Raw genomic sequence first — 117,928 nt, forward strand, 5'->3', positions numbered from 1 at the left:
TGCGATGTTGAAGCGGTTGATGTAGGCCCGAATGGACTCCCCTTCCCTTTGCTTGATGTTGATGAGGGATTCCGAACCCTTCCGGGGGCGCCGGCTGCTGAAAAATGGGCCACAAATTGGTGGCTCATTTGATCGAAGGAAAAGATGGTACCCGTTCAAAGCCGAGTACCAGTTCTCGCTGCTCCCCAAGGTGGACGGGAAGGCCCGGCATAAGAGGCATCAGGAGCACCATGAAGCAGCATCATCGTCCGGAAGGCCTCCAGATGATCAACCGGGTCCGAAGTCCCGTCGTAGCTTTCGAACTGGGGAAGTTTGCGGGATTGGTTCCTGCATGATCATTTGGGAGAAGGGAAGGTCAGTACAAATATCCTCACCATAAGCGGGGGGCGCATGGCGGAGTTCTTCGATCCGTCGGTTCATCTCCTGGAGTCTCCGGTCCAGGAAATCCTCTCGACTTCGAGTCTCGAGGGTCCTCTGGCAGAACGGGGGCAGGGATCTTCCAGGGCTGGAGTCGTGGTCCGATTGAGGGCTCTCTACCCTCGGGTTCGTTTTCCCAGGAAGGACGGGGCGGCTGGCCCAGGTGGCCCGCCCCGCCGTCGGATTCTGGTGTTCCGGGGACGCCCTTTCCGGGCGTACCGATGCGCGGCTGCTGCTGCTGCATAGCTTGCACAGCCGTGAGGCCTCTGACCTGCTGCGCCAGCAGGTCAAACTGCTCCGCGCCGACCGCCGCCGTCGGAGGAGGAGGAGGTTGAGAAACAGGAGGGGGGCCGGAGCCTGGGATCTGGCCGCGGGGCGTGGACCGTCGCGTGGACGCCTTGCGAGGAGGCATCAAGTATGGATCCCGTGGGGGAAACAAGGAGTGGGTGTCGGAGGAGACGATGTGGATCCGCTGAGCGCTCCTTAAGAACAAGGGTACTGCGAAGACACAGCCCTTCCTAGCGCCAATCCTGTTGGTGCAAAAATCCGCTTGCGCCGGAGAAGCTGGAGTCGGGGAAGTCGCGATCGCCACGGGACCTGTAAAGGAAGTCTAAACCGGAGGTGGGGTTGCTCCGGCAAGACCCTCCGACGCTCAAGTCAGTTCTTTGCCTCAACAAGAATGGAGTGCCGAACGGAGAATTTAGCAGAGTTTTAGACGAAAGATGAAAGCTTATAGAAAACGTATCTGGAGCCCCCCTTTTATAGGCGGAGGGGGCAGTAGCCTGATAGCGACGTCCGTAACCGTCTGGCAGTGGGCTGCCCTGGGTCAGGTGGAGTTTGCTGCGAAGAGTAGTGGAGTGGACCCGTGGCTATCACCGGGGTGTGCCACGTGGAGTCTGCCGCGGGGAGTGGGGCGGCGTCTGTTGTCGCGATTTGCCAGCGGATGGGAGAATCGCGCGGTATCCGTCGCAGGAAGTGGAGCAGGATCGTGGCCGTTATTGTGGCCTGCCAGGGAAGTGGAGCTGCGCGAGACCCGTCGTAGGGAGTGGAGTAGTGCCGTGACCGTTACTGTGGCCTGTCAGGGAGTGATGGAGCTGCGTAGAGTCCGCCGCAGGGAGTGGAGCAGTGTTGTCCGTTACTGTGGCCTGCCAGGGGTCCAGACTTGTCGGTCGAAGTTCGGTTGGAGTCGGTAGCGAGGTCCGGTATCCGTAGAGTTTGGGCGAGGTCTTCAGTCGGAATAGAAGACGGAGTCTGGCTTCCGTAGGAGTCCGGACGAAGTCTACTTGCAGTTAAAGTTAAAGGCGAAGTTCGGCTCCCGTAGGAGTCCGGACAAGGCTTACCGGCAGCTGATGTTGAGGACGGAGCCCGGCTCCCGTAGGAGTCCGGGCGGAGTCTACTTGCGGTGAAGTTGTTGGCGGAGTCCGGCTCCCATAGGAGTCCGGACGGAGTCTGTCTGCAGCCATTGGAGTTGAGGACGAAGCCCAGCTCCCGTAGGTGTCCGGGCGGAGTCTTCCTGCAATTAAAGTTAAAGGCGAAGTCCGGCTCCTGTAGGAGTCCGGACAAGGCTTACCGGCAGCTGATGTTGAGGACGGAGCCCGGCTCCCGTAGGAGTCCGGGGCGGAGTCTACTTGCGGTTGAAGTTGTTGGCGGAGTCCGGCTCCCGTAGGAGTCCGGACGAAGTATGTCTGCAGCCGTTGGAGTCGAGGACGAAGCCCGGCTCCCGTAAGAGTCCGGGCGGAGTCTTCCTGCAATTAAAGTTAAAGGCGAAGTCCGGCTCCCGTAGGAGTCCGGACGAAGTCTGTCTGCAGTCGTTGGAGTCAAGGACGAAGTCCGGCTCCCGTAAGAGTCCGGGCGGAGTCTTCCTGCAATTAAAGTTAAAGGCGAAGTCCGGCTCCCGTAGGAGTCCGGACAAGGCTTACCGGCAGCTGATGTTGAGGACGGAGCCCGGCTCCCGTAGGAGTCCGGGCGGAGTCTGCTTGCTGTTGAAGTTGTTGGCGGAGTCCGGCTCCCGTAGGAGTCCGGACGAAGTCTGTCTGCAGCCGTTGGAGTCGAGGACGAAGCCCGGCTCCCGTAGGAGTCCGGGCGGAGTCTTCCTGCAATTAAAGTTAAAGGCGAAGTCCGGCTCCCGTAGGAGTCCGGACAAGGCTTACCGGCAGCTGATGTTGAGGACGGAGCCCGGCTCCCGTAGGAGTCCGGACGGAGTTTACTTGCGGTTGAAGTTGTTGGCGGAGTCCGGCTCCCGTAGGAGTCCGGACAGAGTCTGTCTGCAGCCGTTGGAGTCGAGGACGAAGCCCGGCTCCCGTAGAAGTCCGGGCGGAGTCTTCCTGCAATTAAAGTTAAAGGCGAAGTCCGGCTCCCGTAGGAGTCCGGACGAAGTCTGTCTGCAGCCGTTGGAGTCGAGGACGAAGCCCGGCTCCCGTAAGAGTCCGGGCGGAGTCTTCCTGCAATTAAAGTTAAAGGCGAAGTCCGGCTCCCGTAGGAGTCCGGACAAGGCTTACCGGCAGCTGATGTTGAGGACGGAGCCCGGCTCCCGTAGGAGTCCGGGCGGAGTCTACTTGCGGTTGAAGTTGTTGGCGGAGTCCGGCTCCCGTAGGAGTCCGGACGGAGTCTGTCTGCAGCCGTTGGAGTCGAGGACGAAGTCCGGCTCCCGTAGGAGTCCGGGCGGAGTCTTCCTGCAATTAAAGTTAAAGGCGGAGTCCGGCTCCCGTAGGAGTCCGGACGAAGTCTGTCTGCAGCCGTTGGAGTCGAGGACGAAGCCCGGTTCCCGTAAGAGTCCGGGCGGAGTCTTCCTGCAATTAAAGTTAAAGACGAAGTCCGGCTCCCGTAGGAGTCCGGACAAGGCTTACCGGCAGCTGATGTGGAGGACGGAGCCCGGCTCCCGTAGGAGTCCGGGCGGAGTCTGCTTGCGGTTGAAGTTGTTGGCGGAGAGCCGGAAGTTGTTGGCGGAGTCCGGCTCCCGTAGGAGTCCGGACGAAGTCTGTCTGCAGCCGTTGGAGTCGAGGACGAAGCCCGGCTCCCTTAGGAGTCCGGGCGGAGTCTTCCTGCAATTAAAGTTAAAGGCGAAGTCCGGCTCCCGTAGGAGTCCGGACAAGGCTTACCGACAGCTGATGTTGAGGATGGAGCCCGGCTCCCGTAGGAGTCCGGGCGGAGTCTACTTGCGGTTGAAGTTGTTGGCGGAATCCGGCTCCCGTAGGAGTCCGGACGGAGTCTGTCTGCAGCCGTTGGAGTCGAGGACGAAGCCCGGCTCCCGTAGGAGTCCGGGTGGAGTCTTCCTGCAATTAAAGTTAAAGGCGAAGTCCGGCTCCCGTAGGAGTCCGGACAAGGCTTACCGGCAGCTGATGTTGAGGACGGAGTCCGGCTCCCGTAGGAGTTCGGGCGGAGTCTACTTGCGGTTGATTCTGCTGAGGACTTCGGCTGTGGGTATTTTATACCCAACACTCGCTTTTCCCCTTCAATGTACTTCGAGCATTGATAATTGCTTTCATTTGGTTGTACTGCTCACTAGTCAAACTAGGCTCCTGCTAATTAGAGGATCGAAGCTCTAATACCAATCTGATATAATTAGAGTGAAAAACACGATGAGTGATAAAGCTTTGAATATCTTATTTCCAGTTTTTATATTCACTTTTTCTTTTTTGTGGGTATGATCCTTCATGTTCATCTTATCATATTTTAGGTGAGGAGCCCAAAGTTTAGCCTAAAAGTTTTATCAAAAAGACCCATAACAAGCACTTTGCTCCATCATGTCATCATCTTTGATCTAAATTCTATACTGACCTAGCTATATTTCATGAAGCCTTAAAATTGTCTTTCCCATTATCCTAGCAACAAGATGAAAGTATCTTCCATTTGTTTCTGAACAGCATGGTGGAAGATTTAAGCATATCCAAAATTGTGATCCCATTCTTATGCCACATCAATTTCATTAATACTTTGGTCACTGTGTTCTTTTGTCCATCATCAAGCTTCCTCTACCTTATTATATGCTTTTTGCAGGAGCACAGGATGCGTCTTGGGCAGAAGGCCATATTCCACATAGAAGGTACCTTTGTTATCCTTTTTTGCAGGCATTCATCATAATTGTTTTCATCTGTATCTTTGTTCTGTTTTCTATTTTATAAGCTCTACAGACTTAGCTGGATTGTGTTTTGCTGTCACTTTGATAAAATGGCTGGAGGAGGTGGTCTTCATAGAGCAATGAGTTTATATCCTCTTGAGGCTGTGCATTTTTCATAGACTATCAAGTGCTAAATAGTGACATGAATGGTATGACAAGAGAATGCTCTTTCTTTGCAGCCATGAGATGTCAAGTACCCAGTATAGGCAGAGAATACACGCTTTCTGAAGCTCGCTAATTTTATCGAATACAGAATTACTTCCTCAGATTATCATTTACTCTAGTAGAGTTATGTCATTATGGAGTTGTGCTCATTTCTTGCAGCTGCACCTTACCTGTTTGCAAGTTGGTTCTCTATGCCAGGACATTGTAGTTAATAAACAATTTTTAACATAGAAACACTATTCTTGAAATTATCAAAACTGGAAACAAGAATCCTAGTCACCATGCACATAATCAGTTTATTTGCAAGCTGTATTAGGTAAACATTATATGCCACTTTTGAGAAATCCTCTCAGGAACTAGAGATCCAATTAGCAAACAGGATTATTAGTGATGAGCCCAATATAATCTATTGGAAGGTGGCTTTAAGGTCCAAGGAACAGGATAGACAGATTGATAAAATCCCAGGAAGTTGTCTTTTGGTATATAAGAAATTGCTTCACTATATTCCGATGCCTAAAGCCACTGGCCAGTCACTGCAGATCTAATTCTGGATGAACAAAGTTGATTTCTTCATTGTTTATACATTATTTTGGAATCATGATGACAGTTTATTGGATCAAAGTGCTCTTCTTCTTTTTTTTTTCCTCCCAAACTGGGAGTTGTATATGCAAGCATGTACATTATGTTTTGTTTTTTGGATTTTGGTGATGCCATTGCTGTCATGCTTTTGCTTCTGCTGTGTCATTCCCTGATTTTTGGGCTACACTATGTGCATGTGAATATATCATATACTTTTAGACCCATCTGTAACTTTCTACTGTTTCCATCTCTCCAACAATGTCTTCCACAGCATTCGTGGCTAAGTTCATGAGCATCTACAAGGGGTTCCTCATTGCAACATTTTCCTGAATGATCCCGAGCAGGGTAACCCACTAAAAGGTTCATACATGATACCTTCATTGTGTTAAGATTACTGATTCTTGATGCCATTGTCGTGGATTATCTTGGCTTTCATCCCTGTTTCTTTGTGCTTGCAGTTTTTGACATTGGGAGGACTTCATGTTTCAATCGTCATCATGCAGCTGACGTTTAGCTCGATCCCTTTATTTATTTTCTTTCTAATATGGTGGAAAAACCTGTGAATTGTATTAATCTAGCGGATCCAAACCTTGTATCCCAAAGATTTAAGAAGGGACCTTGTCTGCCATATCACGAGGGGGAGTTATGAAAAATATCTAAGTTCTTTTCCAAGTGCCTGGCAGCAAAGCTATGTAGGCCCAGGGCTGCAAATATGATTAGTCTGGTTCCGACCTAGGACCAGTTCGTCCCATCTTAGAGGCATTGGTCAGGTTTGGGTCTGATATGTGATCCATTTGAAATATTGGTTTAGGCTTGCGTCAATGTTTTCTTACCTCAAATAATGGATGACTTGGTCTGGGACCTACGGGCCTGAAATCGCTCAATTAATGGATGACTTGGTCGGGGACCTACAGATCGATGATAAAGGCCATCCATTCACTATTGCGGTTTAAGGTGAGAATTTAGATTCCAATGGGTTGTTCCGTGAAACATTATGATTGGGTACCATCTCATGTGTTGAGATTGCTAGCATGTCAGTGTTCCGAGCAGGACATTTTGAGACTCACAGAGAGGGATGGTGGTGTATCTTGTTTCATAAAAAAAAAATGAAAATGATTTTATTCTATGGGATTTAGAATTTTGATATGAGATATGCGGTCTGCCTTACAGGCATCTGCTTTATTGACGAAGGCATTGGGGATATTTCATAGTGGATGGGGTTGATGAAGCCATTATTGGTGCAAAAGCTAGCATATTTATATTATGTTATACCATAGCACAGAAATTACCTGCCAAGAGGGAATTCACAACCCAGCTGCGTACAACGAGTCCCAGAGAAATTATGTGTTTCAAGATTATCATATCCATATAGATGTATACTTGCATCTAGACGGTATTTGAGCAGGTTGACGAACACCACCATGTGAAGATTAACATCAAGGCGTTGCGGATGGATATATTGTGTGGTAGAGGGCCGGAACAATGGAAACCCCGAGCTCACAACATCAGAACCAAAACACGGTCGACCAAAATAGCCAGCTCTAAAACCTCAAGAATAATAACTATTGTCAAACAATGGTGGGGAGAAAAATACTGGCAGTAGATGGAGGTTAATTGATTCACAAACCCGCAATAGCAACTGCAACCAACAAGTGTTATTAAACCATTAAGATTAATTAGCTTCAACAGGTGCCATCAATTCATTAAGACTAACGAGTTTTTATCACTCCACATGGTTCCAATGCTATATATATGGTTGCCGCTTATCACAAGCTAGGTGACACATTCACGAGTCCAGCAAGGAGCATAATATGACTTCTAGGATAATTAAAATACAAAAAGTTTAGCTTCAAATACATCCCTCTATTCCAATTCTTCTTCTTTTTACCGGTAGATATACATGTTCTTTGTTGGAAGTAACTTGCTAAACATTTGCATCTCAATGTCAACATGTATCCAGTAGCCTCACGCCAAAGAATACTTAACAAATACACCACTCACCAGTGACCACCAACTTTCTCTCTCCTCTCTTTCGATCTATATTTATTACATCGTCAGACCGGCCGTGTACTTGACCCCGGTGGAGGGCAGCCAGAGGTTCCCATCAATGAACTGACCCACCGTGAAATTGACCGCCTGAGCCGAGTCGGTTATGACGTGGTACCCGGGCCACTTGACCCGGCCGGCCAGCCCCGAACCGGGCCCGTAGTTCATGTACTCGCCGTAGTAGAGCGTCCGGAGCGCGAAGTCCCCGTTCCACTCGAGCCAACCCTCGGGCCGGACCGCCACCCCGAGATACGACTGCATGACGACGGTCCGAGAGTATTCCTTCCAGGGCCGGCCCAAATAGGTGGCGGTCGAGTTGGTGAACCCGGCCAGGTCGGAGTCGGCGGAGACGTTGCAGAATTGGAGGGAGAAGCCGGTGTTCTGGTTGGGGTCCTTGCGCCCCTGGGCCGTGACGGAGTTCTTCTGGTCGGGGAGCGGGCGGCGGGCAAGGAGGGTGCAGCTCTGGAAGACGGCGGCGGCGTCGCCGAAGACGAAGTCGACGGTGCCGGCGATGCGGCACTCGCGGTAGAACTGGCGGAGGGAGTGGGCGTAGAGGGTGTCCTGGTAGCCCAGGAAGCTGCAGCGGTAGTAGACGGAGAGGTCGGAGTCGGAGCGGAGCGCCACCGCCTGGTGCTTCGAAGGGCCGGCTGTGTTCTCGATCGTCAGGTCCCGGACGATGAAACCCTTGCCGGAGACCGCTGCATGCATGACCACACGTGCGAGCACACGTGAGTGTCGGTATCTTGTGATTGAATATGTACCGTTGGATGAGTAGCGTGCCATGTTATATAAAATAGCGACCATACATAACGTTTACCAGGTTTAAATTATATGGAGAGAATGGTTTGCCGACTTTATATTGTATTGAATTTATTTAGGTCCAACTTGATTTAGTGATTCAAGTGCCTGGTTCAATGTTAAGCTATGGATGAATGCTTGAAGCAAATTCTCATGACGCTAGGGACGATTAGCTAGAATACTGGGGAAATTATTGGCCAGTACCGAGATAGATCATTTAGAGATCCATAATACCTATTTCCACATCTAGATAGGGTTAAATCATGCCATTTGAAATCTCATATCTCCTTACAGAACTACAGGAAAATCTCTACAAATATCTTGAGAGCTTGTTGGGATATTTCTACAAAATTAGCGTAAAAATTTTATAGAATTCATGGGCCATTTATTTAAATATGATTCTGTAATCAAGTGTCATCCGGTCCGAATGTTTTGGGAAGAAAAAAAGCACTTCTAGAGATTTTCTTTTTTTTTTTTCTTCCTCCAGTCCAAAGAGCTTTATAAGAACATCCAATTGTAAACTCTTCATTTAAAGCTTCTAAGGGCCATGTGACTGAGTCTACGAGATGATGACCATTGACCACTAACTGAATGACGATTTAACCCTTTTAGCTTTAACCCAGGGTCACGGAAAAGTGGGAGAGGTCAGAAGAGACAAGCGCTAAGTACCATTTTCACCATGATCACACGCGGATACAACCCTTCGGTAATTCACGAACAACAAGGCGTAATAAGAAGAGAGAGACCCGTGACACGGTGGTAGCTTTAACGTGTCCTAGTCCTCCAGAAGGTTCTCTCTCTCTCTGTCTATATATATATTGTGTGTGTTCATGTACCAAAAAAAAAAAAAAAAGGCCTTTATGATCACATCAAGACCATTCACTAGATTGTTTTCATGTGATCAGACGGACAGGGGCAGATGAGTACGTCGGTGGATAACCGCGCGGTTGTGGTTACGAGAAGGAAATAAAAAACATAGCAAGCAGAAGATTTTATGAATTTGAGAAAGCGATGGACAAGGCTTCATGTTGTACCCGTCAAATTTGGATTACATGCACCAGTGGCCACGCCCACCGGACACGGTTTTGAAGGGGATAAAAAAAAAGGAGGTCAGGTTGTTGTCACTTCACTTAAATGCAGGTCACTACCAGTCCTGACTTTGAGATTTAAATATTTTTACGGATCTACCTTGTGGAGTGATAAAATCTGGGGCATAAGTTTACGAGGGCTGTGTGCGTACGTAGTTGCAACAGCCCATGAGGTGAAGTCAGCTAATCTAAATCGGTTTAAGATAAAGTTCTATAATTATCAGTACTTGTTGACCTTTTAGTTACTAGGAATTCTTAGTGTTCACCAACTTGCTATGCAATTCTCTATATATTATGATCGGCATAAGTAGTTACACTGTGATCTGAGTGGAAGTACTCCTTCGTAGCTTGATCACAACTCGACAAAGTTTATAGATGCTGCTCGGGTTCCAGAGTCACGTAGACTAGCTACGCATGCAGCATGCACCTCCTTAATTTCTATTAGCCGGTCTTGAAAAGGCCTACTTTGTTTGAGCCCTGATACCAAAATCCAACATACGTAAAACACCGGGCCACACATGTCGCGAATCTAGACTTTTTGCCCGTACTGTTTTCTCACTCTAGAACCGTGTCGCCTATACAATAGTATTCCCTTGTATAACTATAACAAAACATCTAACCAGATTCATATATCACATAGTTTAATAGCTAAAGTAGAATGATAAGGATCCCGACTCAATGATAGGATAACATATAAATAGAATAGAAAGATAAATCTGGAGTCAAAATGGAGACCATTTATCCTTCCAATCCGATTTTTTTTTTTTTTTTTGATCCCAACCACACACAGGACAAATGAGATAAGTGAACTTAAAAAAAAAAAAAAAGTGAACATAAGAGAGTAGGTAATTTCTATACCTTTGTCTCTAATTTTAGTTTTTGATATATCTTGAGTTAATTCCTATAAACTTAAATTTTCAGAAATAAATCTCGTTCATATAGATAACCAAACATATACTTTCTATGATCCAAATAAATTTTAATAATTCTAAACTTAAATATAAAATAATTTTAAAGAATAAGAAACAAAAGCCCATAGAGATGCCTCTGGATACTCACCGAAGGTGGCGCTCCGGTAGGTAGTCCAGCCGTCAACGAAGTTACGGCTGCCGGAGATGATGGTCTGGCCCAAGCCGTCGCCTACTAGCATTATATTCCACGTCTTCTTCTTAATCTCCACGTTCTCCTTGTACGCCCCCTTTTTCACGTAGATCACGTACCTCTTCGTGCTCTCCGTCGGCGCCGCCGCCACCGCCGCCCCCACCGTCGTGTACTTCCCGCTCCCGTCCTTCGCCACCACTGCATCCGCCGCCGTCCCCGCCGGCGCCTGCAGCAGCCTCCGGTCTCCCAACGACACCCATCCCGGGAACCCGTCGCTCACCTTCCCCATCAGCCTCCGCCGGCCGGCATTTCCGGCCCCGCCGACGCCGCCGGAACCGGCGGCAACATCGCGGAGGCTGTCGGCAACCAGGGAGGTGATGGACTGGAGACCGCCGGAGACGAGGGAGCCGAGGACGCTGTTGGTCCCTCGAGGGACTCCTTGCAGGTTTCTTGGTTCCCGAGGGCGGCACTCAGCCATGAGCGGACGTCGGAGCGGCGGTTGCCGGTGCCGGCGGTGGCGGAGGCGGTAGAGGGTTGGGAGGCAGAGATGGTCGAGGAGATCTCGTCAGTGGAGAGGTCGAGGAGGTCGAGACAGTCGGAGACGGCGGAGGAAAGGCGGAGGTTGCCGCCGAGGTTTCCGTAGAAGGTGGAGACGACGGACACGAGCTTCTGTATCTCGTCGAGGGTGGAGTGGAGGGTGGAGAGGAAGGAGGTGGAGGGGGCGAAGGAACTCGCCGACGGCGTGGAGCTCTTCTTTGGCGACGTGGCGCATTCTGGTTGGAGCGAGGGGGAGGTGAGGGAGAGCGCCGGCGAGAGGAGGAGGAGGAGGAGGAGGAGAACAAGAGAAGTGACGGCCGTTGGACATGGAGCCATGCTGAGATAACGGCGTCACAGAGAGAGAGAGAGAGAGAGAGTATATATTAAAGAGGAAGAAGGAAAGGGTGGTGGCCCGGTTAAGATTGGTGTCATACTTATATATAGAGATTATAGAGCTGAGTGCCAGATAGAGAGAGAGAGGGAGCTTCACGAGTAGTTAACAGTTGTACTGATGAGACGGGGTTTGCCGCGCTTTCTACTAAATAAAAGCTTTGCCACTGGATGAGCTCTTTTAGTTTCCTATTGATTAATAAAGGGAAGAACATGGCGCGAAGAAAAATCTTTATACTCATGATACTATTTTTCTTATTCAAATTTGGGTTGGTGTAAGTTTTTGGAAGTCTTGTGCCACTTTGTGATTAATTTATTTCTAGGAAGCATTGCTTTTGTTCAGTTAAAAGTTCCTCTTAATTTGAGATGGAACTAATGGAAGTTGCAGTGGAATTGCAAATGGGGAATAGGGAGATAGGTGGATGGAGAGTGTTTCTTTTCATGCGTTTATTGAAATGCTATAATATTTGGTTTTGGTCTCAAAATCTCACCAAAGGGCAAGGAGGTGCCAACCGGTCGGACTAAAAGGCGGTGATGAGGTTGATGTAGAGTTTAACTTGGAGGATATTATTATTTGGAGTTCACTGTTTCTCCTTCTCACTTTACCGGAGACAAGTTCTTGGTGCCGAAACGAGTCCAGATTTAATTAGTTTATGACTATCAAGCTTGATTTGAAATTAATTTTGAATCAAAAATTCAGGATGAGACTTGGCGTTCTCTCTCTAGTCTCTCTAACAGTAATGGAGGGGAAAGAATTACATGACTTGGCCAACATTTCTTACCTAATCAAATTTGATAAAGCGTAATTTTTAGTAGATCAAACAGGAATACAGTTGAACTCAGATATAGCTTGAGATAAGCTCTAAACCTTGTTCGAGTGCACCTCAACTTAAGCTTGAAATTAAAGATCTTGTAGTAATTAAACAAACGTAACCAACAATCCTCTTTTACCATTTTTTAGTGAAATTAGTGTATTAACACCTCAATTCAAAACGTGACGGCTAGTATAATCAGCAAACATATTCGGGTTTGTATATCAATGTACATTGATTTGACTGTTTCCCATCCTTAGCTTTAATATTAATTTTCACTTCTTGATGGAATTTGATCAATGGATGAAATACATAGATGTACATTTTGCATATGCATATACTTTTTAAGATTTTCTATCAAAAATTGGTTGATGAGAGAAATGCCTAGGCTTGGACTGAAATAAGTTAAACTCTATCATTGTGATACATACAAGGAATTAAACTAATCTATATATGTGTTAAAATATAGGCATCAGTATCTGTCCATCATATGTTTTTTTTTTTTAAGGTATCATCTGTCACATATCTTTTTTTTTATGGAGAAAACATCAAAAAAATCAACAAAAATATATAGAGGTCTATTGGAGAGAAGAACACGAAGATCGAAAAAAAAAATGTGCGAGCGATAAAGGTCAGGTTGAGGGCAAATATGTGGAGGGGGGGCTTTGTGGCGGCTGGCAAAGGCGGCAAGAAGGCAACGGACAGTAGAGAAGTCGACAAGGGAGATAGAGAAGATGAGGTGGAGGAGGGTGAGGAAGAAAGGAAAATATAGAGATCGAAAGAATTTTTTAGGTTTCGATTGAAGATTTTTTAAGCATATGATTTTTGTGTAAGTTGTGGTAGTGTGAGTAGCAGAGGGCAGCAGAGAAACCGTCGGTGCGGGGCGAGGAGTGTTGGGGGAAAAAGAGAAAGTAGTGGAAAAAAGTTAGAAAAAAAATAATATTTCATGCATGTTACGGAGTTGTAAGCTAGTTCTATAAATTATATTGAAAAGGAAACCTAAAAAATAAAAAGTGAGCTCAGTTAGGAACACCTTTGATTTTTGACTATGTATGTCTCATTCATCTATCTCTCTTTTTTAAATTAAAGAAATATATATTATTTATTTATCCTTTCGTTGATCAGCATGATCATCTGATTCTCTTCTTGGGGTTTCTTTTCTCAGAAGGCACACGATACCAGACGCGAAGGTTAGCATCACTGGTTGGAAAGCTATACATGGCGACATTGGTCCCGAGGAAACCAGCCACGCCATCGGGATAAAGCATCCCACCGCGCGTCGGCTCTCCGTGCCGACGTTGACACCGGCCAACCATCACCAGTGATGGAAACCACATTAGGGGGCCCAGAAAGTACGCGGAATGCCATCCCGTGTGGACCAACTTGGGATGACAACAGTTCCGATACGAGACAGATCAATCAATATCTATACTCATCTTGTAATGAAAAGCTTTAGCCTTGCATCTATTTGGTGTCCGGATCAGATCGGATAGATAAAATGTATTGGATTGAGTCAGATTAAATAAAATAAAAAATTTATTATATAAATATTTTAAAATAATTATAATTTTTAAATAAAAATTTGGATTAAAATTATATTCAATTAAATTTAAAATAAAATATATCATTATTTGCATTCAATTTGTTGTTATCATTTTGTTTGTTTCAAATTTTAAATTGAATCAGATAAAATTCATGTTATCCGGAGCAGATGAGGTTGGATATCTGATGCTCGTATTTATTTCAGTTGCAACCTTCTAAGGTTTCTGCATCTTTTTACGTAAATATGGCCTTGTTTTAGCCAGCAAGCGCCACACTTTCTTCCTAAATGGTCCACTCATTGCGATGGGAAAAGCCAGACAAGACATGTGGCAGCGTAAATGAGCAATAAAATTGTCACCCATCTAATTTTGAGCATGGATCTGCTGTCATAGAGCACATTCCCTCTAGTTAATTAAAACTCCAATAATAGACCTGCAAGCTCCTTGAGCTAATTAATTCCGGCCCGCCAATTTATCTTGTCATGTTTGCAATATCCAAGCAAACATTATGTGTTTTCACAAGAACGTTAGTTCAAGCTATGAATCTATTAGCTTCAATGTTTTCATCAACACGATATCTATTGAAATATATATTTATTAAGAGAGCGAGAGATAAAAAAAATATCCAACATAAATTATTTATATCTAAATATTTGGAGATGCATCATCGAAGGCTCGAAAATCAAGCTCATCTAAGAACGAGGTGTGATTACCAAATCATTGCTCCATTCACATGTACTGAGGTACATAGTTTTTTTGACGATATTTTACTATTTTTTTTATATCTTTGGAAGAGCACTGGTCGTTAGCCATCATTAAAAAAAAAATATCTACCAAACAAAATAATCTTAGATGCCATATACGATACGCTGTTCTTGATAGCTATCTATCTTCGGACATTGGCTATCGAGCGTAAAACATACATCATAAAGAATCCTAGTCATTGTTGAAGATGGCCGACATATTTAGACAAGCTCACCGTCATGCATGCCCAAGGCTTAACCTTTCACTTCACGGTGTACATTAGTCAAAATTTTCATGTCGCTGATTTTGACGCTTTTGAACCTATGAGCTCTAAACCAAAAGAATGCGTTTAATTTATGGTACTCGTCGCAATCCATTCATGGTCGGTCACTCGGATATCAAGGCAGTACCTTGGCATGAATGAGAATATACTTATCCAAGCATGGTAGATGTTCGCTCATCTAATGCGAAATGTTTGGCTCTCCTCTCTCCGTCTCTCTCCGAAAAAAAGCCCTATCCATGGATCCGTGGAATAAATATCCCATGTTCTTATTCACTTATTCGGCTGTCCCAGTTTTGCAATCAATTCCTTAATTCACAGGCCAATCTGTCTTCCCAACTACTCTATTTAATCTTCATGATTTGAATATTTGTGCTCGTGGTAGGGCCACCTGCTCCTACCTTCAAGGATGGGTTCTTCTTTTAAGTTCAATGATGGACATGGCATCAGAAGCCCTGTTCTAAGCCAAGTTGAGCGTCCTTCTAATGTTAAGAACCTCATTCATTGTGTAGACTGCCAAATTTAAGAAACAGGAGCTTTAGTACTGAGCTGACGCGTTCTTTTCCATTCAATAGGGAGAGGGGAAGATGGCACCACAAGGTATGTAACGTCTTGCTTTTGGTCCACTTCAAATGGGACCAGCTAAGGGATCAAAGAAGCGTAGTGTGAGAATGTAGAAATTGAAATGCCTCTTTCGTTATTCGGACATGAACGAGCACCGACATGGCAAGACCATTGTTTGATACCTGTCCTCAGTAGAAAGTTCGATGCTTGGTATCTTGCAAAGGTGCTTTTACTTAAAAATAAGATACCTCGAATCATCATTATTCTTTTCTTTTATTATTCATATTGTTGGGTTTAATTTGGATCTTACTGGGCCGCTAATGATGACCCAGCCCAATCAAGATCATCCAAAAATTCAAAAATTAGAGGGAATAGTTGCCAGAAGAAAAGAGACTAGGGGACCTTATTTTTCGTCAAAACTCATTTTCACATCAAAATGACTCAGGAGAGGTGAAAGCGGATTCGATTTCATATCTGAATCAATCAGGATATGAAGAGAAATTTAAGAATCCAATTAGTATCCGTATCCGTATCCATATCCATATCCATAAAAAAAAATAGATATGAATATGAATAGAGAATCATTCGACCCACATCTGAATATCCGAATCTATATGCATGTAATCTTATAAAATTTTATATAATATTTATTAATTTTTTTAAAAAAATATATAACGATATAAACATATTATCAACTTAATTTATCATCTATTTAATAATATTTTTGATTCTGTAGTTATAAAATTTAATTATTTAAGTTATATCCATAATCATATTCATATTTTTAGTATTTAAATTGTATTCGTATCCATTTTAGATAAATATGGGTTTGAATTTTTGCATCCGAATGATATCCGTAACCGTATTTATATTCGTCAAATAAAATAAATATGAATATAGATATATTAGTATCCGATCTATATCCGATTCGATTTTAGTCCCACAATCAAGAGAGATATCTGAAGTTATTTTTTTATCAAAAGAAACATAAGCAACAAGAAGTTACATTTTTCTTTCATCTTATTCTTGTCTCGAAAGCACCTTGTGATTGCAGGCCAGTTGGAGTGCCTTACAAGAGTGAGAAGATATATGATTCAACCCCTTGGATCTTAGGAGTTTCAATTTTTTACAGATTTTACAAGGTAACTCACCAAAAATTCAGATTCACATTAATTTTTCGTTATCACATATTTTACAATGGAATTGCATCAAGATAAAAGAGTACTTTCTTATAGAAAGATCTTATAAAGGAATTTTCCTTTTTATGAATAAAATATTGAAAAATACCTGTGATAGCTGTGTGATTGGCTTGGGCTTGAATCCTCTTTTTATGTTCAACTCCAATGGGATATCCTCACCATGACCACTAGGATCAAAACAAAGGGTAAAAGAAACGAAAAATAGTGATCTGTTGTTCAGATCCGCAGGTCATGGATTCAGCATTTGTTTTCATCTTAGTTCTCCGAAATGGTTTCAGCCCATGAAAAAGGATCCAAAAGAATTCACCTTAATATATTAACTATCTAATCGCAATAAAATACAAATTAGCAATTCCTGCTGTTCTTCAGCAGCCATAGGTAATGTTTTACCATTGTTCACTTTCTAACATTTTCATAATAACTCCAGTATGTAAAATTGGCAAAAATTTCATTTTTTCCCATAAGGATGATGACATGGTTTTATTTTTTATCTATTTAGTGACTATATGGTATTGCTTTTGTTTTTTGTTATTATTCTCACAAACACAAAGAAAATGAACTAGATTGGAATATATGTTTGATTAAGCCCATTTAATTTTTTAAATGATTTATAAAATATGCTGAGCTTTTATAGTAGTAAGGATTTATTGCATTCAAAAAGAACGTAAATGAAAAAAAATGCTATCTTCAACATCAACCTTCATGCAATGTTTCACTAACTTGTAGTGAAATAAAAATACAAAAATAACAACAACACCAACAGGCCCTTAGCTTTTATATATGGTGTCCATTTTCAGAAAAACTTATAACCCATGACAGAAGACCCAAGAAAAATTGCTTTTCACATAATATGTTGCCCAAGTAGTTAACAATGAAAGAAAGCTCTCTTACCAAAAAAAAAAAAAAAAAAAAACATCCTCAACATGCCAAACAAAATTTAACCATCAAGTTTGGTTCATGCAAGACAGTTCAAACATCTAGTTTGGTTTTGCAATACATAATTCTCACATAAGCCATGTTAAAAAAGTACCTCCGCTCCTTAGGGTATAAAATGGAAGAAAACCTACGTGCCCACATGCGCAAAGAAGAGGAAGAAAAAACTTTGCAACATCTTGGTTCTGCTTTCACAAGTTCTGGCTCTCTAGTGCTTGATATATAGATTTCACCTATTCTTCTTATTCATGTAGTCATCAATAGAGCAACTGATTTGCTCAAAGGAGATTAATGGAGAAAATGTATCAGAGTTCTTAATTACATGACACCATTTTTTTTTTTTTTTTGTTGAGACAGTAGTTCTTAGATGACCATTGAAAGCTAGGCAAGTAACATAAAATATGGTGGAATAGTCCATCTAACTTGGAATGAAGACCCAAAGGTTTTCCCTTCAACATCAAGCAATAGAAGAGACGGCTATGAAACAGTCAATAGAGAAGAGATGATTAATGAAAGATCATTACCAAGAAACTTACCAACTGTTTCTCTGCTTTCAAAGGAAAAGTTTCAACTGTTTTAACGACAGATACTGATCGAAAAGCTGAGGCATTCTTCTAGATACATTGCATTATACTGGCAAATCTGCAATCTGGAGCAGACTGACAGTAAAGGAGTTGACTAAAATGTTTCGAACTTTGAGATGAGTAGATTCATTGACTGCTTTCCATAACTGTCTCACTTAGATTCTTTTTATTGCGAAATCAATCAAATTGATCCACCAAATGCGTTGTTTGCAAAAAAAAAAATCCTCCAACAGAAAACCTTTCCACGTGAAACCATGTAATATCTGAACAAAGTTCTGAACCCATCAGTTTAAATGATCCCACCCAAAAAAGTACAAACATAATATCTGAAATATTATACAATAAAAAACATAAAGAAAAATCTAGTCAACTTACAAGCTGATATTCCTATTCCCCTCACGTAATTTTCAACTACAATTTTTGTCACTACACCCTATTAAATTTAAACATCCATCTGGTTAATGGTTATCCAATTCTTTCTTTTCTCTTTTTTTGGTAAAGATCCAATTCTTTTCAATTTCGGTTCAACAAGTTATCTACTCCTATTACTTCTCATCAAGGTATAACAACTTACGATTCAAATTAGTTTATTTTCCTATAATATTAATGAAATTATGAGAGGAAGATGTATCAATCAAGTAATTCATGACTGTATTTTCCTGGGAAAGCTGCATCAATTTTTTTTTTGTAGATGATTAAAGAAAGTTAATTTGGTATAGAATTATTAGATCACAAGATGCTTTCACACACTCAGTCAAGGGGAACCAAAAGAGCATTCCTCTCAACCGCTTCCTTTTAGAGAGGAGGAGCATGCGAAGTGTGAACAGTTTCCATCAAAAAAGAGCGATGAATATATAAAAAGATGGCAATCTTTTCCGAGCTTGCTTGTTTAGCTGTCGCTAGTCACACAGGAATGGATCCCATTTCCAATATGCACCAGAAGCTCACCCTCGACGACTGTTTGGTGTATGAAAGGAAACAGCTGATCCTTCACCATCAAGGAAGAACGAATATGAGCTGTTGGATTGCTCCTTAAATATGTCCATATGTTTTTGAAAATTATTGATTAAAACAATTCTACCGTACGTATCTTGACCCATCCGACAATAAACTAGCATATTATTTACTAGTAAAAAGAAGCTATATTGTCATACAAACTTGGTTAAAAATTTCAAATATCCTAAAATATTTTTGGAGAGCCAAAAAAACAAAAAACTATGACCTTCTTAAAATATTTTAAAATTATTTAATCATATTTATTAAAAATTAAAAGTACCTCCTAATTTTCTGAAAAGCTGAAAAAAGAAAAAAAAATCTTTCTGGATCCAATGACCCTATTTGATATGAAGGTATTTTTTATTTAACAAATTTTTATTTTGATAAAACAAATACCCATATTAATATATTATATTATATTTAATTATATTATATTATTATAATAATGAAATAATATATAATTGTATTGTATTATATCACATATATCATTTCTTGTTATATTATCACACCATACTATAAAATAATATATTATAATATAATATTATATTATATTTCAAAGTCTAACTTTCAAAAGATTACCACCCCAATGCGAAACAGGGCCTTATTAAAGTTCCCTTCTTCGCCCTCGCTGCTGCATCCCCTCCCCTGCCAACACGACCCCACCCCACCCTTTCTTTCTGTGTGCGATCTCAATAGCTTCTCTCCTCTCTTCTTCTCCCATCGCCACGGGCACGGACGATCGCAAGGCTGCTCCTTTGTTGCCCTCGGGTTCCCGGACTTGGTCTCCCAAAGGTTCCTCTCCCCTTCTGTATCTCTCTCTGTCTCTGTGTTGATTCCTTTTGTTTCGATTATCGCTTGGGATCTCGCTTTGCGTTGTCTTTGAGGAAGCGCTTACTGAATCCGTGTCGGAATTGTGTGATCGGTCTGTCGGAGATTGGAATTTCTTCGATGGGTTCATGAATTTATCTGCCTTACATACTTTGGTGTTTTTAGTTATTGCATCCTTATGATTTCCATTTGGTCTGAATAACCCCCTAGATCTTTTAATTTTTTTTCTTTTCTCTTATTGGTTTTTCTATTTGTGCAATTTTGTTATATACATTGAAACATGTAAGCGTGGGGATTGACGATTTAACAATTCGTAATGCTTGGTTTGATGATACGACATTATCCACTGCGTTACGAGTTCAAATTGAGTTCACATCATAACATCTGTTTTCCCATTTAAATCTTGCATAGGATATAGATACAATTTTAATGCTGATAGTGCATACCGTATCTGAAGAATGTTATGATGACAAACTTCTTGTAAAAAGAATCTGAAAAATCTTGCCCGTTCTGGAAAGAGACATGAGATTCTGACAGGTGAGACTGACCTGGCATGTGATGTTTCTTCCAAAAGGGTGAGATTTTTGAGGATTGTTTACGTGAAATAGTGGCTTCTCTTGGTTTGCGTACAGAAAGCTCATTGTTCACCCTTTACATTGGTTTATATGCTAAACTTACTATGCTTTTTTCTGTTACTATGTCAACGTTGCTGTATAAGATTACATGTGTGCTGGTGTCTTCTTGTCATTTTCAGAGTTGCTTCTTTAGGTTGGAATTCTACTAATTAATACCATCCATTTTGTAAAGGTCCAAGTTGAGTTACTTAAAGAGCATTACCTTTGGGGATTTATTAAAAGGGCGACGGTCTTGGCTTTCCAATAGTGAGACTGGCTATTGCGAATGGCAGAGAGAGCCTGTGTGAAACGCCTTCAAAAGGAATACCATGCAATTTGTAAGGTATGCTAATCCTATATTCATAATACTTAGCAAGGTATTACCACTTCCTGTATCTCCAAGACTCCAGCTACCGCCCAACCTTCTTGTTCAGCTCATGACAAAAAAAAAAAAGAAAAGATATCAGACTGACCAGGCAGTGCAGAAGCTTATAATTTGGTGAAATTTAGGGGAAAAAAGTTGATCATTTATTTCAATGATGAATGTAGTAATTGTTAAAATGTCATGGAGAACTTTGCAAGTTCCATGAATTTTGTTTTTACAGGACCTTTTATTGCAAATTCAGTTGGTCTTGGTGGGAAATATATGCAATTTTATAGTTTCTATTCACAATATGTTTTTTTTTTACCAGAGTGCTCTATTTCCTGATAGTGATCAAAGCTATATTCACTATGTTTTTTCTATCTTGATTCAATCAGTTCAAAAATTTGCAGGAACCACCCCCGCAGATTGTGGCTCGTCCTTCACCCAGTGATATTTTAGATTGGCGTGAGTAATTTAACTTATTTTATCTCTGTTTTGTTTTGCATATAGTTTTCTTTTCATACAATATCACATAGCACTTTTTGGTTTGCATATGCTGTATGTGCATGTTGTATGATATTTGCAAGATCTCTTGCTTGTTGCACTGTGTATTGTTTTTCACAACAATGAATAAGTTACTTCAAAATTTACATTAGCCGTGGGTTTTACTTGTACTGAGTTCAGATAGTGCTGCAAGCATAACAGTTATTTCTTATGTTAATCTGTATAAGAAGCATGTGCGACAACCGAGGAATTCTTTCTTCTGTATTTTATCTTCTTTTTCCTTTTTCACTGCCTAATGAAATCTTCCCACATGGGAATATTTGTAATAAATTATTTAGTAGCTGGTATATCTAATTTGTAAAGGAAAATGTTCTATTGTATTTTTAATGAAGATCAAGCAAGCTGCCTTATTTGTTCCACTATTGTTGCAGCATGGGAGGTTCAACCTCAATAATTACATAATTCTTCCCTAATGTCCTACCTAGGGCATTTGCTTGGTTGGAGCTTAAAAGAATACTGATTATTATTCAGAACTCAATGCTTTATTTGTCTTCCATTATTGAACATTGACTGAACCATTTATATCCTATGGTCTTTAATTCTTCAGTTTGCACTTTAATCTAACTCCTTAATGTTTTTTGGCCAGTAAATACCAAGATGACGAGGCTGTTGGTGCCTGTTATTATCATTTATTTTTGTCTTCTTGGTTTGTCATAGAGATTCCAACAGTATTGAGCTAAAAGATATCATCGTATGTCTTTTCTTTTTTTTTTGAAAATGTGCATTCCTTGCTGTCATATCTTGCTTTTTGAGTTCCCATTTTGATGATTATAGACCTTATTGCTCTGCCCGCTAACTAGGCTCTCACAAGACACAACTCAATGTTTTATTTGTTTGTTGCGATGCTCACCTTCTTATTATTGAGCGTCTACTCTTTTCATTCTGTACACATTTTAGTTGTTTGCTCATTGAAATGTGCTTGGGTTTTTGCAGAAGTCAAAAAAAAAGGACATGCCTTGGAGGATTTATATAAATCCCCAAAACCCAAGTACTCTATTATAGCCGCACTATAAGTTGTTATCATTGAACAACATTGAGGGCTGCATGTGCATATTCAGAGTTTTTAGCAGTAACTTTAGTAACTGACATGGGTTCAGTATTTTGAAGTGGAATTGATGATTACATTCCCTTTTCTTTCAGATTTTGTACTTGAAGGAAGTAAAGGCACACCATTTGAAGGTATATGATGTTTGGCTCATATTTCTTATTTTGCTGTGCATAAAACAAGTTGGCACTTTCTATACGTTTATTGTCATAATCCTTTGGTGTATCGCTTTTTATAGCAGTGTTCGTTCATTGCTTTAGTCAGTTTCAGTAGAATTACATCATGTTATTTCATTTGTTGCAAGCTTTCCTACTGTTTTTGTTTTTGTCTATATCTGTCTTCTCACACTAATATCTTATGAAGGTGGATATTACTATGGAAAACTCAAGTTTCCACCTGATTATCCCTACAAGCCTCCCAGTATCAGGTAATAAAGTCCTTAATATGAATTCCATTGCAGAATATTAAGGGCTAATTATCTTGATTGTATCTTGCATTTTTATCACGAAGATTTACTCGTCTTGTCTTGTGGGTTTAGCATGATCACTCCCAATGGACGTTTTGCCCCTCACAGAAAGATCTGTTTATCCATGAGTGACTGTAAGTTTTATGATGAAAAACACATGAATTGTTTAATTTGGTATTTAGGTGTTATTTAACATAACTTTATTGTATTTCAGTTCATCCAGAGTCTTGGAATCCAATGTGGTCTGTTTCAAGGTAAGGGCAACCAAGGCAGAAGGATGAAAATTCTCCATTAAGCTGAAGTATTATTAAACTTTTGTACTCTGCTTCGAACTTCCTAGGGTTGATTCAAGTGCATTCATTATATGTAACATTGAGTGAATGCATTCTATCAAACTAAAAATTAACATTTTCTTAATTGACTTTAATACTTGGTAAGGTAAAATTTGAGTATTGTTTATGTTGACTTTTTTATATTATTTTTATTGTAACCTAGAACATTTGTTTGTAAAAGTTATTATATATTTTTACGGCTCTGACTTGTAGTAATTGGGTGCAGCGTTCTCACAGGCCTTCTATCCTTCATGGTACGTTCCTCAAATCACCGTTGTCATCAGTACACATCTTATGCTTCAAAGTCAGCCAAAATATTCAAGGAGCACATATGTATAAGCATTAATTTTACTTTCTCTCCACCATTTGAGAAAAATTGTAACATTCTAGAAATATCTGTACTTATAGTGGTCTATATACTCCATAGTAAGTTTCCTACCTCAGACTTTATGGCTTGGAGGCAATGCTTGATGGGATTCATCATTTTTTTGAGGAAGAATTTTTTTTAATCATTGAAGACAAGATGTATAATTTGTTTGAGATTGCTGGCTGGCCTTCTTTTCTCCCTTCACTCTGGAGAAGCATCTGAAACTTCACCCAGTTTTTGTGGTGCTAAAATCTTGCTATCGTGTTTGTTTAGTTTGATCCCAGTAGACACATTAGGAGAAGAAGAATATTATATTTATGGTAGAAAGGTTGCTGAACCGTGAATATGAAGGGAATGGATCCTAATTATGGCATCAAAGGAATGAAAAAATGTTATTAGTGAACCTCCACTTTGGCCTGCAAGTGGATCTGGGTGGGCCTTGTGGGTGCAAAATTATATATCCTGGTCTAAGCCTGTTTAGATATGGATTGGCATCAGTTGATCTAAGTAGGGCTTAATTGATTGATTGTAGTACTTTTTTGGCCCTTTTGGTTAATATTTCCAAGATTTGCATTTGGGATTGGTCATATTTTCATGGTTTGGTTTAGTTTCACTATAGTTAAATTACTCAAAACCATTTCAGATCTGGAATTTGGACATGTTCTCAGATCCAGGATGTGTAAGGCCATCTGCTAACCTGCTCTAAATTCTAACCAATTTTATAAATTCAGATTCTTTTCCCAAAAGAATAGCCTGCTATTCTTTATTTTTTTAGTTGAATTTAGCAACTTTCTGATGTCAATGTTCATGTTTGCTGAGCATGCAGATGGATGATGGTCAGACCACTGGCAGCATTAGGAGTACAGATGATGAAAAGCAAAGACTAGCCAAGGCTTCACTTGCTTATAATTGTGAAAGGTAGAAATCTTTTGATTTTACATGCTAGATTCATGTCATGAGATTACATCATAAAGTTATGATGTCTTAGATATATTTTCAGTATAATGAGAAATTTGAAATTTTATAATAACTGAAATTTCAACATATTACATCAAAATTTCATTGGTGGCACCATGAAAATTATGGTTGTTTAAATCAAGTTCTACTAGTAAATTTTTGCAGTTCATCTTGTGATTGATATGTCATAGTTTTGCCATATTTCGGTATTCCAAGAGTTGGAAATGACTCAGTTAGGCTCCCAGTCTTCAAAAGTATTATTCTGTCTTTATGTGTGCATATGTATATGCTAAAAAGGGCCTAGGATTCATTAGTTCCTATAAGCAATGAGTTAGAACTATTGGTTGGTTAGCAAGCTTTTTAACATCTTGATCAGATTAGACATGAAACATGAAAAAGTGTTCCTTTTATTTTTGGTATATTAAAGTAATGTCAGTTGAATTATGAAAATCATGTAAGCACTTGTTAAAGTAGGAGTAGAGTTGAATTATGGAATTGATTAGTTTGCAGTTAAATCTTTTGGATTGGAAATCCCTAGCTCTGAATTAAGATGGACTTCTCATTTTAAAACAAAGGTCGGGAAAGACCCTCCACACGGATGTTGTGGTGATGTTTGTTCTTGCCATATATGCATATTAGGTGTTGTGACCTGCAGCCATGCGAATATGCTGCCGCATTATAGATGTGACCTGAGGTTCCATATTAATGGAGATTGAATTTTGCATCTGTTTTTTGAGAAAATTGCAATTTGTGCTGTTGATGTAAGCTTTTGGCTATCCAAATCATAATTCTGCAGTTTATAGAAAATTTGTCTCCATATGCTTGCATGTACCTCTCATGAGAGTACTGGTTCTCGGAAAGCTTATTCTCTCTCTATTAACAGCAAAAACTGTCCAAGCTTCAGGAAGCTTTTCCCAGAATATGTGGAGATGTACCAACAACAACAGGTCTCAGAGGAGTCTGTATCATCGCAGCGGATGAGTGAACGTAGGAGCTCTCCTCCTTCCACTCTGGTTGAACAAGTTGCGAGACTTAAAGGTGAAGACAGAAGGATTGTACAAAATGCTGGAGAGAGAAAGCAGATGCCATTCTGGTTACTGCTGTTGATGGTGTCAGTCTTTGGCATTGTGATGGCATTGCCCCTGCTGCAACTGTGACTTGATCAGCAGAGATTGCATACCAACAGTATGCAAGTTCTGGCGCAAACTTTGACCTTGAAAATGTTAATGGTCTTAGATTCATGTACTGAAGAATTTTGTATAGTTGGTTGATGTCCTTTGACATTTCTTGATGAACATGATGCAATGTTCTAAATATCTAGTTTGTTACTGACTAGCAACATGGTGCCCTGCTTTTCCTCTGAATTTGCTGTGTTATTGTTTTAGGATTTTTGATGTGCCAAATCTATGAATCATCGCAACAAGATTCCAGGATGCCAATTGATTTGCTGTGAGGTAAAATGGCTGAGAATTTCATCTCTTAAGTAGAGAGAATATGCAGACATTTTTTCCTTTGTTGATATCGAGGCTCTGCAGTGGGAAAATGAGCGACTCCAGGGAAAATATGCATGATTTCCGTCCCCTGCCGGTGGCTCTATGATGCCCAAAGTATGCCCTACCTACTCTAGGTACAAGTGGGAACAGGGAGAGGTCCTGTTCTATGGAAATCAACATTTAAAAAAAAAAAAAAATTTAATCCATGTATGTTTGAAGTGTTCTTTTTTCCAAAAAAGAGACCGATCCGTGCTATGAATATCTGGGTGCCTTCATTTGGAGATGCATCCTCTTAAGGTCTAAATCCATTTTGAATCCAGCATCTCTGATGGCTAAGCAAAGCGATATTACTAGCAGGTCCCTATCATTGTATGCGCTGAGTGACACGATTCCCTCTAAAAGCTATTTGTGAACTGTTTATGACAAAACCACAAAGAAAAAGGGACATGATCTTTATCGGACTACGTCTCTACGTGGGTTAGTAGATTATTGATCTGTGGATGACGGCACCAATGGTCAAAAGACACTCATGAGAGAATTTGTTATTCAAAGGAATTGTAAATTGATTCAACTCCCTTAGTCTGCCTCTCTGGGTGCAAAATTTGGTTTTCACTCATTATTTCATACTACATAAGATGGCGATTACTTGGTTTACAAATGTTTAGAGACACCAGTATTAACGCTGGCTACCCCACAGCTCTCCATTGCAGGACAATTAATCTTAGCAATTATAATATATGATCTAAAAGGTGTGAGAAATACGGTACAGGAGCCCCTCAAACCTCAATTTCAATCTAAAATGAGTTCGGAGTTCGTATTCTCTAAAATTTCCCTGATAGGAATGTTAAAACACTCCATTGAAATTGCTAAAAATGTAGTCAAAGATCAATAGAAATACTTCCTCGATTATCACAAGCAACAATTATGATTCACAAATACAGCATAACGACAAGAATCTCAAACTGGTTCACTTGCTATCGGTTTATATCGATAACTTCCGTTACAAGTTCCTAAGTGCAACTAGCTTGTCATGGTTTAGCAAATTTCATAATGTTGGTTATTGAGAAAGAAGCGTCCTTGCAATTATATATACAGAAGCGCTGTCTACCTTATGCATTTGAGTGTGGGACAACAGAGAACACTCAATTTGATTTTAGACCTGCTACCTTCTATCGCTAATCTAATTGATCAAATTCATTACCCCGCTTTATAAATTTTTTGAAAGCAAGGGACCTGAAACAACTGTAAAAATCCTCGACAAAAGGTTAAGGAACTCAGCCTCCATTTAAACTCATCAGATATTAAAGGCCACTATTGCAGGATAGCTCCTCCAAAGATGTTTGAAGTGGCGAGCTCTAAGGAAGTGCCAATGAGACCAGCTGGTGCTCTACTTCTTGCCAGTTATGAACCTTGGTCACCAGGGGGTGTGAAGTTGCAGAGCCAGTCTTGCACCACGGATACGAGTTGTCATAGTCAAAGAGTAAGACTCTAATACCTATATCTGCACATTCGAGAGCATATCTTGGGTTGTCGTCAATCAGAATTTGGGCTCCCAAAGACCTGTGAAGAGCAATTCCATATATTAGTGTCGAAAAATCCGAAGCTTCGATGCCATTTATGGAGATGAAAGAAGAAAACATAAATCCTGTTGGAGAAAATAAATTCAAATCGAGAACTAGCCTAATCTGTATGGTTGGAGCTAAAGGTCAAATTGAGGATTATTTCATTTCTACAGAAATGAAAGAAAATGAAATGGAAAGTGAAAGAGCTTCAACAACAAAAACTCCTGAGAAATACCAGTGCATGAGTCCTGAAACTCATTAAAAAGGAATATAAGGTAAAAGAAGCATCAGATCAGACCTGCCAAAAGACTCAAGTTACAGAACACCCTGCATTAAAACATAGTATTTGATTGTAATTTATTCACGAAACTTGGGCATGTGTTGGAATGAATCCTCACACGGTCATGCCCATTAGGTCATCAGGTCAAATGTACACAAATTAAATAGATGAAGCAACACAAATTCATAATGTGCTACAGGCACAGACTCATGAAAAGAATGAAAGGATGAAATAAAGACACCAACATGCACACTATGCTCTAAGTACATGATATACAATTTCTCTAATAGTTCAATTCTACTGATGCATCTGACATGGTCCATCAAGCACATTCATATCAAAATACTAGCAGTTCAAGGTCATGTCGGGTTTCCAAGGACACTTGATGAGCAAATGGGTCCCCACATGTTGCGGGAGAAAAGCATGTTTTCTAAAATCCAAACCGTTGCCCGTTGGTGATATCCGATATGCAAGAAAAAAAAAAACAACTGTCTATAAAAAACTAAGATTTTACGCCCCAACGGACAGAGGGCATCCTGCCGTCCCGTCCTGTTCCTATGAGAAAACGGGACCAGGACGGGCTCAGGACTCCAAAATCCACCTTGCAGCGAGAGAAGAAGAAAGAGGAAAGAGAAAATGAAGGAAAGATGAAGAAAAGGGAAAAATGAAAAAGAAAGAAAAGAAAAATGAAAAAAGAAAGGAAGAGAGAAGAAAAGAAAGAAAAAGAAAAGGAAAGAAAGGAAAGTAGAGAAAAAGAAAGAAAAGAAAGAAGAAGAAAAGAAGAAGGGGAGAAAAATGAGGATATCCATTGGGATGCATGACCGGGACTGCTGTTGGGACGGAACAGGATAGTGGGGTGTCCCGTTCTATGGAGAAACTGGGACACCTTTATCCCACGAGATCTAAAACCTTGTAAAGAACATTATTCCAATGTGTAGGTTCATCTTCTGATAAGCTGCTTCAAAATTTTACTAAAACAATGAAAGACATGCAAGCATAAAGCAAATAGTAGAACTAGTCATGGTTTAAGCTAAAGAGAGCATTGAACTCAATCAATATGGCTTACCTGCAGATCTCAGATTTTGGCCGTGATTGTCCATCCAAAGCAAAATGATTACCAAAGTGAATCTCCTGAAACAAGCCAGGATAATGCTCTTCAATCCACTTCAGTGTGTGATCTTTGATTGCATTCTGCCGAGATCTTTTCAAAGCAACAAGTTATTCAGATAAACTGCATCGATTGTGATGAGTAAAAAACATAATAGTTGCATGCTTCAGAAGTCAGAATAAGAATCCCATTAGAAAATATCTATATGAGGAAGACATACGTCACCACTGATAAATTGCAAAATGTGGACAGTCTATGAAGAGCATGTCGAGCACCTGGGATAGGATGAATACCCTCTTTGAAATAAGTAGTTTTAAAGAACTCATGAACACGGATATCAGCTGCCACAATAAACAAAAAAAGCTGTATATAATCAAAGAAGAAAATGGTAGATATTGTCGCATACAAGGAATAAAATTCTACTGTATGGAACAAACAAAGTAATATGCAGCATGTATTATAATATGTGGGATACTGAGTGATACCTTCCGTTCGAGAACAATTCCATATCTGTTAAGAATTACATACAAATACACAAGCATGTGAGTTGCAACAGAGAACTCGCAAAAAGTGTGATCATTCATTATATTAAGGAAGATCAAGAACAAACTTCCATATGCCTAATCACCAAAAAAATAAAAAAAGGGTGAAGCCATTGGACGGTACCTTGAAGAACTCATATACATGGTACTCTGACATTGAGTGAATAGAAGAGTAGCGATCCGCAATAAATTGGTTTAAAGCTGAGAGAAAGCTTCCAAGGACTGAAAATCAGATAATCACAAGAACCAAGATATTAGATCATATATCCATAGAAAGATACATAATAGAATACAATCATTTAACCATGAATTAATACATGACCTCTGTTTGCAAAAACAGAACTATGATGCTTAGAAAAATACTGAAATTGTTGCTTTCCTTTTTTGAGAGACTTAGCTCCCAAGCTTACAGAAGAAATGCTGAGAGACCAGATTAAATAATATAAATCATCAACCATAAAGTTTTGGAAGAATACCAGTGCCCCTGTTTTATATTTGCAATAATTTACAGCTTCCATTAAAGAACACAATGACATTAACATGACAATTTTAACATAATGTCAAAGAAACTTATAAATAATCTACTAATACATGTACCAGATTTTGCAGAAAGAAATTATATTAAAAGGACACTCTTCCAACATAAACTGCTCAGAGTCATCTGGCTAATTTTGGAGGCTTATTCCTCAGAACTTCAGAACTCATGCCTCTCGTATGCTTCCAAGTGTGACTGCTACATCAGCAATTAAAGTTGCACCCAAATACTTACAGGTCCTTCAACTTATATTCAAGGGTTGCAGTTCCAATGAACAGAAAAGATTAAGAGATATCATGGATGGCTTGCAGGCTGTAGCACATGGTATCGACATTTTTGTCAGATCTTGGGTCGTGGTTTCTTCTTATGCAAGTGATCCTGACTCAAAAGTGACACTAAGTGTACAACTGAAAAGTGATATAAAGACTCAACTAGAATTTCCAAAGGAATGACACCTTCTATGACAGTTTCTAGACTTCTACAATCTATTCACCATGGGCGACAAAAATATATTGAACAAAGAATCTAACCCTCCAAAAGCATTATGTATGAAGAACCGAAGGCAAAGAGAAGGAAAAGGAAAAAAGCAATGGATAAAAAATAAATGCACATCCCAACAACACACAGCAAAAAAATGAGCTTGATTTTTCTGTTTTCCTTTTACACTAGATGTTTGTGTAAATGGACACCTAGAATTTGAATACTGGGTGTACTGGCCATTACCAATTGCACAAGCCATGAACCAGTATCCAGTACCCCATAGGGACATTCGTTGGCCAACTGGCCTGAACCAGCCCTAAATTGACTGTGTACTACTCAGTGCCAAGATTAAAGGTGTTTTTACACCCTCCTCCCCCTCGCTTGGCTTCTACTCTATATCATTCCAGCCATTCCCTATGTTGGTAAGCTTTTGTATGACATAGTATGTACTTTACTGGCACGTAAAGTGTATGATCTGTACTATGATTCATTAAAACCTAGACAGAAACTATGTATAAGGACATATCCAGGAAATTATGTTATTGATGAATTTTCTTCCAAAGTGAAAGGTTAAACCATCTCTTAATGGAAAAACATGTATGCTGATCATTAAAGGACATGTAAATCACAAAAGCATATCAGTACAGTAATTTCAATAGGATTATCTTCCCAAGCATTATGCATCTCTGATAATCATCTCTCAGATGTCTACCATTGTCCCATCTCCTACCAGAAAAAAAGGAACAAATATGGTTTTCATAAACAATCATAAAATCACATTTGAGCTTTTCAAGAAAAATCCTTTTTTATCATTTAATTGCATAGCTAAAAACTTGCAAAGAAAGGGCAAAAATAATGGCGATTATGTTTATATATGTTGCCAAGCATGAGCACATGACTATTAAAGGCATCTTACCCAGATTTTAGACATACATATGGATCTAATTAGGGACTCAAGCACAGAGCTGGGCCTTCCCAAAAAAAAGGGCAAATGGTACAGCATGGGTATCTAGTGCAACCATTCATACACTAAGATACGACAAAAGTTGATGGTTTATTTTACAGCTATAAATAGATGATCTTACAGAGTTCCTAGCCACTATGCTTATGGGTCAACCACCTAGACCTGCCCCACATGTAACCCCCCAATGCCTAGGCCTAGAAAGCCTAGGTGGACTGGACTATCTTTTAGGTGAGTAATATAGTAGGTAAGGCAGTTTGAGGAAATATGAACAATGCCCAAATATCTTACTTAGCTACAACTCACAAATTTTATTAGTTATTGATTGATTGTTTGCTTCAAATGTTTCACTGATTATTCATTATTCGCTATTCTTGCTTGCTGTATTAAAATTCTTGAAAATGTTTTTTGGCCAAAAAATTAATACCATGGTATAATATGCAAGAAATTTGCATCACTACTAGTTGATGTCATGCCACACTAAAACAGAAACTCAAATAAATGTGAAACCTTCTAATATATTTCTACTAGTTTTGTGTATCTATATTTAATCCACCTAAGCACTCGCCTAAGCACCATACAGTCTTTTGGCCACCTGCCCCGCCTCTATGCTGCATGGATCAACTAATTTGGATAGATGGTATGATTAGCTTAGTTTTTAACAGCAGTAGACTTACCAATGATGCATATGATGAATTTGATTTTCATGATTTGCAGTACAAACAAGCATGCTTATAGGATCTACCAAAAGTGGTTTGCCTTAGTGGAACATTCAATTTGAAGAGCAATATACAGGTCAAGAAACCTTAAAATAAGTCACAAATCAATGGATCTTGTTTGCCTTTAACATCTCGGTTCTCTAAGCAATACCTATATCTGACTTCACGTTCAAGTGGTGCTGCATAGGTCCTATTGACGCTCTTAAAATGCACCTCCATTTCTTAATTTAAATGCTCATCATTTTTGTCCATATATGTTGTAAACAAAGCCAGTTAAAGATGATTTGACATCTAGTGCCCATCAAAGCTAAACTAAAGTTTTATCCAAATCAAGGATTTTTATACCAGGATAGGACATCTTAATAGTAGTTTACTACTACAGTATGGGTATGGTACACAATTGGAGGTGAGACAGCAGCAATACCATGCGTCAGTACAGTACCATATCGAGCCCTCATACCATACTAGCACCTTACCAGCACAGAAAGTCTGGTACCAGGCAGTATAGCTCAGTATAGCAAACCTTAATCTAAATAAAGAACACAAGGTTGCAAAACCATTGTTGATAAGAACTTATGACTACAACCAAGATCAAAATAGCCCCAAATAGTCTAGATCTCATCCTTCAATCAGAATCAATTAGGATCGTCATATGTATATCAGTATTATGGATCTTACAATCCCTTAAAATATTGGATCTAACTTAATCATTGTTACTTACATATCCAATCATATGAAAATCCATTTTTTATTTTTCTGTTTGAATTATGGCATTTAAACTTATTTATTTAACACTAATAAGCTTTGAGCATGTAAAATTGATAAGCTCATCACAAGAGTTTTTAACTACTAATAATGTATAGAAAAGGACATTTTGAAGTTCATGAATAAAAAGGAAGAGGCAGATTTCAGTATTCATACAACCATTTATTCAATTTGATTCTAATTTTTTCCCTAATATATTGCATATAAAAGAATAACTAGATTGTAAGTGGTATAGCTGCATTACTGGCTTGTCAGACATACTACATGTGGGCTTATGATGGTGGAAAGTGGAAAAATTTTGTGTATTGCTTTTTTAATTTAATGATAGTAATTTAGCACATTCTTAATTTTCACATGTCTTTATATTTTTAAATTTCTAAAGAAATCAGGGTGGTCCTCTCAAAAGAAAAAAAGAAATCATGGTGGAAATCTTACTATCTGTTGTTCGATCCATGACCTCATCTGATCTAACTTCCTATAAGATTTGCATTTAAACCTGATCCAAGAAGCATGATGCTTAGCTGAGGAAAATAATGGAACACAAAACTTGGATAATGAGAAGTACGAGGACTCAACTCTACATACAAAGGCAAGAAACTCCTGCCCACATATCTTATGGTCATGCATCCACCATAGTCAAGGCCATGATATGGTAAAGGGACCTGGCCATTTAGCATATCTCCTGCTCTAGAAAAAGAACTAATATAAGGGCTGAAGCCATTTTAAAGCAGCAGATAGAGGACATGTTACTCACCTCAAAGCAACACAAGAAGATGGAACTGTTTTGATGAATTCTTGTCTAGAGTTAAGCTTTCTATTTTCCAAATACACACACACACACTACCACTTTCAAAAACAACAATTAAAAGAAATAGAAAAGTAGGTCACCACCTTCTAGACTAGTAAAGCATTAAAAAAATTCAAACATCTCCTATTGACCCCATTATTCTGAGTCAAGGAGATATCAAATGCAATCTCAACTCTACCTTTTCTAAATATTCCAAAACCAAGTGTTGCAACATAAGGTAAAGTTAATCCCCCCCAACATCTTTCTACTCAATTTCTTATCTTTTTTCCTTTTCTTTTTCATTTCTTCCTATTATCTTTACATTCATGAACTGGAGAAAACAAAAAATCCTCAGACTTCTGTCTTCCTCTGCTAAAAGCTCAAAGGTGAACAGCAGTGTGAATCAATGTACATATATATAAGCAATTTATCCAAGATATAATCAACAAAATTACTAGGGTAAAAATAATAATTAATGTCTCTACCTCTCCAAAAATAATCCGATTTAAAGAGAGAAAAATTTGCGGCTTTCAGATGACAGGTTGTGTATCATTAACAACCAGAAACTGCTTGAGAAGGTCTATAACAGTTTTTCTATTTAGAGTATTTGTATATAGTATTCTCTAAAAACTAATAACTTAACACACGAACAGCTAAACCCCAGGTTGGTATGCCCTATTTCAGTGCAAGGGTATAATGCTCTATGGGGTAACAGTAATCTTTCTGTAAATCTATAAGGTGGCAAGGAATCATTCTTTTCTAAAATTCCTTACAAGATATCAAAAAGAACCCAGCAAGTTGCGTACAAGCTACAGCTAAGGAATATTAGATCAAGATAAAATACTGTTTACTGCTGCTTCCACAGATATTAGTATAGGCCATCAATGCCATCAATTAAAAGCTATATCATTGCAAAGCAACCGCATGCCCCTACCTCAACCAAAAATGTATAATGAAAGCCTTATATAAAGAACCAAATATCAGTGATAAGTGATAACAATAATCAAACACATGCCATAGAAGCAAATATGGGCATACAACAGATACCTTCATCGACATCAACAGCAACCACCAATTTCTGTGGCATCAAATGGTTGGAAAACACAAGGAGGTTTCCATGTCTGCATGCTCCATCTCCATTCACCAATCTTGCACCCACCTCCTCTCCAAATACTACGTCAGAATCCCGAACAAATTGGCAATAAGGTGCTACAGGATGAGCTTTTCTTGTTTCATCATCTATCCTTCTAAAACCACCATTATGGCGATCCATGCAGCTTCTCAAGCTCAAGGCATTTTTCGTAATGATTCTGGAACTAATTCCCATATCAACCCCACCCTTGCTACGGAGCATACTTCGCTCATAAGATTCACTCCACCGACTGAACCCACCGAAGCTTGCAGAGAAGGGATGCTTAGCTAAAGTCATCGAAGCACAATTACTCCAAAGAGTATGTAATTGAGACGAGAACAATCGCAAAGCTTCTCTCTTTAACATCACTTTGCACACATTCCAGTCAAATCGAAATGCTCCAACACAAAGAATAGCCCAAATTCCAAAAAACAGATATTCTCCAACTAAAAGTCCGTCAAATCCATTAAAAATCAATAAAATTTTACAAAAAAAATACCAAATAATAAATCAATAAGATTTTGCAAAAATTACCAAAGAACCAAATACAAAAGGAAAGAATAACGATGTATGAATCAAAAACGGCGGTTTGACAACGAGGAAAAAAAAAATCACCGCTAACCTATCAAAAAATCAACAATTTGTGTCCAAAGAAACCATCTTTCCGGGTTCAGGATGCCGCAACCAGAATCGGATCAATATTCTTTCAGATAAACTGAAAAACAAAAAAATCCACATCCAACCGGCGAAAACGGAAAAAAAAAAAAAAAAAAAAAATCTTCCGGTCAAAAGAGGACCGGTTGGTGCTGTAAGAACCCCAGATCCCACAATGACCGGCAAGACGCCCCTGAAACAAAAATCTCAGAAGAAGCAATTAAAACAGGGAAAATAGGATAAAATTCGAATTAAAGCCGGGGAATTGGGGGACAGAGACTCCCCTGGAGGAAGAATTCTATCTCCCAGAGGCGTCCGGGAATCGGAGATGGACAAAAACGCGTATGAATTGGGAATTTCTTTGAAAAGACTCCCCCACCCCTCTTTTGTTTTCTCTGTTTCTTTTTTAGGGTTTTCGGGAATATTTTTATTGAATGGGTTTGGAGAGCAATCCCCCGCGAATTCCGATTGCGTGCTTCTTTCGTCGCGGTGGCCCCTTTTTGGCGCAAAGAGAGGGGGGAATGATTGGGCGGCCCCGCGCACGATGTGGACCGTACGATGTACTGTCCAAATACAATGTACGGTGGCATCTTTTTGCACGGCTGATCCGAAAGGCTTTCGGTGATCCAACGGTCAGCATCAGCCGGATAGGCTGCCGACCGGATGCAACTCTGATTCCACTGGACCCCCGAACATTTCTTGATTGATATGAAACTGGGGACACCACTTGGATCCTGGACAAAAAACAAAAAGGAAATCAAAAAACAAAAATAACTATTATTAATATCAACAAAAAAAAAAAACACAAAAGTTAAGAAAAAAAATTAATCAATAAAATATTTAAAATCCTAGTTGACTAGCTTGCACTAGAATGTAGGTTGCACTTGTCTTGTCACTAAAAGCTTTCTAACCCCGTTTTGAAAAGTGTGTTAAGGTGTTAATCTTGGTATAATTAAAAAAAATTGTCCATAGATAAAATAGTTAAGCAAAATTATGACCGATGGCCAAGCCAGCATCAACATGCAAACTGTTTAATTCAATATTTTAACCTTATTGTACAAGAGAGAATGAGAGCATCTACGAGTATATTTTATCGATCAGAGAATATATTATAGTATGCTCTTTAACGCTTAATGTTAATTATAAAAATTAAATTATAATTTAAAAAAATTATATTATAATTAAATAATAAAATTTATATGAAGATCAAGCCATTAAAGCTATCTAGGATATGTCCGTCGAATCAACAATCACCTACAACTTGCAATCATAAGCAAATCCAATTGAATGTATTTCGCTGTCGTCAAACAACAACATAATTTTTGATCCCAACTCCAAAAATTTTTGAAAAAAAAGATCTCACAAGCTCTTGGATAGGTTAAGGATAAAATCCATAGAAGATGTCCTTTTATAATGTCTCATTTATCAAAGATAGTATATGAATCAATCATAACGAGCGAGAAGATGGATGTTATTCACGATGATTATGTAGGTTAACGTTATTACAATAATCATCAAATATATCTTTATTAGTTTATTGAAGACTTATCTTTAATCAGAGTCCGGATCAATTAAAATAACTAAAATAGATTCCGATGCATATCAGTGTAGGTCAATCCGGATAAAATTTAATTAGATAAATTTCAACATTAAATAGACTGCAACATCATATTTTTATCGTAGGAAGGTCACTATTGAAGATTCTCACTGGTACACATGGTATAAGCATAGTCATGCAAGGATGCATGGCAAATGATATCTGACATTATCAATACCTGATCAGGTATTAACACAACCTTTTATTATGAGAAAAATGAAAAAAAAATTATAACATAGAGCTTCAGATTTTGGATTTTTTGATAATAAGATAATTGGAGAGTAACTCTAGATTCCAAAATACATGCACATGATTTGTTATAAGATAATGTTTAATTTGTTTGCACATCAAGTCGGTAAATTTAATACCAAATTTGAATCTCCTGTGCTGGTACAAAGGATCAATCATCTGTTATTTTATTTTTAAAAATTTTACATGCAAACTATTCTTGTTCAGAGGAATATCCAGTCATGACCTACCGGAGGATATCTTGTATTGACCCTTGTTATCACCGTTCACACTATAAATACGATGTCCTGGTCATTTTATATGCAAACTATTCTTTTTCAGAGGAATATCCAGCGATGAACCACCGGAGGATATCTTGTACCGACCCTGTCATCACATGTCACACTACAAATACGATGCCCCGGTCATTTTATATATGCAAACTATTCTTGTTCAGAGGAATATCCAGCCGTGAACCACCGGAGGATAACTTGCACCACCCTTGTCATCACAGTTCACACTACAAATACGATGACCTGGTCATTATCAAATATCGTTTTACATTGCTTCCAAGTTTGAAGGACAAAAAGGACAAGATCAGTAATTGGGTATTTTGTTGCTTGAGAATATGACCTTCACTCTTGTTTAACTTGGATTATATTATTTGTAACCTCATCATTTCCTTTGAAAATTAAATATAGCAATCCTACATGACAATGTAACAAACTGTTAAAAAAAAAAACACGCAAGCATCCTTTTTTTAAAAGACTTACCAAGCCTTCTCACATTTTCTATGAAAAGTGTCGCATGGATACAGAAATGAGAATAGGATTCACACGCATATCCAAGTGTTTTACTCTGCAAGAGTGAAAAGAAATATACAAGGACATTAGGACAAATTATGATTTTAAGTAAACTGCAGATCTATACCTTATATTATTTGACTAAATATTAAAACTAAATAATAAAAAGAATATTATTTGTTAAAATCTTTCAGTACATATGATTCTCATTCAAGCTTTTCAATTAACTCAAAGATATAAGAAAAATAATATTCTGCAAAGTTATTTCAATACTTATACTCTTAGTCAATCGCTAAAAGAATGGATACTTCGAACATGAAAATAGAGAATCGAACAGAATGTTGGAAGAGTTTAACCATAGTTTACATTCATATTGATCCAAAACGAGAACCATGAGCATCCTGCAACTTATAGCCCATAACACTTTCAACGGTGCTTGCAGGAAAGAAATGCATCCAAGTTCATGCAGGAGGAAAAAATGCATCCACCAAGAAATTATGCCTCCTTCCATGATGACCAACACAAGACTTTTGTTAGTTGTAGACCATGTACTTTGGTGTTGCACTGAACTTTTGATATCCTTTGATAACCTTATTCACTGCATCAAGAAAGTCTTTCTCAATTACTGTCTTCCTTCGTGCCCGAATTGCGAACATTCCAGCTTCAGTGCACACACTCCTTATGTCAGCACCTAAACAAGAACCCAACCATAGAAGAACAAAATCAGAAGCTTAAACAGGATACAAGGATTTGGCATGTGCTATGTTAGGTCACAACTACCATTTGGAACACGTCTACAGTTTATAATGGGGTCTCGTAACATCATTGGTGCTTGAAGTAACGTACAATTTGAAAGAAGCTATGATGACTAATTTGCACCATAGGTATTGAAAACCAATCCACATGCCAGGTGAACACCTTGCATTGCGAATTCATAAGACACCAGCAACATAAGATAATTAAAAAACAATCCATGAAAAATAGCTCACCAGTGGAATTTGGGCAGAGACGAGCAAGAAGCTCAAATCGAATATCCCTCTCACAGTTCATCGTTCTGGTGTGGATCTTGAATATCTGAGTTCGGCTCTCCAAATCAGGCAGACCAAACTCAACCTTACGATCCAATCGTCCAGGACGCAAAAGTGCTGGGTCTAAAGTATCAGGTCTGAATTATTATTCCAAGCAAAGCAGTAAATATAATGGTTAGATTCAGTATTTGCTTGTAGGTAAATTAGAGTCTACAGAATAGGGTAATTTTTTCAATGAAAGTGGGATTGTTAAAACTATGGAAGAATCCACCCCTTGGAAGGGCAGAATTGGTATTTCAGAAAAGTTGGTACTTCATAAATGCTTTACTTTTTCTTTTCCTAACCTATTTACCCTACTTAACCCAGTAATAACTTATTCCTATGAAATGGTGGAATAATTTAACCCACTCTTTTTCCCTCAAAATTACTCCATTTAACCTAGTCACTCTAGATTCTTTATCCCGCTTCCAAATGCAGCCCAAGAGACACGATATGGAATAAAATAACAAATCTGATTCCAAGCGGTGCAGCACGGCTGCAACTTCCACAGTTTGAGATTAAAGTGAATTAGGGCTGCTTCAGATGCAAGTACAGTAAATCCTTGGATAAGCTAACCTTAGGCTGAAGGTGAGATTGAGGTTGGTCATGAGAGAGAATAAATTGGAGGGGAAAACACTTTATAGGGTTCACAAAGCCTGCAAACATCAAGATAACCAATTCCACTCAAAAGGTGGTTTTCCATATCCCTAGGTTTTTGGGATCATATGACCTTAAGTTTTCCCAATTGGTAGGATTCTTCCCTCCCATGATTAACATATTCTCAGCTCAACAATAATACATACCAGCATCCAAACAATCCTGTAAAGAGTATAGCTTGTAAGTCCTAACAAAGCTATGTGTAACAGACATAATAAGAAAGCTACTACATCAAGGAGTTGAATGACTGTTATTGGGAAGCAGGGTTATTTTTTTTGCATAGAGTAGAAAGGAGTGCCGCCTGCATTATAATTACCTGGGTCAAAATTTTGAGGGCACCACTCAGGACTCAAACCCATAATCTCTGATTTTTAAGCAGATGGGTATGACCAGTGACGTAACCTTCATTACTGGATGTATATTAGGACAGTTAATTTGGTGATATCTAGGACTGAGTTTGGTTCCTCTGGTTTTTGCACTACCTTTTAAGCTGGTGATTTGTAAGTTCTCAAGTGTAACTAAGTGAAACTATTTGCTATTTTGGTGCAGCAATTTGCCTTCAATTTGGAGCATTTTGCGTTAAAAGGTTTTGTGATTTGATGCAGTTTTAGTTCTTACATATGTTGAGCCATATTTTCTTTGTTTTGTTTTTAGGAGTAATGTTTTTTCCTCCTTCCCTCATAACAGTACCCAAGTTCTTTGGTTTGGCATAGGCATGCCTTATACCTTTTTAACCTCTATCAAAGAACTAGTAGGGGTCCACCAAACCCGCACATCCCCGCCAGATGGCAGCATTATCCATACTCGCTAATTTTTGAGTTTTTTGACATATTGTGCATCTGGACACTTGGGACATTTCATAACACTGCTTGACACTTCATACCATTAAATCATAACATCATCATCATCATTATATCCCTACTTTTCATAATTCTTCATGAAATTTATTAAGTCTAGCCTACCAATTATCAACACCTTTTATCAATTTCGACAACTAAAGGAGCAACAGATCTAGCTCGTTATTTGACAAAGACATAAATCAATACATATTTACACAAATATATGGAATATAGATTTTCTCCCGTGTCTGATCTTCAAATAGTCCACATGTCAGATTCTTCTGGAAACCCTGATACTTGACACCCATGTCACATGTCTAAGTAACACCACTAGATGGCCTTCTCCCATAAAAAAGGACTTACTTTATTTGGTTGCCAAAGTGCATTGATTTAAGAAATATTATAATGAAAGAAAATAAAACAAACAAAGGAAACAGAACCACTAAGAATGAAAAAAGTAAACAAAAAAAAGCCTACTTGGATGTCCAATAAAGTACAGAATTGTAAAGCCAATTGATCATCATCACCAAGAAAGTTATAAGAATGCCATGCTAGATATTAGATAAGTGGTTTAAGAATAGCTTTCATCACTGGATGCAGGTGGAAACTCATGTTTTTAGAAATAAACTGAGACCATGAGTGATAATGCTAATTCGGATCACAAAACAAGCGCAGGATGCAAGATGGCACATACCTATTCGTTGCCATTAGAACCTTGATGTTTCCTCTAGCATCAAATCCATCAAGTTGATTGACAATTTCAAGCATGGTGCGTTGAACTTCATTGTCACCACCAACACCATCATCAAAACGAGCACCACCAATGGCATCAACTTCATCAAAAAACACAATGCAAGCTTTTTTCGAGCGAGCCATCTAAAATGATAAATGGGTAAATAAATTAATTTATCAAATAAGCAAGAAGTTTGAAATGCTCATCAAGAAATGGGGTGACCACTGAATGAAAATTTGCAAATATATTTATCCTGAAGAGGGGGAAAACTTGCTATCACATATCTGGAATTTCAACAACCTGAAAAAGTTCACGAACCATCCGAGCACCCTCCCCTACATATTTTTGAACGAGTTCACTCCCAATGACACGAATGAAGCAGGCATCAGTTCTATTGGCGACAGCTCTGGCCAGGAGTGTTTTACCAGTCCCAGGAGGGCCATAACAAAGGACCCCTTTTGGAGGATCTATACCAAGCTTAACAAATTTTTCTGGATGAAGCATAGGAAGCTCCACAACCTGAATTCGAACAGTGCACAAAAAGTTATGGACCTAAGACTGCATAATGACTAAATTTACTCAAAGAAGGGACATTGCAAATGTAGGCACCCTGAGAATTCTCATTATCTAAGAATTACAAACCCTATGGGCGCACATGATGTCAAGAAAATATTTTCCAAGGGGAAAAAGAAAAGGTCATACCTCTCGCATCTTCTCGATCTGCTCCTTGCATCCGCCAACATCATTATATGTGACATCAGGCTTCTCTTCTACCGTCATCATTGTAACACTTGGATCAATCTTTGGTGGCAGAGGGATCTGAATTTGATATTTATTTCTATCAACTCTGTAACAAGGACAAAAAGATCTACAAGTTAAAAAAAAAAAAAAAAGAATTGGAGATTGGAAGCAAGGTCACACATCATAACTGTTGAATGCATTAATTTCATTCTTCTAACAATTTGGAGCAATAAATTGCCATCAACTATTATTTATAGCATAACACATCAAAGTCAAAACTGACAAACTAACATGACATGGAATAACTAACAAGCGTGAGGTAAGAACAGACTGGAGCTTCAAAACTAAAGTGTTTTTTTCTTTTTTTTAGTATCAGATTCAAGTGGGAGACCAACAGAACTATGCTCAAAATTCTTAAACAATGAGAAAAACTAGAATATTTTTACTACAAACAATACATAAATTATTTATGTTATTTTCCACCATACTATTTTTTTTTTTTAAGAGAACTTTGAAAATGGGTGCAACATAGGGGTCACCCATCGTGGTAGTTCTCTCACCCAAGCATGCCTAACTGCTGAGTTTTGATAAGAACCACTTCTCTAGTGCTGGTATGACTGCACCAGTATATAAGTTGTTTATGATATTCAGATCCAAAACTTCAAGGAGAGACGAAATTTACAATATGATATACCGATATAAAGGATAAATAATGTTTCTCAACTAAAAGTAGCTAAAAATAAACTGGCTAAACAATTCTCAATTAAATGCTATGGAGTTATCAAGAAAAGAAATTTATAGCCTTACCCTACACGCATGCCTTCTTCAATATCAGTCGGAGAGACTTTGTCACCCAAGCCAACCACAAACTGTACATGGGGAATAAATTATCTTCAGTCTTTCAGATTGAGGTTCTCTGAAATAAATCTGTCCCTTCAAATCAAGTGTTTAATCAAAATCAGAAACTATACCTTGGCAATTTGCTTTACATTTATCACATATTTAGCATCTTCGGTGTTTGGATTTATAATCTTCGTACACCTAGCAACCTTTGAAGAAATGAAAATCTGCCTTAGAATTTGAGTAATCTGAAAGAGCAAGCAGCAAGCTACAAATTCATACACATGTGTGCATGCCCACATCTCTCTCTCTCTCTCTCTCTCTCTCTCTCTCTCTCTGTGACATATAAACAATATCTTCAATTATATGCTAAATAAAAAATTTTAAAAAAAATGTACTTGTAAGGGTTGTTCTTCTTGCATCATTTGCTTATCAGAGACTAAATCCCACTGGCTTGGTGCAGCCAAACCGGTGTCAGACTCTTTGATTCCTGACATGTGATTGAAGAAAACATGTGTTAGAGACCTACAAATTGCGATATTTTCCCACATATGACGGTGCATGATACTAAAAAGCCCATGTAGATAAAAAAATGTTTTTTTTCTCTGGACGCACTGGCCATGAAAAAATTCTAGCCAGTGCATTTTAAAAATAATTTTTAATAAAAGGCCAAGAACAAGCAGCAATTAGCAATACTACTAGCATTTCTTCCATTCATCTTACTCAAATTCTTTCATAGTTTACATCTAACACCCCCTTTTCTACACAATAGATCTAAGATGATAAAAACCACTTGAAGCCTTGGCCCCTAATATTGCCCTAGATGAAAATTACCTCAGTGGTCATGAAGCACTGTGTATTTTTCCTTTCATATGATTATTTTAACCTAGGAAGCTCTCCAAGAAAATGAGGACTATGTTTCTAACATAGAATGTCCAATTGCCAAAGTTGCTAGTAGTGAATCAAGATTATCTAACTATTTTTTGTTTGATTATTAGAACTCCCGAGAATAGGATAGTTTACAACATGGTTTGAGCTTTTGCTCAAAACTCCGAAACCAAATATGAATGTTTTGATTTGGGTGGAATCAGTCCAACACTAGAATGGTCTTGAAGTTCTAACTAAAACTAACTTATGAAGCCAAATTAAGGATCTGTTTGGTTGGGGTATGTCAGATTATAGGATAATTTGACGATTCTCATAAATCGTTTATCTGGAAAAATGATTATGAAGGAAAATAATTTTTAGTATGCTTGGTTGGTGGAAAAATTACTCCCAAAAATGACCCTCAAAAAAGATTACTATGCTTCATTGGAGATAATCCTATATGGGAATATGACCAAATTTATAAATATACCTATCAACATAAAATAATTTTTTAATACTAGGATAGCATTGTCATCTCCAATCAGTTTTTATATAATGACTAATAATTACATGGCCCTTTATACAGTGTCATCTGCTTCTTAATCTTTTTTGCAAAAACTCTTTATTGAATGAATTTGGAAAAACATCAAAACAAATTCAGTGATTACATTGAAGGTGTTTTTGTCATGTATGGATTACCACCACTCTGAAATTTACCAAATGCCAACCCCCATGGTATTTCTTTTATCTTCTCTCTCTGAAAAATAAATATCAGACCTACTATTTTTTTTATCATCTTTCTCTTCTATTTTTCACACCAAACATGGTAATCCAATATGGGATTTATTTTCTCATACCAAATCAACCCCAACCAAACGGACCTTAAGTATATAAGTTTTATCTATGCTAATTTTCTTATATTTCTTTATTGTTTGTAAATGCTAGACAGAATTTTCTTTACATTAAACTTATACTTAATGAGTTTTGAGAAGTTTTATAAGCATGCAATGTTACAATAAAGATATTTAAGAAAAAGTAAAATCCTTTTGCATAAGTTCAGCATCCTGTGACTTCAACCTCATAAATTTCAGATTTCATATATCAAAGTGCCATCAAGTAGTAGTATAGCATATTTCATTCTAGCATGATTTTAAAAGTATATCTTGAAAAATAATTCTTTAAAATGATTTTCATTTTATTTTCTTGACTTATTTTGATTTGTCATTTCTTTATCATCTTTTATTGATTCAAAATGATAGGTTTCAATTTCCATATTTTTCAACCAAACTTATCAAAAATAGATCCCAAAGTACCAAAATTGCTGAAAATAAGGATCACCTATTGGCTGAAACCAAAATTAGGACCTAGCTTTGAACCTTAGTTTTAAAAGCATTGGTGATATTCATCTAAAAGAGTTACTTTGGGTCTATATCAGGTAAAAACAAAAGGTTAGGTTTTTAAGGGTGTTTGCATGCCTTCATATATAGTCATATGAGGATGAAAACTATGGCAGTATAGATTGAATTACCTTGCTTTTAATCTTTGTGAAGGGCCTCCACCATATACCTTATTGTTCTACTATATCCTTCTTATCGTTATTAGTTTTTTTCTCTCTTTTCTTTTCGTTTCCTTCTTTTTTTATTTTGACTTTGTTATTTTTTTTACTTTCTCATCACTTGAACATGACAAAATCACAGCACTTACGTATCCCCCTCTTAACATTTTCCGAATCCTATTTTAGAGAAGCAACAAGACGTTAAAACCTCTTAAAATGCTTAGTTATAGCAAAAAACTGTCAAGAAGAAAAGAGGATGAAGAAATTTGGGAATATAAATGGCATAGCAGGAAATTTTCAGAAAGGGAAGTGTGATGACCAATAATAGGGCTGAAAAACTTTTTAAAGGTGAGAAAATCTAGGGAACCAATTTTTAAAAAAATTATCCCATACTCGTGCCATCCTTGGCAGGATAGAAGAAAGAGACTGGTGAAACATTCAATTAGCCTTACTATCATATTTCATAAATGATGGGCAGCATATGACTTATCATAAACAATATAGTTTTAAGAAAAAAGCATTAGGAAATTGAGACTATGAGATATATCCTGCAAGGTTCTTGAAAAATAGTTTGGTGGATATAACTTTGATAATAGAGATAATATCCCTTATGCATGCCAGATCTTTATGTTTTCTTGTAGTTATATATGAGTCTTTACTGCTTTAGATTTATCCCTTTTCTGATTGTGGACTTGATTGCATCCCTTAATGTCCTTATTTGCTTCAAATTTGATTGTACAATTATGATACAATCTTTGTGATCCTATTATCAAAAATGATACTCATAGAAGTATTGATAAACAAGAGGAATATTTCCTATAGTGAGTTCAATAATCAGGTTAGCAGCAATTTACACTGATATCAGCAGCTTGAGTATATAACTCTGGACTTTAACAAAGATTATAATTCAAAAGAATCAAACCAACCTTATAAATAAGGTATCATTCTAGAAGATCTACATGGCTTTCAAACCAATAGTGAACAATCAATAGATTGACAACTTGAGTTCAATAATTATCTTTCTAACACACCAATAAAAGATCAAGGACTAGGTTTGTTGCACTTATTCTATATTTCCTTCAATGTATCATAATGCTTATAATGTTCAAAATATGGAATTAAAAGATCAGATAAGAAAGCATGCTCTGAACTATATATAACCATCACCTACCACAGAGATCATTGACCTTCTTTGCCATCTCCTTAATTTCCTTCTCTACTTTTTTGATGCTAACTGAGTAAGGTCCTAGGCCCTGTCATCGAACAACAGCACAACAATTTAATTTAGCAACCGATGATATAATAGATCTATTAAACAGATTTAACCCATATCCCGACAACAAAATCCATGCAAATAACCCCCCAAATCAGTAAGGATTTGAGCAGCCGAAGGCATTATAAGCGAATAGTGAAAAAAAAAAAAAAAACAAATGCAACAGATAAAGTTTCAATTTTTACAGGAAGTATAACAAAAAACTCGTTTTCTAACTCTATAGAGCAGTACTAGATAAATGGAAAAGGAAAGGAAACCAAATCGAGGGTTCCAAACCGACTGAAGGACCAGCATGGGAAGGGGGAAAGATAAAGCCGCCAAGAAATTTCGAATCAAAACCGATTTGCATCAGAGAAGAGGATTGGAGAGTCTGGAAAGGGGGGTGGCGCATCGGGGGAGGGCGGCGTACGTAGGTCTTGAGAAGCGCGATATCGTCCTCGTCGAGCGGGCGAGGGTTCTTCTCGTCCGTCAGCTCTTCGGGCTCCGGAGCCATGACGGCGTCTAAAGCTCCTCCTCTCACGATCTCAAGAGTTTTATCTCCTGTTCCTGGTTGCTATATACCCAGTTCCACGCCGTGCTCCACAAGCAACAAAGGCAGCCCCAGCTTTGGCAGACCAGTTCTAGGCTTTGAAATAATACTTTTATTATAGTACATTATATTTTTAATATACTGGAACTGTGCAACCATGGCGGTTTTGTAATGTGCGGACGGTCGTGATTGTAGCACTATTTTTTTTTTTTGTGAGAATGATAATATAAAAGTTATAGACAAAAATCTGGAGTCTTGTATCATATTAATTTTGTTAAATTTTTTATCATATTAATACAGATTTCAATTTATTTATTAAAATAATATAAAAATTAAAAATATCATTTCAAATGACGTTTCTATGGTCTAATCAGCAGTCTTCTCCGGCCTACGTGGAACCCATCAAAAAAAAATTATTATAAAAACACCATTCTTAATAGTACTTTTAAAAACTTAACTCGAAATAATATTTTTAAAAATATCATTTAAAATAATATTTTTAAAAATATTATTTAGAATAACGATTTTAAAAGCACCATTTCAAATGATGTTTTTTAACTTTTTTTTTTTTTTTTTGTGCATGATGTCCTGAACTGGAACCTTAATTTAATTTTTTAAACTATTTTTTTTATGCGTGATATGTTTCTCATTATTATTTATATTTTGATTTATATGGCTCTTTTGCATGGAATTTTCTTTCCCAACTTTTCGAGACCTGTATCCATGTCCATAAACCATAACATCTTAACACTTAAAATTAAACAAGCAAAATATCTAAAACTTCGATAAAAATAATAATTAATAATATAAGATAGAATAAAAATATCAAGTCTACAAAAGGAATCCCATGGTATACAAGTCCAAGAAATGCTAAGTCCCACAAGAGCATCGTGGTGCCCGTGGCCGTTTGAATCTTCTTAGAAAGATCCTCAACGGTCGCTCCTGTGTCATCTGTGATGCCCCCTCTCCTATATCAGTGAACGTCTCTTGGTCATACATATGAGGAATAACATATGCTATCAGAGCATCTATTAGGTGAGTGACCCCTCAACCCCCTCATCTGTATCCAAGGATGGATCTGTAACAAAAGAATCAGACCACTCAGATGATGACTCATGATGCCAACTTGGATCCGATGCTGTCATCTGGAGCATGTAGGAAGATGAAGGCCCTAGCATCTGTGGATCAAAAAGTGGTAGTATATGTGCAGCATGCGGCAATGACATATGTAGAATACATGATAATGGCATATGTGGAACATGTGATGACAGTATATATCTCATATCTGGTGCATTGGATGCTCCATACAAGGTGCACAGCTATTTGGATTATAGCCAATCGCTGTCAATATCCCTAAACATGATCTCTCCGTCTCCCATAGTATCCTGATATGCTCATCCTCATTAGTCTATATAGAGCACGACGAGGGTCCAGTATAAGATCCGACAAACGATTAGTCTACATAACAAAAATAAAATTAGCAATACATTATAAAATATAAAATAAAGATATAACAGAACTACATAAAATATTTTGCATTAACGATTAGAAGTAAAATTAAAACTTAATGAATTAAAATTCAATATAAGATTGACATAAGGCATAATTTTCGTGGCCTTACCAACATACACATAGTAGAATTCTCACCTTCGTATCCTGAAACTGCATACCGAGACTGTCCAATGACCGATACTGTAATGCTAAGAAATCAAATCATGTATCTTTGGTATATAGATGGCCTCCTAATATGTCATCACTATGAACCATATGATCTCGCCATGCATTCCAAATGGTGACATACTCTGTACGTCTAATATGCCAATCAATATGAGCTCTCCTTCGTCGATCACTATGATGAAGATGCTGGCTAGTATCAAACTGCTATGGGATGTCCTGAATCCGACCAAACTACCAAGCATACATCTGGAAGGTGCCACTCCACTACATCAAAATAAATAAGTGACACCCTACTAGTCCATATATCATATCCATCCGTGCAAATCTGTGATAATATGGACATGATCTGATTTATGTATGGCTCCCACAAAAATTGATAGAGTTAAAAATGAAGTTGGATTAATAAGCTTATTTTTTAGTAAATTATAAATACTATAAAATGATATTTGTATATAAATTAAAATTATCCATCTATGTGTATCGGTCAATGTATCCAGCTGGCATCTATAAACTCTTGCTATCTTCGTCGACACATGATGAACATTGAATGCAACGTTCCATCTGCTTGAAAGCAGTACTAAGTTTCAAGTAATAGAATCAATATTTTTATACCTATATACCCAATGTGCATCTAGTCTGAATAGAACATCGGGGTCGTATTGCTCTGATGGCATCTCAAACAACTATCTCCACAATAGGCTGATAGTCGGCATTCTCTCCCATACCCAAATTTATCAATTCCAAAAAAATCATACATGATATGCCCAATTAGAGCTACAATAGAATATAAAAAATAAAATTTATATATCACATACCTACAATAATATAAGATAACTGCCAATCTCTGACTGGTCTGCTGCAGAAACCCAGCACATAGCCCTATATAGACAAGTTACTACTCATTATCCCAACTGAGCCTACGAGCGAAATCTAAATCCTTAATAATGATAAAATAATCAATTTCACCTTGTTAGATGAAGTATTAGGCAAAATAGCACCCCATAGTAACCGCAGTACGTAGCCTCTGACATCCTATCGCATCATCTCCTCTGGTGCATCATCTTCAATGTATAAATGTCGATAATGATCATCCAAACACTCCATCCTCAGTTGTGAATGATTAAAAAACTATGTTTCAGACTGAAACCCTAATAATCGATAGCACATAACCTGCCACTCTGGAATGCTAAGAGTGGGATCAGCTCCTATAATTGCCTTACCATCAACTGATAGTCCGGTGAGAACACTAACATCCTATAACGTGATGATTGCCTCACTAAATGGAAGATGAAATGTGTGGTTTTTTAGCACCATCTCTTAAGCAAGGCAGTAATAAGATTAACGTCCATCTGTATCTGTCTAATCTGATACACATTGTAGAATCCTAGATATCGTAAATAATCTACAACTCTATCTGGGATGTCCTCCGTCCTTCATATGTCAATATCGGCTCGTCGTAATCGAAGATGTCTAGGCTCTTGTAATAAGATAGAATAATTAGATAACATATGTGACTTTAACAAGATGCAGCACGAAACCTCCATTTACATTCTTATTCAGCATCTGATGATGCACATCGAATGGACTATAATTTTAAATGTGACTGAATTATATTGTATGTCTGATGCTTTCGAATGTGATAAAGATCAACAGCTTTCTTTAGCTGTCTTTACTCTGAAATATCAGACCTATAGAAAATTCAGTCATCGAGGAATTTCAAAACTAATAATTAGAGTTCAATCTTCGTTCAATACTAACACCACCACCATGATCTAAATTTAAGTTGCTAAAAAATTATGGAGGTTCATGCAAATGAGGTTCAGGTTCTTCTACATTAATATCAGGCTGATCATCTTCATCACCATCTTCATCTTCATCTTCATCATTGTTACTGTCCTCATCAAGCCATTCTTCTTCAGCCTCATTCTCGTATGACTCAAAATCTCAATTATCAGAATTTATTTCAGTGCTGACCCAATCATCATCCCCTATTTGAGTGTCGTATTCTGGACTTACTATTACTTTTACCATAGGAGAAGTCACCGTAAGAGAAATAACTATAGGAGAAGTCACTATAAAATTTGAATAATTGGACAACTAAAACCAACAGTATTATAATATTGTTCTGCAAACATGACCTCAACACCAATGATTCGCACCATAAGACTTACGAAAGGCGAAAAAGGTCTAAGAGTATTACCCTCTTGGGTTAAAAGCCTACTAAAGTACTCAAACTTCAGCACCATCATTTGAATAGTATTTTCAGTAGAGGATACATCTTCCTTTCAATATATAATTCAATATATCGATATTTTAAAAATTTAAAAAAAATATCAATATTTCTTAGATATCTTCATCATCATCAATTAAAACTAAGAGATACTTGCTCTGCATTAACTGTTTCAATAAATTAGGAGATCTCCACCTCAATTTGATTTCATATTTTTCTCTATCTATAGGAATACCACTGTATAAATGGTCCAATAATTATTGATGTGATAATTATGAAGATAGACTAACCATCTGGCTCGCAGGCTAACTGTACTACACACCATCTTCATCATTTTTTATTATCCATCATAATACAATAGTAAACGAATCCGAGTACTGACCATTTTCTTAAAAAATTTATGACAATATCAAAATCAAAATATTTAGTATTAATAATTATTTTAATAAAATGACTTACATAATAAATAGATCCTATCATCAATTAATAGGCATAGATAGATTCTATCCCATTCAAAAATTATATTAATTCTATAAATAATTACAGATACGTAATAAGAATTGAAAAAAATTTTGATAGTATTTTCTCTTAGTTCTCCTACACGACTGAAGATGTGTGAAAAAAATTAGAGAAAAACTAAAAAAAATACTGTCTAAATTTTTTTTCGAATCCTCTGTATATCGTTTGATTACAGTAATTATCTATAGAATTAATTATAATTTTTAAACTATCTAAACTGGATAGTCAATTGACTGATGTGTATAATTCTCCCATCCATATAAAAAATATAGAAATGTATGGATGTTGTAGAATATGACATTAATCAAGAGATAGGTCTACGGTTCTATACAATATAATATATTTAATTTTTTTTAAATTAGTCATCTACCACAGTATTGAGTAGCATTGTAAATGGATTGGGCTGAGCCGGGCACTACCCTAATCGAGCCTGGTCCGAAAATTTTTTTCGAGCTTCGGATTGGGCTTAGACCCGATGATTTTTCGAAAAAATCAGATTTGGGCTCATTTTCAATAATATAACAAACAACATTAACAGATACATTAATTTAATGAGTATATTAGCTAAATGAAAGAGATGATGGAAAGAGCCAGGGGGAGAGAGAGAGAAAAAGAGGGGTGGAGGGGGGGCGGGGTGCATCGGATTGGAGGTGGAGGGGGTGTCGGGTAGGGTTAAAAATTTTGACACGATCCGTTGACACGGACACGACACGACACGTACTTAGATGGGTTCAAATTTGAAATAAATAAATTTGGGTCATAAATGGGTTGATCCGTTTATGACATGACAAATTCATATCTTAAGCGTGTTGACCTACGTAATCCATTTTGACCCATTTGACTAAAAAATTAAAATAAATTAATGGGTTACACGACATGTTTGAATATGTTAAACATATTTATTTTAAGATTACTTGAGGGCAAATGAGAAAAATCAAAAAATTATAATCCTAACCTAAAAAAATAATGATGAAATTTAGAGCTATGAATTAGCATAATAGGTAACTAAATTATTTTTATATTATTTTAGTTTTTTGACTAAATTTTTGTTATTTTAATTTAATTTTATAAATAAGTTAAATAGGTCATTAGATGGGTCGTGTATCCATTTGACCCCCAACATGATTATTAATCGTGTCAGATTGATCGTATCGGGTTAATCCGTGTATATTCATATCATATTCATGTTTTATAGGTTGACCCATTTAATTAAACGGATCTTGTTCGGGTTGAGTTAACCTGTGTTATATCCTCAAATCGACATGATCCATTTATGACCCGTGAACACAAATTACCAGCCCTAGCATCGACGGGGAGGAGAGGGGGCAGCTGGGTGGGCAGAGAGCGAGAAAGGAAGAGAGGACTGGGGGGAGGGAGAGAAAAGGAAGAGAGGGATGACGGGGAGGGGTGGGGTCGGGGGAGGAAGAGGGGGAGGGCACGGTGGGTTACCAGCGGCAGGGCATCGGATGGAAGGGATCGACGTCGACGGAGCCATCGGGAAGAAGAAGCTTAGGGCGCGGGAAGAAGAAGAAGGGGTAGGGCGGACTGCTTTTATATATATATATATATATATATATATATATATATATAACGATCTGAAAATATAATTTCGAATAGTATTTTTAAAAGCGTCATTCTGAATAGCATTTTTATTCTTTTTTTTTTTACGGGTTCCACGTATGTCGGAAAAGACTTGCTGATTGGACCAAAAAAATATCATTTGGAATGGTATTTTTTCAGTAGAAAACACCATTCTAAATGACGTTTTTAGTTTTACATTAATTTTGTTAATAAGTTGAAACTTACATCAATTCGGTAAAAAAGTTAAAAACAATCTATTCGGTAAAAGACTCTAAAAATCTGCATAATTTTTTTTTTAATTTTTATTTTTTATCATATTTTGTTTTACTTTTTTGTGCAACTAGGAAGACATATCAGCTTTTTTTTTTTTTTTTTTTGTATAAAACTTTTGAGTTTAGCATTGCTTGGTTATATTTGTGATCAAGCATGCATCGTGTGAAAGTTTACCTTTCTTTCTACTAATTCACCATTTGATCATCTATCGGTCATTTTGAGAAATATATAAATATATGATTTACAGTTTAAATATTTTAAGATTTATGTAAATAGTTGGTTGATAAAATAAATTAATAGGAGAGTTATTAATATTAGTATCCACGTGATGCATAAAGTCAAACCTCTATTTTAGAAATGCACAGGATAGAATAGATGGTTTTTCAATTTAGACCTTTATAAAAATATTAAACTAATCCCCAAATCCCTGTTGGATGCATTTTCAGAGTAACAATGTACAACAGTTAAATAGAAACCTTTTCTTCACTAGACTTTCTTTTTTTTTTTTTTTCTTTTTTTTCATGAGTTAAAATTAATTTCTAATAATAAATAATATTAATTAATAATAACAACACAATGATATAAATTATACTATATTGAAGATATGAGATAGAATATATTTTATAAATGCATAATTCCAATCTCTTCTCATTCGTCTAAATTGGTGGAGCAATACACGGACATAAAACATGAGTCCAACTCAAAAATAAGGATATAAGCCAATATGGATAGAGATAGCAATGGATTAGATATGACTTGAATCAACCAACATCTATATCCATTCCATAATTAAAAACTCTATAATCATACTTGTCCTATGTCTCCCTCGGATCGAATTGAGTCAAATAGAGATATGGATCGACTGGATCAAATTGGATCAGATGAAAAATTTATCATGATAATATTATAAAATAATTATAATTAAAAAAATATAGGTTAAAATTATATCGGATTGAATTCAAGGAAAGATATATTATTATCCATATCTATTTCGTATATATTTCACTTTTTTTTTTTTTAACCCATATTTATCTTAAATTTTAATTATATCAGATAAATTCTGTCCCATCCGGATCGGATCGGATCGGATGGTATAAAAGTGCTATCCCTAACCACATGGCTTATGGATGTTTTGTGATCCGTGAAGCACAGAGAGTGAATCCGCTGTAAAACGAGAAACTATTGCCTGTGTTGGGTGCCTCAGCCGTTTATATGGTGGTACTCTGAGCCTATAAGAATCAGCAGCCATTGGGTATCTTCTCATGTGAAGACCCTCACCGTCTTCCCCCCATATCCGCTTCTCCGTTGACCCTTTTTGCCCCACCCTCTCTCCCAAGTCCCGTTCCCCATCCTTCTCTCCACATTCTTTACTCCCGCCACCATCCCCAGCCTGCGCCCAACCAATCCCGGCGCTTGGACTCCCTCGCTGCTTCTCGTGCCACCCCTCCGCCACCGAGACTCGACCGCTGGCGCCGGCTTTGCCGCCACCCTGGTATGCATGCATCCGCCTTTCCTTCGCTACTCCCTCCTCTCTCCGTGCTCACCACCTGTTCGATTAGATTCGCAATATTGTTTATTTTATTTTATTTTATTTTTGGTTGGTTGGTGGGGTGGGGTGGGGTTGAGGGGGGTGTAGGGGTAGCACTATGTTGCTATATTCAACGTATGTGCATCGAAGGAACATCTTTTGTAGGCATAATCTCCATCCTATTTGCCCGAGGTTTTGAAAGGAGTCATTTTTTGCTGGTAAATTCCTTGATTTCCTTTGGAAAGTCTATGCTAAACGATGCAAAAGTTATGCTGTACTTCTCGATTTGATGGCTTTATCAGTGCTTCTGTATTTGCGTATCATTGTTCAAGGCTAATCATACTAAGTGATCCAAAATGGTTTTTTTTTTTTAATGGTTTTGGGTGACAAGTTTTATATGTATGGATTGTTCTTGTGATGATTTAGGTACCATTTTGTTCATTCTCTATGCCTTTATCAAGACAAATATGTGGACTTTCGACTCAACTGTTGAATGTCTGCATAGCTTCCCTGTGTAAAGCTAGGAATTTGGAGAAAGCCGAGGCTGTTTTAATCGACGGTATAAGACTTGGATGTATTCCAGATGTTGTAACATATAATACATTGATCACGGCATATTGCCGCTTTGTTGGGATGGATGAAGCATACTCGATTCTTTATAGAATGAGAGAGGTAGGCATAAAACCTGATGTAATTACTTACAATTCTTTAATTGCTGGGGCTACTCGGTATTGCCTTCCGTCACGTGCGCTGGAGCTGTTTGATGAAATGTTGCAGATTGGACTTGCTCCTGATGAATGGAGCTATAACACTCTAATGCACTGTTTGTTTAAAACTGGATATCCGGAGGAGGCCTACAAGATTTATTTGGATATGATTTTGAAAAATATCACTCCTTCATCGGCTACATATAATACTTTAATAAATGGTTTGTGCAAGATGGGAAAGGCGGTGTATGCTGTGAGACTGTTTAGAAACTTGCAAAAGTTGGGGTTTTCTGCAGGGCTGGTGACATATAATACAATTATAGATGGGCTCTGTAAATGTGGCAGGATAGATCAAGCAAGAAGGATTCTCAAGGAACTTGGAGAATCAGGTTGTGCTCCAAATGTCATTACTTATACGACAGTTATGAAGTGCTGCTTTAGATGGGGAAAATTTGAGCAAGGATTTGAGATTTTTTATGAAATGATGAACAAAGGGTACAATTCAGATGTCTTTGCCTATTGTACAGTAATCAGCACATTGACCAAGAAAGGTATGCTTACAGATGCTAATGCTTGTGTTGAACAAATGCTGGGAAATGGTATTGGCCTTGATAAAGCATGTTATAACACTCTACTTTATCTGCTTTGCAGAGAAGGTAAGTTAGAAATTGCATTCCAGTTGCTGAATGAGATGGAAGAAGGTGGCCTTGAGGGTGATGAATATACATACTCTATTTTGGTCAATGGGTTGTGTAAAATGGGTTACATTGATGCTGCCTTCAAGCAGTTGCGTTTGATGGAGGTGAGGGACTTCAAGTCAAACTTGGTAGCTTATAATTGCTTGATTGATGGGTTGTGTAAGGTGGGAGAGGTGGATTCTGCCATGAAGTTATTCAATAAGATGAAATCCAAGGATCCTTTCACATACACATCATTGCTGCATGGCCTATGCAGGAAGGGTCGGTTTCGTGTGGCATCCAAGCTCTTGCTGACTTGCTTAAGGGAAGGCATGAATGTTCTCAGATCTGCCCAACGTGCTGTTATTACTGGTCTTCAAAGTTCAGGATTTAAAAGGGATGCAGGGAAGCTCAGGACAGCATTACGCCTGGCTCAGCTTTCGCAGTACTAACTGAGGGAAAAGAAACAAAAGTATACATTATATATGAAATTGCTCCAGAGATAAACTCTCAAGAGGATGAGAACATGGCTGTTGCTCCTCTGCACCTTAAAGCTCGGGAGGCATTGGTGATATACCTGCATCTGTGTTGCATGAAATTCTTTGCATGGATTTGATCTAACAACTCTCTTTGATAGAGGAAGTAACCCTTGAAAAGACCAAGTGATAGAGCATCGAAAGAGAACTTCTTACCTTATGAACCTGATTCATCTACCAAAGGGGTCAAATTTGCTTTGGAATCTTTCCAGAATGTTGTATTTTTGCCTGCTTCCTATACAATTTGCTATTCAAATATTTTGTAGAAACCCATTCCTGGTCCTGCAGCTGCTCTAGATTCAGGTGACTAGCCTTATCCACTCTTGGCCTTGGCAAAATGTAACCTTAACAAACTTGGAGGCTCTATGAGCTCCTATTTCGGGGAATGTGAGACAAATCGCGCACTTTACATCCAGACTTGATCCACCACTGAAGGTGTTCTCCTAAGCTCATATTTGGAGATTGTACAAGTAGGACCTAATTTGGACAACTGGGTAGTTACAAGTTTGGTTGCGCATAAGAGGGCACCAGAAGTCACTTCAGGTATGGGGGAAGTCGCTTCAGGTGTTTGGTTGTTCCGAAGTGGCCTGTACTGAGTTCCCACTGTGAGAGGACCTGGGCTCAACAATGCAGGAACTCTGGCTGGTAGGAAGCCAAAGTCACTTGGGCAAAGTGAGTTACACCATCAACTTATGAGAAACCAACAAGCATTAGATTGCATCCAGAGAATTCTATGAATACAGTCCAACGTGAATCTGTAGCCTAGCTTTCTCTTGGCCTCGGGCAATATTTTCCCGGTCTGAAGACAACCTGCTTTGCTGCTTGCTTTACAGATGCAATGTTAGCTCCCTGCAGTCCGAATGCATGGCAGGAGAGAAGAAAACATTGAGTAGCCCGAAGGAACCCGGAAGACATGACATGATAAGCACCACTCCTTGCTTTGACACAATTTCTCATCTTGGTAAAGCTCATATTGATAAGCGGGTTAGAATAGTGGTCTAGTCTGTTGAAGTGTATGCCCATTGTCTACTTGTGTTCGTCAGGTATATAGACGACCATTTGTATGCTGGCCCTGGCTGTGTCCAAACCTGTGCAAATTCTTGCTGGTTCTGTAAAACAGATGCAGTCTGGTTGCGGTCACGATTCTGTTGGATGTGATAGTGGTAGGTTGCAGTATCTACGTTAGAAAAGACTTGTATTAATCTTGAAAGCCGTATTATCCTGTAGTGCTTCCTTCTGAAAAATATTAAAAGCCAAGAAACTTCTTGTGGCAAAAGTGAGGAACTTTAGTAGCTATTTCCATGTGCAGACAAGTAAAAGTGACAGATACACAGCCAAATAAGCCTGCATATCTGATGTGGATTTCTCATTATCCAGGTCTCTGAGGAAAACAAAGAGATTAAACTGGATATTAGACCCGCATTCTAACTGCTGGGGCTGACTGACGGCAGAGAGTTTTCCATACCCGGGGACCAACAAATTTAGTTGCTTAGTATTTTTCCCATCTACAAAAAATAACTTTTATTTTGTCCAGGACTAAAGATGATGTATTAATCCATCCTACATGATGGTACCAGCTACAAAATTATCCATGGGGCAAGATATTTTCATGGGTATAAAGGTGCTTAAACTATCACGGACATCCACGCAAGATATTTTCACCACATCTTTTACAAAAATCCGCAAACCATCACTAGAAAAAGTGTACGAAACATTACTCGTCGGCTTAAACTCCCTTGATCCATATCACTTCTGTCACACTAAATTGTATTCGAACATTAAGCCAGGATAGTCTGATCAAAGCATTATGCCTTCACATTAAATCATATCCAAGCATTAAGCCAGGAAGATTATGATCAGAGCATGACACCTTCAGCTAGAACATAAATGATGCCTAATCTCTGGGTTAAAGAACACAGTTGATTTATCTTCTCTGGGAACCGATAAGTCCATGGCCTTACCATTTAACCAACATATTTAATGTACTGCTTGGTGGCTTTGTTGAACAAAGAATAGCGTGAAAGCGTTTAAGCAGCGCTTGTTTGAATGTGCCTATGCTGCACAAGAAGATGAAGGAATCCAACTGATGGAATAAATATTTCCTGATCCTACAAATTCTGAGATTCATCGAGTTTTAACCAGTGCATGGAATAACTGAACTAACGAGGTCATCGCATCAATCAAAACAAAAAAAGACATTGCATGGAATAACCGGACCGACGCGGTCATGGCATCAATCAAAACGAAAATGACATTTAATTACGCATCGGTCAACAGTGGCAGGTAACGCCAACTTCCATAAACTTCTTGATAGCTTACATTCTTGGACATGTTAGTGCAGGTAAGGCCCAGGCGCAGGGCAATTCCCCCAAAATTTAACATCTGTAAGATTTACAGACTGAATAGTTTTGTTGTTAGTCCATAAAAGCTACCCCTTGATCAAGTATTAGGATTGTGCCTGAAAATATCTACAATAAAATTTACAAGCGCCTGAACAAATTCCACGCAGCGGCCCTAACTATTGCTGCTGCTGCTGACTGTCATTTACAGGCTCAGGACGGCGCCTCCTGAAGTACTTTCTGTTGAAGGACTCTGCATGCTCTGGGAAGATTTCCTTCACAAAATTCTCCATGCACTTTCTATAGGAGAAATCAGCACTAGTGCCATCACAAGATACCACATAAAAACACCTGGAATCTTGAAAATCCTTGTGCTTGTCAACCTGTCAGTTGAACAACAGTGTTACATCTTTCCGCATTAACAGGCAACTAAGTAGCTTGCAATTTTCAGCTGAATCCAGGTTGTTGTCATGACGTCCGTAAGACATCATTAAAAAGTTTAGCTTCAATAATAGACTGATGAATTCACTGAGCTTACCATGATATGGTCAATTTGATCAGCCACTTTTGCTTGCTTATCAGGATGGTGCTGAAAAACTTTCTCTATAATGAATTTTTGATCATCAGAAGATAGTCGATCACCATCGCTGCATACATTGATGACAAGCAAGAAATTGTATGATGAAATTCGATAGGAAAGACAACTTATCAAGATACTTGAAGAGAATATTCTCAGAAATGAATAAATGATCATAAGATAATTAATTGACATCACTGCAAACAAACCTAAATTACCTAACTTGTCTAGTGGAGAACAGGTTTGTACCATATTTCAATGACTTTTTTGCTTACAATCTACCCTTTTTTTGGTTGGTTGGGGTGGGGGGGGGGGGGGATTCAAATGATTTATGAATCCATGAGAAGTAGGTTTTCTTAATTTCTTTCATAAGATTTAATAATTTAAAGTTAAATCCAGTATTTTTTTTTATTGGAAGGGTAGGTTAAATCTGATAATATCACTTCCATTAGACATCTTTTTGGTATGTTGACTATTCATTCATTGCATATACAACACCTAAGCAGAAATAAACTCTTACAGTAAAAGATAATTATCACAAAATCTAATACTGAGTATTTAATTGAAGCATATAAATTTAGTACTTACATATCCAGTAAAAGTTCAGCTTCCTGTCCTTGTGCGTTAATTTAGGCAATAAAAAGGAATTTTGAATAATTTTTAGTTAGATAGTGTAAGATTTATAATCTAGATTTTTTTAAATGCAACAAGATACTTATTGACCTACAATCCTCGGTTGGAATGGAACAAGTTCTTGTTTGATGTAGAAAAGAAGCTACCTTTCCACAATAAAACAATGTTTTGAATCTTTTGATGGTAGCAAATTATATAGAGATAAAACCAATGAATTATATCTAGAAAAACAGCAAAATTTAACTACATATTCAAGATTATAATGAAAGCAATATTTGACAAGCTGAAGACAATGATCAACAAATTTGGATCACTTGACAGTTGCAAATTAGGCGGATATTTCATTCAGCTAAAAAAGATGTCAACTTGATGCATTAACTGTTAGATACTGGAAAAGGCATCCTTTCACAATCTGATTAAGACAAAAAAAACATTAGAAGGCACGCCATGGCGCAAAGGCTGCTCTATTATGACCTGGGTTTCATAGGTTTGAAGCATGGAACAGCCTCTCTGCATATGGGGGAAAGACTGCACATATCTGACCCTAGACCCCATAGTGGCGGGATATCATGCACTAGAATGTCCTTTTGTTTTATCAATATTAAAATATTCATTAACTAAAACATATGTTAGGGTTGTTTTCCCTTTTTGTTATTGGATTTGATCTTTGGCCTCATATTTTAACTTTCAGAGTGAGTTCAAATGAGCCAGTGTCATTATGTGAATTTTTATGTTGTTATTGTGCCAAAATCAATCATGCGAAAGGGAATAATGTTGCGTTGAGTGGGATTATGACTACCATTTCAACTAGAAAATAGATAAAGAATCACTAGTTTGACAATTTATTAATGAATAAATGTTAACCAACAATGCTTACGTCTATGTCTTCACTTGCTGCCAAGATCTTGGAATACGCATTTAAATAGTGACAATCAGTTCAAAGATTCTAAAAGATACTTCTGAGACTCATCTATTATTTTCTTATGGACTAACTCTATGATGAAGATGCTGAATCTTCAATTTCAGGGAGATGGTTTCGAACAAGCCTATAAATGGTAAAGATTCTATCTAGTCATCTGCTCTCCTTACGTTGGTTAGTAGCATTTTTTTTCCTCATAACCTTCCACAGATCCCTCTGACCAAGGTTCACACTATCAGTGCATACTACCATAGCATATCAATACTGAACCAATACTCAGTATGAGGCATATATCTAGTGTTGGTACATCAAAGTGATCCTGTACAAGGTGCACTGACAATGTACCAATATGGTACTAGTGCATGTTCCAGTAGAGAGATTGTGAACCTTGCAATTGACAATCCATCAACAATCAAGATGCTTGAAATCCATACAACATATCCATACTCTTAAGAAAAAAATTGTCTGTCATAAGCACTTTCCAGAAGGCTTCTTATCAAAACTCGGGTTTGCCACAACCAAAGTTCTGTCAAGTCTCCAGTAAATCCAGAAATCTTTGATATAACTAGCCCCCATTCAAACTACTATCTAAAACCTTAAAAAACACAACCATACCAATGATACCAAGCCCCTTGCTCAGTAACGCTCAACTTTCCAGAATAATCATAAAAGAAAAGTGCTATTTCAAATTAATTGTGAAGTGAATTGCATGATAAGCTATATATCATGCACCGCATCACTATCACGATAGGAGGACTTAATGAAGATGTCCTGCACATACCAAGGCAGGAGTTAGACACAAATATATTAACCAAACGATACCTGGATTCACGCAAAATCCTTCTTATTGTTTGCATCGTCGGTTCAATTTCAACAAGAATCCTCTCCTCCTCCACTGTAAAAGAATCTAATCGGCGTCTTGTGGAAGTCATCATTGAATTTGAATTCCAACCTTTTCGATCATCTGATGTCCCTACTGACTTGTTAGAAAGGTTTCGCTGGGTTCTCCGATCAGTGCATTTGAAGAATTCCAACTACGAGATTTCCATGATTGATTTTTATGATCAGGTACTTGGTTCTCATTCCATTTGCCTCCATCCCAACCTTCATTATGAACTTTGTCAAAACTCTGACTATCCCAGACATTTGATTTGGAAAATGCACTTGTATTCCAGGTGTTGTCTGCCCCGTGTGATTTCCTTGTTACATTAGTATCCCAGACAGGCTTTGCTGGTGATTCTTTCACATGGTTCCATCCATCTTGGGTACTACTGTTAGATGTGGTATCCACGCTCCTCAAATCAGCAACTTTACTAGAACTCTGACTGCCCCAAATTCCTGACTTCGAAGATGAAGCAACGTGCCCAAGCTGGCTTTTAGGGCTCGAAGCTGGTGACCTTTCTTGAACATCACTAGCATCCCAACTAGACCAAACACTTGTTCTGGTTGTTGGCGGTTTGGAGTTCTCTCCATCAGTTACCTTTTTGTTTCCCCACCCTTGTGACGTATTGGACTGATCTGTAAAAGGCTGTTTTCCATTGTCCCATCCTTGCCAGCCACTGGACATGTCCATCTCAGGTTGGTTTCTATTTTCCCATCCTTGCCATCTATCTGAACCAGCCACTGAATCTGAAATCTTTTCCCAGCTTGAGTTACCAACTTTTCCATTTTCCATGCTTACATCTTTTTTACAATTGTAATCAATGTCAAATCCATCATCAAATGTTAGCTCCTCAAATCCTATTTCAGGAGATAAACAGACCTCATTATTTTCATTAACCTCTAGATCATCAACATCCAGTGAACATCCATCACCTGCTTCTCTTTGACTGGATGTCCTTACCAACTCAAGAAAATCGTAAAAACCTTTTCCAATATTTTGATTTTCTGCCATCTGTCACAAAAGAATGCAGATTAGCTTTCTGTTTGTAGCTCTAGAACTGAAAAGAAGTGAATCCAACAGTTTGGCACCAATCTGGTGACTAACAAATGTGTTCACAAAAGTTGAAGAACAGCGCTGATGCAATAAAAAAGTAGTATGTATATTCCTTTCTCACTTGTTATGTGGACAGTACAACTAACCTGCTGTTTATTCCAAAGAATCTGGAAAGGCGAACCAGTGCCGATGGCACATGTTTACCCCATAAACATGACGAGACCACACTGACTAATGAATCAGTGTGGCACTTCTCAGCAGCCCTCTCGAAACACTTCATCGGTGTCTGTGAAAACAAAGTCACACTTCAATGCTATCTGGTCTCATGAACATTTATATGGAGAAATATCAGCTCACACTATGAATAGAGGCACAAATGAGCAAGTCAAGAAGTATTCCAACTGGTTTGCTTACAATTAACGTGGCCTCAGTAAACGGTACTTGAACTTTTAAAGAACGAAAAAGCGCCTTGTAGCCAGCAGTATTGAAACCAATAAGGTTTCCAGTGCATGTCATGCTATTTGCAACAAGAATAAGGTGACCTTTGAGCACTCCCTTTGCAACCTTCGTAATTGATGCTGACAACCGCTGCAAAAATGAAAACATACCATTCACTGTGTAATCAAGAATGGAAAAGAAGAGTATTGCTACTGATCACCTGCCAATTCACCCCTCAGTTCAATGGGCTGATGTGGCAGTCAGGGATTGGTGCGGTACATGGGTTTAGGTTGGTGGTGTTAGTCAATCCTTGCTTACCCCACAGCCAATCACCTGCTTCCAAATCGGACCAGTGAACTAAGTGCTGATGTGGCAGATGATCTCGCATTTTCCAAAAAAGAATACAAGAAGACTAATAGATGTTATTGGTGAAAAATCAGACAAGAAAAATCTAATACTAGGCCTTCCTCATATTTTTAAAAAGTATAAACAGTAAAAAATATTAATTACTGTGATTACTTTCTTCAGAACACAATTAACCAAAGCAAAAATTATGAAATGTAACAAGAGTTGCATATGCCGTTACTTTTTGCCTGATACTTTATACAGGAGATATATAGTTTCCTAATTGCAAGGGGAATGACATGTTGAATGCGAAGAGTTCCATTCTGATTAAGCATAATCCTAATAGCCCCAAGTGGAATATACATCAAAACAAGGAAGGCTAAACCACCCCAAACTGCCCACTTTGCGGTGTACTGAACTGAACCAGGGCAGAACTAGGATGGGTCCTAGTTTTGATTTGGGACAAGCCAGGAACTGGTCTGAGCTGTTCGATCTAAACAAAGGGAACTGCCCGTTTTGGTTCCGTTCGGACTAGTACCTACTGGTTTTGGGTCTGTCACGAGCTAAAATGAAGAAAGGCCATCCGATGCCTTTATCCTCTCACCTGTGATTGATCAAAACCCATTGGCACAGTACAGTATGCTACCATACATTATTGAGCCAGTTCCTGGCCGATATGGCATGCGGCACCAATTCAAGAAACCTTGCATCAAAGCAAGGTTGGCGGAACCGGTATCGGTGGCCGGATCGGCCGGCCGGCCGGCGGTACGGTACGGCATGCCTCTGTTCCGTTTTGAACCGACGAAGGAAAACACGGACGAACCGGGGAAGAAAAAGAGAGAGAGGGAGGAGGAAGAAAAAGAGGAGGGGAATCCGTCGGAGGGGCAGCCATGGCTGTCGGGTGGCGGAAAGCGCTCCCGCGGCTCCGCGGGGGAACAAGGGCGATCCGCCCGTTTCTCGGGACTTTTTTTAAAAAAATCCTTTTCAAAGTGAAGTCGACAAAACCCATGCCGGCTTCACTTAAGTGAAGCCGGCAAAACCCATGCCGACTTCACTTTGAAAAGACTTTTTTAAAAAAAAGCCCCGAGAAATAGGGGCGGATCGCCCCTGTTTCCTGCGCGGAGCCGCGGGAGGCGCTTTCCGCCGCCCGACGGCCACGGCTGCCCTCCGACGGCCCTCCGACGGATTCCCCTCCCTCTTTTTCTTCCTCCCTCCCTCTCTCTCTATTTCTCTTTTTCTTCTCCGCACCGGCATGTGCCGTTTTGCATGCCGAAACCGTCTCGGTTCTCCACCGGGACGGTTCGGCACGCCCCGTACGGGCGGTTCAACCCGGTACGGCAATCCTTGCATCAAAGAATGGTTTTTCATTCCAACTTGTCATAATTTCATACCAAAAAAAGAAGTGAAATAAACATCAAAAAATGATGATGATAATCAGAGATGCAGGGAGAAAGTTGATGTAGAAGACTTTCTGATAACATCAGGCAGTGGGCAAATTGATTGAAGCTTACTGAAGTTATATTAGCATTATATACATATCTCAATAGTATAAAGCATGTTAATATTATCAACAGCTCAGAAAATCTATCTAAATTATCCTGGTTACCAGTAGCATACATGCACATGATATTTTCATCAAATACTATACTATAAAAACAAACCTGAACTGTTTGATCAAAGGCACAAGAAATGCCAAGAAGTTCTTGAAGTTGTTGAATGCCGTAAGGAATAGATCGCCTGGTGTTGATAAGGTGTATTACAGGTAAGCAGGCATCTATAACAGTCCTCCAGGCATCACCATTTCGTCGAACTGCATCTTTTTCAACAACAACTTCAATGGCTACCTCACCCTTCAATGTTTTGCATGAATTTCTCACCCAAGAGGTTGCATCTGGTCCAGTCCAAACAATATTAGCCTCATGGACTCGAGGATCACCTGCAGATTTACAAGGAAAAAAACATGAAAGAAACTAAATTATCATTGTGAATAAGATGTTAAGAATAGAAAACAAGAAACACTACATTCAAATTTAAACACCGTGTGAGTTATGACATGACTAAATTTAGAAAATAAACCTCAATTTTCTGATGAATATGGTTCTTAGAAAAGCTCATAAAAAGAAGCACAAGCCCTCTAAAGAAAAGAAATTGACAACAAACTTGTATGTTATTTTTATAACCATTACCACTCATGTTACAATCATTCATTTTGAGCTTGATGGGCAGTAGAATAGTGCACTAATTCATCTTTTGGTAAATTCCATTCGCATTTTTCAACAGTCAAGGACAAGTGTAATCCAGAACTGCAGCTTCAATAAATAAAAAGAAATGAAATCTGAGGGTTCCAAAAGGATGATTTGGAAAAGTCTCTTGTGCTGATACAAGATACAATGGTTCAATTCCCAACCCTCACCCAGAAAAAAGAAGACTCGTCCTGATCCCCCTCTCTCTCTCTCTCTCTCTCTCTCTTTGTAGATGAAAGATGAGACAAAACAAGAATACAAGATCCTGATGACTACAAGTCCCTTAACTACACAGAGGTACCGAAACTCGGATGTGGTATACTGGATGGAACTTGGTGTGGTATCCAACAGCAAGATTGCAAGCCTTGTTTCAGTGTCCTGAGGTCAACTTTCACATTTCTTTGAGGAACCAATATCTTTTGGCATTGGCAAGGTCAAAAAAAAAAAATTTAAGACAACTTTTGGGTAATAAAACAGGTCAAATCTATCAACGACCTCCACCAGGTTCTCTGCATTAAGATAATCTTACTGCAGAAGGTTGACTTCAACGGCGTACATTTTTCTGTCATGGGTCCAAGACATCCTTGGAAGTTTAAATATGCCAAAACATCATATTACAGTTAACTAGCTGTCTCACAATCAATACTATATTAAAACTGACTACACTTGCATTACTATTTTATTACATTAATCTTGTAGTCATTTCAACCTAAATAATGTTTATATGGCGACATTGATAAATAGCAACATATACAGTGTATACAACAATATATGAAGTGTTGAGCTAGATAATAAGCAATAGATAGGCACCTAGGCAGATTCCTAGTTACTCTCCTGAAAAAACAAGCAGTCAAATCATCTATATTCTGTATAGACGGTAGGCATCCAAGCAGTGCAGCAGATTAGGTGCCTAGGCAGGTTGACAATGTTACTATGAGAAACTTCAATAGTCCATATCTTGTACTTAATAGAGATCCTTCTTTTTATTAGTTAGAAGCTCCTTCTTGCACTTCTCGCAGTCAGTACCAATACTACCATGTTCAAGGCTATAATAGTGATTAGCATATATATGGCAGTTTCAAGAGCTTGATCATTTGTTTCTAATGTTATATAAGCACATTCTATCATGAAATTATCATTATAATTTGACTTTTTTTTTGTCTTATTGCTGTTGCATGCCAGTTATGACAATTGGTGCATCATAAGCAAGCTAGTAATCAACCAACCAAATAATGTCAGACCATTCAAGATTAGCCACTGAAGCCAAGTATAAGGTAAGCGATGTCTAAAAGTGGTGGTTAACAACAAATTTTGAGAGGTGGAGAGAACCTAATAAAGTATGAAATCGGAAAAAAAATATACACCTATAATCAACTAAATAAAACAAGGCAATACTGGAAGTAGTAAGGTTCCCTACTTGAGTCCTTCAAACAGTTGATATAAGCCTACATATACACCAATTAGACAGTTTGAGTTTAAAAAATTAAAAAAATGCACAGTGAAGATGGCAAAGTTTAATTTTCCTGAGATGATATAAAATCTTAGAATCTATGCACACCTTTAATAATTGTATCCAATAAAATTGGACATATTGTATTCGCCATAACATGTATTGCTCCCTCAAGAGACTCACAATCTGGAGTGGCACTCTGATCACGGTAAGAGAACTGCAAGCACGGGAATGGAGACAAATTCCCGACATCTGGCTGCCTGGTGCTGCAACATTCACTGCACAAAAGGAAAAAAATGTTCCACAATCACGTTTGATGTGTTTAAAATTCTAGAAAGCAAATGAACATATTAATAAAACAATGTTTGATCTTTTGAAAAGTTTCTCTTCTTATCATGCAAAGTCAGCTTGCAAGCATTCAAAAGTAGAATTGGAATAGAGAATTCACATTTTACACATCCAAGTACTGTTCTCACTGTCAATTTAAAGAAGCAGCATGCCCACTTAAGGATCTATCAGTAAAAAAAAAAATTACATACTCTGTTCTGGAAATACTTCTATCATTAAGTGGTTACAAAGCAATCATTATGAAAGAAGATTCCATGATTCTCTTTAAAGCTGTTCTTGGAGATCTTTTTTCTTCATTGGAAAAGAAATCCCAGTGGCACATAATATTGCCCAAACTACCTGGTAAAAACCATATCAAAGAAACAGAGGTTTTTTCCTACACAACGTTAATTTCTACCTAACTTGCCAGACAAGATAAGAACTTTCATCCATCTGTCAGCTTATAAGTCAAAATGGAAAATAAAATTTCTATGACAATAATTATCCATAAGCAAGGTCACATCTACTACCATATCTGAGTGGAGAATTTGTGTATGCGTGTGTATGTCTGCACATATGGATATATGAAAATAAGAGCATTTACAAGTAGATACACAATTATGGAACTATAGTTAATACATATACATATAAAATTATGGATACATACATATGCACCAATTTGCTTTTTAGGAAAAGGGAAAAAAATCCTAGCATGTTATATAAGAAACCAACAAGATGCGGCAGATGAGCAGGGTTGACATGAAAGATTCAAACCATGCAAATATAATCAAGAGCACACCCAGGCATTCATCCATGGTCAAAGCCTAGGATTGCTTAGGCATATTGATTGGTTTAAGCTGCATGTAAGCAAGTATAGACACATACAGATAACACAAGTATTTCTTTATCAACTAGAGAACGCATTTTCTTGAGCATTTGTTATATCCCATGTCAACGATCATTACACAGCAATTAAGCTGGTAAAGACTACAGTTGCAGAAGGAAAAAAAAAGAATGAGAGTTAAGTGTAGCAACATAAATCACTATATTGGAAAGCAATAGAATGCAATGGTGCTTAAGAAGTGTCTTGATGAAACACCAGAGCTCCTGACAGAATTTTGCAAGCTCACTTAATATTTTCCTTCCAAAACTTCTTCATTTATTTGGATTCAAATATGGGTTTGTTAAATAGAGAGAAGAAAAATCAATGTTAGGAAAAAATGAACAGACAATTTCGTTGCACAAGCAATAAACAGAAGCAAATCATTCAGAAATAACCAGAAGCATTTGGGAGTGGAAATGAGTAAGCAAAGCATGTTTATCACTTGAGAGAGACATTCTGCAACTGAAACAAGACTAGTATTCATTACCTCATAATTCAAGTTTGAATTTCTCTCAAATAATAAATTCGAGTTTGTGCAAATGATGCTAGTCTAACATTAAAAATTCTGTAGTTTGGAACATTTTATTAGATGGAATAAGCATTGCCAATACCACTTTAGTATAGAGAAGAAATAGCTGATCAGCACATTTTTTTTCCAAGTTGTCTGGAACAAATACAAGAACTAACATTGGCAATAAAACAGGTAGCATATAAAAAGAATTTTCATCTAGTTTTAAGGCCTATTTTTCTATGACGATTGAAATAGGCTAATAAATAATAAGATCAATACCAATTCAACATCTTCAAATGCAATGAGATTTTCCATCTATAGTCTTCTTGGTATTTCTAGAATAAGGTTCTATAGGGGTAGATATTAAGATGCTATGCATAAGAATATCACTTAGGATGAAAAAACTAATGGCTTGAACAGGAGGATTTAAAGATCTCTGCATGCAATAAATGAAAACTTACAAACTTAACACCCATATAAAGGAATCTAGTATCTTGTAAAACTATTGGTAGAAATTGTGTGTTTTATGAAACATTGGTGACAGACACCAGATAAATATTCAACCAACAATTTCACAAAAAAACATCTTCTGTGCAGAGGACCTATCATGAAAACTAAAACGTACAAAAAACTATATTTTCTTATTCACCTACTTGTTGAATGGAAAGGCAGAAAAATTTTGAGGAAGTGTTTGGTAGTGGAAATGAGTGACCAAAGCATCAAGCATGTTTAGCACTTGAAAGAGAAATATTCTGCAACTGAAGCAAGACTACTATTCATTACCTCATAGTTCAAGTATGAATTTTCCTCAAACCATAAATTCGAATTTGTACAAATGATGCTACTCTAACATTAAAAATTCTGTGGTGGGAACATTTTATTTGATAGAGTAAACATTGGCAATACCACTCTTGATTATAGTGTAGAGAACAAATGGCTAATCAGCATACTTTTCTCCATATTGTTTGGGACAAATACAAGAATTAACATTGGCAATAGAACAGCTAGCATATAAAAAGAATTTTTCATCTAGTTTATGGCCCATTTTTCTCATGATGATAGAAATAGGCTAATAAATAATAAGATCAATACTGATTCAACATCTTCAAATGCAATGAGATTTTCCATCCATAGTCCCCTTGGTATTTCTAGAATAAGGTTCTATATGAGTAGATATTAAGATACTATGCATAAGAATATCACTTAGGATGCGAAAGCTAATGGCTGGAACAGGTGTCGACAATCTCTGCAGGCAATAAACGAAAACTAACAAGCTTAACACTCATATGAAGGAATTTTAGTATCTTGTAAAATTATGGGTAGAAAATGTATGTTTTATGAAACATTGATGGCAGATACCAGATTGCTATTCAACCAACAATTTTGCAAAAAACCATCTTTTGTACCGAGGAACTATCATGACAACTAAAATGCAACGAAAAACCAAATTTTCTTATTCAAATATTGTTGAATGGAAAGGTAGAAAAATTCGAAGTGTTTCTTTGGTTTGTCTCTTAAGCTATAGTCTAATTCACAGAGATGATTGTATCAAACTTTCTTTCCCCATTTCATCTTAAGACCATTTCCAAGTGCAAGGTAATGATGCAATGCTGATCCTTGGTTACACAAGCCTAATTGTGTAACCAACAAGTAGGTTTTCCCACCTGTCTAATAGCCTTCTAGATTTCATGGCAAGCTCCTCTATCATTGAAACTTGCCGGACCAGGATCTTAGCAGCAATTTTTTTATCAAGGCTTGATGTCAGGCTGAGCACGAGGCATATAACATTTTGAAATTACCTTAATCCAGAAATTTGATCATAATGTTGGGACAATATATTCTAGTTAAGAAGTTATAAATATGAAAGATACACATACATTATTTGCTAAACTTCAGAAACTTAATTCAATGAAAAGCAGAAAGAACTTTGCATTGCGAAGCTTATTACCAACATAAGCAGTATTTTAAAGATGGCATGCAAAAAATCACAAGATTAGAGAGAGAAAGAGAGAGAGAGAGAGAGAGAGAGAGAGACTTTAGGTACACAACCAGTAAATAAAAAAAAAGCAAGTATTTAGTTATATAGCAGATTACCCCTATAAGAAGGAAACCAGAAACCAATACCCAAGAATTGATTTGAAAGACTTATGATGCGAAAAGAAAAGCTCCTACCTAAGTGATAAAATAATTCTCCTAAAAAAGTGGGAGAGCTTTCCTTTCTTCTTTCCATAGCCAAAAATAACATCTTGACACTTCCGAAGAATCTCATCAGGACTTCGGTTTAACAATTTCAACCGCATCTGTCCCAAAAAGAAAGTTCTACGTTATCAACGTATTTTTTATCCATTTAACTAAGCAGAATTTGGAGTAGCTAGCAGAATTATAACAGAACCAACAGACCTTGTCAAGATGAATATGACCAACAAGGCCTGAAGTAGTTTCTGAACTATCGCGTAAGCTTATTTCCTTTTGATATCTGAAAGTAACTAAAAAGAGTAAGTGTATTATTGTTGGAGACCAATAGAAGGCATATTTCTAGGATATAGAGATAGTGAGATTCAGATTATCAGCAATATTATAAAGATGAGAATATATAACAGAATGTTCAGTTGATATTTCTACCATATGACTGATGACAATAATGATTGATGTAAGGAACTTAAAACCAATCCAAAGAACTTTAATGTTAAAATGATAAATAGTCCATAAGAACTTCAATGTCATCAAAGTGACGAATACAATATGCAAAAAATATCTGTCATTAGCTGTGTAAGTTATAAACCCATAACTAGCAATTTACCTAGTGTAAAGATGAGCTATGAAGTAAAATCCTGAGCATTACAGGCCAATATTTAATATGTATGTCACCATGACACAAATAATAAGCCACTTTTTTGATATTTATGAGTTTTACCTTTATTATTTTCAAGAAGAAAAAAGATCAGCATATTGATTCTCAGAGATCAAAAAGTTAGGCAGAATATATAGTTTAAATATAAAAAGGAATCTTGACAGAATACATTACAGCAAATTTTAGTAACAGTTCATAAGAGGTTTATGGATGTTGGCATATGTGCCAACGTTTGACAGAGATTTTATATCAACTTGCAACAAGATATAAGATAAGAAAACTTGCACAAGTGCCAAAGGCCTTCCAAATTGCCCATCTTCATCGATTAATTGAATTCAAGACAGCAGAATGCTTTACATAGAATGTGAATATATAAAATTAATAATTACATTCCATAAAAGAAAATTTAAAAACCATCAAAGACTGGGAGGGTTCTATAATTTCTGATAGGTACTCAACTATTCACTGCCTTTATCACATGAATTTGATAAAGAAATAGGGTGTACCATGTACCCATCTCTAAAAAAAGAAATAACAAATTATCAAGAAAAAAGTTCAAGTAAAATGCAGTTATATATAGACCTGACTGCAAGACAGCAGCATATAATAGTGTGATCCGAGTACAACAGGATTGACATCTCATGGATCCCAATGCAAGACTGATGAACCAAAAGGTATGTGATCCACCTTGAGATCAGAAGCATTCTGATGTAATAGCAACAAGCCCAAGAGTATGAGCACCGTTATGCAGTAAAAATCCATGCACGTAATACAGTATGGCAGTACCATTTATTAATTTTAAGGCCCAACTGTCTGTTCCAATCAGAGTGAAATATAAGCACAATGGTTTCAAATACCGGTACCAGATCGTATTGTGGTATTTTGACAATCGTACGGTACCATGTACTGACATATGGTACAGGATGTCCCATCCCAACACACTTATGTATTTGTGCCGGCAACCTGCCAACATGGTAAATTACCATTCATACCATCCCATTACGATAGCATATGAAACCTCAATCGGCACTGAACTAATATTGGGTGACCACGACAGCACATAGAATACCTGCTGCCACCCTTGGTAAAACAAGAGTTCGGCAAGATAATCTTTTCAGAATCTTTTGAAATTGATAAGCTGATGCCTAGAAAAATTTTACAGAAAAAAGGCTGCAACCATTTTTCTTCTGATAGACTCAGCAGATTCAAGAACATATTTAAACAAATTCATTCTGTAAACAACATGATTGTACCCACATGCTACTCCATCAGCCACTGAGGCAGTTATAGAATTAATATCTGGTTGGAAACAAGTGGAGGCACAAAACTATTAAACATGTGGACATCCTCTAAGAGGATTTCTTTTGTTAGCAACATACAGAATCAGTTTATGTAATTAAAGCAAATAAATGAGAAGTGGTTTTCATTTGAGTCTTCATGACATTCTAGCAGAGAGAAGCATGTAATTACTGACTAGTGGGGATTTCTCTAATCATAATTGAACTATAGCAAAACAATCAGTTATTTTGCAGAGCTGCACACAGTAAAAAGTCAGCAGAATTACAAAGTAGAGATGTGTCTTTGACTTCAGAATAAATTTTTGGACACAGAAGAAGGTGAATCAACAGAGCAGCATCTAGTTAAATAGATTCACAGCCGATGTATTCAGACACTAATTACAAATCCATGATCAGATGTTGCATAAGCTCTTCCCTGGATATGAGATATGAATATAACACATGGATAGTACAGGATATCATACGGCTAGAATACATACATAAGTATATATGTATTTTATTAATAAGAATATGCATAAATACATACACACACGAATGCACACTTACGTATGTTAAAAAATGCATCCATTAAGCAAGGTAGGTTATCAAAATATGAGATTCCATACTTTTTCAATAGCATCAACTTTTACAAGTATATCATTTAGTCATTGTTCACATCCGCATACCTCAATCCATACTTCGTATTTTAATGTTCATATCATAGAAAACAAAACTGACCATTTGCCATAAACAAGTTAACATTTAAAAAAAGACAACACCTTCTCCCTCATTTATAGAAATATCAGGAAGTTTCTCAAGTGTATCCAAAAGCATCCAAAGTATTGATTCAATTTTGAAAAATAGGATATTTAATACAGGTATCTGACATGTATCTAAGACATATCCAATGAGTATTCATGTCTGATACAGACACAACATGTGATTTTAAGTTTGCAAACTTCCCATATCTAAATAAAATCTTATTACAGATGGACCCACACTTTGAGGGTGAAAGGATTATCTACGATAATAGGGAGATGTGTTATTTCTATTTTGGTTCTGCATATTTTGAATGATAAGAAAGAGTTTCTTTCAAAAGAAATGGATGAAAGAGTTCTCTAGTGACTAATGCAAATCCTCAGACTCGGACTAATCATAGTCTTTGCAAAGGTGATACTAAAACATAAAGGATCAACTGAAAAGACTTGTTCATTAGCAAAACATATAGTTAAGAGATGGATGCAAGCTGATGAGAAGTGGTTAGGAACTAGGATGAAGTTACGAAAGGATTAGAGATGGTCAGCTAGATGGTCTATTATTTGTTTCAAAAATTGTGTTCTTGCTGATGCCTCTTCTGAATAGGTATAAAATCTATAAAGAGAGGAAGGATTTGTTTACTTCTAACATCCTAATTTATATGACTCAAAACCAATTCCAATAATTTGGCTTATATGCATTAGCCATATTGTCAATCAAAACTTCTACATAAAATATATATTTAAATTCTTAACCAACCATACACAATTGAGTGCAAAGCACAAAAAACTAATCATCTCTCAGACCCTATCTATAAGCACAGCCAGCCAAATGATTTATTTGACATAACTGTTGCGATGACCTCCAACTTCTTTACCAACCATAGTTGAGAACAACTTCATTATTGCACCTGGACTAAGCACTTGGTTCTCTTACCATTTAAACAGCACAACGGGCCTCTGATTATTATAATGTGGTTGTTGGCAAAGTTTTCCCATAAATTTCGAATTTGGATATCACCTACCGAGTAAGGCCCTATTTGGCTAAGCTTTTAGACTGTCAAAAAGCACTTTCTAGCCCTCCAAAAGTACCTTTGAATGGTACAGTAATGTTTGGTAAAAAATCAAAAAGTTGTTTTGACTTTACCAAAAAGCTAAAAAAGTCTACTTGGAAAAAGCTCCATTTTGAAGCTTTCCCCAGAAGTACTTTTTGGCTAATGTCAGGAAACTATTTTAATTTTAATAAAAAATTTTAATGACCGAAATACCGACTAACAAATCTGATAATTACATCTTATATCATATCATATTACATTGTTATACTATAAATATAATATAATAATAAATTAATATTATGATATATTATAAACATATAGCATAATCTATTGTAGTATTATTATATTATAATAATAAAATTTAAAATAACAATATTTAATAATAATAAAATATTATTATATTATAATCATATAATATAATCTATTATATTATAATTTATTATTAGATTAGATTATAATCCATTATATTATATTACATTATATGATAATTATATTATATTATTATATTACATTATATGATAATTATAATATACAATAAAATAATATTTTAAAATATAATAATATTTACATTACAAATATATAATATAATATATTATTATATTATTATAATAATTTATATAATAATATTTTAATAATAATATAATATAATTATATTATAATAATATATTGTATTATAATTTATTATTAGATTAGATTATAACCAATATATTATATTACATTATAAATTATATTATAATTATTATAATAATTGTTATACTATATTACAATATTATGTCACATTATATGATAATAATATTATATTATATAATAATATTTTAATACATAATAATATATAATATTATATTATATAATTCTCCACTATACATTACCATGTACTGTCTTTTATTGTCATTTTATCATACCAAAAGCACTTTTTTATTTTAATTGCCAAACAGATATTAAAGTTCCAAAACACTTTATAAATATGATTACCAAACAGCATGCAACTTTTTGTTAGAACTCTACTTTCAAAAACTCTTCTTCTCAAAAGTCAAAAGCTCCATCTTCAAAAACTCCGAAAGCTCTATTGCCAATAGTAATATGATCGTAGCAGTACAAGCAATTCTTAATAGTTAAACTTAAGATAACACTTAAGATAACATTGGCATTGATGTAAATTCTAAAATCTAACATGCTCTCAATAGCACATCAATTTGTCATTACACCAAATATGAATTACCATTTTCTTTTAAAGAGGGAAGCTATTAATTGCTGCAATAAATCCATTACAAGTTTATATCAAAGTACACAATTACTCTATCAGTAAGGTACTCATGATAATTCACTCCCTCCTCAGCAAGTTTCATCTATCAAGCTTTCCGTACAAAGAATAGGAATGGAAAACAAACCCAGCAGTTCATGAAAACCATAGCCCAAGCTGCTGGACTATGTTTGGGATCCAGAACTAGTAACATGCACCAAAACCCCCACATATAGATGTAAAATTTAGGGCCTGTTTCAATGATTGGGCTGAAAATTCCATTGGATTTGTGGATTGGGCCAGTACAACTAGCTAGATGATAGGAATACAGGCTGGAATCCGAAGTGATTTGAGAGCGGGCCAGCCTGAATCCCATAGGAAGAGAAAAAAAGACCTGCTAGCCAGCCCCTCACAAACCACTATTGGGTACTTACAAATATAGACCAAACCCAACCAGTATTCCTATTATCTAGCTGGTTGTACTGGCCCCATCCATAAATGCAAAGGGATTTTCAGCCTATTCATCCAAACAGGCCCTTAAATTTAGATCCATGAAGATACAAACAAAACGCAACCATGCTGTCCAAGTCAAGGGAAAAGTGAATATGTCCCTTGGGTCCAATCTAATAGCCAAAAAGTGAAGACGAGCACAACAAAATCCTACAAGCCAACGGAAGTAATTGTACAAAGTAAAAGCATTTCTTTTCATACATATATATATTCCTCTTAATGTTAGAATGAGTAGACATAAACATACCATTTCTAGAGTTGAAAACACGCTGACAGAGAGAAAGTCATGAATGTATAGACACATTTGGAATAGGAGATTCCACATGCCATGTTTATAATTGCATTAATTTGATAACTAACATAGCAATCCTCCAGCAAGAAGAAAAACTTGTTTTGACTGTATCACATCATAGTAAAAAAACACCAAATATCTGAAAAGAAGCAGGAATTTCCAAAATTGAGTGCTTAATCCTGCAATATTTATATTTCATAAGATTTAATAGAAAGACCAAAAAGAAAAGTCCATACGGATAGCATGTCATTTACTGTACTATTTAACTGCTATCTGTTCATGACATATTACTAAAACAAACTGGTCCAAAAGTTACTACCAGACTAAGATAACAAAATCAACTAAAATGACCTCCAGCTCCAACAGTGTTCACCAGCATTAGGCCCAAAATCAACAATAATAACAAATTGTAGCATACAATTCTACATAAAAAAACAAATTAACCATTTCATATAATTCTTGCTCATTAAAAGACATCTAAATAGAAGGTCATGAATCAAATATCCTGAGGAAAACAATTAAAATCAGTAACTTTAAGATAGTGAGAGAATCTATATAAAATAAAGGAAACCATATATACACAGAACATATGGGCATACTACAATTATGAGATGTGAAATAAAGTATACATACTCAATGGAGAAGTCACATGCACAATCCTTCAAAGTGACTCTCTTCAAGCAATTTTGAACAGCAATTGCTGCATTTTCCTTGCAAAACTTTTTCCCACACAAGCAATCGTTTAAATATAAAATCACACGGCGATCAGTAACAACATTCTTAAAAGTGACTTTACAAAGCAATATCTCCTGTAAAATATAAAATGAAGCAAATAAACACAAATTAGTACTATTGTTATGCAAGTAAACTTTGCAGGTCTGTATAAAAGAAAATAAAATATGACCACACACTCACAACTAGAAGAATGGAATACTGATACCTTCATCAATTCCCATGATGAATTGTTACTTTGTGAGGATTCTAGGACTGCCTTATATGCAGGGTTTGATATTGCAGTGGCAGCTAAGACACCAACAGGTTCACCAGCAGGTGAAACATTCAAGGAATTAGCTCCATCATCCTCTCCATACTCAAACTGAATAATTGAATTACTGCAGACATTTCTAACACTTCCATCATAGCAGATAATAACATCCCGAAGAATTGCCATTAAGTTTTTAAACAAAGTTCCAGGTTCTGTCAGTCCTCTCGAAGAACGAACTATAACTTCTCTGGATGAAATAGCATGGACCAACTCTTCGTATGGATTCAAGCCATGAAAGAAACAATTCTTAACCAGTCCATATGCCTCACAGGAATGATCAGCTCCACTGGTGGAATATTTGTTTACAAAGTTTGTAAAACAATCCTCGACCAAAGCCCTCGAGTACAACTTCCCTCGGTCAAAAAGTTGAAGGCCCAAAAATCCAAGCTGTTGAACAACTTTGATAATAGACGAATCACTTTTTGAATCAATCAAATTACCCAGTGAAGTCAAGTTCAAAATGAAATTCACAATTGGTAGTTTGATGCTTTTAAGGTGGTTCTCGACTTGCAGCTCCACAAGTTCATTGTATTTTGATCTCAATTGATCAAGTATAAATGAATTTTCTTGAACACTTTGTTGTGCCTTTTCTATAACTGCACTTGGAACATAAAAATCTTGTAAACTGATACTAAATCCTTCCATAACTAGCACCTCCATCAACAAAGGCTGTAACATATTAAAGAAGTTTAAAGCCTCCTTTGGACCTTTCATGATGAAAATAGAAGTAATTATCTCTGTAAACAATGACTGCACTGCATCCCTTCTTAAGTCTAACTTGATTATTTCGCCATTACTTATGAGATGTCGTTCTCCAAAACAGTCCAGAAAAGTAGGCAAAGCATTCTGCAGTATTTGATGAACAGTCCAGAAAGGGCCAGATTTATGAGCTTTAAATATGGCAGGTGGTGGCAGGATCGGAGATACAAACATTGCCAACTGTTCTGCCGTTGTCTTTCTCAAGAATGCAGCATTGGACATGAGTTTCAAAGCCAACAATGTATCATGAACCAGTTGCAGGTTTAAGTTTCCAGTATGAGAACTAAGTAACTGCTTTTCAACACTAAACAATTCTAGGACTTCTGCCTTTGCAGCAAGGGACTGTGGATAAAATATATGAACACAATCACCATCAAAATCTGCTCCAAGGGGAGCACAGATGAGGGGGTTGATCTTGACAGTGTGATCATCATGGACATATACATAAAATGCTTGTAAGGAGTGTTTGTGCGTACTAGGTGGCCTATTAATGAAAACAATATCACCATCCATAATCCGACGATTTATAACCTGGCCAACTTTAAGATAAGTATGCCCTTTTGAGCCCACAGCAATTGCATATGTGGAGAAACCATCTTTGTATGTCACACACAGTCCTTTATCAACCACTTCCTGCAACTGTTTCATGTTATGCACTGTTACCCGTTCTTCAAAGGTAATCCTCTTTGCAATTTCAGATGGAAGACCAATTACGTTAACACCTATATATGCATCTCCAGTGATTACACTGCGGGAAGAGAAACCTGACCCCTTTCTGATAAACAACGTCCTCATCTTTTCAAGCCACAGTTTTGTGGAACATTCATTTGCTTCAGTGCCAATTGCAAACTTTTTGGTGATGTCTTGAGGCACCTTTGAAGATTAAAATATGTAAGTTGGTATGGGTCAAAAAGGAATAACAAAATTAAAAGCATAATGTCATATAACACCATAAATCATGAATTAAAAAAATGTAAAAATTGAAAAGGCATAATAAATTAAACAACATGCTTAAGCCATATAGCATCAAAAAATCATGAACATATGTGCTGACACTTCTTTTTCTATTTTGGTATCCATATACCTTTGGGGTGCCCCTGAGATGCATATATTGAGAAATAGATGACTGCAGGTCATTAGACTCAACTTCATGGGACTTAAAATTTGGAAAACCGGACCTTGACCTTTTGATGAGCTCAATCTTGTTAAGAACTCTTTTAAGCAGGGATATAGAAATATCCTGCAAATAGAAAGATAAACGAAGTCACACATAATAGAAAAAGACTGAAGGAACTAAGCATATGCATATTAAGAAGGTCATCTTTGAAAACCTACAGAGGACATGATACTTTTCCCATCTGAAACTTCTGGCACACATAAGCAATTGGGCGGAACAGGAAGATATTGCAAAATAAAACCAATCTGAGGAAAATATCCCTTCGCAGCAAGCCTTTTTTTGGTTTCTTGTGGAATCTCTTTCAAAATATTAAGAGCCTTGAAAATAAAACAACAAACAGGACAATCAGTAAATCCAAAGGATCTCCCATACAGAGGGAACGGAAAGCAAAGGTTATTAAGATTACAGGAAACCAAATCAAGGAGAGATAACCAATAAAAAAGAAAATTTTCCCTCTTATATAACCCCACCAATTGAACCTTTAATGCATATATTTAATATTATCATCCTGTTTAGCTACTGAAACTTCTATAAGAATTTTGCAAACTTTTGGTACATTTGTCATTAAGTAGCAAAGTGAATGGCATTGCATCACACAGACTGGTGGAGACACATAGAGATAAAATGATTTTTCAACTGTTCGAATTACAAAACATTTCTCTTTTAAATCAACTCCCAAGTACCAGCACCAGAATAGTATGTATTTGAGCAAAAATAGCTTCAAGGCACTGGATTCTGCAATTTAGAAAATCATTTCTTTAGATTTAGCTATTGACCATTCATACAAAAAGATAAAAATTTGCAGTTTTGACATGACATGTAATTGCCCCTCAGCATTGAGCACATATAAAATGCTACATTTTGCAGCAATGGAAATTAGATTAACTGATATCTCTGAGCATCAATGGATCCACCATAGATAAACAGACATGCTTATGTTTCTGCAAAGAAAACTTCTTGGTTGTTTCATTTTTAGCAAAATCACAGGAAGAATTGGGGTCGAATACATTATGGCTATTTGTGTAAGTATATAAACATTAAACACACTGATTAAGGTGCCAGACTTGAATCTGCAAATTTTCCAAGGGTTAATTTCAAAACCCATTGTATACTTTAGCTGGGGAAAGAAATGGCAAGTCAACTGACAAATTGGATCCTGGATAGATGAATTAAACCTTGTCAAATATGATTAAGCAAAAAAAAAAAAAAAGGTAAGTGCAAACAAATATTTTCCCACACAACTACTACCTAAGGTTTGTGCTAACAAGTGTCCAAAACTTTTGAAGGGACTGACGAGAACAAGTCTCTAACACATCAGAATTTCAGCAATAAATTAAATTGGAGCAAACATAAATATAGACAATCAGAATTATTTGTCAATATGAAGCACTCTAGATCCTAATTGATCATTGGTTCCTATCCAAATCAAACCTTCTAGCAGAAGTCATCTTAAATAATTCCAGCCAAGACATCCATGAGAACAATCACCCCATCAGCTTTTTTTTTTTTTTTTTTTTTTGCACGACTTCACCCCTCCCTAACAGGAGGATCTCTAAACTCCGGTAAGAGGACTTTAGAATTTGGATGTGCACGGTCAATAATGTCTTTCTTTGATTCCCTTGATGCTTAATATTTAATCCCATCCTTTTGATTGAAATGGATCAAGTGGGACAGATTTGTTGAGAGTGCCGCTTATATGTCCTTGCATGCTTTAGTCGTGCCTTTATTGGGAGATACAATGTCTGTACTTAAATGGAATTTAGTTATACTTCCAGCATGTTGTTAAGAAATGATTTGAAAAAAAAAAAGGGTTATTTTAAAAGAAAAGGTGAAAATCTTCAGTGTCCATTGTTGAACTTTTTATTATCGCAAAAATGTTCTGAAACTTATCCTCCCATGTGAGGATATTTGACTTTCTAAAGCTTTTTTCCATATGAGTTATTGAGATCTGCTTTAGCTTGGTCTTTGATTTTATTTCTACATTGGTTATTTTCAGCATTTTGATACAGGGATGGAAGCACCCACATCTCCCTCTTGAAGAAGATGGCAAATATTGCTGATCTAAAAGAGTAAACATGAATATCAAGGGATGTTGGTGAAATGATAAGGTCAAAAAGAAAAAAAAGAGCTATTCCAACAATTGTCATGTGAGAAATAATATGGACTAACAATGAAAAAAAGGAAGTGCAGAAGATAACTTCAAGTCCAAGCAGCTTACCATGACTTGTAATGTAGATCACGGTTAAACAAATATCAAAGAAGAGTGACTATAAACTAATTAAGATGACATATAGGAAACTGAATAAGTAATGACAGTAATTGCACCAGAAAAACAGAAGGAGACTAATTAGCATGAATGTTGGAAGAACGTTTGCAATGCTTCCCTAAGTAAATGGTCATGCCGGCTGGTAAATATAAGCCTGAATCCAATAAGCTTATTCTCTAACAAGAGAGCATATAAAACCCTGACCCCAACTGACACAATAACCCAGGCATCAGTTAAATCACTCTGGGACCAGAAACTTAAGATCCTAATGGGCCAATAAACCTCAAGAGATGATTGGAATGATCGGAAGAACAATAGCAACACAAATGGGTTCCCCCTCTCTCTAACTGAAGGAGACTAGTAGACCCATCCCATGTAAATTACCAATGTATGAATACTTGGGGATACAGTGCACTGGACTCAAACCAGCACCCCATCAAGAGGTGGGGCATGATCACTGAGCTATGCCCATTTACACCAAACAAACTGGTGCTTGAATTATATTGGACAGTAATAATACAAAAGAATAAAAACTACTGGCAGAGCAGGTGAGAGATTTTGTGACCTCATATGGAAGCAATGGGCGACAATAGGTGTCTCCATAACAAAAACCAAACCGATCCAAGAACTTCCAGAAGCCATCTCGCAGCCTTGTCCTCGATGATACTCTCAGTTCCAAGCAAAGAGCATTATCTGTTGTCTTTACTTCTTTAACAGATATGGGTGGAAGATCCTGAAATAAGAGAAATTAGCAGGGATTGATGAATGGAGTAGAGCAGGCCTACATGCATTGACACAAAAGCACCCATGCATTCAGTGCACTCCACAAAAAGACAGCAACTAATACAGAATGTTCAGTGTTATTCAAGAAAAAGGAAAGACAATTATCAATAAAATAAGGCAATAAAAATAATAATTACCATTCATGCACCTTTCACAAGTAGATATATGTAAGAGAAAAACAATTGTAATAAAATTACTCCAAGACATAAATTGACATATTGTGATGCGATCAGAAATTTTTCTAATTGCTTGCACACCATTCTACAAGGAAAGACAAACATTACAAGTAATCATGTTGCAACTTGCGAACTGAATTCGTACCTAGTAAAAGAAGACATCAAGATAAGAAATTGAGGAATGTCCACATTTGTCACAAGTCAAAAGACAAAAGAACACATAACCGCAGCAAAAATATTCCGACCCATGAATTGCTGTGTGGTGAAGTAAACAAAATCTGGTATAAGAAAAAATTAATGTATGCTCCCAAAAAATGCATGCCTTCTTTATAAACAAAAAAATATTTCTATGCCGATCATAAATAAATTAATTATGAAGAATCTAGATATAAGCATGAGATATTCATCAAATGAACATATTAGGAGACACGGTAGCTGTAATGACAACCTACTATTTTCCAAATACTATAATATGAATATCTAAATGTTTCCAAATATTATATTCTGCATATCTAAACAATATCCATGCCTGCATACATTTGCAAAACATAAAGCAAAGTCGACCTCATGCATTATTATACACTTTTGTTAACATATGTGAACATATCATTTTTAACTCTCCATACAAACCAGTTGCAATTTATGATTACTCTAATTTCTTTAGGCCATTCCTCTATTCATTATGACAAATTTACAATCCCAGAAACACCTGGTATCTTAAGACCCTTGTGATGGGGAACCATGTATACGTCTATAAGGGGTGAACTTGGGTTGGGAAATATATCTCACTTTAAATTTTGACTAAAATATGAAGTAGAATAACATCCCCCCCCCCACCCCTAGGAAAAAACAAAGTTTAAGGGCCTGTTTGGATAATCCTATTGGATCCTTAGGATTGGAAACAGGATTTCTAGGATTACAGAATATTAGGCTTGGCCCAGCCCATGTTAACTAGACCTTTCCCAGCCTACTCCTGCAGGGGGAAAAAAAAAGACCTTTTGAGGTCAGTTTTCCCTCACTAAGGGATTTGTGCTGGACATTTCCTGAAAATTTTATGAACATAGGCCTAGCCCAGCCTGCAGCCCTGTGATCCTGCTGGTTGCACTGGCCCAATCCACTAATCCAACAGGATTTTCAGCCCAATCCTGTAGGAAACCCAAACAGGCAATAACTATCCAATTTAGACCTATATTTACATGCATGTTCTTCATATCCAATTCCTAGTTCCTACCACATTCATTTAAAATAAATATAAATACAAATGCTAGCATCCAATTAATATTTGTATTGGTATCTATAATCGTCAACAGAAAGGACATATAGATATACTGATATCTAGTACATATGAAATCCATTTTCAGCCAACTTTTTATCCCCAAAGTTCAGGTTTATCACTCAGTTTTGGTACAGCTTCGAGGCCAAACTTGGAAAGATTTTCAATAGAATTGAGACATCTGGTATCTGGATTTTTTTTGTTCTGAAACAATTTTACAGTAAACTATTTAAAGAATGGAAATTAAGAAACAGAAAAATGGTTTAAGAAAAAAATATATAATCAGACATCATTTTGAATATACTATGTTTTTTCAAAACTAAATTCTTTTTATCCAAAACTATATTAAGACATAAAAACTGAGACTTAAAAAATAATTAAATAAAAAAAGACCTGAAATTTAGCATGAAAATTATAAAAAACAATATATAAAATATATAACCTACTGTCAAGAGACTTGAGTATAAGACCTCTATAACTCAACAGCATAACAAGGTAACTAAAAATAAAGCACAAAAAATCAAAATATACCAAAGCTAATTTAAACCTAAATTAAATCAATGTCTCTGAAAATTTGTTGATTGAGAACTATGCTAAAAGATAGCTTTCGGGGTCAGACCAAATATGAGTCATAAATCTAGAAAAAGACTCTCACAGTAATGTCAAGATAATTCAAGAGACATTTACAAAGGATGAACTATTAAGTGCACTGAGAAGTCAAAATCATAATATACAGCCATTGTACATACATACATATATTAACTGATTGATTTCATGGAAGTGAAGGAAGCTCACTAGCTGAAAGTAGCCAGAAAAAGCAATGAGATATATGACAAATCTCTATGAGGAAGAAATGGACCAGTAGGAACATACATCCAGAATTTCACAAGCAAACAAGTTTTAATTGCCAAATCTCAAATGAAGCAAAAAAGGAACATTGGAGGCTATAAAATATACTAACAAATTGTTGATAACATTAATAGAGAAAATTTATAATAAGTAAGAACCTCAATTTGTCACTAATGCCAACTCAGCAAGTACATGCCAGCTGGCATGAACCTCTAGATTCTAGTCCATTAAACCAGAATGCCAGACATCAAACTACGAATTGCATTTTTTAAGAAGCTCTAGAAGAGAGCGAAAACCAACTTTCAAAGAATTTGGCTTTTTTTTTTTTTGACAAAATGTAATTTAAAGGAATCATTAAAGCTTACTTCATCTAATCTCTGCATTTTCTAATACAGGTTAGGAAGAATTTAAGACAGTAGAATAGCATTTAGTATTGAAGAACAGACATGACAATATCATTCAAGAATATGCATCTCATTAGAAAAAAAAAGAAAAGAAAAGAAAAGAAAAGAAAAAGAAAAAAGTGAATCACAGTCATTCATTAGCTGCAGGTTCTCTTCCCCGCTTGGCCCCCAGAACCTTGGGAATGATTTTCTAACCACAACCTTAAACCAACGTGTCACTTCAGTTCTCACTCAGATGATAGTATTCAGCACCACCAGCAAATCATCTAAAAGTTGCAAACAGGAGCACATGGAACTGATGGAAGTATAACTAGAGTAGAAAGCTAATCCCATTAGGAACTAAAACACCAATCTGACCATCATAACAACCATGCAGTTAATAAAATAATGCATATATCAAGGTTTCCATTTGCAGACCCATTAATTGTCAACTCTAGAAAATAAATATTTGTGGCAATAAGAAAACTTAAGAAATCCCTAAATCAGACTCCAGATATCAAGTTAAAATAAATATGAAATATAGCATATCTGACTAGGGTTCCATTAACAGGTTTTTCTCAAGTAATATAAACAATTCTTATTTTATAAGAACCCAAAAAAAAGAGGAGAATGGTATTTAAACATTACCCGACAATATAAACATGATGTAGTTGTGACCTTTTCTTTTCCATTGCCATGTTTGACCTGATGATTAATGAGAAGACCAGATAATTGTGTCAAGATAAATTCAAATATGCAATTTAGAAGCCAAGAAAGGAAACTAAAAAAAATGTTGCACATAAACAGATAAATGGTTTAATTTTGGAATCGAACTAACGAGTGAAACAGGTTTATTATCAAAACAATGTTTGGTGACAAGCGACCCACATATTGAAGCGGCCCATTAATCAAACCCATAATGCTATTCCAAAATTAAAAATGAAAATGGTGCTCTTTGTATTGCAATAAATTCCTACTACATCACATTTGCAACGGATGATTTATATAACAGGATATGAACAGGCAATGAGCAAGACAAGCCAAACCAGGGACATTACATTAAAAGGTTTCCTCTATACGTGCTTGAACATCTAAGCCCACAATGGAACAAGTTGACATAATAATCAAATTCCCAAAAGGGAGTAACAACAAAGTTGATTCAACTTGAGAAAATATACAGCATGTGAAATAAGTCATTTTGACACCATCAAAAGTAGATGCCAAGAAGCAAAAGAACTGCAAACTTTTGACGGTTGGATCGAGGTTTACCGCATAAAATGACTCTTATAACTCAGAAATTTGCCATCATAACTCAAGCAAATAACACATTGGTGAATTCCTAGCAGAAACCAAGCCACAACTGCTGTAGCATGATAAAGATTGCTCACTTGATACATACAATGTAATCAGCTATAAATATCAAACTGTGCTCCACTCCACAACTAGCAGTAGAACATTCACCAAAAGTAAATACAATGGTCAAAAATTCAAGTACTACAAGTCCACAACAATGAGAATTGGCAGGAATGTGTCATAAAAAAGCAGTCATCTACACAAGTATAGAAATACCTAAGAAAGTAAAAGAAGACGAAATGTAGATAATAGTGCACAAATCAGGAAATGGATAACATAATTGCCTGCATCATTCATACTTTCAAAATCTGTCTATTAAAAATTGTTACCAGCATAATTGGTCCGAACAAAATGGCTGTATTTACTTCACTAAGACAAGATGATATTTCGGAGAGAAAAAGACAATTTACAATCATCTTACATTCTTTTATAATGTAAACAAACATGAGACTGTGTTAGAGCTTGGAAGAAAAAAACCAACTCTATTAGCCTATATACAGGAAGAAACTAAAGTATCCGCCTGAAGTTTATTCTAATTAAACAAGAAAAAATGAGGACATTTAAAAAATATATTTGCAGCTATCTATAATACTATATAATGCCCAGTGTAGGCTTGTGCCTGCGGTCACCAAATTGACCATATCTACACTGCTTTAAAGAAAGACTGAGTTTTTGCTTATATATGCCCTTCCATTTTCTGGAATCCATGCACCACCAAATCAACCATGTTCAGTCATGGTTTGTTGAACCGGGCCGAACCGCTCGATTCACCCCGTACTGAGCCGAACCAGTGCAGGGCCGGGTCAGTTCAATCCTATTTTTCGAAAGAACCCCCGAACTGCCCATACCAAGGTGTAACACCCCGTATCGAAGCATACAGCCCCCCTACCATACCGAAACAAAGCATACCGACCTGTACCAAGATAAATATTGAAAAAAATGATATGACTCGATCTACTGAGCTGGACCGAACTGTCCGATTCATCCCGTACCGAGCCAAACCAGCCACCAACCAGTATAGATCCTGGTACCGGTTCGGCGGACCTTGATTCACTCTGATTTACAAAATAACAGTTTGATTTGTGCTTATAAACACATTCCCATTTTCTGAAATCCATGCTTTTTCTCTCTATCTCACACTTGAATTGGTGAGACAGTTACGAAGGGGTGAACACATAGGTTTAATAATGGTGGTATGGCTGTCTCACAGCCATGACTCTAAACCACCATAGGCACCATAACATTATGATATGCTGTTCTTCAGGTCACATTTCCAGAATTCAGCTTTTTAGATGATTTCATTTATTTATGTGCTATTTGGGCATATAACAGCATGTAGTGGCTTACAAAGCAAACTAACAGTGTTTGTAGCTCTATATTTGAGCTTTTCTTAACCCGTTGTGCATATAATGTTATGGATAAAATAATACTTACTGTAACTATTACATACCATCCTCATAATGGTCATAAAATATAAGTATATATAAATATTACAAATAAATAATACATATATAACAACTTCTTATCTAGATAGCACAGTATAAAGAGGTCCCACGGTATTCACCTAAATGTGGAAAGTGGGTTTCAATCATCCCGCAATGGAGGTACTAGTGGGTTCCAGCCCTAGTATGACTTGCCAAGGAAAATTGTGAGTGTGATAATTTACACTGGCAGCATGAAGAATATCATATCACAATAACATGTGGAGAAGCTGAATTTAAATACAGAGTGGAAGGCGCAACTGTGCCTTGTACAAAATCAGTTTTTGACGCGTTCTTTGATGGACCATAAGTATCGTGTGATGGCCTTATGCCACACGTTATTCTAATATCCGATTTCATATTCTTTCAGGACACACTTGTTTATATCTCAGGAAGCCATGCCAACCACACAATACTACTCCCTTTACAAGTTTCAAATTATGTGCACCTAATGAAGTCCAATGCATCACCAACAAAATCAACGTGATCCAGATTTGCATGAAATATGGTGCAGAGCAATGGTGATGGAATTTTGGGTCTATATCATCAATATTAAGTAGACATGCTTGAAAACAGGCCCAATGCTCAGTGTAAGCAAGTGAAAATCAGGTTTAAGAGAGAGTGGCTGAAATAAATGTTCTTTTTTCACATTTAGATGCAAGGTTGATATTAAAACTCTCTCTCAGACATGCAGTTCTTCTCTTTCCACCCTCTTCTTACCCTCCTTTCACTAAATTTGCTGTCAACACGCAACGCAATCAAGTTTGTCCACATCTAAAACTATTTCCACAAAACAGATTATTTTGGCAGCCCCAAAGCAAAGGTATCATACCATATTCATCTTACCATAAGAATCTCCAATCTAGAGTTCCTGTTATCTTCTTGCTTTCATGTTTACTCATGGGAAAATTAGGTTTTTTGGGCATGTGCATGCACAAGCACATAAGCACATAAGATATGCACAAACACACAGACTTACATATATCATATATTTGTTAGAGACGGACTATGCTCCTCTCAAGAAGAGTGTGAATCTATTCCTCTTGATTCTAAAATCAATAGTGAGGTATCCAAATTGAAGATGCACACCTAGAAACTAAAAATCAAGTTTTTGGATCCCGAATCTATGCACCAAGTGAGTGCAAAAATGAATGGTTAAAATGACGAGAGATCATGTTTTGCTATAAACTAAGCATTAAAATCTGTTGTTTTCAATGTATACATGTCATGATATGTGTTGATCATCATCAGTTAGGTGGATACTCAATCTAAATGTTTAATTATATGTTTTAGCACACTAGAATAATAGAGACTGTCTATTTTTGTGTCCATATGATGAATTCTTTAGAGACCACCAAAATATGTGAGTTTTAGTTTCTAGGCATTTTTAGTAGTAGAGATCATGATTAATAGTGTAGATCTTCAGTTTGGATAACCTACTATTGATTTTGAAATCAAGAAAAGCAGATAGTCTCTCCTCTCAAGAGAAGCATGATCCAATCTCTACAAATTGTTATGCTTATTTACCAGCAAATTTCACATGCACACAAATAGATACACATATAGATATCCATATACATTTTGTGTTTATTACAAGGAGAATTCAGAAACAAACATGCACATATATACCTCTATATAAGAATTCAAGTCCCAATAGGACATCCCACGGGACATCGGGATGGGGTACCATCCCATGTGTCGGGACAGGGCCATCCTGCTAGCATCCCAACATCCCGATTGGGATGTCTTGGAACATCCTCTGTCCCAAATATCGGGACGGGACAGGATAGGGCAACGCATCCCGTTCCATGGGAAAATCGGGACTGCCCCGTCCCATGGGATTTAAAACCTTGCCCATATGTTGTGTTCAATACCAGCAAAATCGTAACAAAAATAATAATAATAATTTATTATAAGCAAGGTTTCCAATTCCGTTGTACAAGGGCATACCAATGGCTAGCTGGTACAGCAAGCAGCAAAATGCAGCATCATAACAATAAAGGTCCATTGACCAATATGGTACAGCCGGTATGGCCCTCGTATGGGCTTTTCTGGTCACCAAAATTATATTTTTTGGCTTTTCTCTTATCTTCTTGCTTTGATCATCTGTTTTCGCATAAGCACAATACATTCATTGATTTAAATGCCCTAATCATCATATTCAATGTGCACTGAAGCTTTCTACTACCAATCATAATTTTGTGTAACTTGCAAATAGAACTACATTGAAAAAAAAAAACTAAGTGCATTAACGATTGAAATATTACTCAAAATTAGTGAATTAATGAAAGATGCAACAGATAATAATGCATTCAAGATAAAGCAGCCTATTAGTAGCATTGATTTGACAAGTGAACAACAAATGAGTACATTTTGAGGGATCTCAATCAATACTGAACAAATCCTTGTCATTCTCACCTTCAAGTTCCCTCTCACAGATGATACAATCTTCAAATGGTGGAAAAGCAGAGAAGGGGGAAACATTTTAAAGGGCCCCGACAAATACTGAGCAACAACATTTGGTCTGGTTCCATTTCAAGCACAATTCTGCCTGGCTCAATTCAAGGTTCTAAATCCTGTGTGACAGGACTGTCTTGATTTTCCCATGAAATAGGACGCGACGCTGCCCCGCGCCATCCCGACACTTGGGATAAAGGATATCCCAAGGCATCCCGATCGAGATGCTAGGATGCTAGCGGAACGTCCTGTCCCAATACATGAGATGGTACCCTGTTCCGATGTCCCACGGGACATCCTAGGGCATCCCACTGGGACCTGAATCCCTGACTCAATTGATCTAAGTAGTTCCGACCTAACTCAACCAAATTGAGGTATACCAACCCCTGCAATATCGGCAATCAACAAGTACACTATGGTACAACTGACTTCGGGCCCGCATGCACAAGTCTAAAATCCTTGCTCATAAGTTCATTCTGAGTCAAACATGCAGTTGGATAGCTAAAAAGCAATCTTTTAAGAAGTGTTCAGGTTGGATGCCAAACACCAATGCAAGCAGGGTGGCCACCAAGTCACCTTACCTATGGACTATATGGTCTAGTAGAGAGCCCAATCACTAGACAAGTAAGCATGTACCTAGATGGACCTCCTAGCCTAAAGCTTAGGCACCTAACCAATCAGCTAGACTAACTAAGCAAATGATATTTAAAGAAGGCTGAGGAGCAGGCAGCATTTGAAGCAGATCAAATGAGGGACGATTGAAAAGCCCTAAGCCCCAAACAAAAAGAAGGGAAAGAGAAGGATAGAGGTTTGGGTCAACAGAAGCACTTGAAGGCAATCAGCAATGACATCATCCAACAAAGACATTCAGCAATAGCAACACATAATGGCCAGTAGTTTTCTTGTTTGACTTTTCTCTTTCCACCTCTTCTTATCTTGCTCTTCCTTTATAATCTTTGTTTTTTCATTTGCAGATTGCTAGGATTACAATTATCACCACTGCAAAAAGCAACAACAATGACAAAGAATGTGCTGCAAGTGGCGGCAGCAACTACTATTAGAACTAAATTATTTTTTTTTTTTTAAATGAAAATGATGCCCCTTTCTTTTGCTATTTCTGCTACTCTTTTCAATTTTTTTCGGTTTTCTGAAATTTTGGGTATTTCAAGTTCCTTGATCTCTACGCTTGCCCATGGTACCTCGTGTTTGGCAGACCCTTGGACTAGTCAGCTATTTACATTGTTTTATTTTATAGATTATGATTTATGATAGGATAAGCAAAAATGGAGGCTATCTTTCTATGCAGGTAATTAATAGAAAAAATATAAAGAAAAAGGAAGTCTTTATTGACCTGGAAAAAGCTTCTGATAGATGCCAAGAAAGATAACTTCATGGGCTTTAAGAAGGAAAGGTGAGATACATTGAAATTATCAAGGACTGTATGCTGGGAACAATGACTAGCATTAAAGAGTAGTGGGCATGAAAGGGGATAGGAACTAGTATTCACCCTTGATTTTAAGCCCATTGTGACTAGAAAAATAGTATGAGATAGATACTCAAAGAGGATGTTTCATCGCATACGCTATTGTCAAATAATAGTGTTCATGATGAGAAGAGGAAAAGATTAAATACTAAATTAAATTTTTACAGAAAAGCCTTGAGAAGGGTTTAAAAATTATAAGAATATAAGAAGGCTAAAGGAATCAAATTTTAACAAAAACAGATATAAAACTGAGACCCCATGACAGCCAAGCACAGAAAAGGGATTTCACAATCACTAATTTCATTATTTATGACCTATGATACAAAAAGACTAAGAGATAAATGAAGGTATATAAAATAGAACAAGGGCAGGATGGATGAAGTTTGGAGGAGTTTTTCCAATGTGCCGGATAACCAACGTATACACTTGTGATCTCAAGATAAAAAAGGCAAAAAGGACTCCATTATTGTATGTCTTAGAATGTTGGATGATAAAAAGGGTCCAAAAACAAGTTAAAAGCAACAAAAATGAGAATGTCAAAATGGTTGTGCGGCAAAACTATAAACAATAAAGTGAAGAGTGAGTATATTAGAGTTCTAGGAGTTGTACCAATTCAAGACAAGGTTATGGAGACTTATTGAGATGGTGTGGGCATTCAGAACAAAGATCTTACTTCTAAGTAGAAAATCATAAGTAGACACACTCTTACTTTTGTTTGAGGATTTATGAAGATAAAAAGAAAATATAATCTAAAATGGGCATAAGTTATGAGAAACAACATAGAACAGCCTGCAATAAGATCAAAGGAGTCCTGCATAGGAACTGACATTTGAAGATTCACTAAGTGCAAATAGTTCAGTCAGATGTTGATGATTATAGTTACGTTATTGTTCAAATCAATAATCAATATGAAGCAACTGACAATTGAAGGTTCATGCCACTTTTTTGTAGGAATGGCCCAGTTTCAGAAGTTCTGATGCTTTTGCCTCAGGCCCTACAAATGCACCCAAATCATCCAATACAAAAAAAAAATATGTGCATCAAGCACTCAAGGAATATGTGCATTCAGAATTGAAATATGTGCATGCACACTGTAAAGATAATATGCATTCAACAATGCTTAAACGTACGGCTAGAGTTTTATGTACAGGGGCCATGGACAAAAAGCATCTGAAAATTTCCACAATGTGTTATTCCTTTAAAAATAAATAAATAAATCTTGCCATAATTTGCTAAAAGACAAAATAAAGTGGGTCATTTTTTGCAAGGTCTCCTCCAATTTATCTAGAAAAGAACAATCCCAGCACCAGAAGGAATACTTCTAGGCCCTTCTCTAAAGAAACAAAAGCATGAAGAACTTCTTGTTACATGTATGAAAAAGAGATAATGGATAAAACAAATGATCTTGGAAAGCTATTCTTTGACATTAGACACTAAGTGGCACATTAGTGAGCTAAATGTATAGGGTGGGAAAAAGAGTCATGGAATTGGATGAAAGACATGTCAAGGCCCAACAATTTAAAAAGGAGAGATTAAACCAACTAATCTAATCTAATGATCAAGAAAGCCCTTGCTATATTTGTATTGCTCCGAAGATTTTTATGTGCAACAACTTGATGTTTTGCAGGAATCTATTCATAACATTTGAACTAGAAAGACAGTATGTTTTCTGCTTCATTTAAAACAGGAAAAAAAACAGAATATTTTGTGCTTCATACAGATCATTGTAAGACTGTTCAATTAAATGATAAATGAAAGATGTCACATACCACAGCAATAAAACAAGAGAGAAAAATAAGTCGTTCTTCACAAATTAATAAGAAAATGACAACATTTTTTTTACAAAGTCTGAAGTTCACTATTTATATGATACACACAGCAATGCTGGTATCAAGCTAACTGGTCCTGCAACTCTATACCCTCCAGAAACCAACAAAATGATGACATAAGCACCTGCAAGTTAAATTTTGTTTGTGACGGTCATCTCATTCTGTTTTCACTTATCTGAGAATTTATAAGTTAAAATGTACGGCAGCCTGCAGCCAAGATACTAAGATCTACAGAAATCTTGATCCTTGGATTCCTTTCAAAAATTAAACTCTGACAATTGTATTCTGATCTACACATTTAGTTGATTATTTTTAGGTCTCACCTTCTAACAGTTATTACGCGCATTGAAATCTTGGACATGATGTTTATCCATACATTACATATTAAAAAAATCAACAGTTGCACAAATTTTACCTTCGCATGTGGAAGCCACCTATTTGCAACAATTTTGCACTTTCAAGAAAGGTTTTAAATCCCATGGGACAAAGATGTCCCGGTTTCTCTATGGAACAAGATGCCCCACTGTCCCATCCTATCCCAATAGTAGTCTCGATCATGGATTCCAGTAGATATTCTCCATCTTTCTTTCCTTCTTCTTTCCTTTCTTTCTTTCTTTTTTTCTTTTTCTTTCTTCCTTCTTCTTTCTTTTTCTCTACCTTCCTTTAATTCCTTTCCTTTTCATTCTTTTTGTTCTCCCTTCCTTTCTTTATTTCATTTATGTTTTTCTTTTCTCTCTTTTTTTTTTCCTTTTCTTTATCTTTCCTTCCTTTCCTTCTTTTCTCTTTCTTCTTCTCTCCCCACGTGGATGGATTTCGGAGTCCCAAGCCCATCCCGGTCCCATTTTCTCATAGGAACAGGACGGGACAGCCGAAACACCCCCATCCCGCTAGGACATAAAACCTTGAAGTTCAAGTATCAGCATGCTTTTAAAATGATATTGCCAACTGAAAGTTGTCTTATTAAGATGCCAACCATAAGAAGATATTCCTTCATACAAGCATAATTACCAGACCTTACAACAGGAATCTAGATTTGGTGAAAGACAAGCATCATGGGTATTAAGCAGAAAATCAATAACTAGTTAAACAGATCCACCATATATCCGAATTGTCATATTAATATACATAAACAGCTAGCAAAATAAATAACCAAAAGATGCTCATATTTATTCTGGATACCTTTCCCTTCATCCTCATGCACTTCAAACACACTAAACTCAAGATTTGTCTCAATTCGCTGACATGAGAAGGATGATATACAGGTACTGGCAACTCGATGTAACCAAAATGACCTGATTTGGAAAAAGATTGAAACCTGTTATTGCTATCAAATGATGTTTTGTCCTATGCCCACATATTATATATAAAATAAAGAACAGATACATCAAACCTTCACATTTTCCGGGTTCAGCAGTGCCACAAGATTCACATTTGCCAAATTCTAATGGCAAACCAAGGAAAGGATTTGTTAGTTGGCTTGGATGAGAAACTGGGCAGTCATTTATGGAGCACGTACGCTGCCAAACAAAAAAGGCATCATATTACAAGAAAACAACTTCATTGTTTGGTCCATTGAGCAACTAATTGATAACATATCAGTAAAGCAATTTAGGATCCCTTTAGTTATGGGTGATACTTGATAATTTTTTTTTAACTCGAATCTATTGATTGATTATATAAATTACCATACTGCAAATATTAACAAGAAATTTCATATATTTTGTTGAAAGAAAATGATTACATATACAGACATACTTTCATTGTACAAAGTGATCATTCTGAATACAGCATTAACCATTATCTTACTTATCTTTGAGCCGATTGATAATAAATAAGGGTTACAAAGCTGCTAAATTTGATAGGAATGTGGATAGAAACTCATAATAGCTCAAGGATTGAACAAACGGTCGGGGAATTATGAACAAACAAACCATGCAACTTCTGTTCTGCCTAAGATACCCTATTTTTAAAAGGCAAACAAGTGGTCTACGGCAAACATCCCTTTGGGAAGGCAAGGCAAGGCAATGCATAACTAGCATTCTAAAAAAGAATTATTAAATTGACATTAAACAAGAGGAAGTTACTTAAAACAGATGCATGTTCAAAAGAGATTGTTGGCACAAAAAATACATGATCAGCATGGTTTAAGAGACAATTTACACAGAATCATACAAAGTGTTCGATTTTAGCAGCTCAACAGCACAACAAAAATAAGCATTGGATGGATTCTGTTGTGTCACTTGGTATTGAACTGCATCAGCAAGTCAGAATAAAAAATGGCACAGAAAAGTATGAATCTTCTTGGTTGATATTTAATGAACTAAAACTGTTAATACAGCATATATCATATATTTCGAAAAATGTCCGAGAGTTCATAGCATATTATGTGCTTAAATTAACAGAGCATGTGACTTCGATGTTCGAAACATGTCAATTCACCACTTCAAAGCTATTTTAGTTGTTTAACTAGTATTTGAGTGCATGCATATTATTCAAGTAACACTCCAAACATATACAAAGGATCTAATCACAAGAGTTCATGTTTGTATATTAAACATCCAATTTTGGGCCTTTTGGTAGAATGGCACTTATCATGCTGAATGCCAAGCAGTCGATGCACAGCACAAGAAACATGAAGCCTCAGTGGCAGGAGTGCTATATTCTTCAATAAAATGGCTAGCAGGAAGAGATATTTTTGAGATAAAGAGTCACTGAATAGAAAAATATTCAGGGATTAAAAAAAAAAAGTTCACAAAAGTATCAGTGATCCTCTGAGGAGCTCTGAGACTAAGAAAACTGGTCTAGCAGACCCAGAGACAAAGAATCATGTAGATATTATAGTGTTTCAGAGAATGACATGATGAGGAGATAAGTAATAGGAGAATTTACATATCCTTTTAAAAATAAAGACAGAAAGCATACTCCAATGCATTCCTTTTTCCTTTTATCAATGACACATGTTATCAAGGACATAGTGATGAACTTATCAAAAATGTTTGTCCTCAAAATTGTGAATGCAAATACCTTTGTTCTCATTCCAAATAGAGGAAGCAACAAAGTGTGACAATCTCAGACATACTAGATATTCAAATTGTATACATAATTCAAATCAATGGTTTGACCAAAAATGTAAGGTGAACTTTGGTAATATGCTGATAACATTCCAAAGAATCAAAGCACAACCATTTATGGTGTGACTACTTTGTTGTTTATCAGATCGTTGAAACTGTAAGCTGGGTCTGTCTGCATATAACTTGGAAATGTGTATGCCAGTCTGAAATAATCCTTTGTTGCATCAGATGTGGCTTATGGAAAGATGGAAACAGTTGGATGGCATGAATATCAGGCCTTTAACAGATTGTGTCAGAAAAGAGAAGGGCATCATGAGGTGTTTTCAGGTTAAAATATAGATAGCTATAGTCTCTAATTTCTATAATACTAGCAAAACTCTCTTCTTTGGTGATTTGACCCTGATCCCTTGGTGAACAAATGCCTTATCTTGATCTGTTTTGAGTAGAGTTCAGGTTTTAAGGTTTCTTTTTTATGATAACTTTGGTAAAGAATAAGTTAGAACGCAACTGAGCTGGCAAATGGATCAAGTTATCGAAGTTTTTAGGTCAAGAAATTTCCAATTTCATATACATATTTCTCAATAAAGATGCCAACAAATGAAGATCATCACCGGGATCTGTGGATAGAGAAAATATACAGATAATTGATGTCTCAGAAGACAAGAATTATTTCTTTGGTCAGAACATTACCTTATTAATAAGTGCTGGGTAACCTTCCAATGCATTACATGCCCATATTTGATTAGTCCATGCCTCTGTGACAGAGTATATTGCTTAATTTCAAGTGTCTAAGCTTCATTTCAAATGTTAAAGAATGAAAGAAGTGAATATGCTTTATTTTCTGTGGCAGCAAGGTTGAAGTTAGTGTCACAATATAGTGGATTGTGATAAGGCTTGTACATCAGAGGTCAAGAAGAGGAATACGAGACTTGAGGGAGATGGCTAATTCTTTCTGGAGAAACGGCCGTGGAATTTAGATAAGTGTAATTGCACTTTTGTGGCTGAAGGTGATCAAGGGACTCATTTACCTCAGAGGTGAAATTATATGTATTTGCAGCCAGTCAAGAGAAACATGGAGGGCATTGTCAAAACTAAGGAGATTTAGTGAGTGACAGATATATGTTGAATGTGTAACCAATTTGGAATATCTCAGTATATAACCAGAATACCATCAATGAGAATTAGCGTTGCAACTTTTAAGGGTGATTGCTCATCTTTAAAAGACACTTGCATGAAGGGTGAATTAGACAAAGCTTATTCCATATTCAATTTGACATACATGGTTACCAGTTTAAAATTTTGACTGAAACATATTTGTTAGCACAGCTGAATAAAGGTAACCTCCAAAAACTAAGTTTTAGTCAGGTTTCAGCTGAACCTGACAGGTTTTCGGTGGTTTTGGCCAATTTCAGTTCAACCTTGCTCAAACTGAGCATGGACAATATATTTACTCATCATTAGTTTAGCATTTTATGTCATTTCAAGGCCATCTCTTCATTTCACGAAGCATTTGGCGAAGGAGGCCAAATCTGGCTGATTTTTCTGGGAGTGAGGCCTAAAAAAGGGAGTACTGATTATTTTGTTTAGATTAAATTTTTTTTTTTTTTTAAATTCGAGATCGGAAGCGAATGCAAGTCCATTTTCAACAAATCTAAGAGTAAGGTAGCTTTTCTAATATAAGAGACATTTTTGGATTTGTGAAAAATTCTTTGAAGTAGGGAGAGGAAAACTGCATTTTGCATAGAACATGAACTGCCCTGACCAGTGGATTTGTGACTTCTGAGCTCAGATTTTCTAGAACAAAGCTTGACTCTTGTAAGCATTTAGATGAGGTATAAGTAGTTGTAGACTTCTCTTCATATTCTATCGATCATAAGTTATATGTAGGTACTTGGAGCTTGATATGATGGTATTCATCATATCAAGTACATATTCATGTGCAATTTTACGTGAGTAGATTTCACTTTAGCTATTTACATTTATGTGTGTAATAAATTAACAAGTAACTGGTTATCAAACAACTGCAGCAGTTATATGGAAAAGCTTGAAATAACATCACAGGTAGCCCATGGTCCTAAATAGGAATGCTTTGCAATGAGTATCCATAAAGTTGACCCAAAATAGTAAGATAAGGCTAGATGGTTGTGGTTATAATTATGAAACAGCCAGATGTAACATAATTCTTTGACATTCTCATTTGTTTTCAAAGGATATTAATACTTTTTACACAGTTTCATGTTCTTAACCTGACAATAACAACAAGAGATATCCAGCCATTACAAACAAGTGGACAACAATATACTCAAATTATGCATGGCTTCCTTGGCATGTTATTTTCCTACTTTTTTTCATAATCTTATATCTGAAACTCATACCAAAACTACTGACATGATCAAAATTATGGAAATTGAAAGTTAGCAGGCCACATCAAAACGTAGTTTTTGAACCTTGACAGTCATACCAGTAATGGGGTTAATGATATTAGAGAGTGAAGATTGGATGCTAAAGATGTTTACTCCTTGTGATCATTTTTTAAATGTCTTTCTTATATAGGAAGTCAAACACCTATTAGCTTGAGAAAGCATGACACGAGGAGGTTCATCATAACTTCTAAGATTTCATCCAGATGACTATCTTGGAAAAGTACACAGTGGTTTTGCAAATGAGAGCTTAAACAAAAAACATGCACTTTGTTGGGTGGAGGATGAATGCACTTGCAGGGATATTGCTCGTGTGCCAGAAATGAATGAACTTATGGGGAACTTGCTTGTATGCCAGAATGTTCATGGTCTATTAAGACCCATTTTTTGGCTAAATTGTGCATAGATAACAAGATTTTAAGGAGAAGAAGCTTAAACAATATGGAACCTCAATTCTCTTCTGGTGTAGTGGGGGTTTTGAAAGAAAAAATTCGTGAAAAAAAAAATTGTTTGTATTCTTTTCATTGTCTAAGCTGAGGAATCATTTTGCACGTTGAATTAGGGACATGGATAATGTGGTCTTTAATTTTTTTTTTTTTTTGTTCCTTTTATAATACATTGCCAAGGTAGTCAAAGGCAAAAGGCGCCCTTAAGGCGCTTGGGGGGTTTAGCGCCTCAAAGCGAGAAGCGCTTTGAAAAGCGCTTGCCCAAGTGAAGTAAGGCACTAAAATTGAAAAAAAAAATAGAAAAAATATGATATATAAATAAATAACAACTAAAGATAACTATTGTAACATGAATTATCATATAATTAACAATTTAAGCATAAAACATATATAAAACAGTAAAATGCTCAACTAGTTCAAGATAAAGTATATGATAACAAGCCATAGGCAGCTTTAAATTCATGAATGAAACAGAAAATATAACAAACCCTAAAGTTCATCAATAGAGTCTCATAAATAAAATAGAAAATATAAACAGCCCTAAAATGAAATCATATAAATGAAACAAAAAAGATAAACAGCCCTAAAGCCTAAAGTTCATCAATGGAATCATCAGTCAGTTCCACTTGCATAGTTGTCATCACTTTCATCTTCTCCTCCTCCATTGGATTTATATCCATCAACATCTTCTAAATTATCTGAATCAGTCTCTATCTCTTTAAGACTAACTTTGCCATACTAATTGACCACTTTATCCCCCGTTAGTAATAGAGCTGAGAAGTTAAATTGGCAACCTTTTAGATTTTTTACATTTTTCAGCCATTAAAAAAAATAATCATAGAGTTCGCTGAGGCGTCAAAAGCAAATGCCTCGCCTCACTAAGAAAGGCCCTAAAAGGCACCAAAGGCGTGCGCTTGAGTGAAGGGGCATCGTCTGAAGCATCAAAGGGCGATGACCCCTTCTGGCGCCTCGCCTGAGCGCATGAAGCGCGCCTTTTGGTGCCTTTGACATCACTGTCCGTTACTGATTGTTTTTAAAAATCTTCCCCCTTTTTCAGTCTTTCTTTGCTGTCCTACTCATAGATTTGTTAGCGATCAAGAAAGATTTCTCCCATTTTAGTTTTTAGATTAAACAACATTTTGATGTCTCATAGAAAGAAAATATTCTTCATGGCCCCTTAATTTTGCATCAAATTTCCTTATTATTTAGTAACAATATAAAGTAGTAGTCTCAATAAAAAGGAAAAAAAGAACCAACACTGCCATATTTCTGCTTGCTTTTGAACATTGTCATGATGCACTAATGCATTTCTGTATCTATATCCAAAAGGAAACAAGGCATGCAATCAAGTGGAAAGTATATAAACTGAAAAAAAAAGGGCCAGCTAATGGAACTCTTAAGAAATTGATTCCACTAGATCCACCATGCACCAAATAAAGAAATATATAACTAGCAAAAGCTAATGGGACTCTTAAGAAATTGATTCCACTAGATCCACCATGCACCAATAAAGAAATACAGAACTAGTGAAAGTGTGAAAGACAAAGCAAAAGACATGGAAAAGGCAATGCATACAATTTCCTCAATCGTTGCGGCACTAAAACTGATACCACGAACAGAGCCATCTGAAATAAGAGGAGATGGTACATGTTCCTCCATGTCATCAAATTTTTATCTTTGCAAGTAATAGATCTATAGCTGCATCACAAATAGAAGCACAATAAAACACTTAACAAAGTAAATTTAACAGTGAATTGAAGTGCTACTAAGTTAAGGGATTTGTTGTATTGTGTATGTCAGTATAGATTAACAAGTTAAATACAACATCAGCAAAACAAAATAAAATTGAATACAGCTTCAGTCACAGCATATCAAACTTCAGATAATGTTCCAAGATTTTTCTCTGTATCAATCTAACTACCAGTCCAAACTAACTGCCCCCCCCCCCCCCCCCCCCGGGTACTTTATCCTTGGAAGATCCTAAACTCCAAGTTGTGGAGTACAGAAGGTAAATTAGCTGCAAATGATTGTTATACAAAAGAAGATTTACTGAGCAACAGCATGACCTTTTACAGTAGCACATGGGAAACCAATATGACAGCTGACAACCTTTCCAAAAGTAAGCATATACAAGTTGACTGGGGGGGTCATATTTGCTGCTATTCAGTGCTTTCCCATGATTCAAGCATTGCGTAAGTTTCCATCATTTTAAAGATAGAATTTAAAGAATGCAGAATGAGATACTGTTTTACTGGGACACATAACAAAGTGTTCAAATGTCCTGGTGACCAAATATTCTGATATAGGTACTTTTAAAAAACCTGAAGGGGATGCATCCATACCTTACATACATATGTGTAAAAATGAGGAAATGCATGTACAGGAATGAATAATTGGTGGAAATAGCTGCAGAATAATTTTAATAAATTGATAAAACCTTTGACAAATGTCAGGTCGCACATGACAAACTATATGCAAAATGCCAAAAGTAGACATACAACAGTAACAACATCTTGATTTCATGATACAAATTATGAAATGTTGAGTATCATGGACTGTCGCAAATATCCAAGTGTTGGACACTTCAAAAAATCCAAATTCTGGAGTATCTTGGAAATTCTCACTAACATCCTCATGCATTTTGGGCTTTCCCTTGTTTAGGGAGTGTCCACTAACCAAGACATGATAATTTTGGGTGAAAGTGTGAAATATTCCTAGGTCAGGCAGAAATATACAATGACAAAATAAGTTGGCTTAGTATATTAGTTCTACCATATCACCATGTAGGTGAAATATGTTCTTAAATGCAAAGAAGTGGAAACAAAGATGGTTAGCTTCTTTCTTTCACAATTCTAAGAAACACATAGTAGATTTTAAGCTCAAAGCTGTAGATTGAATAGCCAAAAGTAATAGAACCAAAAGCAGAAAAAGAAAGTTGTAGACACAGGAGGAGGCAAGTCTATTCAACAAAAAGGTTAACAGATTGTTGATGCTTTTACTTCTATGTTAATCAGCACAAAATCTGTCCCTACAACATCAAATCCAAATACAAGGCAGTTCCAATTCTAATCAATTCCTACAGCAGTGCAAAGACCTGCTTATTAGTTAGTCCAATCCTGCTTATACCAACCAAACTCAGCCCTCTAGGGGAAAGATAATACCAAGGATTTAAACACAATGGGATGGGGCAGTCCCGGGCTGTCTGTGGAATGAGATACCCCAAATATCGACACTCATGATCGTGGATGTCTCACGATATCCCATCGTAATCGATTTGTCATCTCATCCCAACACTCAGGCTGGTGGGACACCCCATCGTCCCACCAGTGTATAAAAACTTCAAAAATACTGCAAATGCAACCTAGAGAATGTCAAACCCTTGTTACTCAATGCTTGTCCAATTTCTCGAGCATAATTCAAGTACAAGGGGAAGCTCATGAATGAAACTAGAGCCTATGGTGCCAGCCAAAAACAAACTACCAAGACTCCAAAAAACAGAACAACTACAGTACATCACCAAAATCTTTCATTACATTAAGATATAAAAAATCAAGTTTATTTCCATAGTAAATGATATCCAAACTTTATTGCATTTAAATAACCAATTATCAGGATGACTACCACCAACAGATTCCAAACAAACATCTGCTTGGCTGAGACTGGGACTTCGACACATTTTCCCCAAAAACCATAACCGATTATGAAGACAGCATGACATTGAAAACATACAATTCTTGCTGCAAACTTCTTCTACTTCTGCAGTTCTGCTTACCGTGCATCACCAGTTTTCTGTATCATACCACATGCTTTTAGTTCCCATAAAAATTTCATATGCTTGAGTCAACAGAACCATCAAGAGCACAGCAGCAATGCACATAGAGACAAGATTTAGACAGAAGAAGATATTTCAAAAAGAAATGCAGAGATGTGGACTACCCAATAGCATCAAGGAATCTACATGCATACAAAAACAGGAATTAGAAGCACGGTTTTATATAGTACTCAAACTAAACCGCTTCAAGAAAACATTTAACCTCATATTGGTAAATAGCTCAGGCAGCCAGTGTCCACTACTTTTTTAACAATCCCGATTTGTGAATCCGTATCCTCGTCAAGAACGAGGGTAAAAGGGCAGAGGTCTTTAGTTAGCCAAAGGGGGTTAATCCAGAATTCATTTAATAACTCTATACACATGAACACATAATACAGACGGTGCACTAAAATACAGCATTGGAATGGCTTCAGAAGCTGGGTTCCTGAAAAACAAAAACAGCAAACAAGAAATGTTCTCTTCTTTGAGCATATAACATATCAAATCTCTCATGATTCCAAATAAAGGTACGAAAAAACAGGCTCTACTATATCGATAAATTCCGATCGCATCTGCCAAACAGTAGACAGGACTTAACATACCAACAGCGAAAACAAATGCAAGACGAGTTCCGTCCACAGAAAACAAAGTCCCCGTTATGAAACGAGCGAAAACCCTAGTTTCAACAAAGGAGAAGCGATCAAATTAGCATTTAGAGGCGAAAGCAAAGACATGCAAGAGAGCTCGGCCGCTCCAGCGGTGGCGGACACAAAGGGCCAGAGAACTTGGTCACATTCCGGGTTTCCACCCAAAATGGGGCAAAAAAACCCAGAATCCAAGCCCAGAAGTTGGAAAAAAAACTGCTACTCGTTGGATTAAAGAGAGACGAGGAGTGGCAGATGAGAGATGAGAGGATCGAACCTGGGAGGGATTGAAGAACTCGTTTGGAGAACGCTCTCTTCCTCTCTTCCCTCTCCCAGCTCTCTGGAGGGCCGAGAGAAGAAGAGAAATGGGGAGAAACCCCTTCCCTTCTCGGAGAAGAACGACGGAAGGAAGAAGGGAGGGGGATTCCACGGAAAAGGAGAAGGAAGAGAGTAGGAACATAAGCGACAGAGAGAGCGAGGGAGTTAAAAAGACGGCAGAGAGGAGGTTATTGTTACCTCGGGTGACAACACCGACCACGTACAAAAATAGAAAACACCGGTAAATGCCACATATGCCCCTTACCGTCGGGGGATGGGGCCCGGATGACACACCTATTGGCGCCACCGACGGACCTCGCTGCCGCATCGGGGAAGAGATACTCGCAGGCTGCCACGTGCAAGAATATCGGGTGGGGCCCGTCAGGATACACGGCGCAGAATGGTGACGATTGGCGGATTGTGATGGGACGCGTGCGGGGCGGCCCAGCGCATCCGATGACGGCGAAGCCGGAAGGCACAAGGCGCCGGTTACGAGATTCCTCGCGCTTGGGAGACTGCTTCACCTCGGAAGGCAACCCGGTCGGATGGAACCCGAAGCGGACCGGACCGGCTGCACGACTCAGGATTCAGGCACCAATTGCCAGAGCTAAAAGCCAATTCGCCAGCCGGTGTGGTTTGAAATTCTGGAAAAATTTCTAATGCCTGGGAGCGATACACCCAGAACGAGGAGTACCGACCACGGTCAGATCTGAGGTTCGGTAAAAATCATAACCCTTGACCGGGATCCACGTGACAGATAACTGTGGTCCGTTTAATTACCGGAAAGGTTAGCCTCTACATTTGGAAGGATAAAAATTATTTAATCTACCTCGCCAAATAATTTTTTTGAGCATGAAAAATAAATCACCTACGAGGATAAAGTTGGTATTTAAGAAAAATTGGTGCATCATAATTGCTGCTTTTTCTGTCCTAACCCACTTAAAAAAAATTATTTTATGCAATAACCATACTAATACACGCCATCAATCACCAAAATGCCTTAGAAAGATTTCAATCATCCTACCCTTATCTCAATGATGAGCCCACCATAATATACCTCAACAATTAGTTGTGTATACCCATACAGCATAGTGGTGCATACAACATGTGCAATAATTTTTTTCTCAAAATAATATTTTTTGATAGATCATTTTTTTCTTTCAAAATTACTTTATTTAATTATAATTACTTCAAATTTTTTACATATCTTCCAATTGAAATATAAAATATAAAAAAAATAAAAAATGATAGCCTAATTGATTCTCTAAATTATTCATTGAAATCATTGGTCACAATCCTTCGTTTTTCGAGGAAAAAGTGGTCTATGCTTTCCATACCATCTTGATAAATCAAAAAATAAAATTATATTCTATTAAAAAAGTCAAATAAAATTATGTCGGACATATCTACTTTTTCGACTTTATTATTTTATCATCAAACAAAACTTTAGTTAAATTCTCTTTAGTTTATAATTAAATTAAAAATACCCAATTCTTGATGAAGGACCATTTATGCATCACATTAGGATATACGATTAATTATCATTAGGAATGTACATCTTCAATTGTATCTTGAGTCTTATATAATCACGTCCACTGACACACTGCGTGAATAGCTTATTATTGAATGTCCAACCTCTTCAGTTCAATCTTAAACTCTAAAATTTTAAACCCGGGTGTTGGGATAGATCTCTGTCACTTAGCCAACTATCCTGCCTTCTCATCTTTGAGCCGACTAAGAAAACTGCACCGACTAACCAACAATCAATTCGACTCGGATATACAAAGCTCCCCTCCCAGCGATGCTTGGCCTGTAACCGACTTAATAATCGATTAGCAGCCAACTATGCCCAACGAAGATAAGGCACCTCGATAATCCCATCCTACCAACTTCGATAATATAGACCTCTACCGACTAACTGAGCATCGAATGTAGCCATCATATAACTCTGATAGGCCACATTAAGATCATGTCACTCAGACACCATACCTTGATTGGCTAGCTACGCACCGTGATGGGATACTGTGATCCCATTAAATGCACCTGCAGATCATTTATTATGCCCCACATCCGATAGCGTCCGCCGCCACAAGCGCATTGAATAGAAGGCATGCTCGCCATCGGTATTTAAAGATGCCCACACGGTACCATGCGATATCGTATGATAGGATATGATCGACATGATCGTCTGTCCTCTCATCATTCATTTTACTCCCTCTATAAATAGAGGTAAGCAGAAACCCCTCCAGGTATGATAGATCCAACATCTCAAAACCCAGAGGCTCTGTCACTCTTTTCTCTTAAGCCATTTTACTGACTTGAGTGTCGGAGGATCTTCATCGGAGCCACCTCCGATATGATTTATTTTGCAGATCTTTCCTTTTTTGACATCGAGCGGAACCCAGCACCATCTCACTCTAAACTCTATCATCGCCCTTCGTCTTGACCTTGACTATGCGCACCTTCTCTGGCATCGACACATCATTCTTCGGCAATCCCATCGCCTACTGACAGATGCAACTCCTAGTCGGCTTCAAACCGACCATCGATTATCCGTCGAAACAAGGCCACAACAGTTTGGCATGTCAGGTAGGAGGATGCTCTCTCAAGGACCTTCATGGCCAAGACAAGGGCGCAGAATATCTCTGCTGGTTCAATTCGATGCTCATCACGGTGTTACGCACCTCCGACAACTCGTGGAGAGTCGAGTGCTTCACGACCATCGGTGACAGTAGATCCTGAGTTTGTTGCCCTCATGCAGTAGGTGAAAAGTTTGACGGAGGCTGTTCAAGGTCTCCAACAACAATAATAGCTGGGAGAAGTCGCAGCGTGTGATGCACCCTCTAGGCACAGCCACTGACCGCAATCTCTAACCCACCACTCTACGCAACATTTCTATTGAGCAAGTTCTCCGCTTGCCTGATAGCCACCACATTCGGAGTCTCGATGTGCTTCGTGTACCAATTCTGATGATCGTCGGTCCCCACATTTCTCTCGACGAATTCAGTACAAGAGAAAGAGGCCATGGTCCTTATCCAGATCTTCTTTTTCTAGGGAAGGCTCTACTCTAGACTACTCGTGGCATCCTGATGTGTCGTAACAATGGCTGGACAAGTACGATTGAAAATTAAAAAAGATAGATCGCCACCTGGAATGGCTCCAAACCAACCATCGCGATCAGATCAATGAATTCGATATCAGTACGAATCCATCTTTCTCAAGATGGATCCTCGATGAGCTAGTTTCTAGTCAATTCAAAATACTGTAAATTGAGCCATACGATGGCTCTACAAATCCACTCGATCATCTTGAGAGCTACAAAGCCTTCATGCTTCTATAAGGGGCATCTGACATCCTCCTCCGTATTACTTTTTCGGTTACGCTCCAAAAAACTGTATGGACATGATACTCGGGGCTACAGTCGAGAAGCATTAATTTTTTTGAACAGTTCGAGCAACTGTTCGTGGCACACTTTGGCACAAACTGAAGAGTGCCCAGAACTACTAATAGCTTTTTCTTTGTCCGCCAGCAGGATGGAGAATCTTTGTGAGTGTTTGTGGTGCCTTTCAACACCGCTACCCTGAAGGTTAAGGATCTCGATGAGGCGACGGCGGTTGTGGCCATGAAGTGGAGACTCCAAAACTCTAAGTTCACCTACTCTCTGGACAAGATGCTTCCTCAGTCCTACATCGAACTTCTCAAGCATGCACAGAAGTACATCCGCATCGAGAAAGCCATGACTGACCGACGTCATTTTGAAAGAAAAGGCCAGAAGAAGAAGGCAAGGAAGGGAGGAGGCTCCGGGGAGCCCAATCGGATCCGTGTCGAGAATGAGGCTCCACCTCTCCGGCTAAGCCGGAAGGCCAAAAACTTTATGGACAGGTACGACTCCTACACTCCTCTAGCTGCTTCTCGATCGCAGATTCTGATGAAAATAGGAGAAAGCTTTCTTCGTCGACCCCCACCAATAAGGATGAAATCTTATAATCGGAAGCGCTACTGCCACTTCCATTGTGACCATGGACACGACACAGAGTGCCACCAACTGAAGAATGAGATTGAGAACCTGATAAGATGGGGATATTTTGGAAAGTACGTGCAGGAGTGCCCTACACAGCTACCTTCCGATCTACCTCATCCAAAACCTGAAGAGTAGGCTTACATCCCACCAACGATAGGTGTGATCAATATGATCTCGGTGGGACCATGACTCCGAGGGGCAGATGACTGTGAAAGCACTTCCAAGTGCTAGCGTGCCGACAATAACATTGTTTTTATTGAAGCAGATCTGTGAGGAGTCCAGTCTCCTCACAATGATGCTGTAGTCGTATCAATGACAATTATCAATTATGATGTAAAAAAATATTTTATCGATAATAAAAATTTTGCTGACGTAATTTTTTATGATTGTTTCTCTCAGATGCGATGGTTTTTTGCTAAATTTCTCAAATTCATTAATGTTTCTCTAGTCGGGTTTGCAGGTGACTCGATCAAAATGGAGGTGAGATCGAACTTTTCGTCACAACCGAGCAACCGCCTCGACAATCGATTGTTCATCTCAACTTTCTTGTAGTTCGGGTCCCGTCCGCTTACAACATCATCCTGGGGGGTCCGGATTGAATGCATTCCGAGCGATCGTCTTAACTTATCATCTATTTGTATGCTTTCCAATAAGGAACAAATCCGATGAGATGCGAGGAGACCAACAGTTGGCCCGATAATGCTACCTAACCACTATCAATAAAAAAAACCAACTGAAACTCTTCTCATCGACGACGGGCTAGATCAGAGAAAAATCAAAAGTCAAGGAGAACCCACAGAACAGCTTATCTCAGTTCTCCTATATGATGGAGACCCGACTAAAATCATTTAAATCGGATCCTCACTGAGCAAGTAATTGCAAGAGGAGTTGATCGATTTTCTAAGAAGAAATGCTGACATCTTCACCTGATCTGCCTTAGACATATCGGGCATCCCTATAGAAGTTATTGTCTACCGACTAAACGTTGATCCCAACCACAAGCCAGTAAGACAAAAGAAGAGAAGCTTTGCTCTAGAGTAATAGAAAGCCATTAATGAAGAGGTTGACAAGCTATTGACAGCCGGCTTCATCCATGAGGCAACTTATCCGGATTGGCTCGCGAATGTGGTTATGGTCAAGAAAGTAAATGGTAAATGACGGATCTGCATCGACTATACTGACTTAAATAAAGTCCATCCCAAGGACAGCTTTCCTCTCCTCTGAATAGATTAGCTAGTTGACATGACATCCGAACATCAACTACTCAGCTTTATGGACGCCTTCTCTGGCTTCAATCAGATCCAAATGACTCCCGAGGATGAGGAGAAGAGGGTGTTTATCACCGAAAAGGGTTTGTACCGCTACAAAGTCATGCCCTTTGGCCTCAAAAATGTCGGAGCAACATATCAGAGACTAGTCAATAAAGTCTTTAAAGATAAAATTGGTGCAATATGAAGGTATACATCGACGATATGCTTGTGAAAAGCACTGAAGCTTTCAATGCCCTAAGGAAGTACCGGATGAAGCTAAACCCGACTAAGTGTACCTTTGGTGTCACATCAAAAAAATTTTCGATTTTATGGTGACAAAGAGAGACGTTGAGGCCAATCTTGAGAAGATCAAGGTGGTTCTCGATATGAAACCTCCTAATTTTTGAAAGGATATTTGAAGATTGGTGGGGTAAATTGCGTCTTTAAGTCGATTTATCTCCAAATCTGTGGAACGGTGCCTCCCTTTCTTTAAGACCCTTAAACAAATGAAAGATTCACCTGGATGGAAGAATGTCAAAAATTCTTCGACGAGTTGATGCAATACCTCAGCTCTCCTCTACTTTTGATGAAGCCCAACACCAACGATGAATTACTCATGTATGTGGCAACTACTTCTGAAGCCATCAGCTCGGTGCTAGTCTGAGAAGAAGATAAAGTGCAAAAATCGATCTACTATATAAGTCGAGTATTGCTCGATGTTGAAATAATATATTCTAGGATTGAGAAGGTCGTCTTTGCAATCGTGACTACTATTCGATGGTTACAGTTCTACTTTCAGACCGATTCAATAAATGTTCTCACCGATCTCTCTTTAAAGTCTATACTTCACAGATTGAATACCTCAGAAAAACATGACAAAATAGGCGGTCGAGCTCAGCGAGTTCGATCTTTCTTTTGTGCTAAGAACATCAATGAAATCTCAGATTCTTGCCAACTTCATTGTCGAGTGTACTCCAACAAATAATGATCAAGTCAAAAGCAACTCCTTTGAGAACACTCAAGAGTCCACCTGAATTTTGAACATTGATGGAGCTTCAAATGCTCAAAGATGCGGCACAGGCCTGATCTTGATCAATATTGACGGGATGGTGATCGAATATACTCTTCGATTTGACTTTAAGACTTCAAACAACCAAGCAGAGTATGAGATCCTAATAGTCGGACTCAACATTGCTAAAGATCTCGATGTCAAGCACCTACAGATATTCATCAATTCGCAACTCATCGTCGGAGAGTTTCGAGGAGAATATACGGCCCAAGATCCTGTTCTCTTCAGATATCTATAAAGGCTTAAGTTTCCACCATCATATTTTGATTACTTCAAAATTTCTCACATCCCTCACTCTAAGAATGTTCGAGCTATCTCTCTGTCCCGTCTTGCCACCTCTGGTTACGGAGATCTTGAAAAAATCTTCATCGAGCATCTCGAGAGCTCTAGTATTGACTCAAAGGAAGAAATCCATTAGGTTGAAGTTAAATAAGAGCCGAGTTAGATTGACCCGTTCATCAATTTCTTGATAGATGGAGCCTTGCCGACTGATCCTATCGAGGCACACAGAGTAAAAAGGTTGGCAACTTGGTACGTAATCATTGATAATCAACTTTATAGAAGATCGGCATCTCTACTCCTGCTCAAGTGTCTCTGACCTTCCGAGGTCAACTACACCCTCTGGGAGGTGCACGAAGGCATTTGTGGCAACTACTTGAGGGCAAGTCACTATCCTATAAAATCCTCCGACAAGGGTATTACCGGCCAACTATACAGAAAGATACATATGATTTGATGTAAAAGTACGATCAATGTCAAAGATTTACCAACATTCAGAGGCTCCCATTCCGCCATCTTATGGCCATCTCAGCACCCTGACTATTCGACCAATGGGGTGTGGACCTACTCGATCCATCCCGCTTGTCAGTGGACAAAAAATTTTTTTTATAGTGGCAATCGACTACTTTACTAAGTGGGCGAAGTTGAACCATTGGCACAGATAATATAATAGAAGACTACCAGCTTTTTATGAAAATTCGTCATCTGTCGATTCGATCTGTCCTAAGCGATCATCACCGACAATGACCGACAATTCAACAACGTCAGATTCGAAGAGTTCTGTGCGAAGTATCATATTATCCACAAGCTCACTTCAGTCGGACATCCTCAATCCAATGGAAAAGTTGTGGTGACTAACAGGATGATTCTTCAAAGCCTAAAGATCAGAATCGATCAAGCTAAAGAAAGCTGGATCGACGAGCTTCACAGTGTCCTATGATCTTATTGAACAACTTCTCAAACTTCGACCGGAGATACTCCATTCAAGTTGGCATTTGAAACCGAAGCAATGATTCCAGTTGAAATCGACCTACCTTCAACTCGAGTGGAATACTACAATGAATCAACCAACTCGGATAAGAGATGAGCAAACTTGGACTTGCTCGACTAAACTCGGAAACAAGCTCGACTAAGAATGACCTCCTACCAATAAAGAGTAGTGCGATATTATAACTCTTTAGTCAAGCCAAAAATCTTTCGAGTAGGAGACTTAGTTCTAAGAAAAGCAGAAATTTTCAAGCTCACTGAGTAAGAAAAGTTGTCTCCGAATTGAGAAGATCCCTACAAAGTCTCGACAGTCCTACGATCAAGGGCATACAAAATTGAGAACTTGGATGGCACCGAGATTTCTTGAATCTAAAACGCCGAAAGCCTACAAATGCATTATCAATAAGAATGCCTTTATCAAACAAAAAGATTTTTCTTCCTGCAAATTATGTGCCTTACAATTCAAATTCTCGACAAACTACAATACAACCACTCTCTCGTTGGCTCGTACTCGATGAAGCGCTAGTCGGCTCATACCCTACTAATGAAGCCAGAAGTAGGCCTGTTCTTAACAATGGGTGGGTCCCTCAACCATAAGTGAACCCGCCAAAAGCTACAGTGCCAAGTCGAACATAAGACTTAGGCGAAATCATTGCATTAATTGGCTAAAATCCGATTACCAGAACCGCACAGTTCGACAACTACCACTATACTCGCAATGGTCTGAGGGCCATAAGCATAAGAGTTATAGTTCGTCATACGATCCGACGAAAATAAATTGTGTTAAGTCGGCTCAACATCGATCAGCTAAGGATCTATCGGTCCTAAACAAAAATCGCCTACAAGTTCCTACTTAATGGAATAATCTACGGTGAATGATTTATGATTACGACTTCGCTCTGGCCGAGTCTGCCTGGGAGAAGCGATTACATGACTTAAAGAATTTTCTCAAGTTTAATTAATTTGACTACAACCTATTCAATTTGCCGCTTCCTACAGACTATTTTATTTTATTATCGATCACAAGATTTAGAAGATTCTATCGAATCTATCAGTTCGATTGTGATTTAGTCGGTCTGTTATTTCCAACTGAGTGCATTGCATTATTACCGACTTCATTGCTTAGTCAATTGGTGGAAAGATTGTCAAGAAAAGAGTCGGATAATTCATAAAAAAAAGGGGGAGAACGAAAATTTTATTTTATTTTGAAGAAGTTCATTACAGATACAGAGAAGAGTACATGAGGTATTCAAGTGGTCGGTTGGGAACGGTCCTCTTCAGCCTCTGCATCCTCGTCGCCGACTCGTCTAATTCCTTATCGGGTTGAATGAAGTTCAGATCCACCTTGGACAGGAGGTGGTAAATCTGCTTCTTGCACTTCATAAATTCGAGCTGAAATGCATCCGCACCGGCATCAGCGATCTCGTCTTCGTACTCTTTTGACTCGCGAAACTTGGCCAGCGCCCGAGAAGCAGCTTTCTGGGCCCGAGTTTCTACCACCCTTAATTTTTCTTGAAATTTGGTGGTGGTCTTCTTAGCTTTCTCGACAGCATTTTTGGCTTCCTTAGTGACATTCATGACCTCCTTGGCAGCCTTCTTCACCTTCCACACCTTTCCTTCTTCTTGGTGAGGCGCTCTCAGCCGACTCCATCTCCTTCTGATAGTCGACCTCTAGCTTCTCGAACTCCTTTTCATTTCTCTGCTGGGCCACCAGACTTGCTAATTCGACCTCTAACGGAGAAATATTCTCTCTGCTCTTTCTTTCCTGCTCCTCGGCAGCTTAGAGGAGCTTGTCGGAAACCTCGGCCCATGCACAAGCGGTCTGGACCTGGTCCTCCAAGTCATGATTGATCTGAGCAGACTTGATCGATCCCTCTGATAATTTGTGATGTCGTGAATCATCTACACTAAAAAAAAAGGCTGAGTCATCTACTCGGCTAAAAATATTAAAAAAAAGAGAAAAAAAAGATCGAATAAAAAAAGCCTGAATACTTATCCCTATCAATGACATATAGGCATCCAACTGGATCTCTAAGACTAGATGCACTGTCTTGACTTTCCAGTCTGCGGAAAGAATGACCATTCTCGCCAACTCCCCGATGAGTTGGTGGTCCTGGAGCGCCTAATCGGTGGCTTTGAAGCACATCCTGATCGCGATTGTCGACTCTCCGGAAGGCATATCCGGACCGTAGTCCACGGTGAAATGGGGGAGCATTTATGCCTTACCCCTGTCCCTTACCCCTGTCGGTACCCTTGTCGGTAGCTTCTCAACTTACTACTTGACTTCCTTCGAACCCAACTTGGATCAGAAGGGCTTGCACCGCTTCCATCGACCTCATCGGTGCTTTGACAACCACCACATCATCGTCAGCCAAGGGAGAAGTTGCAACTACGACGACTTCGACGGAAGGTGGCGGAGACAAGTGCACCATCGGTGCTCAGGACGACGATGGTGGCTATGTACTTCTCGACTCCCAATTCGGAGACTCCTCTTTCAACTTCTTCGATGGCCGAGATGGGCTGCCGGGCCCGGATGCCACCTTGGTCCTCTTCTTCCAGACCGCTTCCTTCAGAGATCCCATCATGACCCACATGCCTGTATGAATGCAATAAAAAAGAAAAAAAGATTAGCCTACGAATAAAACAGAAATAACAAAAAAGTCTACAGAAAAGAAAACTACCGAGATGGCTAGTTGGGCTAATCCCGGCACCGTAAAAGGACTGCTCCTTGAGCAGTTCCTGATGCATGGGGACCTGGACCTCGGATAGCTTCTCATATGTCTCCTGATCCTCATTCAGGACTATGTCGTTCCTATTCGGAGAGAGGTTTGGAGTCGTCCAAGTCCAATCGAAGTCCCACGGGTGGTCGGCGGCAATGTAGAAGAATTTACTCTTCCATTCGTGAATAGAAGAAGGGAGCTTTTTTAAAAGTTATTGTCAGAGCCGAGGACAAAAGAACCACCATCCCCACTCTCGGAGATGTTTCTTCAAAATGAAAATGGTCTGAAACCAGAAAACTCGGGATTCAACCCAAAGAAGGTGACAAAGAATGACGAAATAAGAAAGGATATAAATAGAGTTAGGGGCGAGTTGAGCAGGAACGACCTCATACAGGTCAAAAATATTGGCAAAGAAAGGATGAAGAAGAAATTGGAGTTTCGATCGGAGGAACTCCTCATAGATGGCAATATAGCCATCAGGAGGACGAACGACCCGACCTCCTTCGTTGGGTGCCATCAATCGATACCGACTAGGGATATGATAGTATCCCCCTAGTCGGTCAACAACCAACTCAATTAGCTCAAACCTCTTCACGAGAGGTCCAAAGGTGTTCTTGACAGTCGGCTGTTCATCCGACTCATCCGAGTCTGATTGACCCTATCGAGAAGATACCTCACTGGGCTCATCCTAAGTAATCTCCTTGATCGCCCTCTAAATGGTTGGAGCTCGAAAACTCTGGTCATCGATTGGATTCTCATCTCCAGACTCTCTACTAGAAGAAATCATGGAAAGGACTAAAAAGAGAAGACCAAAAAGAAGAAGAACCGAGAAGAAAACCTCTAAGGAGGAAAAGCGAACCAGTGACAAAGGCTGATGGTGACAGAAGACCGACGTCGGAGGGGGTAACTCACTGACGGCTAAACTCTCGGCAAAGAAGGGAGCAGCATGGACTCAAGACAGAGTGAAAACAGTGGAGCCGAAAATGGAAAAAGATCAACCCCTGTATATATATTTCCTTAATGATCAGGATCGACACCGAATACCACGTCTAATCTGGAGATAATGACACGTGGCGACAATCTTGATCGATCCTCCCGACATCCATTCGGTGCACCACCATTCAGTCTTGCCGAGTAAGCTCAATCTGCATGATCACAGATAGAACGAATGGGCGACTGACATGCGGATAACTCAGGGTACATGTGCTCATTATTATCCTGCCAGCCTATCTCCTGTCATTTATATGGAAAATCATCTCGAGCTCTGTGACATTTATTGCCGTGCGATCTGCGATGGGACAGCACCGCCACATGAAAAGACAAGACGACAGCCCGCCCCACGAAGCGTTGATCGAGTGGCAATCGACTAAAGCAACTCATGACGAAGTCGGACTCTGCCTAGCTACTAAGTCGGACTAGCAGCTAAGTCGGACTCGAGAGTTCGGGGGCAAGTGTTGGGATAGATCCCCATCACTTAGCCGACTACTCTGCCTTCTCATCTCTGAGCCGACTACTCTGCCTTCTCGTCTCTGAGCCAACTAAGAAAACTGCACCGATAATCAATCCAGCTCAAATATACAAAGCTCCTCCCTAGTGATGCTCGATCTGTAACTGACTTAATAGTCGATTAACAGCCGACTACATCAAACGAAGATATGGCACCTTGATAATCCTATCCTGTCAATTCCGATAATATGGACCACTACCGACTAACTGAGCATCGAATGTGGCCATCATACAACTCTGACAGACCACATCAAGATTATGTCATTCAGACACCATATCCTGATCGGCTAGCTGCGCGCCATAATGGGATATTACGATCTCATTAAATGCACCTGTAGGATCATTTACTATGCTCCACATTCGATAGTGTCCGCTGCCACGAGTGCACCGAATAGAAGGTACACTCGTCGTCGGTATTTAAAGATGCCCACATGGTACCATGCGATGCCATACAATAGGACATGATCAACATGATCATCTATCCTTTCATCATTTATTTTGCTCCCTCTATAAATAGAGGTAAGCGGGGACCCCTCCAGGTATGATAGATGCACCATCTCAAAATTCAGAGATTCTGTCACTCTTTCC

At 37.7% G+C, this 117,928-nt stretch overlaps 6 protein-coding genes and 1 long non-coding RNA gene across 7 annotated transcripts; 3 read left to right on the forward strand and 4 right to left on the reverse strand.

Moving 5' to 3' along the window:
* Positions 1 to 3,757: 3,757 nt before the first annotated feature.
* Positions 3,758 to 6,100, forward strand: LOC140852156 (uncharacterized). Its single transcript, XR_012135134.1, has 3 exons — positions 3,758 to 4,459; positions 5,550 to 5,638; positions 5,737 to 6,100. It is a non-coding gene; the product is annotated as an uncharacterized lncRNA (long non-coding RNA).
* Positions 6,101 to 7,069: 969 nt separating this feature from the next.
* Positions 7,070 to 11,313, reverse strand: LOC105053029 (pectinesterase). Its single transcript, XM_010934028.4, is given in 3 exon segments — positions 7,070 to 8,022; positions 10,270 to 10,737; positions 10,740 to 11,313. Coding segments are annotated over 3 exon segments (1,611 nt in total). The 5' UTR covers positions 11,185 to 11,313; the 3' UTR covers positions 7,070 to 7,324.
* An 8,189-nt stretch (positions 11,314 to 19,502) lies between these two features.
* On the forward strand, positions 19,503 to 25,767 carry LOC105053028 (ubiquitin-conjugating enzyme E2 34). Its single transcript, XM_010934027.4, has 10 exons — positions 19,503 to 19,683; positions 20,527 to 20,676; positions 21,108 to 21,162; positions 22,402 to 22,440; positions 22,670 to 22,733; positions 22,845 to 22,906; positions 22,987 to 23,026; positions 23,331 to 23,358; positions 24,298 to 24,389; positions 25,312 to 25,767. Exons 2-10 carry the CDS (start codon positions 20,620 to 20,622, stop codon positions 25,583 to 25,585), a joined length of 711 nt encoding a protein of 236 aa, XP_010932329.1. The 5' UTR covers positions 19,503 to 19,683; positions 20,527 to 20,619; the 3' UTR covers positions 25,586 to 25,767.
* Positions 25,768 to 26,864: 1,097 nt separating this feature from the next.
* On the reverse strand, positions 26,865 to 36,094 carry LOC105053027 (uncharacterized). The gene is made up of 6 exons (XM_010934026.4): positions 34,708 to 36,094; positions 29,538 to 29,635; positions 29,357 to 29,381; positions 29,092 to 29,212; positions 28,830 to 28,964; positions 26,865 to 27,481 (listed from the first exon to the last, which is right to left on the reverse strand). The coding sequence occupies exons 1-6, from the start codon at positions 35,156 to 35,158 to the stop codon at positions 27,277 to 27,279; spliced, it is 1,035 nt and encodes a 344-aa protein (XP_010932328.1). The 5' UTR covers positions 35,159 to 36,094; the 3' UTR covers positions 26,865 to 27,276.
* A 2,217-nt stretch (positions 36,095 to 38,311) lies between these two features.
* On the reverse strand, positions 38,312 to 47,280 carry LOC105053024 (26S proteasome regulatory subunit 7). The gene is made up of 10 exons (XM_010934025.4): positions 47,056 to 47,280; positions 46,545 to 46,626; positions 43,350 to 43,441; positions 43,083 to 43,160; positions 42,919 to 42,980; positions 42,073 to 42,217; positions 41,671 to 41,889; positions 41,332 to 41,513; positions 39,064 to 39,239; positions 38,312 to 38,765 (listed from the first exon to the last, which is right to left on the reverse strand). Exons 1-10 carry the CDS (start codon positions 47,137 to 47,139, stop codon positions 38,608 to 38,610), a joined length of 1,278 nt encoding a protein of 425 aa, XP_010932327.1. The 5' UTR covers positions 47,140 to 47,280; the 3' UTR covers positions 38,312 to 38,607.
* A 7,322-nt stretch (positions 47,281 to 54,602) lies between these two features.
* Positions 54,603 to 58,179, forward strand: LOC105053023 (uncharacterized). The gene is made up of 2 exons (XM_010934024.4): positions 54,603 to 54,947; positions 55,410 to 58,179. The coding sequence occupies exon 2, from the start codon at positions 55,431 to 55,433 to the stop codon at positions 56,817 to 56,819; it is 1,389 nt and encodes a 462-aa protein (XP_010932326.2). The 5' UTR covers positions 54,603 to 54,947; positions 55,410 to 55,430; the 3' UTR covers positions 56,820 to 58,179.
* Positions 58,180 to 59,131: 952 nt separating this feature from the next.
* On the reverse strand, positions 59,132 to 105,649 carry LOC105053022 (DNA-directed RNA polymerase V subunit 1). Its single transcript, XM_073244134.1, is given in 22 exon segments — positions 59,132 to 59,625; positions 59,781 to 59,889; positions 62,194 to 62,389; positions 62,392 to 63,265; positions 63,454 to 63,503; positions 63,506 to 63,593; positions 63,722 to 63,895; positions 65,752 to 66,026; positions 67,892 to 68,061; positions 71,677 to 71,804; positions 71,905 to 71,980; positions 78,118 to 78,293; positions 78,425 to 80,161; positions 80,373 to 80,528; positions 80,624 to 80,782; positions 83,297 to 83,464; positions 86,844 to 86,900; positions 95,978 to 96,090; positions 96,189 to 96,315; positions 102,311 to 102,433; positions 104,465 to 104,569; positions 105,468 to 105,649. Coding segments are annotated over 20 exon segments (5,121 nt in total). The 5' UTR covers positions 102,395 to 102,433; positions 104,465 to 104,569; positions 105,468 to 105,649; the 3' UTR covers positions 59,132 to 59,421.
* Positions 105,650 to 117,928: the final 12,279 nt, after the last annotated feature.

This window comes from Elaeis guineensis, chromosome 10 (genome assembly GCF_000442705.2).
Source record: "Elaeis guineensis isolate ETL-2024a chromosome 10, EG11, whole genome shotgun sequence".
In the NCBI taxonomy this organism is placed as follows: domain Eukaryota; kingdom Viridiplantae; phylum Streptophyta; class Magnoliopsida; order Arecales; family Arecaceae; genus Elaeis; species Elaeis guineensis.

Bases quoted from the DNA above. Each gene is read 5' to 3' on its own strand.
- LOC105053027 (XM_010934026.4), bottom strand. From the start codon at position 35,158: ATGTTAAAGAGAGAAGCTTTGCGATTGTTCTCGTCTCAATTACATACT. The intron at 29,636-34,707 runs GTATCTGTTGTA...TCTGATTTTCAG, and splicing joins TGCTGTTGATGTCGATGAAG to TCCTTGGAAGCTTTCTCTCA. The intron at 27,482-28,829 runs GTAAGCCATATT...TGCTCTTCACAG, and splicing joins CCAAAATCTGAGATCTGCAG to GTCTTTGGGAGCCCAAATTC.
- LOC105053028 (XM_010934027.4), top strand. From the start codon at position 20,620: ATGGCAGAGAGAGCCTGTGTGAAACGCCTTCAAAAGGAATACCATGCA. The intron at 22,907-22,986 runs GTAAGTTTTATG...ATTGTATTTCAG, and splicing joins CTGTTTATCCATGAGTGACT to TTCATCCAGAGTCTTGGAAT. The intron at 23,359-24,297 runs GTACGTTCCTCA...CTGAGCATGCAG, and splicing joins CAGGCCTTCTATCCTTCATG to ATGGATGATGGTCAGACCAC.
- LOC105053023 (XM_010934024.4), top strand. From the start codon at position 55,431: ATGCCTTTATCAAGACAAATATGTGGACTTTCGACTCAACTGTTGAAT.
- LOC105053024 (XM_010934025.4), bottom strand. From the start codon at position 47,139: ATGGCTCCGGAGCCCGAAGAGCTGACGGACGAGAAGAACCCTCGCCCG. The intron at 43,161-43,349 runs GTACATTTTTTT...ATTTCTTCAAAG, and splicing joins AAGAAGAACAACCCTTACAA to GTTGCTAGGTGTACGAAGAT. The intron at 38,766-39,063 runs GTGAGCTATTTT...GTTCTTGTTTAG, and splicing joins TCTCTGCCCAAATTCCACTG to GTGCTGACATAAGGAGTGTG.